Source organism: Pholis gunnellus, assembly GCF_910591455.1.
Source record: "Pholis gunnellus genome assembly, chromosome: 18".
In the NCBI taxonomy this organism is placed as follows: domain Eukaryota; kingdom Metazoa; phylum Chordata; class Actinopteri; order Perciformes; family Pholidae; genus Pholis; species Pholis gunnellus.
Genome location: NC_136545.1, coordinates 4,433,383 through 4,577,561, shown reverse-complemented (window position 1 = coordinate 4,577,561; position 144,179 = coordinate 4,433,383). Strand labels below are relative to the sequence as shown.

The following is a 144,179-nucleotide window of genomic DNA, read 5'->3' as shown; positions in this document are numbered from 1 at the left end:
TTGGTTGAGCTATCAAAAAGAACAACAACCTGCTGGGTGTGGGAATAAGGCCTGACACATTGCTTTAGAGGAAACAGCTTAAGATAGGGACGTGGCTTAAAATACCACAGCAACAGAGACACCAAAGTGGCACAGGATCAGACTGATGATAAAGATAAGTCCTAAAGTTCTGCTTAAAGCAGCACATCGGTATGAAAGTGCTGGAAATACACACCGGTTGTAAAGCAATAAACAAAACGAAACGATACAAAGAGTTGTCAGCGGTATGTCTTTCGTTGCAGGTAGATCAGTCTTGCTGGAAATAACTACACGGCTTCTAACAACACAAACCATCCCTGTCCAAACTAAAACCAGCTGGGGCCGATGTCACAAACACACCAAGGCCTGTCCTCATATCGTGTTCAGCTGCTGAGACTATTGTAATAGGAGGTAGCTTTTATTCCGTGCAAACTAGACCCAGTGGGTTTCAACATCCTGCAACCAACGGCAGTGTCTGAAATTTAAATGTTAAACATATGCTCCCACACAATTAAGATAAGGGATTATTTAGATAAGCTCTGTTTGTTGTAGCAATATAGCGGCATAACTGGTTGCCGGAAAAAAATAAATATATAAATCCGCATTTAAATGCTCTCAATGCAGGTGACCTAAATATTAGACTGTGAAATATGCAAAGCAAGATTTAACAAAACAAATGCTTCCAGTGGGCAGAAGACGCTTCGCCCATTAAAACAATCCGCCGAATTACTCTTGCGATCCGCCAAACGTTTCACTCCAGGCATTGTGTCCCGTAGCTTATTTTGTAAACATGAACCCGATTATATCTGCGGCGCAATCCTGGTGATTCACAGTGAATCAATTCAGCGGAGATAAGATAAAGCAGCGGCGATGGACTTAATGCAAATGAGGTATTTTGGGGCATAGAAGAAAACCAGCTGATTATGCAGTGCGGGGCCGCCCCCCCTCCCCCCCCCCTCCCCCCTCCACTCCATGCCTGTTCCAGGAAGCCGCTGTACAGCAGAGATACATGAGCTGTGCTTCACCCCCAATCGCTCTGTGTGTGATGACATGATGAATGATCGCCTGGGGGGATTGGGGGGCAGAGGAAAATGCAGCCAGGGCAGGTCTGACATGAGGGAATCATGGGATATACATGCGCTGGCTTTGTTCACGGGTCTCTTTCCATTTTTTTCCCTTCTTTTCCTTCTGTCCCTGCTGCCGGGAGCTCAAACACGTGGTCTTTGGATGGCCTCCCTCTAATGTGATGTTTGACAGGTGGCAGCTCATTGTTTTTTTTTTGTTTCAGAGGCAAAGATCTGATGTTTTTAAATCCTACTTCTGACTTTGCTAGGCGCACAGGGGCATATGAGCACACAAATGGACGTAGAACACATGGCTCACAGTGACTTCGCCGAGTGTGGCGGGATTAGCGTGGCTCTGGCGAAACTTTACCAGAAACCACATGGATATAGCCTCTAATCTCTGACGCGAAGGTCAGTTTATCTCTCAAAATAAATTACTCACACACAGGGGAATCCAAATGCACACGAGTTCAAACACACGCATACACACACAAGATATGAAGATGAAACAATGGAGAGTGTTTGAGTTTTTATGATTTGCATGAAGCTAGGTTTCACACAAGCAGATCTCAGGCTCCCGATGGGGATTAAACCGGAGGGTTCACTGGCAGTGCTCCTGTAAAGCCAGCAAGAACCAAACACCACAAATATTGTGAGTGAAACGGAAACTACATCCAATTTCGCAGAATCGTGAGCGTGCGCTCGCATTTGGCTGTTCAGAGATGACGCCGTCAGTGGTGCCGAAGGGGAGCAAGGATTCATCGGACCTCATGCAAGAACAGTTTGGCATTGCACAAGTGTGATACTATTAGGCTATAACACGTTTATAATTGTACTTTAATTGGAATTGTTGCAGAGTCAAAGAGGATTATGTCAAACTAATTGTGTAGGGTTTTCAAACTCCAAATTGCTTCAAAATAATGAAATATGCAATCTAAAAAAAACATAGGCTTAGATAATACCAGTAAACCTAATCTTATATGACTCTTAATACAGGTCTGGACCACTCCTAAATTGTGTTCATACCTAAGAGAACATTTTCAAACTGAGAGAATTGATGAACGCAGCAAGTTCTCCTAAATTACTCGTACAAGCCACTAAAGATCCAAACTGTTCGAGGGCTGTTCGAGACCCATTTGTTCCTCTTGAGGTACTTGACCTATTTTACTGTCTGTAGTGCATGTAATATAAAAAGCATAAATGAGACAGATGGCAATATAATAGCGTTCCATGCTTCGAATTGTTAGATTCTAACAATGGTGTTAGAATCTCTGGCCATAAATTAGGCTCCATATCATGAATAACTGCGTCGATGCATGTTTCAGAGAGTTCCATCTATTTTTATCCAAGCACAAATCAAGCTGCACATACGACAGTGCTGGTAATTATTAGTTTATTATGTGACATTCACAGTTTGTGCAGGTGATGTAAATCAAATTAATGTTCCAGCACCTGAACTTTGTTGGCATCTGGAAACCATATTTTTAGAAAGACAAAATAACGAGCTTATATCGACACAATTTGGCACAAAAAAAGAGGAAAACAACAGAGGAATCAGGGACAATTTAACTGAATGAGAGAGATGAAATATAAGCAAAAACCCTTCACTCCAAGGTCACACTAATAAATACATGTTAAAGCCTCCAAAAAGACTTGAAAAAAGAAAATACAATCAAGATTCCTTGTGCTCATCATGACTCCGTACTGTATGCTATGCATCGTTGCTGTAAAGGCAATGACATCCTGACATGCGCAAGAGAAAGAGGAGGAAGGAAGAAGATAACAGAAATGGGAAGATCAGTTTTTTTGGTTGGAAGCTAATGTTGAAATTTGTCTTTTTCTTTTTGGGCCGTAACCTTCCTCTCACACAGATGTTCTGCACCAGAACTCAGAAACAGATCAAATACACATTCAAACGAGAGCAGCATGTGGATCTTAATGTTTTAGAATGTTACTCCACATTTCATCAGTCTGCGTTCTTACGATCAATTTGCTCCAATGTACTCTTTGCTAAACATGTTTCAACGCCCCCGTTGACTGCATTAATACAATTTCCCATCAATGCTATTATTAAATGTTCTTTGTAGACTGTTGTTCCTCAATTACTTAATCACCCAGAAGGCACACATTTCTGCTGGAGTGAACCGAGCTGAGCAGCTTGAAAACGGTTGCTTGGTCAGCCGTGTTTTCAGTTTGACGAAAGTCTTAGTGAAAAGAGTCAAGGTCAAACTGAGGATGTTCTCGCTGAGTGAATCGGCAGGGCAAACAAGAATGAGCTTCTGTTTGAATTAAACATTTAAAAAATAAAGTGCTCAGAATGCTGAGATCTCTAAAGATCCACAAAGGTGAAGTTTCACCGCTGCTACCTCTTTTTATTCTGTGTATCTTTTTCTACCAAGCAGTTCATCAGCACTGAAGATAGTTGAGCGGCTAAGCACACTGTTTCACACAGGGGACGTGGAAACGTGGGATTTAATCCCAGGAGAGTCTAAAAGGAGTCCAACAAAGAACAACAACGACAAAAGAAAGGGAGGTGACCAAAGAAGAATCAACGTCTGCTTTCATGTTAACAACAACAAAATATAGCATCTTACAAAAAACACACAATCTGTAAAAATGTGAACAAAAATGCCAAAATCATCCAACTGAACCAAAAATATCTGAATATCAAGTTTTGATGGAATTCGCAATTCATGCAATTAACTATATATATTCTGCTTGTGCATATATATTTAAATATATGTACATATGAGATATTTATGGAACACGGGTGAAAAAATACAGACCAATGTCCCGCCCTACGAAAGCCAGCAGAACAGTCATTTTCAGCTTGTTAAATACATCCAGTATTTATTTAAAATAAACTTTCATCCTCACAGGAAACAAGTCAGTTAGTTTTCGGCAAAAAAAACGACTTGGTTACGTTTCAGAAAAGATCGTCTTTTATTAAGCTAATATAACTACATAACTGCCGTTACTGAAGTACGCAAGTAGCGTGAGGAATAAATGAACGTTAACTTCTCGTTTCACATCGGGAGTGACCAACCGTCTCCTTGCTGAAAGATTGCTGTTGGTTGGACCCATCCACCGCCCGTCCTGACCTTCCTGTTTGTGCTTAAGCGGTCTTTATGCTTCCTCGTTCATGGTACCACGGACAACACGGGAAAAAAATGTGTCTCACAGCCTGGGAAGTCTTTCATTTGTATTGCGCAGCTCAGTCCTGACGTTGATCAGAGCAGACACTGAGGCCTTTCAGATGACGCTGTCCTTGATGCTGAATTCACAGAGCGTCTTTGACACACAACTGGGAGGTCAAATTATTGTCGCAGTGATTCTTGCATGTAAAAATCTGAAGGACAATCTGCCTTCATGTGGATGTTATTAACAACAAGCACCGATTTAGAATGCTTACACTCAAAGGCTAATGTGTAAATGTAGAAATGCGGATCTGTGTGACTTTAAGCCCTGAAGGTTGAAGTGCTCGAAGGAATCAAGCCATTGTGGAAACAATGAGTGTACTTTTCATTGAACGCACAAATGAACACCAATGCCGTATTGACAAAATAGAGAGGAATACATTAAGTGTTGCTTTATAGACACACTCACCTGAAAGAGTTTGTCATGATGTCTTTCTCTGTCTGTCGTCCGTCTCTTTTGTTATCCAAGCACAAACAGGCAAAAGCACACATGCTCACCCAGCAAAAGGTGGAATGTGCAAACTCACAGCCCAACAGTAAGGCCGGGGTTAGTTTGGCAGCGTGTACCCCACTGTGAAACTCCTCTTGTCTCTGGGCAGCAGTTGAAATGACTGCCCCCTCATTAATCTCCCTGTCCACAGTGCAGACCTCCCCTAATTACAGCCATTGTTTGCCTTTGTGCTGGCACGCCCATTGAATTATTGATGGCTGCCCTGCCCCAGTCAGTTCCAAGGCCTCGCCAATGGACAGATACCTGCCAACACACCCCCCCCCCATCCCCCCCTCCCTGTCTCCAGTATGACAGTTAACTGAATTAATATTATGCTAATAGCAATTAGTTTTGTGCTGCAGTGCGCAGAGAGACACAGCATCACTGCATGCTTTGTTGTGTAGGCATTTGAACACAGGGATAAATCATCATGTTGTGTTATAAATCATCACCTAAGTCCTCGGGTGACGTCCCAGCAATTTTCCGACACTGCATTTCGCCACCTCTCAGAAGACATTATCGCTGCCATGCAGGAGTCTTCAAGGATCGCTCTTTAATTCGTGGGATAAACAAATGACCCTTTGAATTATTCAAATCAATTGGCCATCACTGACAATCATCCTTACCGCTCATCGCGTGAATTGATATGCTTCTGATGCACAGTACAAGTCACATCCAATTTGCGAAACCTGCCTTCGGTGGCCCATTATAACCCTCTAATGGCACGCATATATAAAATCCCTCTATCACGACGGCGAGAAAAAAAAGCAACTGCGACCAAACCAAATCCATGAATGATTACCCCCAACAATAAGCAAATCCGCAGAACTAAAATTCAATTTTCAGAAATCCCACAGTCCTACTGCTAGACGCCATTCAAAGCTCATGAGGATTTGGACTTAAGGCGACTTAGAGGTGATTTATGCAGTAACCCAAATGGCTGTTCTAGGAGAAGAGAGGCCCGAGCCTTCGGAGAGAGAACCTGTCTCTGCGTCATGACTCACTGTAGCTTCACTCCGCTGCTGACAAGGCAGGGTGCCGCCTCGTATCAGATTGCCCGTGATTGTGCTCCACTGGGTGTTTCCAGAGTGCACGCACCCTTATGGCACGCAGTCGGGGCCGACCCTCTCTCACTGCCGGATAGAGAGAGAGAGAATAAAAGATCAATCTTAAATGTCAGAACCATTTGAGATATCTCTGACATGGTTGTTTAGAACAGTTCCGCTTGAGTATACCAATCTATGAAAGGTTTCCACAGTGTGTCTCAGTGGACGTTACATCCTGTTTGGAAATCAAAGCAGCAATATATCATGTGTTGAAACAATGACAGCATAAGCTCACAGTTTAGGTCACAAAGCGTCACCACTTTTGTAAGGTTCATATAATACACCAAATAAAACTTCCCCAGATGATTACTTACACAAAGACTATTATGTTTTGGTTTCACAAGTTTTGTATTTTTAAATATGTCACGTTTAAATATGCAGATGAGGCATTATCTTATCAAATATTTGCAGATTTGCATGAACTCCAAAATAAAAATCTGACCATTGGATGAAGCCAGGTTCATCATTTGTGTTTCATTTTGTTTACAAATAAGAGTCAAATGTTTTAGAGGGCATTTTGGATATATCCCTGTATTACTTCATCAATCAGAAAATACTGTCAACAGCCATGAACTTTCTGTTGTTGCATGTTTTAAATATCAGGCTATAAATGATATATGAACAAACAGTAAAAACCTTCAGAACATAGAAAAGAATGAAAGTGGAAAGTTTGGTGAATGAGTTGAGAGAGAGAGAGAGTCTTTAAATATATCTGTTGTAAAATTCCATACATGTCCAAGACACTACAGGTGAAGAGGGAAAACATTTAACTAACAGATATCCACATGAGATTTCTACTTTCTTCAACTAAGCAATTTGTAATTGGCAATTTATCTGAAAAGTTATGTGTAAATAAGCAAATGAGGCATTTTTTGATGCTAACTTGGTGAATTTAGAAGAAATCTACAGATGCAAATACGCAACGTGGTCAAATAAACACCAGCAATTGTATTTTGGATGTTTTTTTATTTACACTAGTCTGAAAGACGAAGGAAGCAACAATGCCCAAAATCTCTAAATTCACTAGCGCATGAAAAAAACATTGTTTTTGCCCGTAGTTTCTCCCCTTAAAACTGTCTTGTAATTACAACATCACTTGTACACAGACAGGCAGGCAGTGTAATTTCAGTGCACACGGTCTTTTTTGACAAGTATTAATTTTCCCAATAGTGTCCATCAGTCGGTGGTTCTTTTACAAACTGACATGTCTTTCCTGTCCGGCCCCACCACTGGCGTGCACATTACGGGATGATGCGGCAGCTGCTTGAGGGAGCAGAAGGCTACGTGTTTTGGGGGGAGTCCAGCATGCATGAAAAATGGTGGTGTTAAATTGCCTCACTTGGAATTAGAGCAGGGTTTTTTGGCGATGGAAATCCTATGCTTCATTAGCTGAGCTTAAACCGAAAGTGATGCAGCGTTTAACCTCACATGTATTTGCCAAATCTGTCTATTTATATGTGTCCATAGATCTATAGCAGATAAACACTCAAGCCTTGCTCCTTCCAAGGGAGATAGATTTCTCTCATAATCACTTCAAATTGACACAGAGGAAATTCGAGTGGACGCAGAATACTCATTATTACCACAGAAAATGATTGAATGCAACGTCGTATATGTGGCTGCATGTTTAAAGGTTAGTATGCAATGGTTGGCATTCTATTCAGTGTTCACAAAATGCACAATCTGGAATGTGAGAAGTTTGCTCATACTGTACAAACCCGTACATCTGCCTTTCCTCAGAGGGAAATAAGGACAAGGATGTGTGTGTGTGTGTGTGTGTGTGTGTGTGTGTGTGTGTGTGTGTGTGTATATAGAAAGAGAGAGAAATCGATATTTTATAGCAGTGAAAAAGTACAAACAAAAATAAATGCAAATTAAAAAGCTCAACAGTAGGAAACTCCCTATTAATTAACTTGGTGTACATTACACACATTCATTACAAATTCAATTATTTCCTCTCTCCTCATTTCCTCAGCAACGCGGAAACAAAACAAGAACAAAGTGCGTTATAGCTTTGATCACTCTTTATCACAACACTTCAATACAGGAGACACTGATGTGCCATGATGTATCGGATTCTTCACTCGGAGAAAAGTGGAAGACACTTTCATCAGACTTTTATTAACTATAACACTTCCTTACACCAGTGGCTCACATACACATTGTTAAAACTGGTGTGATTAGTCTTCACTTGTGCTTTGTAACACTCCTTCAATCCAGCGAGGACAGCAGGCAAGCCAAGGCTGATGATGGAGGGGACAGCAATTGAAAAGGCTTGTCAAGTGGCTTCAAAGTGCCACTTTCACAATGTGAATCAGCGCATCACCGAGGGGGTCTTGATAGACTTGATGTCAGGAAATTAGCTGCGTCTTTATTGTAGGCTCAACACTACAACAGCCAAAAGGTTATTGTGTTCATGTGAATCATCCTGGATAACAACTGTCCTTCAACTCCTCCTCAGAAGAAGAAGAAGAAAAAGAAAAAGAAGAAAATGTTCAAGCAAAAACTAAAGAAAAATCTCACTTTTGTATACTCGAGGGGTTAAACCGATCCCCATGGCTTTATTGAAGAAAGTCAGGGCCATGCAGCTTTTAAAACCATATCCTGCATTAACAATGATGTTTTTGCTTCTGTCTGAAATAAATATGACAAAGGCTGTTTCAGATATCAGCCAGAGAGCAGTGAAGTGGAAAGATAATAACGAGAGCGCAACACAACGAGTTTCTCAAGTAGCAATAAAGTGTCACTTCCAGGACGTCAATCATCTCCTGATCGCTGAGGGTCCTCGACAGAGCATGGGTGGTTTAACACCGCGGCTGCCGTGATGAATTTTGAACATCATGTAATGTGTTTGTTGTAATTGTGCAGCATACAGCTAAGCCCTTTCTAATGAACCCCACTAAACCACAAGGCAATTACACTCTTCCTTCGGTGTTGATCCTCAGCAGCCCACAGAAGAATATACAATAAAAGTTCTTACTATAGTTATACTCAATGTCAATGTGAAATTGTGTATGCTTTTCAAAGCAATTGTATAGTAAATTATTAAAAAAAAGTGATAACAAAAATATATCATTTAAATCACTCTCTTGCCTCCAACTAGTTCAGAATGCAGCAGCTCGGCTTCTCTCCGGTTCTAAAAGACGACTTCACATCACTCCAATCCTGGCCTCTCTCCACTGGCTCCCTGTACGTTTTTAGAATTGATTTTAAGATTTGATTGATCACTTTTAAAGCACGTATGGGTCTGGCCCCAACATATATAGAGGAAATGTTGATCCCCCTAGGAGCCTCCTCGGGTGGGGCCCTTCTGGCTGTTCCAATGTCGAGGCTGAACACCAGAGGTGACCGTGTCTTTTCCATCAGGGCCCCTCGGCTTTGACACGAGCTTCCGGAGGAGATAAAGCTCGCAGAATCAGTAATCTCTTTTAAATCACTTCTTTATTAAACACATGTTTACAGACTGGCTTTTATGTGAGGTCGTGCTTTCCTGTTCTAATTCTGTTTTCTTTTCATTAGTTGATTTGACTAAATTATTTTAATAAATGCAGTTGCAGTCGATTGTTCGGCCCCTATTGGGTTGGGGCCACAGGTACAGCGGGTACAACGCGGAGGGCCGCTTTCGGTGACCGCTGCGGTCTCTGAGTTGTTCGCTCCCTTCATGGCGGGCGTCTTTAGTGCTTAGTGAAGCGCCATTTTGCTGTGTGGCCTGGTGCGGGCGTGGGGCGTCGCTGGTCACCGGGTTCTGGTGGCGTTCCTGGGGGATCTTGGCCCAGTAGCCCCGGGGTTGTTTAAATTGTTTAAATTGTTAATGTCATCACTAAAGTACGAAAACACAGAGGAAAAAACATATTCAGCGATTATGGAAAGCACCATATCACTATTACTAAGGGACTATGAAATGCAGCAGCTATTTATCTGACTCCTATGGGCTGAAGGGGAAGATGTAGTGTGATGGATACAAAACTCAGATATTTATTATTTTAAATGGAAGCAAAAATGTAAGTGTCCCAGACTTGTATTCCCTAGTATGGGAAATGTTTCTCACGATGCAACTCAATAGTATTTTTATTCAGACTCACCATGCATGTCTTTCAAACGTCATGCCTCCAGGCTGAGAGGTCTTCAGCTCAAAGCCAATATATCTCTGTAGTGGTCAAATATGCATACTATGCACTCCCAATGTCTCAGTTTGATTGTGGCTATATGAGATCTTTGTTTAATGTCGATTACTTTGGTTCATGCTGAAGGTTTTCTGCTCGTCTGTACTTTGAACAGTCAAATAAAGACAAAATACCACCAACAAAAAGAAATCTTCTTAAAATGATAGAAATGTCATAAAGTACTTCATGTTCTGTTCGGCTGCAATTTTGTAGAACTGAGACAGAAATAGGAGTTGTAGTCATCTGTGGGAAGGGAAATCAAAGCCTCGATGACCTTTTCCAGATTATTTCAGAAAAGCGGTCCAGGAATATTCCACAGTTGAAAGAAGCAGCATGGGACAACCCAAAACAGCAACACATCAAAGCTCACATCACTGTGAAAAAAAACCCCACCTACGTTAATTGCTACTGGCTTTACTTTGGCAGGCAGAAATTTGTGCCGGATCAATGGAATGGAGTTGGATGCTTCAAAAACTATTTTTGATTTGGTTTCATGTAGTTGCAGCAAACTCTGCGACATCCATTACCTTTTTATCTGAGGTGCAGTTTCTCAGAGTCGTGAGCCTGCTGGAGCCTTGAAATTTTATAGGCTCCCATAACCATGTTGTCAGCATAATAAAAGTTTACAGTATGTTAGTGAAAATCCAAGTGGAGGCATTGTACATTGAGATTAAGAGTGTCACTTTTTAGGCTTTGCCCCCTTTGTGTCTCACGGCTCCCTCCTGTGTGTCTGAGTGTGTTTCCTGATTGTCCTCATTCACCACACCTGTGCCCAATCACCTGCCCCTGGGTTTTCCCTCTGTCAACCCCTCTTATATAAACTCCCCTGCTTCCCTGTTGTTTGGTCGGATCGGTTAGTTGCTTCCCTGTGTGTGCGCACGCGCTGTGTTCCAAGTTTGTTCCCGCTACGTCCCAGGGTTTGGACTTTTGGACTTTGCCATTCATTTCAGTTTGTATTTTTCGCGCTCCCTGTTGGAGTTGTTTTTGGTTCCTGTTTTTGTCCACTTTTGTGCCAGTAAATTAACCGTGCCTTCCACCTCGTCTCCAGTGTCTGCGCTTGAGTCTTTGCTCTACTCCTGCACCACATCCCGTGACAAAGAGAGGCCTAAAACCGAGCTTTTCAGGACTACAGGTGTAGTGTAATGTCCCCTGAAGATACCAAAGACGTGCTTTTGGACAGAGGACTGTGAAACCAGTGAAAATCTGTCCTTAAGACCGATCATGAAAAGCCTTACTTTAGTTTAGAGTTGGGCAGTCTTTGCTTTCTGGTGCAACTGAAGGTATTATAAGGTAACAATGGACGGAGACATGCGATGCACTAGCAAATGGACTTTGGACCGATAACTTACTGTCTGTTGGATTGTTTTCGAATGTCTTAATGCAGGTTTGGCAGAAGTACAGAGTGGATAAAACAGGGAAGAGTTGTTTTGCTTACATCAGTTCTACTTCATAGACAAAAGATGACCTGAAAAACTAATAGTCATACCGTTACATTGTGCCAGGGTTTCTCTGTTGTGTTTCTGTCTTTGTTTTTGCAATCCTTTGATGATAAGGTGTACAGAAACAGAACAGCGTGCACCATATTAGTTAATTAACGTTTCCTCCAAGGTCTCAGTGTTTGACACCATTTCAGTTTCTCAAAACAAACTAAAGAACACCTTTATCTGGCATAGAGAGGTGAAGAATCCTCTTATCAAGAACAAGTTAATTTGATCATTTTTTGTCAGAACAAATAAACAACTTGTGTGATGTGGTGGTTGTGAACCAATACTAATAGAAAACTTTGCACACAAAGATACTTTTCACCCAATCGTATAACCTGTTAAAAACAGTGCTTCCAATGCAAGTGTGGTCTGACCAGATTGTTCTTTCAAGAAAATCATTCATCTTTAAGTTATTTTTTCTGGCTACGTAACTTTAACCAGTGGCCCTGCTGATAGGGGAGTCTGATCAAATAAAACACTGTGTCGTTTTGGAGAGCAGTTACAAACTAACGTATTTTGAGGTGTTTTTTTTTTTTTTTTTGTCCATCATGGTTAACACCTAACATTCTTTCGGCAGCAGAACGATTCAGTTTTGTGATCAGATGCCCCCATTAGCAGGGAAGTGCCTTCAACTTTCATTCTCTCTACTGGCCAGCAGGGGGCGACTCCTCTCGTTACAAAAAGAGGTCCTATTGTATAGAAGTCTATGAGAAAATGACTACTTCTCACTTGATTTATTACCTCAGTAAACATGAGTTTATGGTCTCAATCGCTTGTTTCAAGTCTTCACTACAGCATAATGTTCATTTAGTAAATTATGGTCCATTTAGAGTAAAATAGATCATAAAGCAGAGCATGCTTTAGGGCGGGGGTATTCAATTAAAATTCCAAAAGGTCCAGATTGAGAAAATCTCCTCATGCAAAGGTCTGGAACATTACAATAATATTTAACTTGCACTATTTAGTGCCATATATATTCAAGAAGCCTAGTAGTAGGAACATCTCTGTGTAGTAAAAAACTGTCAAATCAAATAAAGAAAGTACACATCAATTATATTTTCACAATTATTATTCTCAGTTTTCAAATGTAACTGGATGGATTATAAATAACACATAGAAATACATAAATAAATGTTCTTCTCATTTCAAGTAAAATAAGGGCTGGAAGAAAGAATAACTGACATTACAGAAAGTTTTTGAAAAACGTGCATCTTAACATAAAGTAATTCATTTTAGAAAAAAATGATTTCACTGAATTGCCCTGCAGCTTTAAATTCAGTTCATTCAGGTGTGAAGTGATGTCAATCAAAAAAAAGCCACAATATTATATTTTTCTCATCTTCTAACAAGAGAAATGTGTGTGCATGGACTTTATCTGTGGTTATGAGACCACTTGTTTCAGCTCGATTCTCTCTGTTAACATCGTTGGACAGTGAATTCATGTTAGGATTCTGATCATATTGGACTCTTAGGTTTATTTTCTGTCTTCATTTCAGCTGTGAGTGGGTACATTTGCTCCAAATGAGACACACTGTTTTTAAACTGCCCGTGGGAAGAATTCACTTAAGCAGGTGTATCCGTTCTCATTTAAAGACTCTGGTCTCTCCGTTCTTAGACCATTGTTCTCTTGAAAGAGAACATCATGTCAAATGACTTTTGCCACAGGTTTTAAAAGTTTCCTGCTCTGCTCTATCTTTCCTCGTCTCTCCCCAGTGTACCACGGTGTGTGTACGTCTCACTCGAGTCAGGAAACTTGTGAGAATACTCATATTTGATTGGCTGAGCTGCATCGTGATATGATTTACAACGCATTGGTCCCATTAGATGTCGCATTGATGTCACCCCTAGTGGCAAGATACGTCATTGATGTCAATTGATGCTGTCCGTGCCGCCAGGGCAGCCAATCTGTCCCTCATCGTGTTCTGATTATTAAACTTAGCATTGAAGACATGGAGATAAGTTTGACAATGAGTGCTTAATAAAAAAGGAGAGAAAGACAGCAGACGATGGCTTTTCAAAATAAGCCACAGAAATAAGCCGCTCTCACATCCTTAATCTCTTTCTGACGTTTCTGCAATAAGTAATTCATTATGCCGGATGACACTTTAGAGTTTATCAGCCGTGCATTTCTTCTCAACATTCCCTCTTAAACAACCCGAGTTTCATCATCGGACCGTGAGAGGGGAACATTTATCCATGCATTGTAATTGTTTTGCTTTCAAAGTGGAGCATCAAAAACAATCAGGCATTAAATGATTTATTAACAAACTCCTCGGCAATACGAGGAAGTGAAGTAGTTTTGGAAACAGTTGGACAATTTAGAAGACGAAAGGGGAAAGCAAACTCAGACAATATTATTCCAAGTCACGGTTATGAATATACTGTCAATAATGATGAATGGAAAAAAAAGCTCAATAAGATTTAGAAATCCGATCCATGACTTGTAGACTGCAGGGATTGATGTTAAAATATAATCAGATTTTGCTTAATCAAAGCCAGTAGTTCAGACAAATTCATGAATGATTTCATGATGCAGCAGTGGGGGGTTATCTACCGGGACAGTCGGCAGAGCCGAGTCATTGTATCATTCATAAGGACACCCAGTGGCTCAAATCCAGTGAAATTGATGAAAGATATTTGAAGAAGCACCGCAAATTAGATTTGTTGATCTTTGCTGCTCCACTAACACTAAGCAGCTGACCGTGGTTGGTGAAAATTAATTTTGGGGAATTTTGAAATGGAGGATTTGATTGATGAGTCACAGGCACTTTATTATTTTGTAAAACATGCTGCAGGGTTTAAACAAATATCCAGGTATTCTTTTTTTCTGCTGTTAACGTCGGCTACTGGTCTCCTAATATTCATGTACTATTTGAAAAGTGGCAGATTCTTGAAACTTGCTCATAACAGTAAAAACAGAGTATGCACTTTTCGCAAAAGTTTACTTTCCTCAATGTTGTGAGATATTACAATGCACAGTTTTCATATAAATTTGGACCACAAAAAGATACAACAGTATTATCTCATGAAAATAATTATTATCTCTGGAGCCTAACCTCAATTTAGTTTCATCTTCTCTTTTTATCCCATAAACAATTAAAAACGTCTTGATAAACATGTTCTTTTATTAAAACAAACATGGACACTGTGTCAGTTCTACTTTTGTTTTACTTGCCGTCCACTGTGCACCACATGTGTATTAATCCACGGCTTAAAATAGTCCCTAACAAATTCACTATTTGTCCCTCTTTAAAAAATATTAAGTTTAATTAAAATAACAGGGCCCAACTGAGCCAAACAAATATCAACAAACAACATTTGAAGGCTTACATCTTCAGTAGGAACCAGGTGCCACAGACCGGAAACGAAGGCAAGTTGTTTGTTTTGTCCTTTTCATGTGATATGTAGAATGCAAGAAGAAGAAACATACTAGCCTAATACTGTGAACTGCTTACAAAGCAACGATAATGTAACACTGACAAAACTCAAAAAAGTGTGATTTTCATACCATATGGAAATGAATGGAAACCAATGGCTGCCTTGAACAGTGAAATTGTTCTAACGCACACAGGCTCAGCTCTCTACTGGACTCCATGGATAACATCCTCCTCCAATCAGGGGAACTCATTCACCAGCTGAAAATGTGCTTAACCAGTCAGGACATGCTCGAATACGTGCAAACTGTTATATATGGCAGCTTAAGCTGTTGTCTGCTATCCTCTTCCTCTTCATTTGCACACTGACTGCTCGTCTCCACGGTTTGAGTTGCCGTCAAGAACCTCGCAAGTGCCCGCCGTGTCCCAGCTTTATCGCTAACATGGACCTTCATGATGCAAGTTGCAAGTGCGTCAGCACACGGTGCAGCGGCGGTTATTATTTAAACGCTGCGACGAGATGATCGGCTGTGTCTTTTAACCTGCATCACCAATGAATGATAATCTAACACTGACACAAATCGCACACACGTCAGCACTCTGATATGACATTTTCATACCATGTGAAAATGAATGGAAATCAATGGCACCCACAGACATGCAACCAAAACAGGTCATCAATATATAAATATATATATATATATATATATATATATATATAAACTTTCTAAACACACTGATATGGTGCTTTGAAGGCAAAGAGGAACACTGCTCATTGAGGCCCACCTGGTTATTTGTGTAAACATAAAGTTGGTGAGTATCTGGCCCACTCTCAGCTCTGCACGGCTAACTCAATATATTCTCCCTCCTCAGTTATATATCTGTATTGGCACCTTGCCCGTACTACATATCTTCAAATCAAAAGGCTCTCTAGGCTGTGGATACTGGTTCTGGCTTTGCACCTCCTGCCTCCAGTCTATCCCTTGGCACAGGCACACAGGCAAGTGTGTGGTAATTTAATGCTTGCTGCCCAGGCCCCTGTGATCCTGTGGGAGTGCCTGTGCCCCTGTAAGTGAGGCTGAACGCTTTATCCCGTGGCATTAGTCGTCCATGTTTGAGTTAATACCCTAGAGTAGAGCTTCTATTCAGAGGCATTAGTGTCTGACACTCTACAGCTCAGAATGGGGGAGGCTCTCACTTCCTCCTCTTGCCCCAACCCTCACCCCAACGTCGTGTCTCTCCCGTTGGCAAACTTACCTCATGCAGGGTACTTTCCTCAGATGGAAGAGACATGATAAAGTTACGCCGCTGGTTACCTCTGATTTAGGAAAGTGCATTCGAGGCACATGCCATTTGTGTTGTCAGACTTTTTAAAGGAGCTCTATGGAGAAGGGACTTGTGCAGATGTGTCATTTTAAAAATAACCTTTCCTCAATAGTTAGTGTAGATTTTAGCTTGTTACTTTTTTCTTGTTGATGTTTGTAATAACATATATTTTTTTTTATTAATTAAATCACAAACATGTCAATTGAAACGTCATCCGATCATAAAAAAGACGGTCTCGCATGTTAGTATTTAACAACTTGCAACTTATGTTTGCGTGTGAATGATTTAATACACTAAAGCATTCGGATTTTCATGATCTGCAACATTGTGGTAAATACGGTAGAAGTCTATTGCACCACCACCAACACACATACTGTTCCAGCCCTCAGCACGCACACACACTTACGTTTAAGCCCCGACCACACGCACAGAGATTTGAACGTGATGTTCAAAGATTCAAATTGTTTGTGTCATTATGGTAATGAAGGACAAACAATGTCTCCTGTCATCTAAAGCAATTAGTGTAGAAAATCCCTCCGCTTCAACCAATTCATTTTCTGCGGAGCACTGCTAGATTTATTAAGTGTTTTATCTTCATTTAATTTATTCAAACCTTCAAGATTACATGAACTGTTTCTACGCATGGTTGCTAGCGACGGGAATTTTGTTGACGCTCTGGATAAACAAAACACATGACCACGATAAAACCCTGTTAATGTGAGGATATTCAAAACGGTCTGAAGTCTGTGGTGGATGCTTCTTTTTTCTTTCCTTCTCCGCCTCCCACCAGGCTGATAGCATTAACGTGTGCCGATAAACTCCCTGACCTGTCGCTTCGTGTTATCGCATTCGCAGCCTGTGCACCATCTTCACAACCTGTCACCTTATTCTCATGATAACCTCGGGCCTGACAAAAGCTATTGCAGTCCGGTGTCGCACTCCGTGAAAGGGATGAACTATCAACAATGTCCTTCAGGTTCCTGATCATAAACTGAGTTACTTTTTTCATGGCAGTGGACTAAACTCAGAGCACCTACATTTACTGTAATACTGGTACTTGAATGGAGAACGACTCTGAGTGTTCTTTGGTATCGACACGTTTGATTAATCAATGTGAATGATTTTTTTAATTATTTCACTGTACTACCTTTTGTCTCATTAGGAGAAGGTTTTGAAGGTTATGGTCTGACTGTTTTCTGTAGTTTACCTATACTTATGTGTCTTGATTGCTACCCTGTGTGTGTGTGTGTGTGTGTGTGTGTGTGTGTGTGTGTGTGTGTGTGTGTGTGTTCGTCTGGGCGGAGCACTCCGTCACACACCTGTTGCCAATCCAACCTGCACACCTGCGACTCATTCACTCATCACGCTCCTGCAGTACATATGAAGCTCAGCATTGATTATATCAGATAGACCAGCACTGCGATCCGAAACACTTGTACTGTTGCATTCAATTGGGACTTAGGCCCAATGCCTGCACTCACCCACTTTGAGGCGTGTTCCTGCAAAGTCGACAAGGAATCATGGCTGTCCCACTGTCAGATCCTCAGTTGCTTAAGGGCGTCTTGCAGACATGTTGAGCCCTTTACGCACAGTTTATGCATATTTGCCTGAGGAATATTTGCCACAACTCAAAGCGTTGCGATGTTTAACCAGGTGAAGCCCGAAGGCATAACACAAAAAAAAGGTAAATAAAGGGAACAAGCACGTGGGTGTTCAGCCCGGCAAGATGATCCATATAAGAACAAATGAACTCAGAGAAAATGCAAGCGTATGCTATAGGGCACACAGCTGGTTTATTTAACCATTTCTTTTAATCAATGAAGCTGTTTTGACAGAAAAAAAAGTAAATCGGTTCTTTGATAATTACCTCTTGTGCACTAAGGCAAGAGCCTGGAAGACGTTTCAACCAGGCAGTGAAATACGAAAAAATCAAACTCCACAATTGAACATTACATGTTTTGCTGTCATTCGGTGATATGTCGCTGCAAAGTGCTGTCCCATTCGGATTTTTACCATATCCATCCCTTGCAGCCTCTCACACTCACCAATTTACCAAATGAAATCAGCTGAGTCTCTGAGGGTCCAGGGCTTAAGGCCTCACGGGGGACATTGGGATTGGGCTGTACTACTTTGTCATAATATCGCACTTTGATCCTTTGGCTCATAGCCGCTGCGCAGAGGATTGTGGGTCCGAGTAGCCAGAAAAAGCAAGCTGTCTTGCATACTGTAAAATGCAGCTGTATGCATGAGGACATCCAGGAGTTTTTGGCATACTGGGACATATTACATCTGGCATACAACATAGCATGGTAGTATGGGTATTGGAATGCACAATATCTTAATATGATGATTATGGGCGTTCACTCTTTTAGTTCAACCAACCAGATCTTTGATCAAAGATCAATCTCCATCAGCCAATCACGTCGCTGCTGGGGGTTTCCTATTCTACTTACGTTTTCATCACCGTCTTAAACCATATGATGTCGTGATGAGGGTCTAATCGGCAAAGACTTCACATAACCTGGACCTACAGTCCAGTCCTCGCCAGATTGTTCAGTTCGCCAAAGCTGTACTAACTCTAAGGCTAAATATTTCTAGTGTTTGCCGGTGCTCTTCATAATTCTCTATCTTACCTGTGCCTTTGGTCCATTCTCCGCCTGCCCTGACCCAGCTCCTCACTAGGCTGCTTCCCAGATTATAGCTCTGATCTTCTTTGCAAACCCCAAATCAACTCTCCAAACTCTCACCAGACTCACTTCTCAAATGAAGCTGCTTGTGATTTCTTTTTTTTTGTCCGAGTTCTGCCTTTGAGTCCAAAATCCATTCTCCACATCAGTATGGGAGTTTTGGGGATTTTTGATTGAGTTGCTTGACCGCCAAAAAAAAGAGTTCACTTCAACGTGCACTGAATGAGAGGGAAAGAAATCCACACAGTTAACTAGAAGTTTCCTCGGGAATCACTGATGAAACGTCCGAGCAAGTCCAACAATTTGGCTGCTGATCCTTTGGTTTCAACATAGGTTGAGATGTTTCTGTCTGTCTTCAAAATACTCACATTCCCGTACATACATTGAATTATTTGGTGATTGCAGTCACCAAAAATGCTTACAAAGTACATAATGTGCAGGCACGTGAGTATAGTATTAAAGGTCCAACCAACCATTTACTTAATCAGAATTTTTCAACATTTGAAAAGTGTTATTGAAGTTTTGGGGTTGTTCTAATAAACGGCTGATAAAAACCACAGAGTCCTGATGAAGCTGAATAGAACAGGAGTGGTAAAAGCTTTGAACGCCCACACAGGTGTTTCCAGCTAATCTGCCTGATTAGACCTCTTCTTAGTAGTGCATGCGCGTGTATGGACTGTCATTGATTGACATCTTCCTGAGTCTCCTGTTGCACCTGCTAGGGCGGGACACATTACACGTTCATCATTGTTTTTGATAGATGAAGCTTTGTATCCTAACACATTTGCATCAAAGCTCTGGTCCACCTTCAATCATCAGACAGAGTAACTGAAAACACCTGTGTGGGTGTACAGAGCCTTTACAATTCGTTTGAATAACTCAGCTGGTGTTTTTCTTAACTTTAACACTGAGTTTTGCTGATTTTGCCTCAGATTTGTAACTTTATAAAGAAATACTCAACATCTGAAACCACCTTTTAAGGGACCTTGAGATAAACTTGAACATCTTGATCATATTCTTGGACAGCTGTTGGTTTTGCCATAAAAAAACAAGACCCTATACAGTCGAACTGCACTATAATATAGGGGCCTTTTCAAAGATAATCAAAAATGTAGTTCAGTTTTTTTTATTTTTTTATTAACATAACAGATAAATAATATCACAGTGCAGGAAGAGGCAAAACAAACACTGGGCTTATTTCACAATATTATAGAGAACTCAAAATGAATATACAGATATAACAAAAAAAGAAGAAAGAAAATGAGATTGTGTCGATGTGTGCATGCATGTGGGTGACTGCGAGAGGAAGCGTGGGCTTGTGTTTGTCAAGGGGATATTGGTTTACACACCTGCATTAACTCCTACACAATAATAATGCATGCAACACACTACACCAGCAACTTTCAGGTTATTGGCTGACTTGCTCCACAGACTTCTGAACAAACGGCGTGTTTGAGTGTTAAAAGCGAAATGCCTCAGTACGACCAAGCGTATGCTCATAAAAAGTGGACACTCGAGAGACCTAAACCAGGTGAGCACACTGAGAATGGCCATTTGTCAAACACAGGTTCCTGTTGGAGCTTAGCAAGGACAGAAAGTCTGACTTATGTACGGCTTATTCTGTCACTAAAGGCCATTTTCAAAAGCTGAAAAATACCCAACACGTAAAGGAGTGGAAATATGAATATGAACCGGTGATCTCATAACAGTGTTGTAAATGTTCAGGTTGCATATTGTCATCTTGAAAGTCACGAGGTGGCATATCAATGCCGATGTGAGAACAGGGTTAAACACTTAAGACTGAGGGATTACGTGAGCCCTTTTGAAGTAGATATGAGAAGTCCTTTTTTTTTCCAGCTTGCAAATTGGCCCATAATGAGTGACACTGAGCGCACGGGGGTTTGACCACACACTCACCCTCCCAATTACAAGAAGACAAAGATTTTGTAATACACTTAGTGAGAACGGACCTCTGTCGCCCTCACTTATGTCAAATTTATTATTGACCTCAAAGTGGCACAGAGAGGGCGCTACATGAAAGATGAACTGAATTAATGAACACAACAAGGGGTAAGATTTGAGATGAAAGGCTTTGTTTTATATTAAAAATGTGAATTAGGTGGTGGTGGTGAAGGATTTAGCCTGTTTCACATCTTCTGTGACCTTAAAGCAGGGCTGGACTGGGACAAAGGAAAAAAGCGGCCCTTGGCATTTTGGAACCAGACCGGCACAATCGATCGCACACCGCCCATCTTCACGCTCCGTGCCACTCCATAAAAACACTAAAGCTGTGTAATGGGTAAGAGAGAGAGGGAACATACCTTCAAAAAGTGGCATTGTGAGATTCTATACTCCTCTTTGATGAACGGGGCTGTTCAAAAAGAATGAGTTGCTGAGATGGTTCATCCAATTCCCCCTCAAATATGTCTTGAAAGTGCCTGCTCTTTCAGTGTGAACAGTTTCCAAGGGCGGCTTCTCAGATGGTTCTGTGCAACAAACTCTCAGGCGGGGCAGGTTACATTGTGCCACTATTCCATCATACACACTTAATTCTTTTGCGTTTTGGCTCAGTGTCTGTAATTAGCTATTTATATTTAAAACCACGATGATTCCTGACCGATCAGAACTTTTGGAATTAAGAATTATTAGACCTTATTTGTTTTTGTTTTTTTCTAACTGCTGACACCTTCACTGTTAGCCAATATGATGGTTGGTGTAAATAACGATAATTCATCAATTCTTTCATTCATTAAGCACATAAACGTCTATGGGAAATTCTACGCTTTCAGTGGACGTTGTTCTCCAGACTAACCCGTCTAATGAGGATCTCCCCCGTCTGTGCAATCAATGCAGCTCTTCATGACACAAGTTCTCAGCTGAGCGCACACATTAATGTGTAGGCAGGCCTTTTACAGACAGATGGCACGTTTCTCTATCATCACCACAGGCCCAGTGTCGATTCAGAAAAACAAAACAACAGGCAAATCTATTTCTTTTATGGGCCGGTCTTACAAAAAAAAAAGATACAGCCGTGTCAGCCCAATGGGGAAAATCTCTGGTCTGCCAGATGGCCACTCCACCGCTGCCTCAAAGGTGTACAAAGGAGAAAAGTGAATGTGATGACGATTGACCTTGACAGCCAGCAGTTGCCAACATAAACAATGTTGTTGCCGTGTAAAAGTTTGATCTTAACTACCACGGGGTTGAATCACCTCCACCCAGCCATCAGTAAAAACCTTGAGCTGGGCATTCAGAGGCCTTCAGCAGATAAAAACTGCACATTAATATCTTCCCTCTACCTCGTATGCAGCTATTTCCATGTATAGTGTGTCCTAATTAGTATCTGCCCTGATAAGTGTAACTCATTTCATTACCCTATTGTGTGTCTGATAAAGATCTTAATGACTAATACGTCACATTTGAAGTGTTTTACTTCCAGCGATCTTCTGTAGTTTAAATATGAATTAACTTAACCGGTCCTGACAAAGACCTGGACTTAAGCTCAGGCTGCTTTGAAATGTCATTAAATCTATTGTTGTAAGCCTCATGCAGCTCTTTGCTCTTGTTTTGGTATTTGGTTAGAAAGCTGTGGGCGGAATAAAAGTGTCAACAATTCCACATAAAGCAGTTCGCTACAACAGCACCACCACCTCACCCAATTAGCGTGTTAAGCTTTCACCTATCCAAGAAGACTTGCTGAGATCAAGATCTCCTTTGCAAGAGAGACCTAGAAACTAATTACATATATGCAAAGCTAGAAGCTAGAAGACTCAGTCACACAAAACAATCATCACACACACACACACACACACACGGACACACTTAAACACTGACAAAGGTTTAAACCACAAAGTCCCTCGGAAGAATTCAATTCTGTGTTGTTGATTCTGCTCTACAACTGTGTGATTTATTGAACACACTGCATCTATATCATAATTGCCTGTTGTTTTTGTGATTCATAAACACTAAACACAACATCTATGAAGAGATTAATGTGAATTTGACAGCTTACTTGAGTTTACAAATGTTTATTGTCGGTTTGTTTTCTTTTTGTATTGCTTTTTTGGGTTGGGGTCACATTTTCTTCGAAACAACAAAATAAACTGACACATAACAACGCAACATAAAGCTGACAGAGAGAAATACATTGGATATATGGATATATGTGGAGACTGGGTGGTAGAGTTCATGTCAGTAGAGCATGTTATTAGGAAATGGACGTTGTAGCTCTGATACATTTACAGTTTTTCTCGGTTGTTTATACACTAATACTGGTACTTGGAACACAATGATCACAACCTGCAACTCGTGTACCAAACCCCTGAACCAACTCTACTAAAATACAAGCACGTTTCCTGCTCTGCACTCAGATTAAAGTTCTAAAGCACACTTTTTTTTCCATAACACAACACACAATTCTCTAAAATGTGGCACCAACTTAACAAATCAAATATATTGTGCTAACATGGAACAATCTTTCATTCAAAATGCCAAACTTATATTTAAAAAGGGCCACAGGTGAGCTCTTGTGTTTTGGAGCAATGGATAGCAACATTGGAGAGAGGCACAGCAGGAGTGAGCGAGGAGGAAAAAGACCAAGGAAGGCCTTAAACTCTGAAGAGATTTAGGCCACTTTGGTTGACCATGCTCTCATGATGAGGGAGGATTTGTTTGTAAAGTTCTAAGAATATGAGGTTTTAAACCATTGGGATGAACTATTGTTTATTCATACAACTTCAGTTGTGATTTGTTGTGTTTCCCACAGGATCTACCCGTTACAGGTAGAGATTAGGGCCCAGGGTATGGTTACAGGTCCACAGGCCCACATCTGTCTCGATTCTCCAGAAGCTGAGAGACAACTCGCCAGAGAAAAAAAAGTCCTGATGAGCTGTTGGAAAAGATGAGAGCAACAACAGTGTTAGGAAAAGAAAAAAAACTGGCATCATTCTAGCCGGCCAGGGAGCAAATCTATACCTGGATGCTTTTCAGCAGAGCAGATTCACTGCAGGTAATTTCAAACTGGTGCTCAGAGTAGCAGGCAGGGCAGTGTCACCCATGTCTGTGCTGAATGATTGCTGAATGATTTATCAAGTTGCCAGTGGCAGTTCAGTGGGGCATCGCACCTGAGCGAAATGCAAAACGGGAGTCCTTCAGGTTTCAGGGAGAAAAAAACCTGCGACTGCAGTCGTCTGGGATGTTTGGAGCATCGCCTGATGGTTTGATAGGGGACAATGGGATGCCGCAGGTGAAAAGTACCTACTGCATGAAATGTAGGGTTACAGGGTTGCCGACGACAAGGATGACTGCAGCTCACAGGCGGGCATATTTGTTATTTTTTTTCCCTCAGCCAATTTAATCTCTCTTACAGCGCGGGCCCACAACATTTTTCGATCTGAAAAGCATAACCTCGAGGCTATACTTAGGAAGTATCTTCACATGAAGCTGCACTTTAGGGAAGATGCTGTCTGCGACATTTCATAATGTATCCAAACAATTGTTTCTTTATTGAAGAAAACACACAGCAAAAAACGATGGATGTACCGATACAACTTCTTTAGTCCCGATAGCGATACCTGGGCTTCGGGTTTTGGCCGATACCGAGTACCAACCCATGTTTAATTAATAAGCTGTACGCCTCACTATAAGAAAGCGACTGCGATCTTTTATGATAAAGACAACATCAGACCTGATTTAAAGATTGCTTTACTGACTTTGTAAATCAAAATATAAGAAATAGATACACGGATATAAATGTACTGAAATGTAATTTATTCAAATAATGGTCACGGAAACCCGATCAAGCAGTTTGAGTCACTGTTGGACCAATATACGATATTAGTATCGGTGCATCTCTTAACCTTACTGATCTTGCCCTTTGAGACCGATCACTATCAAATAGAAGCCCGCAGAGCTCAACATCCAATTGTAAATTGAACTTGCAACAAAATGCAATCAAAGTCTAATCTGAAAATCCTTGAAGTTGACTTCACGCATAATGAGGCAACACAGCTACCATTATCAATAGACCTCCCTTCTTTTGCTAATGTTTTAACTTGCCATGGTGATCCGTTTTACATCCAAAGTGTTCCATATCCAGTGAGGGCTTCACAGAGCTGCAGAACCCAGAGGGCTTATCATGTGGTTCTCCTCATTAAAAAATACACTTCATCTTTCTCATGCAATTGCTGTTAAAATAGCAAAGCAACACGAAGCAACCCCCAGTCATCAGACAATTATCCACATTTGCATTCAGTTAAAATGCTTAAAGGATAGTTTTTTATTTATTTATTTTTTGTTGAGGAATTTCAATACTTTCCATTTTGAAACACAGGAGCGATTTTAATTGCACCACTCAAATTCAGTGAATGTGTCCAAAAGTGTATCATGTTTTTATCAAATTTAACTTTTGCGTGTGGATGTTCAGTAGTTGTAAAGGTGCTTTAGAGTGAATGAAATGTTTGCATTGGCTGATTAAAGTGAAAAGTAGCATGTGTTACTCCATTAAAGTCTCCTGCTGAAATATAAACAGCAGAGAGACATTTCAGCACCATGGACAGACACCACTGGGTTAGTCCTGGAAGCACAGAAGGACTGGGTTTAAACATTTCAGCACCATGGACAGAGACACCACTGGGTTAGCCCTGGAAGCACAGAAGGACTGGGTTTAAACATTTCAGCACCATGGACAGACACCACTGGGTTAGTCCTGGAAGCACAGAAGGACTGGGTTTAAACATTTCAGCACCATGGACAGAGACACCACTGGGTTAGCCCTGGAAGCACAGAAGGACTGGGTTTAAACATTTCAGCACCATGGACAGAGACACCACTGGGTTAGTCCTGGAAGCACAGAAGGAGTGGGTTTAAACATGTCAGCACCATGGACAGAGACACCACTGGGTTAGTCCTGGAAGCACAGAAGGACTGGGTTTAAACATTTCAGCACCATGGACAGACACCACTGGGTTAGTCCTGGAAGCACAGAAGGAGTGGGTTTAAACATGTCAGCACCATGGACAGACACCACTGGGTTAGTCCTGGAAGCACAGAAGGAGTGGGTTTAAACATGTCAGCACCATGGACAGAGACACCACTGGGTTAGTCCTGGAAGCACAGAAGGAGTGGGTTTAAACATGTCAGCACCATGGACAGAGACACCACTGGGTTAGTCCTGGAAACACAGAAGGAGTGGGTTTAAACATGTCAGGACAAGCAAAAAGGGAGACTGCTCCAGGGTTTGAGTGTGTTATGCTCACCTTGAAAAAACAAAATAGACTATAGTCAAAAAAGGCCGGTATGCATTCTAAAAAAACCTATTTAGGAGTGTGCTGTTGATGGACAATAAAGAAAATTATAATGTGTTATTGGCAATGGCATTGAAAAGTTGCAGTTTGAGTGAGACATGATTTTGTATAATTTCATGTTAGTGTAAAACAAATGTTGAGAAGTAGTATACATAATATAGAATATACACACGAACAGATTGTGTTTGAATGTTTCAGGACCACGGAGGGACACTGTGTCCCAATTCAGTTGTTGGATTCTCCGAAGTTTGCGTTTCTAGACCAAACACGTCCTAAAAAGTGCAGTTTGCATGATTGCAAAGGCTGCTTCAAACACGTCTGAAAAATCCAGCCTTCTGGCAGAATTTGTAGAACACTGCTGGTGTGTTTTTTTTTTTTTTTTGCAGCCAACAGTATTCCATAATCCATAATTAATGGAGGAGTCCCAGTTAATTTATGAAAGCAGAATATACTGTATATGCATTCCGTTGGTCATGAATTTTTCGATTTTGACAAAAAGCTTATTGTCATAACATTATACTACATTATATATACACATTTTAGGACTTCATACTTAAAAATGCACTTATAATGACAAATTACATTCTTATTTTCCCCTATTACACTTTTATTCTGTGCCACTTTCATGTCATAATGCCACTTTCCATGACAGTGGTGCTGTCACTGCCCTTTCACCTTTCGGCCAATCACATGCTCCCTGCCTCTTATCGAGCAAACTTCACAACTGCTACCAGATTTATCCAGTTAGCATCTGTTAGCTAGAGTAACAACTAACATCATGTTTGTTGTTACTCTAGCATCAAAGTTAAGCGACAGTGATTATAATTATAGTTTTGATTATATAGGTCTTCCTCAGAAAAACTCATATACAGCTCTGTGAAAACTAAGTAATACGCTCATAAGCTAGTAAGCTGCCTATGTTGATAGCATGAGCAGCCTGAATAACCAGCATATAAAGTGACGCTAGAGAGGTACGTAGAGCGTCATAGTTTGAAGCTCAGGAGCACTGACCAAGCTTTTGACAAGTTTGCGTTAGAAAGTGTTGGAAGTTGAGATCTAAATGAAGGTTGAGATAAGTTGTGGTCCAAGCAAGAGCGCTAGAAGTAAGGGGGTGGGACGTAGGGACGGGGCAATGGGTCATTCGTTTGTAACTTGATGGCAGAACCAGAATAAAAGTTTGTTGTTGTTGGGTTTGAGTGCTCTGTGCAGGATGGTGCCTGTACTCTGCCAAAGATAGTTTATGACGTAAGAGAAGCTACACCGCTGCTATGCCAGTGGAGTGTTTTTGTGTAGTCCCAAGAACTCCAACACAGTGATAAGTCTACGGATTGTTTGAGTCAATTTCACACTATCTAGTTAAACTTTCATCTATATCCTATCAATAATTAAATCTCATCCACTTTATAGTTGAATCAGGACCTTCATTATTTAGATCTAGTTAAAACACTGAGGGGTATCTGAAATACACAACTTTTGTTGGCCTAAATAGCAACCTTTTGCTTAAGTTCAGCCTCTCTGATGCCTGCAGTGCGCCATAGGAGCATCAATTATCGCTTTCAGAGCGTTTGGGCCTTTAGAGCTGTATAGGAACAGCTTTCTGCCAGGCCCGGTGTTACTTCAGGCTGCTATAACCGCTCGAGTGCTCTGTGCTCATAACTCCAAGCCCCCATCTCACAGCAGCAGGTTGCAGAGTTCATAAGCAGCGCGCTGCGAAAACACAAGTTGAAACCCCCCTAGAAACTCAAGACTCTGGGGGAAAGCACTCCAAGGGCAGCCAGCTCCCGACCGCTGCACAAACACAGCCACCTCCTCTAGGGAGCTCCCGGCTCGCACAATGAGGTCTGAGCATGTACAGAAAACCTGCAGAGAATGAAAGAGGTGCAGGGGGGGGGGGGCTAAAGCCAGCACAAATTAGGGAGTACTGCATGCGGAAGTCTGCAGAAACATTACACCCGTACCACATGATAGAATAATGCATTCTCTATACACTGGACAACCAAAGGCCTGGCAACATATTAAGATTAACATTTTTAAGAAATAAAAAAGAAATACATGGAGAGAAAAACAGAAATAATGATTTAATTTAATGTATGCGTTAGTAAACACAGTTTTAGACATGTACCAGAATTAGAACACCATCTTCTTTCTGCTCACCTGACAAAATCGCGTCCAACTATCACACAGCACTACTCTTTGTCCTCCTACAGATGGTGGACCTGGGGACAAATGATCTGGTAAAGCTAGGCAGGTAGTGCAGCAGGACAGGAACTGTCGGTTTGTCTGAGCCTGTTAGCAAGACTCAGCTGTCTACAGTTGTATACAAGGGGGTTAATGGGCGCCTTTGGGCTCCGGTTTGCACGTCGAAGTATCCTTGAGCAAGATACTGAACCCCAAATTGCTCCTGAGGGCTGGGCCATCGGTGCCGTGTGTGTGTGTGTGTGTGTGTGTGTGTGTGTGTGTGTGTGTGTGTGTGTGTGTGTGTGTGTGTGTGTGTGTGTGTGTGTGTGTGTGTGTGTGTGTGTGTGTGTGAACAAGCATCAGTTTGGATGCTGATGGGCAGGTGGCACCTTGGACAGCAGCCTCAAGCATCAGTGTAGGAAAGTATGTTACATTAAATATGTAAATATAGACTGGTGAAGCCAAACAATGAGCTTCAAGCAGCTAAGAAGTCCAGAGAGCTGCAGAGTCGGGTGTGGATTCTCGGCTTTGCAATATGAGTGACCCTTTTAATTTGCAAATTTAGAAATATAAAGAAAAATCATGTAAAGTGTTTGTTCATTGACAGAATAAGTAGGCAGATACTACAAACCACCAAGGTTTTTGCCACAAATATAATATCTGAAGTGTTTAATAAGAGTTTCAAAAGAAAAGCTACAAATTGGTGCGCGAATGGCCTAACACTGATATCCTGTTTCAGATTTAGCCAACACTTTTCACCAAGTCTGACCCAGTTTTTTCTTACTACGTATCTTCCTGTCTGTCCAGCCACAGAGGCACACTGGAGCTGCTTGATAGAGATTTGCACCCACCCCCGGGCTTTTACAAAAGGAGGTTGCACTTTTTCTAGCAATGATAAGGATTGCCCTCATTCCAGTCTGAGGAGGAGGATATTACCGGCAACAGTCATCTGGTTAATGTGACGTTAATCGTGATATGATATTTAAGCGAAGCAGGCCCTATAGAACGCACACATCCACGCCGTCCACGCGCAGACCGAGAGATGTGGAATGAAAAGTCATCTTATAATCATCACGAGCGCTCACCTCTATGGATTAGTCTTTTTCCAAGGGCGATAAAGACGAGGCTCCCACACAGTCCCCAATGGATCCCTGAACATACACACACACACACACACACACACACACACACACACACACACGGCCCCCGCGAACACGCATCAATAATCCTGATCTTGAATAGAAATAAATGCATGTGTCACGTCTGTCAGGATTCCTGTCTGAACCATTACAATTTCCATGGCCACACCCCTGATTGGCACCCAGCTGCGGACAATCTGGATCGTTACCAGCTGATCCTGATTCCACTGATCACCGCCTGGCTGCTTATCAACCCTGGCCCTGCAGGCCTGGGTTGTCAGTCCGTTTCGTCTTCTGCCTCGGTAGTCTCACCTCTGTTCCGTGAATTATCTGTTGATGTTTCCCTGGACTAACTTCCTTCCTCTCCACTACGTTGTAGAATATTCGCTGTTCTGCCTGGCCTCCGGTGTCGAACCACGGGACCTCACACCGTCGATCTGCCTGCCTCCGGTGTCGACCCACGGGACCTCACACCGTCGATCTGCCTGCCTCCGGTGTCGACCCACGGGATCTCACACCGTCGATCTGCCTGCCCTCCGGTGTCGTGCCACGGGACACACATCGTCGATTTGGCTACCTGTGTCGGACCACGGGCTCCACACATCCTCCTTTAAATACTGGTGAAATAAAATCTGTTTTGCCAGACTCTGTCTCCTGTGGTCTTGCTATTGGGTCCTCATCTTGACCTCCCGTGACAACGTCGCATTTATAGACTTGGGTAAACAAGCGCACTTTACAAACGGTATCGAGCACAGCAGGCGCAGGGTCCAGCCACTAGACTCTGACCCTTACATACATGGCTCATACGTGTTTGGATTGCAGGCCTTGAACACTGAGGTGTAAACAATCCACCAACACATGTGTATTCAGGTGTGGCACTGATCGCCTTGATTACATGCTTTCACCAATACTTCCAATACCTACAAACTCGATTCCGATTGATTTTCAGAAGCTCTTGGTTTGTGAATCTTTGCAGAAATGCCACGCATAAGCCCCCGATTGGTTATTCTTGAGGTACGCCTCGGTTAACATACGAGTGTGTGCATATGTGTGTGTGTCCTTTTGCGCTGGGAGAGCAATGTCTTCCTAGAATTAAACCTGACAGGGTTATTTAATTTAGGTGCTGTGGGTGAACCAATAAAGATGGAGCGGGATGAAATTAATAGAGATTCTTTCTTCCAGATATGTCCGGCAGAATTTTCATTAGCAGAGGAGGGGACAGGTTAAAAAAAGCTGTAATGGGACTTTCTTTGCTACCAAAGTTCACAGTCGTCCAGTTGCTTTACCTGACTCTGTTTCATTACAGTGTATTGACATGATTATTGATCCCAGTGTATTAGATATCGAATTCCAGAGGACTAAGGAGGATAAGCTTCCAATAAGAGAATCTCTTACATATTGAAAGTGGAAGGATTTCTCTGCTTTTTAACTTTGAAACTGTTTTGCTGTCCTTAACCATGACCTCACTATTCCCCAACCATGCTTCATTAGTTTTCCCGACACTATCTGCCCTTGCATTACAATATCTTCAATTACAGCGTTATCAAAACGTGTTTTATGGTTCTGTTTGCCCTCGCAGGGATTGGCCACACGTGTGGTTATCACGGTAACCACAAGTGTAAAACTACAGCGAGCGGTCCTCAAGCTGCTGCTTTGTCAAAAATGTGTCTGTTGGTCTGTTTGCGGCGCAGCCAAAACCAACTCGTGTTGCCTTAATAAAGCAGTCAGTCCATGATAATTGCAACCAGTGATCTGCTTTTAATTAAACAGCACAGCTCATCCGACAACTTGTGCGCCTGATATAAACGTAACGCTTCCTGTTGCCAACAAAGAAAGAAACACGGTGGATGAACGTGAAGAGACAGGCTTAAGGTGTGATGACTTTTTTCAGCTCAAAAGCACGGAGCAGTAATCATCATGACCTTTAGCCGTGTTATTAATGTTTTAACGAAGTCTTTTGACATCGTCGTGTGTTTCTCTGCCGGTGCTTCACAACTTGTCATGTGAAGGAATTGTTTGACTGCCGCTTGCGTCAGCGGCGTTCATTCGAGGCGTTATTTTTACCAGCTCTAGTGTACTTCGGCGTGCTTGATATTCTGAAGGCAATTCAATATAATTGCTGTCAACGTGAGTAAGAGAAATCAAGAGGGATTAGTGCAATAAAGCAAAAGGAGGAAGAGGAAGAAGATATAATAATGAACGTCACTTAGGCTGACATGTACTGCTTGTTTCCTCTTCATTGCTATAAAATCATCTGAATAAATTGAAGCTAAAAGTTGTGTCCAGAGAGGTTTGATCCTGACAAGAGCGTTCCACCATCTAAAGACCGTCATCTGAACCGAGTACATAAAACACCTGCATTTATAATTAATTTATGCATGCCTCTGTGTGTCTTTCAATAAATGAGCATGAAAGAGTGTGCACACTGTGAGCATAACGAGCTGCATTAGCTTTCAGGGACTAATGGTTGAAAATGAAAAGGGGACAGTATTGACCAGGATGTCGTTTCTTTTGTACAGTCTGCCGCTGCTGTACACATTTTCCCATTTCATCTACTCTCAGAGAGCGGACCATTTCATCACTTATTTAGTTTGTTTCTAGTTCAGCATCTGTCCATCTCCTCCTGTCTCCCCGTCTCTCTCTCTCTCCCCGGGTGTGCTTGCGAGTTTCAGCCTGTGCACCGCAGCGTGCATTCACTAAAAGTTGCCTTTCGTTTTTTTAATGCTCTTTTTATTTATTTTATGGCTGTCTTGTTGTGGAAAGTCACAGTTGCCGAGAAACGCGTCTCTCGCAAGAGGGATGAATAAAACTGAGGAATAAAACTGACGGAGGGCCTTTTGAACACGTCCAGAAACACTTATTGATCAACACGGAGAATGGTGTGATTGCATTCGTCAGCCACAGCCAAACGCTCCGTACCTGCACCAGCAGCGAGATGAGAATCTAGGTCAGTAACTGGGGCTGGTGGACGAGAAAAGAAGGAGAACTGTTACCTGTGCCCGAGGCTGTGAATGGAGGTGGAAGTTGGATTACACATTGTGATTGAACAGCGAGGCGCTGTCCAGGAGGTTTGTGTCGGAGCACATTGTGCGTCCGTCATGAGCTCACAGACAGACCAACACGCTTGGGAAGACTGTGTCAGGGGACTTTAATGTTCAAGGAAGTTCCATTGATTTTTGATTTCTTGTTGATGGAAGTATTGTAATTGGTTCTATTATTTATTATAGTACCACAGTTATGTAAATGCTAGATGGTTTTCGTTGTACTTTGAAATAACTCAAATTACATTTCTGATGTGTCACTGACATATGCAACTCACACCAACAATACATCTTGAAAGTACGTGCACTTATCTGCACTGTGACTGTGTAATTAAAACGCTATTAGTCACAATTAAACGTATTTTAAAAACACTTTTTGGGACTCGATGTAGAGACACTTGAAATACATTTTACTATCACTCAGATCACATTCTTAATTTTCTCTATTATATTATAAATATTGCTTCTTGGTAATTATCCCTAAAGTGGAAGAGAGTATCATTAAAAATCATATCATTAGTACAGCAAGCAGTGGTGTTACTTAAGCATACTGCATACTTTAATAACAAGCACATTCAAGAGCACTAATGTGTATTTCAGTATATTTTAAATTGCACTAATTATATATCATTGATGAATTAAGTACATTGTTAGTATATACAAAAATATATGAATCATGAATGCATATTGAAGTATTTTTATAATTGATAATTATAGGTTCCATTTAGTGCACTTATTTGACGGGTTATGAAATAAATAGTTATGACAAACAACTCACTGTGGTGCGCTGGTAGTCCTGGTACACTATTGCCCTGAAAAGTACTTGTCTCTGATTGGCTAGCAAGTGTCCGTTACCGTTAAAGTTTCACCACTCTAAATCAGTACAATGAATGCTAAGATGCTGCTGACCATAACGACAGCAAACGTAGGGTTGAAATGACGACAAACAAACTTTAAAACACGGACTTGAGATCTGCGGTAAATGTATAAGAGCTTAAGTGTCCTGACTCCCCGGCTGATTTACATATCATATCAGGAATTACTTTCTTACTCATGGTGTAGATACACATTTGTCTTTATGTTCTTTGTCTCGTAGCTTAAAATACTTTGTGTTCTTTGTCTGGATATTTCCTACGAAATGTATTTCCTAGTTTAATTTTGTTATCTAATAATGTCTTCCATAAAAGTAATTTTCTGCACTCTGCTATTTGACTGTTGCAGAACAGTGGGAGACACACACACACACACACACACACACACACACACACAGCCCATCATAGCCACAGAGGAGAATAACCCTTGGGACAGTTGCTGCAATCCAAGGTGTTTCTCTCCACTCATCGGGCCTGAGAGCATCTCCAACATGTCTCCTGTCACAACACATATTTACCAGGGGAGAAATTGCACCTGAAAGATCTTCCTCAACGAAACCACAGAAGAGCCCTTGGGTAGCCGGGGACGGCAAAAAAAAATAGAAAAAAAAGAGGAGGAAGAAAATGAAATGGATACAGAGAGAGGGAGCAGGGGCATAAATGGCACAGTGAGGCACACAAACAGCTTGGGAGGCAGTGCAGCGGAGATGCTCGACGACCCCCCGGGGGAATGGACAAACTGAGCGCCATCCTAATTTTCATTTCTCGGTGTGCAACCCCAGATGATTAGGGCGTAATGATGGTTATTCTAATCGGCCCTTTTTGTTTCTCCACATTAAAATGATCATTAACGTACACACACAAAGGGATGCTTTGCACTGATAATTCTGTAGGTTCTCACGCCCTTGAGGTGCCGATGTCATACACTGCTATTTAGTTTCATTAGAGTTTTCTCTGGAGAGACATTTTAACAATCTCTAAATACTGTAAAAATGTCAGCCGCAGCCTTTGGCATCTACTGTGAGGTAGGTAAAGGCAGGTCATTTATTAAAGTTATTTATTTTTTACCTGGGTAAAACATGGTCAAATCTTAATTCTTGCCATCGGTGCCACCTGGTTGGATTCAATGTGAAATCATGCAGGTTCACAAGAAGCTCTTTCAGCTCAGACTCCAATGGCGATCCATTGGGCCTCCAATGGCGAAGAAAGAAAATACCTTTTATGAAATCTTATCTAAAGAGGTAAAAACGAAACACCAAAGTATGGTTTACATTTTGTACTTCCTTGTCATTTGCTATTGCCTTCATCATGTCTTCATCCTTACGCTGCTGGAGACCCGGGCAGTATTGCTGGGCCCGCTGGAGGGAAGGTAGGCACGGGAGGACCAGAAAAGAAAGTTCCTCGTAGTAGCCTTTAAATCAACAGTGTGTAGTGATATTTATTCAAAGAACTTTTAATTTGTTCAAAGAACTTTCGCATAGGAAGTAGCATGCGGTTGTTGGATGAATGTATCTGTTATCTTTGGTGGACTTAATATTGTTTTTTTTACGTGTGTTGCACTCCACTGTGTCAAATGGTCATTCTCTCAAATAAAGCTTGATGACACACACAAGCAAGCCCGAATCTACCCTATTGTCTATTGATTTTGTCTCTGGTAACGGCCTACCTCCAGTCATCTGTTGTGGAATCTGAGAGGAGGTGGATGACTGCTGTTGTCAGAGAGAGAGAGAGAGAGAGAGAGAGAGAGAGAGAGAGAGAGAGAGAGAGACCTGCTGATCATTTGGACAGATGGATTGGGATTTCTGTTGTTGTTGGGTCTTTCTTTCAGACTAATTATATTGTGGTCAACCAGAGCAGTCAGATATGGTATGCATATTCAAAATGCTCTGAACTAAGCACCAGAGAACAAAAAATGTATTAATAATAATCAGGTTTAGATGTGCAGCTGCAAGCGAGCAGGATGACAGGTTGTCGAAGAGCTGCGGGGCTGAGCAGAGTTAATCCCACACCTGCAATCAGAAGTGCACAGTGTCATACGAAGGTATGTGCACTAAATTCAATGGATGCCCGTTTTACAATGTGCACTCATGCAGTTGATGCGCTCAGCTTGTTATACCAAATGCTCTGTGGAGAACCGTGCACATATGCAGAGACTGGCTGTGCAAGATATGAGGTTGGTTTTCATGCAGGCCTCTGTTTTACTGCAGTCCCCCCCCCCTCCCTCGGAAAAGGATACTGCATTGTTTTCAGGAGCATCTGTTTTTTTTCTGGGTTCAGCGCTCTGCTACGATGTGGCCCAAAACACAAAACCCACCAAAGCGGGAAGCTGGAAGACGGCGCTGCTAAAGGGTGCTGTGTTGGCGCGCCGGGGTCTGGTGCCGACATTCATCTCTGTGATGTTCTGGAGGCCTCCCAGTCCTTCATCATGCGCTGGGGGGAGGGGGGGACGAAAACTCGGCAGACTGATGGGAAAGGAAGGCTATCATCAGAGGATGCATTTCATTTCCATAAAGATGACTTTGTTTCCTAATTAATCTCCCGGCTCCATTTCCCCGCTTTGCTCCTGTCACTATCCTCAGAATGAAACATGGCCGGCAATTTGTTAAATCAATTATTCCGGGGAGGAAGCGGAGTGCTTTCGGCGAGGCCCGTCCGAACAAACGAAGCATAATGCACACACGGACAAGGCAGGACGAAGCACAGTGATTGTAGAGACGCAGGCCGGCCTTCCAGGGGAAAAGTGGACAGCGGTGTTTGGAATTTGGGGATCTGGGAGAGTGAGAGAGGAGAGAAACAGCTCGTCCTTGTCGACATGGCAGAAAGCTTTATAAACACTTGGCTGACGAGGACTCTCCTTGGCCCCATTCCCTGAACTCCTGCAGTAAAACAGGACTACAGAGCCCCGGGGGAACAACATGCACAGGGGGAAAGACGAGAGGCAGGAGGAGTGAGGGCGACGTGACAGAGACGGACATGAGGTGGGGAAGGAGAGGAGGCTACAGGGAAAATAGGGGAGAAGAAATTAGAGGCCGTACAAGTAGAAAAATCCTCTCTTCTTCCAACTACATAAAAATAATAAATAAAGTAGAAATTTCATACAGTCCAGAATTTTATTCCAATGCTGATTTAGAACGAACAGTTTTGAACCTGACACATGCTGAAGGTGCCCCGGAGCGGAAGACGAGGCTCGGGCCTCGAAACAAAAACAACAAAGCACATTTCAGATCAGGTTTGACTCGTCAATGATCTACAGGTGCACAGAATCACGGCGGGATTCATTCCGGGGGCAGAGACTGGAGGCAGCCGATTGGTTCCAAATGAAAAAAGCTGACTTTCAAATAGGAAGACAAACCGAGAGAAGGGGCCCGGTGGCGGAGGCGGCTCTTTCTGGCTGTATTAGGGAGAAGAGGGATAGCGTGGCAGGATGTGTTTAAATCAGAGCGCTCTATCTTGTAGTGGGACACATTTCATTAAGCCCAGCAGCTGGGGCCGCGGCTCCATGCGTCCACACATCTATCATACGAATCCATCAGGCCTGTCTCCGCTTGCTGCACTGACAGTATGTGTGTGATAGGAGCCCGTCCTCCTGATCAGACAACTCACTGACAGCGCGCACTTATTCATTACCACTTCCATCTTCCCATTTCTGTGTTAAGATTTCTTATTTGCCCTCTCCTTCCATTCTCTCTCTCTCTCTCTCTCTCTCTCTGTCTCTTTCTCTCTCTGTGTCCCTCTATAGTGTTCTCCAGCTACCCCCCCCCCCCACCATCTACCTTTGTCTTTCATTTCGCTCTTAAACCAACTTTTTTTTGTTTGTTTTTTTAAAGGGGTGACAGATGTTGCCCAGCTCCGAATGGAATCTGCACACCCCTGGTCCTTCTGTTTCATTCCGCTCCCTCGTGCGTCACTTGTTTCCTTCTCCCAGTGGGAGATCTTTTACTGTGGTAAAAACAGGAAATACAACAATGTACTGCGTGACAAGTAAAAGTCCTGCTTTCCAAGCAAAGGTATTTCAAATATATCAGTAAAATGTCAAAGCTAATGTGCACTTCATGTGAGGCCGATCAAATAAGTCAAGTGTTAATGCAGATAAGAAGAATTAGGGGTAGGCACATTCTAGCTAAATTTCAAAATAAAGGAGTAAATCATATCATCGTGACGTCGCCCATTGGTTTGTGGACTGCCGTTTTCAAGCCTCAAGTTTGATGTTTTGGCCTTCGCCAGTTTTTATTGCAACCAATGGACGGAAGTGACCATATTTGGATGGTGGAGGAAATCGTGCTTCCACGAAATCGTGTAGGCTTTGTTTGTTTGTTGTTGCGTATTATAGACCCCCTTATGGCAACTTGGTATTTCGCACACTGGTTTAAAAATTCTCGCTCTTAACACTATGTCTGTTGCTATGAGTGTCTAATAATGGCACAGACTGGTTTACATTGGAGTTTGTTAACGGTGCTTTGTTTGTCGGTATCAAGACGCCACAGGTCACTGGCCAAGCATCAGTATTTGAACCCCTGGGAGTGAAACCAGGAAGGAGAATTGCATCTGGATTTTATCCAGATATGAGTCACTTGAAGTCTTAGACTTGGCAAAAAAGTCTCTGCTCTTGGACGGAGCTCTCAAAGAATGCGAACAGCAACAAGGATTCTGCTGGAAGGAGCAATTCCCCCTCGATTAACCGATACATCAACGTAATATTTGCAGCTGCAAATGGCAGTGGGAGTGTCCCAACAGATTAATAGTGTTAAGAGTGTCAGGTTAACATCCTGTGTTGTGCATCTGCATGGATATAATAGGTGGTTACTAGTCAGCTGGTGGCGGAGCAGCTGGTGAAAAAGGAACCAAGCACCTCACGCCTCTCAATGCAAGTCTGACTTCAGTGCTCTGCCTGAGCTGACGCTCCATGCGAGGTGAAGCTAAATGTAACTATTTTATATAGTATATTATGAATGCAAAAGCTATCTATTTAAAATATTCTACAAAGTAATTAACAAAAGGAGACGAATACCCAAAAACATTTTTCACTTTTAACCCATGAATTCATATTCAGTACCCACGTTTAGGATCTGGACAACTCTGTAAATGAAGACATATATAAATATATATAAATAAAGCCACTGATGATGAGGAATTAGTTTTCGTGCTATTTATAAATCAGATGATTTAAAAGCAGAAGTGGAGCATGAGAACGTCGATGCTATATAAGTGTCGGGAAGCTAAAGAGCCAGAGATATGTAAGTATGGGAAAACAGCAAGCATGCATTTAATGGTTAAAATACAGTGTAGTCAAAGTAGCATAAAACTAGCTGGATAATTAAGCCGTCTACCTGAGTAAATGCGCTCCCTCTCTTTCTCTCTCCATCTATCTTCACGTCTTTGCTCCAGTGTCTGATCCCTTCATTTCTGCCTGATCCGTCTGCAGCTCTCCGCTGTGCTCAGCAGCATGCAAACGCTGGGCTCTAATCGGAATGGTAACGCGGTCTGAGGGGGGGGGGGGGGGTCGATAATTAGGGGGGCTCTGGTCAGGGAGCTCTGAGGCGAGCGGGTCACAGTGTAACTAGTTGTCCCGAGCTTGATCCTCTGGCAGCGCGTACCAATCCATATGAGCCGCTCCAAGCGTGAAAGCCGGGGACTTTCTGAGACGATGAAGTGCATCAAACACTTGACCTGCAAACTACTTATTAATGCTGTTAATGAACCATCGGGATCTTTCAAATCAAGTAATGAGGGGGTTTGTATAAGGCTTACAATATAGGGATAGGGAGCTCAGGGCTGCACTGACTGTTCTGCTTCTATCTTGTTATTTTCATTTCTGAAGCTGGTGTGATATACAGAGGTGACCTTCACTCAAGATCTGTTTAAAAGCTGAATGGCGTTGAGTCTTAAGAGATACACAGTCTGAACCTTTTTTTTTTTTTACTCCACGTATGAAATTTAGTAAAGAAGTAAAGCTTTCCTGTAACTTTTCCAAAATGAGTATTTATTCATGTTCATGAAGTGACGCAAAAAGAACATGAAAGAAACGTGTATGTATCTTCACAGGTTTTTTTCTCATAAGTTTGACTTCATAATCACAATTCTTTCTTTTTAATCAATTCTTTTCTCGTAGTTTTATCCCGACATATTAAAACCTCCATCTGCTCCATATTTGGGTTTTTTTGTACCTACAACAAAGAACACATGCAATTTATTTTTCTTCATTTCAATGTGTTATAAATAAAAATAGCAAATAAAAATGTGCTGATCAAATCTATAATAAACTCATTAGTTTATCAGGTCTTTGTGAATTAACTTTGGCATTCAAACACGCTGTTTGACACGCTCAAACTTTACAATTAAATGCAAGAGAAGGTTGTTCTTTTCTCTCCTCTTTGTTTAATAAGGACAAATAACAATAGATTTGTGTTCAAAAGGTCAACAGCTCAGTGCATAATAGTCGCATAATTAATGAAAGACACAAGTGGGTGGACAGCACAAGGAATAAATGAAGACAAAGTGCAGCTAATGTTAAAATCTGGACTAATTCATATTAATAGCTGACAAGTGAACAGTGTGTAAAGGTTTCCTTTTAGCATTATGCTTCTCAGTCGACTATGGAATAATGTCATTTCCTCATTTCTGGGCGCCCGCACTTGGCCTGAAACTGCTCGGTCTTATCTCGCATGTTGTGTTTTTGTGTCGCCATCACTTTCTCCTGCTGTGCGTCGCTGTCACCATATAGTGCTTTAAAAGCCCACTGTATGCCGGTCACACAAGCCTGACCACTCACTCGTCAGATTAGAGCAATATCACCTTTAAGGTGTCTGAAGGCCGCTGCATGTGGGGGGGGGGGGAGGGGATGCGTCCCAATGTTTACCAGCCGTGACAGCCGGTTTTGTTTTCACCCCGTGAGCCTGTGCGTGTGCGTGAGTCATCATGGCGAAATGTGGTCCTGGAGACACCTTCTGTGGTGGGAACTACCATAGAACAGAGTCTGAGTACCTTTGCCGGGTATTTCTATTTTCTATTTTCAAGTCTTCTTCAATTCAGCATGATTTATTTGGTAAATGATGGTCCATTTAGAGTAAAACAGACCATAAAGCAGGGTATGCTTTAGGGCCGGCTTACTGTAAGTTACAGTTGCTGGTTGCAAAAAGTCGAGCCCCCCCCCCCCTCGCTTTTGGTTTTCTATCAGCAGTGATTGACCAGGTGTGTTTACTTGTACAAATCTGCCGGGTGGTACTCAGTTCATTCTTCAAACTACCGCTCCTGCCGCACTGTTGACGGCTTCAGTTGCTTCCCATAAATAGAGCGCTGCATGTGGGGCAATTTAGAACTCAAAGGGAAATGAGTCGCGTTCTGCTGAACTAAGTAGTGGTAGAATATTAATTCCCTTTCATTTTTGATCACAGGTGCCCCAAATATATATTCCATAACTCAGCCGTGCTTTACATTCTTGTGTCAAACATCTTTGTTTTGCACAGTGACACAGTATCCCCAGGACACAATCACACTCTTGTATGTGTGTGTATATATATATATATATATATAAATATTCACACCCTAAATATACACACCAGGGTGTGTATGTGAAATCACATCAGCGTGAATTGTCACGTTGTTATAACAGGTGTTGGATGTGTGTGTGGTGGTGTCAGACTGGAAGCGATAGCCTAATGGCTGTTTCATTTGCCAACATCCCATCAAAAGGCACCGACACATGTGCACAACACATGACATGAGTCCAGTAGGCAACAGCTATTTTAAAGTCCAACATATCAAAGAAAAGTGTTTTTATTCAGAATTCTGACTCTTGTGAATTCTGAGCACATTTGAGACGATGTGCACAAATGTGTTTGCTTTACAAAACCCCACACTTAACTAATCAAGTGCAGTGCCTTGATTCTATTTAATTATGGTGGATGTGCTTTAGAGAAATGTGCCATTTGCAATGGTTGAGCGGGTTTTACTAATTTGATTAAATAAATATGAGAAGCATCCGCAGCGTTCATCTGCATCCAGGTCAAATTTCACCTCACCTTTCTTGCATGGTTGCATTCCTTCACTTCACAGCTTGACCTGTCTCCGTAGCTTATCTGCCCCGCTGCCCGGCGCTATTTTACCTCTGGGTCAGAGGGGTTAAAGTTGAACTCAGATTCTTACTGACTCCCTCTTTTCCACCGTGTAATCCCCGGCCGTCTGTGGCCCGATTTTCCTTGTGAACGGCAGATGTGAAGCTCATCTCAGACTGTCCCGACACGCTCTCTGACTCCATCTGTCTCCGAACATGTCTGCCTGGTGAGCCGCTGTATCGCCGCGGCACTGTGACAGGGAGCTGTGGTTTTAGTGATCTTGAGCCAATCAGAGGATAAAACGCTGCATTATACCGTCCATCCTGGGGTAGAAGTGTGCCCCCTGCTGAGGAGACTAAAGTGGTTAGTGTTGTATGTTGGACTACCATTTGAAACAGTGGTAGAAGAAGTACTCAGGTCCTCTGTGTGAAAGCCAACAATGGGGAAGGGTTAACACTCTTGACCCCAAAGAATTGATGTGTGTAGGTCGACACATCCTCACACCAGTGAGTCAAAAACAGCAGCTTGGTGAGCGTCAAACTACGCCTCTAGGGTCAGTTTTAGAAGTGGCGGAGGTAGTGTGTCACTTTCCACCGGTTCCATGCAAACTGTCCAAAATACATTACATTACAGTCATTTAGCAGACGCTTTTATCCAAAGCGCCTTACAATTCAGATTCTATCACACCGTAGGCACAGCTACGGGAGCAATTTTAGGGGTTAAGTGTCTTGCTCAAGGGCACATCGACATGCGACTAGTGGGGCCGGAGATCGAACCGTCGATCCTCTGATTGAAGGACGGCCCTGCTCTCCACTTAGCCACGGTCGCCCGTGGTCGCCCATGGCTAAACCTCTGTCATAGGATCGTGGGTTTAGGCGACAAAATCACTTTGTTAGGTTAAGGAAAAGAGCTTGTGTATATACACACACACACACACAATATCATCTTGGTTTCTGTCGCCATTTTATTTTTGCAACAAGAAGTGACACAAGTGTGAGGAGCCAATGCCCAATACATGTATGTGTGTGTGGGTGTATATATATATAAATGACTGCTCTAGAGGGAGATTCCCAATGTGTGAAAAAAAGATTGGCTATTTAAGAGGCAGGGATTGCCTTAATGCAATAAAAGAAGCTGTGGAGTTACATCATGCAAAATGTATAGGCTCACGCATTTTGGGAGTGTGCCCCATATTCTGCTCTGCTCCTTTTGATGTTGAACATTCATCTGAAATATGCCTCCTGTGAGTCATTCAAGTTTATGAAGGTGATAGTAAATATGAATGTAAATACAAGTGGTAATAATACGTATAATGTATTGATACCTGCTGTCATTCTTCTCTTTTTTACCAAATGTCTCCCCTGAGTTGATTGGAGGGTTATTCAGATTACCTGTTGTGCAAGAATTGAGAGCAGCTTGGTGCATTTCTCCTCTTGGCCAATCAGCATGGGACAGCACTCGTTAGGGCTGAAGAGAGGTGGGGAACTGCACACCCAGGGGCATTCTGATCCTTCCTGGATGTCATGCAAACTTTTCTAAACTGTCTAAACGTTTCTGATTGAGGGGCATTTTGAGACAAAGCTGGAGTGAATATTAGAGAACACCTTTCCACAAGGTTACCTGTAAACCTTAATGGTATTTGTGCAAAGGTTTGCTTGTCAAACAATAGCCACCAAATGTCTGGAGGCTTTATTTTGGTTTATTGGTTTATTTTCGTTGAAACCCTATTTATACATTTCCTCTTTATCAAAGAAGCCTTTGTGTACGCTTTTGTTTCTTGTGTTTTATTGTAATTGAAGAGGCATTTTCATCATTATTAGGCCTATGGGGGCTTGTTTTTTTTTTCATTGTGAAGGCACTTGTGAGAAGTAAATATTTCTGTATTTTGTGGTTGGAAGCCGAGTCTCGGGCTTTTAACTGATCACCCTAATTCTGTGGATTTCCTCAATGGTATAAAGTACCATACAATTTACCCAAAATTAAAATTCCGTTTTTCACCTGTGGCTTTTTTTTTTTTCTTTCTATCTGGCTCTTTCTATGACTCTCACATCATCCATTCTCCCTCCCTCCCTCTCATGTATGAGCAGTATTATAAGACTGCCGTGCCCTTTCAGAGAGGATAACTAAATCCCCACCGGAGATGCTTGAGTAAATGACCGTGGGAAATGGGTGTACTTTAAAAACACGGCGATACCAGGTCCACATGGAGGGGGGGAGATCTTCGCCTGCTAAATCCTCAAGTCCCCTGCCTGGTGTTTACCCCTGGCACCCTATCGCTCCAGATCTGAAATCCTGACCATCCTCAAAACCCCATTACGGACGCTAATCCCCCTGCCCTGCACACCGCACGCTCCTCGCTCAAGGAGGCATTATGGTTAGAGTAATTTCATTTCCACTGAACCCATGCAAACATTCCCGGATTGGATTTTTGCCCTGGTGTATAAAAGTCTTATGGGGGGAAAGAGGAAATGCAGTATGCGTGACAAGATAATGGCGGTATACACGTAAAAACAAGACTGCAGATAATGCAGTATTTTCCCAAAATGCCATAGTGTTGTTAAAAGCAATGACATGCAAAAAAAAAAACTGCACTTAGTTTTATGGCTGTGTACTTCTTTTTTATGTGGCACAACAGGGGAACACATTGGATTTAATATAGCAAAATTGAAATAATGAAAGTGAACCAGAAATGGGGCAAAAAAGAAGAAAACGAATGTTATCACTTTCAAAAATCGGCTTGAGGATAAAAGGGTGAGCTGAGTTCGGGCAGCCAAGTCAGATATCGTTTCTACAATTAGGATGTGTTCCATGCTAGGCTCCCTGTTTTATCCCGACATGAGGGGAAATCAAGATAAGTAGCCGACAAAGAAATGACTCGTAGGAAGAGATCCCTGTTACACGGTCACAGGGGCTGAAGATATGAATGTGTATGTGATGAAAAATGAATGTGTCTCCTGACATGGATGCTTTTAGCGGTCTGTCTAAGAGTTCTGTGTACATGCAGATATGCTCAGAGAAAGCTAGGTAGGAGAAACTTCTTCAAAATATTCACATTCTGTTTACAGAGATTCTGCAGTATTCCTACGGCTTATTATTATCGATTTCTTTTCTTTCGAAAAAAAACAATAAAATCTTGTGTTTTTATTTTGTAATCATTTCAAACACACGATAAGGCATTGAAGGTTTTTTCATTCAGAGGGACTCAGATGATGAATCGGCAGATAGTTTTCTAAATTTTCATTGATCATATTTCTCTTCAGGACATTACCAGAAGCACTTTTTTCCTCTTACAGTGTTGTGTGAATTTCTGTTTTCAACAAATCAATTTCAACCACTTTTTTTAAAAAGTTCAAATTAGGGACACACAGATCTGACTTTGTCAGCCCTGTGTGATGCCTGGGCTGTATATAAATTTACTGAAGTGTTATTTTTTTATTAAAATAATAAATAGTACTTTATCAACTTGGTGAAAAACATTCTAACACAAATACAAATTCCAGTATTTAATGTTTAAAGTATATAAACATAGTGTTTATGTCACCATTGTCCCTGTTATCGAATCTAGCTATTTGAGTTGTTATCGGCTTGATATCAGTGTCGCTGCATTTGTAGTTCAAATATAAATGTAAAAAGAAGTCCGATATTCACTCCATTTTTAGCTCTGTTTTGGGTTCTAACTTTTTAGGGAAAAATGTCTCTTTAGCTGTTAAACTGAGCTATCTTTGATGAACACCGCTCTGGCCAAAAACACCATGGGGAGCAGTGGAAGCGAAGCAAATCAACAAAGATGCTGAAAAAACAAAACAAATTAAATTTGCCACATAGAACTAAGGGGAACTGCAGCGTTGGGTGACACTTATCTACTAATAACCATCTGAGCGTCTCCTTTCACATTACACATGGTCATTTGATGCAATTATATTTATAATAATAATGATTGCAGCCACATTTAAAGCATTCAACATTGGAAGTACTATGTGGGGAATGAAACTAAATATTCCCATTCAGGTCACATTCTGCTGCGTATAGCTCTCGTCTGAGCAATGCAAAGCTCCCCATTTTCCTGCGGGAGCTTGCACTTATATAGGATCAACAGTTCCATACAGGCTAGGCAACAAGATCCACCTGCACTCGAGTGCAACACATGCCAGATAGAAATCCTTCTTTTTCTTTCTTTTTTCACCTCTTTTACAATGTTCCATTACTTTTCTTGCTCACCTATTCTGGTGGTAATTGTCCAGGGAAATACAAAGAGCTGTGTTGTTTACATAGAAATGCTTGGAAGAATAAGAAACCAGGGCCACCCAAGCAAAGCAAATTAATGAATGCACTGATAGAATGTCCCACATACACACGTTAGTGCCCTTTTTAAGATGTTAACAAATCTGTATAGGTCATGATCAAACACCAAATGACAGAAACTGTCACCAAATGAAGAATCGCTAACAGATGCGGTGAGGCCTGTTGGCACACTGCCCGTATATCGGATCCTCTTGGACCCCCTCTAAAGCCTCCTCGGGGGGGGGGCTTTATTAATGGAACAACAGCTGTGCCGACGCGATTTCTCATTCAACTCACTTAGAGGCTGCATTCTTATCACAGCCTCGGAACAAAAACACCAGGTCGCCCTTCCAGCGCTTCCCCTCTTTCACCACAGCTCCCTAACGTGATTGTAAACTTTTACAATTTAATTGCGCTCCTGGAAAATTGCTCCGCGAATTTGATCGAAAGCCCCCGCTAGAAAGCAAATCCGCAAGGTTCCCTTGTAGCAAAGTCCACCCCCCCCCCCCCCGAGGGCCAGCCCTCTATCCCAGCACACAGGCGCCGAAGGAACACAGACACCGTTCTGCACACATAATCATAATCATACACACACACACACACATACACCCAAGAGGGCACTCTAATATAATTAGGTACAAACCAATTATTCAAGCAGTCAGTCTCAGTTTGATGATGTGTCAACAGTCCTTGTCAGTCCTATTTCCCAAACTCTTCTTGAGCTGCGTCACACATTTTTGCATTCATACCCGGCATCCATAAAAGCTTGCACTCCCTCCTCAATTTGAATCGTTGTAGCCTCGGCAATCAAGAGCGAGAAAAAACGTTGACAAGAGGTCACAAGGTCGAGTTATGAAATATTACAAAATTGTGAATTTAAATGAGACGCTCTGCTAGTTATCCTCCCACAGCAAATGCTCCAAATGGACTACTTAAATGCATATTGCCACCTTAACACAAAGGGTTAGGAGGCCGAGCAGTGTAAAAGCAGGGTAGAAATTTTGGTGACCGAAATAAACGTGGATAAGCCCCCCGAAGAACGAAATAGACTACAGGTGAAGGAAGGCAGTGCACCTGTCAAACAGCAACATCATAAAAAAAAAAAAAGTGGTCAGAAAAAGTGAAATCAAAGTGAGCACACGCAGTATATCAACTTATTCTTCTTAGTTTCGATCATTATTTCCCTATCTGTTACCTCTGGTGCTATAATTATTGAGGACATACTCATTAGGCAGCTTAGTGTGACATCATTCCTGTTCAGCTATAGCTTATACAGCAAAGGGTTGAAATCTTTCCACTAAAGAAAAACAAAGCGTTGAGCATGCTGTCATTGCTGGCAACCGAAAACTCCAATTTCAGAATCTTTAGGACCTAAACTTCAGACATGCATTCCTCTGTGACTTAAGAGAGCATCAGTACTATTGGGTTCATGAAGCTACTGAAATGAATGGTCATCAAGATAAAACCCTCAAAAGTAACTTTTAAAGGTTTACTCCTAACAATGTAGTCACCAGAAAAAAAGCAATAGCTTTATGTGATACTTTATTGACTGAGATAGTAGCGGGGGGGGGGGGGGGGTTGCCATTCTGTACAGGATTGAGGTCAGAGTTCAGCAACAGAGTAGCAAAACTGTCAGCAGATAAGGAGTCCGTTTGTTGCTCACGGACACATCAGAAGTGGACTGGGCCATGGAAAGAGAGTTGAATAGGGAACTTGTGACGTGGCTCCCGCGATGGCAATGTCGGTAAGTAGGCCCATCACTTTGGCACAGACTTGATATGTTGTAATCTATTGGATACTTTCGTGGTTACAAGAAGATGAATCCTAATCACTTTGGAGAACCTCTTACTTTTCTTCGAGCACCACCACGTGTTGTCATTTTGGGTTTTTGATAAAAATGTTCTCAGAAACCGCTGGATGAGTCGCCTTGAAATCTGGGTCATATATTGATTGTGCCCAGAATACGGTTCCCAATGCGTTTGGTGATCCCTTGACTTTTCGTCCAGTGCCATCATCAGGTCAACATTTTCACTTATCCTGTGAAAAATCTCAATACCTACTGGATGAATTGGCACAACATTTGGTACAGATATCGATGGGTATAGATGATGAATACTAATGACTTTGGTGATCCCTTGACTTCTCCTCTGGCGTCATTAGCAGGTAATCATACAATACAAACAAACTAGTAATGACCTTCCCAGCAGCTTCAGCTATGCTTCATGTTCAGTGCTAATTGCTAGCATGCTAACAAGCTAAACTGACATGGCAAACATAGTAAAACAAATACCTATTACAGTAATCAGCAGCATGTTAGCATTGTCATTGTTACCTGATAGCATGCTGACACTTAGTTTAAAGCACCACTGTGTCTATACAGCTTCACCGAGCCACTGGTTTAGCTGAGGACTGTTATTTTCTATCCACTGGCTTGTCAACATATATTTACATGCATCTACTGTGAATATGCATAATAAAAGTGAGAATATTTCCTTTCTACACTACCGCCCACTTGACCGTGGTGTTTTTTCATGGCAGTGCTGAATCTATGCCGAAGACTGTACATAAGAAGTGGACATCATCACCGTGGTGTCACCCATTGGATTGGGGACGGCAGTTTTTAGAGTTCTCGAGTTCAGCATGTTGACCATCGACATCTTGGTTTTTGGCTGGCGCCAGCTAGTTTTTTTTTTAGAACCAGTGATGGCAGCGAAAAGCAATTTTCCTTGACCTTGATTGGAAACCTCATGAGGTTAATCAAAGATGTGAAGGAGAATTCATAAGGATTTAGGAGAAGATGACCACGGTGCTACCTGCCAATCACAAGGTAGCCCCAATCTAAAGCATAGACCTGCTTTAAGGTCCAAATTACTCCAAATGTGATCATAATTTACCAAATAACCATTATGCTGTCTTAAAGAAGACTTGATTGAGACCATAAACTCATGTTTACTGAGGCAATACATAAAGTGAGAAGTAGAGCCATTTCTTTTGGCAACCAGAAGAGTTGCCCCCTGATTTGGACTTTTGTCCACTGCTCCAGCCTCCTTTGATGACAGTTTGACATCATCCGGTTGGCCTCAAGTCCTCTATAAGCCCATTCCAGATTGCACCATGACCACCACCTCTCCACATCACAAAACACACATACAGATTGTGACGTATTCTCTGTCAACAACCTTGTCTACTCAACTATAGTTTGCAAAACTTATGGAGGATCGCAAGTGAAACCCACTAATGAGGATGTTTCAAAAATATTACAACTTCTGTTGACATAGCCTGGCCTAGCAAGTAATTAGCCCTAAAATAGGATGCTTTTCGGAATCTTTCTCTCAAAAGAGTCCTTCATCTTGCAACTTCACAATAACTCAGCGGTCCTCAAGATTCTGGAGTTGTAAAAAAAAAGATGAGCAAAAGATCACTTGACAGCTGAGGAACGGCAGCTAAAGTTAGCCTGATGGAGTTAGCTTGCTAACTTTTTTTCAAATAAAACGGAATATTTTTGACAACCTCCCCCAGCTACAGTAAGGCTGTCGGCTCCAGTTTGCTACCAGCTATCTGAGCCTTTTGACAACACAGCCCCCTCTCCAATTCAACAACTGTCAGGTCTGGCGGCATGCAGTCGGTGCAGCTCCATTTATTTGTGTCTTGTCAAGGAACACACCAGCGACGCCATTCTTTTTGAAGAGCAGGCGATGAAAAATCTGTGCACGTCCCTGTGGGACGGTACTGGGGAATGGGAGTAGATGGCATCAAAAGGTCTTTCTGAACCTTCGCCATCAGGTGCTCATTTGGGAGGTGAGCTAAATTTGCCCTTTCTCTATGAATAACCTCTTTCAGTCCCTGATGTAACTCAACCCCTTTCTTTCCTTCTTTTGCTCCCTTATTTCTGTCATTCTTGTTTTCCTTATTAGAGTCTTAACCCGGGGCTAACGTCACCACTAGGGCTGCAACAACGAATCAATAAAATCGATACAAATCGATTATTTAAAGAGTTGGCAACGAATTTCATTATCGATTCGTTGTGTCGCGCGATTATTACGCCACTCAATAAGTCGCGGAGATGTTTGAGGTGCCGCAGGTCAGGGATGTTCGAGCAACCTGTTTGTGCACTTTCTGAAGATTGTTTGCACTGTCAGCTCTGTTTTTGAATAAAGGGTTTGAAATTAAGGTTTTTTATTTTTTTGTTTTTTTATCCGATTCATCGATTAATCGAACAAATAATCGACAGATTAATCGATTATTAAAATAAAGAGAGGAGAGGAGTAAAAAATGAAGCTTTTCTGAGACCAATTACGGCACAAATTACAGCACAAATCTTGTAATGTTCCCTCTGCGTTTTGCGAATGATGTACTCCTACAAGAAAAGGAGATAAATCACAAGTTTAGTAACTCCTACTGCCCAACTAATTAATGGGCTGGCTGCTCCAAACAAATCACTGGCGCAGACACCTTATTGACATGCCACACCGGCAGCACAGGTGAAATGACAGCAACTCCCCGGCCACTCTGCACCACGTCGCAGGGCCCTGCTTTCATTTTGAGTGGCGTATCCCCCCACATCTCACACACCACCCTCCAGAGCGCACACACACACACACCCTTCAGACCATCTCACAGCCCATGCTCCCCTTTTCGCCATTTCTCATTCCATTAAACCCTGAATTATTCAAAGCGGACGAAATTGATTTCTTGATAGTTTAATCGCAAATCAAAACCCAACCTTGGGCGCAGTTCACTCCCTTAGGGCAATTTTTGACAATCAAAAATTCATGGAGAAATGAAATGTTAGCAGATCATTTCTGCTTCTGGCTGATTAGGCAGACACAATGCAATTCAGATGGAGAAAAGAAGGAGGCAAGGAATTAACTTACGCCAATATGCCACGGAAAACAAATTGAAAGTGAGATAAGATTTTCAGACTTGATTCTTTGATCCAGCTAAAGCCCCCTGTATTGAAAGCGTGCCCGTTTCTGCTATAGCAAGCCAATTTGCTGCATAGAGTAGCACAAGATGAAGTATTACACATCAAACCTGCAGTTCATTTTCAGAGTCTTTAAGCTTTTATCAAACAGATACGTTTGCAATTAGTTTTTTTAATCAGAATGTTCAAAAAGTAAACCTAAGCAATGTTCCAGTGTTGACAGTAACTCATGAAGTGATTGACATCAATATAAGATTTCCAACAGCATGTCTCTTGACTATTTTCCACATCCCTCGAGACTAACCCTTAACTGGGAATATGCTCAAATATTAGGTTTTCAAAAATGCAGACATGTCATTTTAACAATTCTTATTTTTGTTTGTATAATAATATTATCTGACTTACTTCCATTTTAATATGTGGATAACCTCTTCAACTCAAATTCAAGTCATATTCTGACTTTGTCTACACATTTTATGATTGATCTATTATCAGGGACCCCCAAGCTCCACAAAAATAGGGTGAAATATTTTTTACCCCCCAAAATAAAAAGTCATGCCATAGAGGGTTAACCCTGTCCTGGTTAAACCCAACTTGACCCCATATCTTACCCCATCTCCAAGCTTAAAGCACATGCATTTCAGACCTTTATACATTATTCAATGTAGTCTGTTGATATTAGGTTGGGTTGGTAACAGCACTGGGCTATTCAAATACAGAGAATACAGAGCCAACCCCAGCTGACAGCCAAGCTTTGTTTTCAAACACCATATATTACACAGAAACCCCAAAAGATTGGCTTATTAAGATGTTTACCAAGTGCTGCAGGCTACTATATAAGATGCTCAAGGTTAAATAGATGTTTTTTAATTAGGATACTGCATATATCTGTAGCACATTAGTTTGACATTTTTGGAAATATGCTCATTAGCTTCCTTCACGAGAGCTAGATGATCAATACAAACCAGTCTCGCATCGAGAGTGCTATCAATCTTCTCATCTTACTCTGTCAAAGAGAGAGAGAGGATGCATATTTCCCAAAATGTGTTTGATATACGAGAGACCATCTTGTGATGGGAACACACCACCCAAACAAAGAACAATCCAATGGCCCCTTTCCCCTTTCCCATGCACTTTGTACCCCCTACTTCCGGTGCAACTGTTTGGACCACATCCATCTTCGAAGGTGGCCTTCATTTTGATCTCCACTACACACCTGTGAATTTGTGTGTCCACATATCATGCCAGGGGCGTAAAGGGGGAGGGGTTGGGGAAATGGCTACTTCCCCACTTCCCACCCCTTACCTCTGGCGCTTTTGCTTGGACCACACCCATCTTCAAACCCAGCCTCCATTTTCTCAACTACACACACATGTGAAGTTTTCTCACTGCATCTTGCACAGGAGTTGACAAAATATTTCCACAGACAGTACCCAAAACCTCTTCTGTTCTAGTCCCTGCTGCAGTGAATGTCTCCAGGACCACACAAAGAGACTAACGAGGTGAAAACAATACCGCTGATAATAACAAAAGAAAATGTTGCCATTGTGACTGAGCAATCTGCATTCAATGATGAAGGCCAGGGGATATGGTTGAAAGCATATGACACAAAAGCTAAACTAAAGGCTAAAGTTAGGATTATTTTGTCAAATATCTGTTCCCAAGGATAAGACTAAACTTTCACACAGAAGTTTCAGGCATGTCTTGAAATATTTCATAGTTGGAGTTCTGCTAATTGGAAGTTTAGCTACGAGGTAGCAAAGTCAAAAAGTTTCTATTTAAGAGTTGAACACCACTTTGAAAAACAAGTATTTATTTGTATATCAGAGTTAATGAAGTATCAACATTGTCCTTTCCAATCTGCGATTTGCCTTCCTTGTCAGTGCACTGTTGGCCAAAGCCAGAGACCGAGGTGGTTATGACTCATCCCTTGAAGGCAGGAAGTGCAAGTGGTCACAGTTAATATTCCTGAATTGAGCAGATATAAAGACGGGCACAACAAAGTTTTATTTTGAAAATAACAGTGCTTTCTTATAAAAACACTATACCTCCAGGTGGGGAACACTGTCTGCAGACGCATCTTTTTACGGAGGAGTTAAGTTTGTAAGAGACGTTATTTGTCACTTTAACAAGATCCAATATTCAGAATTCAAAATAGAAATGAATGAAAGACAAAAAGATACTCTTTTCTTCTGACTATCTAACGTCTTCTGTCTAACCTCAACATTCTAAATCATTCAATTATTTATTTTCATGGGCAGTGCTTTTATGATACAGATCAGTTCGTGATTGTTAATTTAACAACAACTCAGACTTTAATTTCACCAATCTTAATTGACTAGATATTATATTTTCATTAAGTCATAAGTGTAATATATCAGCATCATCACCACTTTCTTGATTTTATTCTAAAGGGCAGGCAAGAGTGCAATTACATTTTCTCCCCACTCATCCACAGAATAAATTACCTGTCTATTATCAAACAAAAGGAGCCTGGATATGACTGGGATTCTCCTCCTGAGACGTGATCCTCGGATGATTTAAAGTCCATTTGGGAACCCTGGAGTTGCACAATAATTCCACGGGTTTCCAGAATTATTATGATTTTTTTTAGATATAAAGAGGAAACGAAAGAGGGACGGGGGTAAAGAACGAGGGCACGGAGAATAAAAGGGGCGAGATCAAACAGCATCACAGGGAATGAGGAAGCAGATAGGAGAATCTTTAATACAGTCCTGCCTACCTGCGTGGCTAATTCCCTCTCACGTCTCTTTTCAGCCGAGAGCAGCTCCAATCCGACTGTGTCTTTTCAACCCGGAGGGTGACTTACTCGCACTGACATGGCGAGCAGTAAAATCAGATATATTAGCTCAGCTGATTGCATTACGGCTCAGAACATACTTTTTACCCAGCTGCTTTCTGCAGCATCCTTCCTTTCCTACCCGGGGTTACGCTACAAGAAATTCAGTCTTGAGATGAGTGAGTTGTCCTATTTAAGGGTAAAAACACATTGCCTGTTTTATATGCTTTGTTTGGTATTCGAAATGTGTATCCACATGTGCAGTGACACCACCGCTCTTCTGTGCGTGCCAGCCTTTGGTAGTGAAGCTCCTGAGAGTTAACACAGTGGTTTAACTAACAGCCTTCACTGTCCTCCAGTCTGAGGCTCAAGGCCTCTCAATAATGCAGAAATCCACTGGAATCGCTATAAGACTCCACCACGCAAAGCCTACGGGGGTCACGGCATGCATTATAGGAAGGAAGCTGTCCCAAATTATCCCCCGCCCCAAGGTCAACGTACTGTGCCATGCGTCTGCAAAATGGGCCGAAATGAGCCATATAGCACTGGAGACTTTTGCCCTCCTCCTGGCGCTTGGCGAGGATTAGAATCCATTATTCACGTGCAGTCGTCTGTAGGCCACCACATGGGAACTTACTCTCATGTAATAAATACTGTATATACGTTTCCACCGCTGCATCGTGGTATAGCAGCCACGGACCCTGATACAAATGCACTGGAGACTGTGTATTCTGCTCGAGCATCAGGGGGCTACTTTCCGTACTACCTCGCTAGCATGTATGAGGTGTGCTCGGGGCATAACTTGCTATTTGCATAATGTATTAATGTTTTCGATTTTCTCAATTATTTTTTTCTATTTGGCCCAGCAAGAACATCTATAGGTCATTAACAGGAGTAAAAAAAGTTTTAAAAAAAGACAGCCTTCAGTGCAGTGAGTTCCTGGCAGAGGCCCTATAGTCCAGTTGTTGTTAATGTTCCCAACAGCATACATCATTTGCTGATGTATTCTGTCCAAGGTTACAGAAGTTGCTTGCGTTGTATTTCATGAAGTATTTCATGAGGCTGATTGAGCCGAAAGCCAAAGCCACAAAAACGCACCTGTGGGCCACACCGGCCACTGTGGGTGTGCTATTCATAATGAAGAAGAAGGTGCAGCGCTGCAGAAAAGGAGGCTCGTGCTAATCGCCATGACTGATGCTCCACTGCCATCGAGTGGAGCCGCGGGAGGACTGCACGCAACGTGTGCACATGGAGACCAGCTTTTGACTCCAGCTGAAACAAGCGGATTCTTGGTAAATCAGGCACGAGTAAACATGTTGTTCACTCTAATTTGTGTACGCGGTTGATTATTAGATCTGACGAGATGAAAGATTAGAAGCATTGGAAGTTTGAACTCTGATGTTGCGATCCCACTTACAAACAAATACAAAAATATGTATACACAGATAAAATCAGATATTTGTGTGAGAAGTTATCTGCCCTTTCCCTTTCTTCATGTAACTTCCATCAACATTCTTTTGGATTTAATAGGTGAAAGCCTTAAAGGTTGGTAATTTTCACCTGGATTCACCTGACCGGTCCATTTCCTCTCCAGCTGTGAAAGTACACCCGATAGAAAACCCTCAGTACTCACAGCTGTTAGGCAAAATGGTCCGGCAGTCTGTAAATTAGGACACATCTGGCTGTGGAATATCGCTGACCTCTGACAATGCACTGAAATTCTCAAGATGAACAACTCTTACTGTTTAACTATAGAATGGGTCCTAATGTCTGTAATCAACTGGGGAAGTTTCAAGGTAATATCTATTAGTTAAATGCGAACCTTATTCGCCTGTAGTGAAATGTATCCAATATTATATGTAAAGGCCGTTTCATCAAAAAAGAATTCCCCAAACTCTGATACTTTCATCCCTATCTATATTCCGGAAGTTTTTAAGGGCATATAGCATTCTTTTTTTTTTCCAATGTCTGTTGACAGTATTTTCTGATTTATTCAGTGATAAAAAAAGATATATCCAAAATACCCTCTGTAAAAACCTTTTGACTCTAAAGGCATTATCTTATTTGATAAGTGCTAATATGTAAACATTTCCACAACAGAAATCTGATTGTTGTGGGTGTCTCCCACTCCTCTTTGCATCATCTTTCAAATGGCGTTTGAATGCTGTTTTTGCACCCTCCGTTGATTTGAATGTATCGTAAAAGATCAAATCAATTCAGCTGCTTTTCTAAAAGAGGAAAACCAGTTCAGAGCGGCAGCAGATCCACAGGTGTCCAAGAGTAATCTTAGGACGGCGACAAGCAAAAGGTCAACCCGATACACACAACTCATCAAACGCCAAACCAGACGAGCAGCAGCTCAAGACCATGCTGGCTTTCAATTCCCTCCGATAATAACAAGGCCACTTGGGTACAGTAAGTGAGCACATAATCCCAGCTCTTCTTTTATTGAATTTTACAGTTCACATAAACTGCAAAAAGAACAACATTACCACCCCCACAATGAACATCCCCTACTCTGTGCTGTCGCTCTGTGATGGTAAACTGGTTGTTTACTTTGTAGAGGAATCTATAACACTACTGTCCACAAAAGGGTCCACAATGAAAGACCATAGTTAATACAAGGCTCTTAGTAATGGGAAGTGAAATTGAGAAATGTGAGAGGTTAAGAGGAAGCAGCACATCAGGGCCCAAAAAGTCACAAAAAAACAACGTATCCAGGTTTGTCATGGGTCGCTATGTGACATTGTCATTATTTATTCCTGTACTTGAGTGGACGGTTTGTGAAAGCATATTGAAACAGGTTCTCCACTACCCTGTAGTAGTGTATATCCGAGGAAAATATGTTGGCATTATGCGTTTCTGTCACCTACAGATTCGTTGAATGACAACGTGTTTGCAGGTTCGGTAGCATATCGGAGCGACCGTTGACAGGTACGTCGTATGATGATGAGTGTAACAGGCAAGAAAGTCCACTAAGGGCAGGTGGGTGAAAACACAGAAACCAGAAGTAAACATTGACTTTACGCTTGTTACACGTTACACAATGTTACCTGAGACAGTCCGCTAAGGTTGTTACGTTTATTTATTTTGAATTTTAATTCAAACCATGATGTTGTATGAGGATGCGTTGCACAAAGTTTACCATGTGTCATTGGGCATTTTTGCACACGAGACACGAGGCTGCTATGAAACATACTTATTAAACATATTTTTAATCCATTTACATTGACATTTAACTTATCTCGTGGTTTGAAGAAACTTACAGTGCAAAGACTTTTTTTCTGCATGCCAGGAAGGTAGTAAAGGCGACTTCATGGCCCCCCCGCCCGCAAGGTAACCAAAAATAGTTTTCTGGGACATATGCTACCTGTTCTGACAAATCCCAGCACCTGTTGCGATGCACTGATAGATAGAAAGCAGAGGATGTGGCATCAGCAGAAATAGATCCATTTCCAGGCTTGTGTCAAAGTAGGAGGCGAGTGTTGGTGGTAGAATGGTGCAGGCGAGGGAATGTTTTTGTTGAAAACTTGGACCGTAAGCACTGAGCATAATTTCAATGGCATTGATGTAAAAAAAAAAAAAAGGGTGCATCCCCTCAAGGCCACCGTGGACTCTTTTTTTAATGATAATGTATGTTCAGTATGCACCATCGTCTCGAGATCTGGAGCGTGACAGTCATGTCACTTCTCTCGGGTGTCAGTTTCTCATGTCTTTCCGATCTGCAGGCTTAGCTGGAGGTGATATTTTTGGGATGAGGAAGGAAAAAGGTAAAGTGCACAGGAACCAAGCGATACTTTTAAAAAAAGAGTGCGCCAAGACAAATCCGGTCCAGGTTGTGCGTATGTAGCATCAGAATAGAAGTTATTATCACTTGGGAAAAAGGGCTATCCGGACCACTTCCCTTTTCTTGCACTAGCCAAATATGTGCTGTAGAATTACAGACAGAAAAATGTACCTGTGTTGTTGTTGTTTTTAGCTTTTCTCTCCTGAAAAGCCTTTAAGTGCATCTATCTCCCTGTATTTTACTGAGTAAACGCCAATGTGATTGTACGGCATTAAGGCATGTAGGAATGTTGCTGGTTTCAGTCCTGAACAGGAGTGAGGATGTAATGATGCAATACATTATCCATCATATTGCTTACGCCCCGCGGGACTTATCATTTCATGGAGCGCATTTGCACGTCTTCGCTGTTCCACTTATGCATAATCTCAAATATATGAGAATGTACGAGTAGATGGAACAAAGGTAGAAAAGACACCAACGGTTCCATAGAAACTCATCATTATCATGTGTTTCTGGGCTACATTAGTGTTTAATTGAGTGCCTCCAGGGACATCTCATGTGTCTTATATTTGATTTTCACATGTTAACTCACAGTCATCATGATACAATGAACTGCAGCTTCCGTGTCTTCAGATGGTTCGTGTCGTATCAGTTTTGGTTTGATCATTGTTTCCTTCTAAAATACATATATTTAGAATTATTTACATATAATTATGGAGAACGCAGCTGTCAGACGTCTTTCCCTTTTTTTTATACATGCATATAATATTTCAATTGTTATGGATCTTCCCCGACAGTGACAGCATTCTGACTTGTCAAAAATATTGCATTTTGGCTGCTATTTCAAACACGGTGAGCTATCTGCTCATCTCCGTGCCAGTGAGGAGCTCCTGGTGGAAGGTCACAGACAATATAAGATGGCCCAGGCACGGCAGCAGGCTTTTTTTTTTTTTCTACTCACATTTCAGATATATTTGATCCGAACAAATTGATTCTCGACAAACGCAGACAAAAGTATTCTGCCTCCAAAAAAAAACTCGACACTTTCTGCAAATCTGTCTGTTAACCTTACCGTTAGCTGATGCATGACCCTTTGTTACCCTACTGTATGCAATGCTTGATGTTCAGTGGCGGATGACACCTTCATTAAAAGATAGGCCGCCGTAGCAGATGGGGTCTGGCCGCGACATGAGGATGATAGAAGAGCTGGACGGGGAAACTAGTGTACCAGATTAATGGGGACGAGCAGCTTTGCTCCCTGGCCCTGCTATCGCATCCACGCTTGCGACTTCCAAGACAGCAGAGTTAGACCCAGGTGTCCCAGCTGCTGCCTCCACCCATGCTGAGGACCCCTGGCAATAGGAGCGAGACCCGCTGCTGAGTTTACTTCTCCTCAGATCTCTCGCTCCGACACCCCCACGATGCCGGCTGCAAAATGAATGTGATATTCAAGATTTGGATTTCACTAACGGTAAAGAAAAAGGCCACTTTCCTATTGTGATAAGGCAATAGTGCAAATCTCACTGGTTAATCTTGATTTCTCCGGACGTCATTCAGCTGAAAATGATGTGCTGACACTCACTTTTTCGTTCAATCTGCCGAACGTAACATGATTCTTTCTGTCATGTTTTAATGATTACAACTACGGCTTTACATTTTTATGACATAGAAATCTTAGATTCCCGAACCTCTAGGGAAGACATTGGTTACGTTAATGTCACTATGACGTGCAAAGCAGCTTCCAAAGGTGTAAATCATGCTCATCCAAACGCAGTGGTGGAAGAAGTACTCGTGTATTTCACTTAAAGGGGAACTACGCCTGTTTAATAACATGGTAAAAAGGCTCAAGTAAAAGTCCTTCATTCAAAACCTTGCTGAAGTAAAAGTACAACAGTATAAGCATAAATTGCAAATATACTTAAAGTACTCATTATGCAGAATTATTGATCCATGAATGTATACATTACTGTACTGTTGCAGCATATTTTTTACTGCCGGAAATATTGAGTTATAATAATGATAATACATCATAACCTATTTGTTGATTACATGCTGTATTTTCGAACTGCAGAGCAACTAGTAACTCAAGTTTTCAAACAAATGTAGTGGAGTGAAAAGGACAATATTTCTCTCTGACTTGCAATGAAGTATAAAGTTGCATAAAATGTAAATATTTAATTGGAAGTACCTCAGAATCGTACTTACGTACATTGCTTGAGTAAAGGTACTTAGTTACTATCCAACACTGTCTGAAACAAACACACTCGCCCGGAAGCTACTCGGCGTGAATTGAAAAGAAAGCATTTGCCCTCATGTCAGTAAAAGCGGGATTCTTTCTTTTCTTCTATTATATACAATCAATTTAAAAGTCTGGTCATATCTGTTTTTCTAACACTGTGCTATTGGAGACATTTTGCAAAAGACAATGCAAGCCTGTTTCCTTTGCTGTGTGCAACAGAGACATAATATGGACATTGACAAAAAGTTCAGATGAGTTCATGCTGATTGTTTTTTTTAGCAATTTTGCATCATCCATACACCAGTTAATATTAATGATCAAAGATGAAACCCCAAATAATATGCATCATTTCTTTTCTTTGAATTACACCTATTCATGTTACTGTTTCAAGAGTCCCCCCCCTCCCCTCAGCACTTCAAGAAGACACGTCGCCCTTGTCCTGTTACATAAACGCTGCAGTTGGCCTGCCCCTCACAGTGGAGACGAGTCCTCCCTTCTCCTCCCACAGGATGGTGCTACACCCTCGTCCCTCCTGGCTGTATAGAGAGTCAGCACAAATGATGATGGAGGTCCTGCAGGGTGGTAATGGGGTTACACTGTGCAATTTCCTGCTCCAGCCCTGCAAGCTTACATCAGCCTCCCTCTTCGTTCCTCTTAAGAGGGCAATCCTAATCGTTATGCCGGCAGAAAAAAATGCAGTTTGGGCTTTGAAGATATTATCCCCCCCCCCCCCCCCTCAAAAAAAAAAGAAATAAAGTTTTGGCTTTGAAGATACTATTATAATAGCTCTTTATTTATTTATTTATTTCCCCAGAATGGACTTCTTAAAAAGTGTCTGAGGCGTTTCGGATTTGAAAATCAAAACTTCAAAAGTGTTACATAGAATATCGGCCAAGCGGTTTGCAACAGTGCGTTTATATTTGCAGAAACAAATTCTATGAAGTATAGAAATAGTCTATGTATCAATAAATGCCCTCACTTCCCAATAATGATTTTGATTGTGAAAATTCTGCATTCACTAATTGAAACCACAAACAAACTTGTCAATTCAGCCTTTTTAAGATTTCATTTTCTATCAATTAATTCATTAACTGATATAGAACATACCGTACAAGAACACATTTCATCCACGAGAACTTTCAGTAGTCTCAGTTTAACCCAACAGCCTGTAGCCAAAGAACACCATTAAATATGGTCATGAAATCAATTAAAACTTTCACTTACAATCAATGTTGGATTTTCATATAAATTCATATTCCTAAGAGACACGATCAGAGGACATTGGCCCAGAGTTTCCCATCACGAGTGCTTTCTCTTTCTCTTTTTGATTTCACTTTCCATCTCTCTGTCTTTCTTTGAAACCCTTCCCTGGCTAATTCCTCGAACAACATTCATGTTGTTGTTATGTATTTTACAATTTAAGTCCAGTTGTGAGAGATATTGTAGATTTAGTGCAGAGGGGAAAAAAAAGAGAAAGTGAAATCTAAATGATTGGTTACTGCACACATGCTGCACACATCTGCACACATGCTGCATACATGCTGCACACATCTGCACGTATAGACTCCCACAACACTCCATCTGCACTACTTTACGTCTAATTTAGCATGAGACGTTGCATGCCAGTAACAGTCACGAGGCGCAAACCGCTGTTTAGACTTTGAGCAAAGTATAAAATGGAATTCAGAGTCTGTCAGTGTTATGAGAATAAAAGTTGATATCCATAAAAGGTTAACAATGGAATAATGTGAGTATAACTAACAAAACACAGAAACATGTCAAATCTGCCAGTTTGTGTACTTATTTGAATGCGTGCAGGTCGGTTCGGTTTATAAAGGAACACCCATATCAGTGTTGATGTTTTGACAACTGTGAGCTGAGCAACTGCGCGGTTAGGAGAGCAACTTTTCACATTCATGTTGAGGCTTGTGTTAGTCCTCAAGCACACAGTTTAACACAGAGCTGACGACAGTAAACACACGAGGAAAGAAGCAAAAACGACGGCCATGAACGCATTGTTGTGGGTGTTGTTTTATAGATTTAACTTTATATACTTATGGGTAGTTTCGAAATTTCCCAGTGGGGATTGATAAAGTCTTAGTAATACTACCAAAATGTATTTCTTGATTATGTTGTTGTATTATTAGAGACTAGGCTTTGGAACCGGGGTCAAGAGTTCAAGTCCTTCCCAGGAGCAAAGCAACCCCCACGCTGCTCCCCGGGGCGCTGTGCAGTAACTGCCCACTGCCTCTAATACTAGGAGGAGGTACATGTCACTGTGTGCTCTACAATGTGTGACTTTTATATTTACAATGCAAGCTCTCAAACACATGTAGTGGAATAAAAAGTACAATACCTACCACTGTAATGCAGTGGAGTAGAAGTATTAAGTAGCAGGAAATGGAAATATTAAAGTAAAATAGTTGTTGGGTAAATGTCGGTCCGTCTGTCTTTCCCTCTTTCTCTCTTTCCCTTTTTCTCTCTTTCTTTCCATCTCTCTTTCCCTCTGTCAGTCTGTCTGTCTTTCCCTCTTTCTCTCTTTCCCTTTTTCTCTCTTTCTTTCCATCTCTCTTTCCCTCTGTCCATCTGTTTGTCTTTCCCTTTTTCTCTTTCTTTCCATCTTTCTTTCCCTCTCTCTTTGTTTTTCTCTTTCCCTTTTTCTCTTTCTTTCCATCTCTCTTTCCCTCTGTCTGTCTGTCTGTCTGTCTGTCTTTCTGTCTTTCTTTCTTAAGCGAACAGACATGGATAAATAGCCTCATTCCAATAACTGTTGTCTGCATAAGCAACCGTTTTTGCATCCTCTGATTTTTCTTCGACGTCTTTCAAAGCATCCAAACAGAGGCCTGTGTTTGCTTCGTCACCAGGGTAAACAGCTCACCTTTGACCCTGTTGTATCAGAGCAAACAGCTCACCTTAGCTGACATGTACTCCTGATGTGTTACGGAGACATTAGTGGCCATTAGTGACAGGAAGAGTGTTCATGGGGGCGTACTGGAACGTGCGCTGCAGTGAATTCACAACACTAATGTTCAAAATCAGCACAAATACAAATGTCCTCTTTAAATCCACTTGAGCCCGTAATGACACGTGTGCCACAAGAGGAAATCCAGACAATGCAGGCAGACAGAAATAACTCATAAACTGAGATTAATGATGCATGCCCTATGACTCTATGTGAGCTCATTGAACATCTGCATTCGGCAGACATCAGCCAATTGGTATGCATCATGACTTTCTCGATGACTTGAGGGAGAAAGCGGCCGGGGGAAGTCATTCTGGATCAATTTATCTCATTGCGTGCTGTACTGGATTCATGGTGTGTTCATGCGAGGTAAAAAAATAAAACCAGACAGTAAGAGAAGACAGACAGAACGCAGGCCACCACCTGTGTAGCATTGATGAATGAGTACTGAACCGTGCCTGAATGATGAATAGATATGCCCGTACATAGCAGCATATAAAGCTGTGCCTTTTCTTTTGTTTTTTAACCGTGATGATGATGATAATGGAATGACTTGTCAAGACGAGTGACTGAGTATACATGTACTGAAGTGGAAAAAGAAAGTGTCCGTTTGATACTCCAGTGTCAGCACTTCTTACACACCGCAAACAAGTAACGTGCGGTTAATATGATACGAGGACGGTGCAGAGCATAAAGCTTAGAGAGATGTTGGGCAACAAATGAATTCTTCGTATTTCTTAGATCAAATGAAACAGAATTCAACACAATTTCTCAAGCAGTTTCTAATGAAGCTACTTGTGACTTTCATGCTGGAGATCTTTCGAAGACGACACTTACTTACACTCTCGGTATGAGAAGCAAACCCTGATTAAATTGGTTTGTAACCAACCCTATAAAAAACTGAATCTAATCATTTGACCCAATATAGGCGATGCTGTCTTTTACCTGCTGTAGTAAAGAAACTGTTCACACGGCGTTTTTGAATACTGGCGTGGCATAAGAGGACCTAAACTGATAAGTGGGGCACATTCTGGAATGGGCCTGAAAAAATAAACGGGGGGAGGGATAAAGCACTTTTGTGGACGCACAGCTTGTGGGGGGAATAGGCCATGTTCATATAATGCTGAAAAGTGACAGTATGAAAGTGCAAAAGTGGTTTTGGCTCAAGTGTCATCGTATAAAAATTCATACACCAGGCACAGAGCCAACCCGTAAATCCGGCATGTACCGTTTCACCAAACCTTCAGAAAACAGGAAACGGTTTTCACGTTAACCTTTAAATTCACGGCCCCCAAATCATCCAATAAAGCGCCGTGGCCACACTTTTTACATTTGCGCCATATTTTGGTGTGTATTTAAGGATTCACTGGCGCACACCTCATCATGATGTATCCCTTCAACAGCTGTGTCATCATAGGAGAAGACACGCTGCATGTTATTTGTCTTTGTCTTGGCAACAGGAATGGAATGGAATGTTCTACTATCGAAGAAGCTGGACAATAAACAATGAACAATAAAGTGAGACTGAACACGGACACACTGACTGCGGTAGAAGGAATGTGTCAAGCCTCACGCACTGCTTCATTGTGGGGACCTGACCTAACCCATGAAAGTCTGCATAAAGGGCACGCCAGGCATTGTGCACCCGAGTGTATACGTGAGTTTATACTGTAGTATGCTGACGTCGTGACTCTCAGCTCTGCTCCCTTATAAGGACATCGAAGGAAAGGCTCAGGAGATTCACCTTGTTCATGAAATGTACTGTGCATATGTTCTGCACATGATGCAACATCTTTGTTGTTCGTTTAGTTTTTAGTTTATTCTAAGTTGGATACTTTTTATTTCTTCTCATAGTTTTGTTGTTATATTTATTGTATTATAATTTAAATCTTGATTCATATTTTAAATTTTTTTTATGGAGACCCCGAGCAAAAGCAATTCAAACCAGCGCACTTCTTTGTTGGACAAGTATGTGTGCACTTCCAGGGAGCTGTACTTATAAAAAAACACAATCAAATAAAAACAAAATGTCTATAGACAGTACAAGTCAAAGTGCTTTGTAAGTCTCAAGCACTACAAATACAAAAACATTGGTTATGGTGAATACATGCGTGACTTGCATGAATAAATCAATGTAAAAATAGCATGAGGTGGTGAAATGGAGATGAAACAGTAAGGCCAGCAGTTCAAAGAGGGATGCACTGTGTGATAGTTGAATGTGTTGCTCAATCAAACAGTCCTGAACACATTCATCAAAACAAACATTTCCAGTTGGAACAGCCAGCAAACAACTGCGTGGGCCTCAGTCTCCGGACGGATCCCCAAACCGCTTCATAAGAACCTGATCTCTATTCTGTCATTAAATCTGATCTCGTGAATGAACCAGTTATTGAAGACAGCCTTAGGTGCCTCCGATCAATTCTTGAAAGTCTCTCTCAATTACCTACTGAACTCTGTAACAACATTGGAATGCACTGTTCGCTGCCCAGGGTGCAGCATGGTGAAAACTCCCAGACTGGTCTTAACACGAGCGTCTGTTTACCAATTTAGATATTGACTTCGTTTTTGTGTAAATTAGAAAAGTGCAGAGTGCAGAAGTGTACTTTAATGCATACAGCTGTGTGCACCACCAGCTCTGTTCTGATGTTTCCTCTGAACAGAAACTGTCAGTCCAGCTGTGTGTTTTGTTCTTTTAGCATTTAGCTGTATTAGCCCTGTTAGCTGTTAGCTCTGGAAGCCAAACACACCGCAGGACTCTGGCGTGCAAATCAGGAGAGGAACAATTTGTAATCTGTCCTCAAGCATACAGCCATGAATGAGCCCAACAATAGTCATGGCTGATGTGTTCAGTATACTACATCAGCCACGGACAGTCACTTTCTTTTTTTAAACAATGGCCCACTACAAACACATTCACATGACACCTGAGTAGTATCAAACATACGGAAATACACCACAAGGCCTGTGAGGTTTAGGACATTCCTTCAAACAGCCGGGTGAAGCTGGTTATTGTCTCATGTTGTTGTCTTATGTGAAGTATTTCTGATCAGCTTTGATTGATGCCTTTGAGGAATAAATTCTGGGAAATGCACTTATTTAATCCAAAATGTCAGTTTCAATATAATAATGTTCGCTTTCTTGTTGAGAGTTTGATGAGAGGATTGTTACCACCCTCTGTACATTCATGCATTACAGTTTTCTCAAGTGTTTGATTGACACACGGTTCATCCAATTGCCAAGTAAAGTGCCTGCCCTCACCCAAACGGCTTCTCAGGTGGGTCTGTACATCGTCTGGCGGGTCAGGTTACTTCCCTCTCGGGTTTAATTTCAACTAATTTCACATGATTAATGGGGAGAAAAAATGCATTCATTAAAATTTTAGCACTTGGATATTGAATATAGTTTTCACCCTTCTTCCGAAACTGTGTAAAGGAGTATTCTGTGATCGTACATTGTTATGTTTTTATGGTTTTTCAATCTCTCAGGAGGCTTTTGGACAAAAATGTATGTCCCAAAGAATGTGCTGGTGCGTCAGAGTGTTACACTCTATGATTCATCTCGTCTGATCTGGGGTGGATACAACATCTTCTTTACCTACATGTAGAAAATGACAAAAGTTCAATTGGATTACAATGGCAGCATTCCATGAAAGGAAGGCTCCTAGGCTCTGCCTCACATGTAGCGGTTTGTTTGGGGGCAGGACATAAACAAAGGAGCCACACTCCATTGGCTAAACTCTACCAATATGTTAATGTTGTGTCAAAGAAGGTTCAACCTCATTTCTAAACCCAGCACATAAGATCCAGAGCAAGACAGAGAGCAAGAGAGCAAGAGAGCGAGAGAGAGAGAGAAGAACCACGGCCGTCTCTTCCTTTTTCCTTTGACATTGATCTGATGAAACACATGAGTGTTTCCAGCCTGTAAGTCCATTTTGCTTTGGGACATCCCCTTTTTTTAACATTTGTAGTGTTTGTATTGTTGTTTAATTCAGTGAGAACTTTTACTTATTCATACATCTTCATTTCTGCTCATAGATGGTTCACAATCAGCTGCAGCCCAAAGACGACAGACTTACAGTAACATCTCCAGCCTGAACAATGAGTTGTACAAGGTGAGCTACTGTGCTTTTAACTGAAATGCTTTTACTGCCATTACACATGTGAAACATATACTTGTGACAGTAGATCTCGTTTTAAACCTCGTCACGTCTTCCTCCTCAGAGTCCTCCATGCCTTTGGGAGTCACCGCCAGCAGGCCATGACGCCCGTCGACCTCGCCGTGTGCCTGAGCCTCAGTCGGCGTCAGCCTATCCAGCAACTGCTGTCCACGTCCCCTCTGAAGCCCGCACCACGTCGTCATCAGCCGACCGGCCTTCACCCTCCGCACCCCTCCTCTTCTTCCCCCATCTACTCGTCCTCACTGCTGTCCTCCTCCCCCTGGCCCCCAGAGCCCCGGAGCTGCTTCCGCAGGGATGCCGGCGGCAGTCCGAGCAAGAAGCGTGTGGTCTTCGCCGACGCCAGGGGATTGGCTCTCACCGCCGTGCGGCTGTTTATCCCCGAGCCCTCTTCCACCGCTTCTACTCTCACCACGAGACCCTCCCTCGCCAAACTGCAAAGCCAGTTGACCTCAGACAAACTGCAGCGCCACAGGCTGCGGCTGGGTTTCCCCCAGCCGACGCTCGCCTCTCAAGCCTCTCAAGCCTCCCTCGCACGCCACCGAGACGCGTGCGTGCAGTTGGAGAGCTGCAAGGTTTCGGAGCACTCCTTGGGCGGCAAAGTGCGCGTCAACCATGACAGCGTTGACAAGGCCGTGCTTGTGAGGGTGACCTTCGACTCCTGGCGGAGCCACCATGACATTCCCTGCACGTTCCTGCAACAGCAGCGCTTCGGGGGTTCCGATGTGGACCTTTTTGCCTTTGACTTAAGCTTGCCAAAGAACATAGATCCAACAGAGCAAGTGGAGTTCTGCGTGGCCTTCAGCCCTGGAAACGGCGCGACGCCACTCTGGGACAACAACAGGGGGCAGAATTACAGGGTTTGCGTGGAAACAGGCGGATCAAATGGTCACAAAGGCAACGCCTACCGTTGTCACCCCACACTGTCACAACATCGGCCACCGTTGTGGCCTTTGCACGTGTCCCAGAGCATGCAGAACTCTACCGATCCGCAGCACCTACAGAGGAGTTTATCAAACAGAGTCAGAGCAGAGTGGAAAACGTTGTGTTCACCCAAGTGAAATGAAACCCTCTGAACAGAACAATAATGTGACTATGTTAATTAACACATATTTAAGAAAGATTTTAGGGATGTGTGGGCTTTCTGAAGCCTCCAGTGTTGGATGGTCTGAAGCTCTACCCTGCCAAAATGTGAACGATACATGCTGAATGTTGTGATTAAATCTAATTTAAGAAGCTTTTCTTTCTCTTTTCTTCTCTCTGCAGAAGGTAAATCCCAATCGTGCCATTTTATAGAGATGCAGCTTAAAGTTTAAAATGTGTTTCTTTTTGTGTGTGTGTGTGTGCATTGTAGAGATACAGGGGGCCCCGGAGGGAAAGCTAAAACACGTATATCGGTACACAAAGAGAGGCGATTTCATTGGGAGAACTTACAGCTGCTAACCCTGCTAACTTTCACACGGACATTGTTTCTCTTGGCTCACATTCCCAGTGTTCCTTTTCATGTAGGCATGTCATGCATACCGGAGGGAATAAGTCAACAAAGTAATAGATCTCCTAGACACTCCCCTACCTGCTGTGAAAGGTGCTACAACACGTTGGGAATTGTTACTCCTTGCACTGTTCTTGATGGCAAGTAACCTTGGCAGCATCGGCGTCGGCATGCGCTTTGTACAATGGATAATGGTCGAGCCTCTGTTTATACACGCAAAGGGTGGAGTCCTCATTAGAATGTGAAAGAGCGTCTCTGTCTGCTTCTGACTCCTACCTTTAGTCACCTCTCTGTCGGACTTGTTTCTTTGTCCCTCACTTTCTTTTCTCACAGGCCAGTGTCCTCCCAGGGCGGCGACTGTAATGTTGCACATGTAGCAGGTTTACCCACCTTGTACCCTGAAGTGGATATTTATTCATGAGGCCAGTGTCAGGCGATAGATCCCTCTCCCTTATTCACATCCAAGGAATGATAAGCTAGACAGTGCTCTAGCACCAGACGCGTTATCATGCACAACTAAACTGATCTACTTCTTCATATAACTACAACCTGTCCTCATAAGTTAGTAGTAAAATACTCGTGGATTGTGGAAGCGGTGTTCCTTAAGTGAGCGCGTTTTGTGACAAGTAGAGCATTCTTGTTTTACACGCGGGAGGAACGGTGGTCTCCTCGGTGTAAGACCAGGTTTTTCTTGACCCATCCACCGTCGTTCTTTAGACTTCCTGGTTCATGATTACGTGAATGACATACGAATTGATCTTGTGGGGTACCTACGAATTACAGCGCATTCATTTTCGTATAGCTTGAGCTGTAAGCTAGTTGTGCCCAATGCAATACCAACAGAGATAAATTACCAAGCCTTTTAGCATACCATAATCTCGAGTGTAATTATGCACCATTTGCATGTTAAAGGTCTTGCCATTCTAATGGTCATTAAGCTTTATCTATTCGAGACACCTCAGGGAGATCAAGGTCTCAGGAGAGACCTGAGACATTACATATAAACAACTGTTCAGTCACTCAAAGCAGTAATCGCACCAATTACAACTATCCCTCAAAGTAGCATGAATTCCTGATAACTGTAACATACGCTCGTTTCACACATTTCACAGTACTTTCAAGTAATAAGGTGGAAAACCCAGTACGTCCTATTTCATTAAGTGTCTTGCGTAATACACTGATTGGCACTGATGATTTTAATTATGTAAAATAGAGGGAAGACCTGTTCCAACTCCTTTCTGTCATTTTAATGTGGGAAGGACTTAATTACATAATTACAAGTGCTACTGCAAAAACTATTTTTTTATTGGCCTTTTTCAACCGCTGCTACCAGCTAACTGCTAACGGGGGCGCCATCAGAAAGCCCTCATGTGGGTAGGCTGTATTGCATTTTATAATTCTCTACACTGTGATAATAGTCAACTCATCTTCCTGTGCAAACACTGTTTGGGCATCAAGGTGCAAGTTCCGCTCATCAGGTTCTTTGCAATTGTTGTGTCTCTCATGTTATCTATAAGCTAGCAGCAGCCACAGCTGGCTCACTGCCAGCAGCCAGCTGCCAGCTGCTGGTGCTTACATACACAGTGCTGATGCTTAGTGCTGTCTGCACAGTAGCCTGAAGACCAATCCAGTGGGCTGCAGCTGGGATCACAAAGAGCAGCTAGCTGACAACAAAACGCTGCAGTGGCCAGATTTGTTTTTTAATTCTGGTGCTAAGTGATCTCAAAAAGCAGCCAGAACCTCACCTGCAAGCATCAGTTGTGTGTAGCAGCTGAAGAGAGGAGGGTTTATAGAAATAAGCAGTGCTGCCAGCACTTAATTACATAATAATCCAGCACTACAAAAGCAGCTGGAAATGGATTTCTCTTTACATTTTTTTACGTCTTTACAATTTTTGAGTCATGCGTGTTCTTTTTTTCAATCTATAGTAAATGAATTACAAATGAACTATATGTGTTGTGTTATAGATATTCGAAGTTTGAAAGCTTTCAAAGTGTCAAAATATGTACTCTAAAGTAAATAAAAAAGGCCACTATTTCCACACAAATAAATGACAATAGTAGTGATATTACAAACTGTTAACACACTTTACTTCCTGACTGATATATAATAAAAAGAAAATGCTATAAAATCACAGGAGTGAAACAACCATCCAAAATATGCAGTTTATTTTTTATTCCTTATTCCTAAACCAATCATTTATTTTTAAAGTGCAAAAATTACATACAATATATGAAACTTTTATAGAAAGCATACCAGGACAGCTAACACGGACAACACATAAAACTCTGTGCTGCTGTTTTCATCCTGCAAACTAGGAAAGAAATAGGAAGACTGTGGTGCCCTCTGTGGTTAAAACAGCATGTGACGTATTTCAGCACATGGAGGGAATGATGGACTGTTCTAGGCAACAGTGTCCCATTAATGTGCATGTGTGAATGTATAAGGTGCATGTTGATATTCCTAATAAGCCAAAGATCCTCAACAAATTATAAAAAAATGATCCGTCACTTTATCTCAGCTGTCTTTACTGACAGCGGTCGCTGGGCAGGTGCTCGTGCTCGGGGTTCCAAGGGGATCTGCTGATACACTCAGCGGCCTTCCTGTCACACTCACAGATGAACATCTCACACTCGTCGTTGTCGTCTGAGGAAGATATAGCAGAGAGAGAGAGAGAGAGAGAGAGAGAGAGGGAGAGAGAGAGAGACTCTGTGACTACCAAAATGCCGACAAACATTCCTAGAAATCTAAGAAAGTGACGATAATATCAGTTTGATTATGTTTGTCTCGGTGTACTCACTGCCACAGGTGACCTTCTTGTTTGCCTCGTCACAGCTGTAGTCGTAGAACTCGGTGTAAGGATTGTCGAGGATGGGCCAGCACTCGGGGTGCTGCATGGCGGCATCATAGCACAGGTCATGCACTTGGCAGCACCTACGGGTAAAAAACAAAATAAGTCAAACAAGACAGATTTTAATCAGAGTGGACAAGGTAGATACATCTTTTTTTGCGTATGAAGCAAAGTGAGTGGAGCATGACCTATCCAGATCATCCACGGGTGTGCCGGAGCCTCCCTTTCCGCAGTAGCAGCCGTAGTCGAGGTAGTCGAGGGTAGGCCAGCTGTCGGGCATCAGGCACAGGACCATCTTTCTGAACTGGGTCAGAGCCTTGTCGTCCAACGAGTGGGCTGAAGCACGACAAGCAGGCACCAGTCAGAACTCCCAGTTTTACTCTCCTCGAAGACGCATCTATTCAAAGCCACCGTGCATGTGGATTGTCGAGTTGTACTCACCAACAGAGAGGCTCGCAGCCAAGAGAAGCAGAGTCTGGAGGGTATTCATCCTGGAAGTAGTCTGGAGGGACAAGTCAAGTAGCTCTCACTCAAATATCAGGCCCCTCTTTTTATATCGAGAGCAAGACCTTGGGAGCTGCCCCGTCAGCTGTTCTTTTTACACAGGGTTGCACGTCAGACAACAAAAATAAACCAGCATGTGTAAAAGCAGGTAACAATTCCCACACTCTAAACTCTGAACCCTGAGATCATTTGAGCTTCTCTCCGGACTAGAGTGGCTCAAACTAATTACGATTGAGGGATCTAAGTGTGTGTGTGTGTGTGTGTGTGTGGGGGGGGGGCTAGATATACAAACATGGTTACTAGTTATGTTAAAGAATCATTTAAAAGGCTTTGGGTGAGGTAGCTGCTCGATCGGGTGGTTTTATTATGTCTGCATAGTGTTTTTGCTCTGATCGTGCTCTTCAATCTCAATTTGTAATTCTATGTATTTTGTTGAGCCCAAAACTCATTTGCCTCAGAGGACTCTGCAATCTGTACACATATGACATCCACTGTCCCAGGACCCTCGCATCGGTACAAGAAACCCCCCCCCCCTAAAAAAAAAAACATCAACAGGGAGAAATGTTATAAATGTATGTGATACACTCAACAATGCTTTGTGCCGACATATCACGTTCCCGCCTCATGACACCAAAACATGTTGCGTACAATTATGTTGTTGTTTTGTTTTAACTGCCTGATTGGATCGTCTTCCGGGCTCTTCCTCTTTTTGTCAAAACAGCCTCAATAAGCAGAATAGAATGGTTGATAGATAAAGCAGGTGTGTGATACACTCTCCACTTGCATTCCTCTGGTTTCATGTGTTTTTAATTTTCCATCTTAAATCCTTAATGTTTCTGAACGGCCCATGCGCCGTCCTCTTTGTTTACCTTTTTCCTTTTTCTTTTTAACGCCTCCGGGCTTCCTCACGATAACCCTGTGTTAAACGTCACACCGCTATGAATTGTGGGTAAGTCTCTCAAACAAAGTCTGATGGAAAAGGCGTCTGGAAACTGCGCATCATGGGCCCAAAATGTCTGCTGGAGAGCCCTCAAGAACCTGAAAATGACTTGAGGGATGACCCTAAGCTTTTTTGCGGACTTTGCGGGAACAAAGTGTGATTGATGAATGTCTTTCATGTGGAGGTGAGCACGGTTGGCATTCGGCTGCAGCAGAGAGAGGTGTGGGGACGGCTCATGGGCGCGATGCCAGGTGATTTTATTGGCACAGCTGGTGCTCCGTGACTAATTACATTCTCCTATGAATGCAGCGGTGTGCTGGACCACCAGCAGTGTGTGAGCAATCGTGCAAATAAAACAGACTCCAGCGGCAGCACTACATTGTTATTTTCCTTGTCAAATGTGTTGCAATATTGCCATATATGAAGGGTGAAATGGTCGTCAGGCAGACACGAATTGATTGAATTACTCATCATCATCATCAGGCAGTAGTATTTCAATTGGTTTGGTTGAACTTTCTGTAGACGCTTTGTCATAATGATGTAATACTCTCCTGCTACTGCAGAGATACACATCAGGACAAATACAGCCTGTAAGTTCATGTTCCGCCATATGTTCAGAGACATGGAAACTCCCAGACTCACAGTGTTCAAAGGCATGTGTGCTGCACAGTAGCTGCGGAGGAGGAAGTGTCAAGAGTTCCCAGAACATCTGTGCAATCACAACAGCACCCTCTGTGGTCACTTGAGTTCAGACTATGGCCTTTAATAACAGTAAACAGCACGTGAGGCGAAATGAGAGAGGTCGATCAAACTCTGTTTATTGACAGGATGGCTTCGCCATTTAGAACACAACAGGACTAATTCAGCACACAGAGGGAATGGTTGATGGTTACACGTCTAATACACCAAGGATCCTCAGTAAAGTTCATCTGTCACTTGTCAAAACTAACAACAACAAAAATGGACATTTGTTGTGCCGATGCGTGGACTCCTATTGTGATACAGTTGTCTGGTCTTTACTGACAGCGGTTGCTGGGCAGGTGCTCGTGCTCAGGGATCCAAGGTGATCTGCCGAAACACTCGGCGGCCTTCCTGTCACACTCGCAGATGAACATCTCACACTCGTTGTTATTGTCTGGGGGGGGGGGGGGGGGGGGGGGGAAGGTAAAGCAGAGAAAGACTCAGTGATTACCAAAAGGCCGACAATCATCCCTATAAATGAGAGAAACTGAGGGGCGAGCTCACAAAGAATGGATTGCGGCCACTGATAGCACCGTGAATTGCGCATCACGTTCAACCGCTATCCGCCTCGTCTAAAAGTACGATTCACGAAAGACATTGCGCAGATGACAATGCATCACTAACACGCCCAAGAAGATCTTTTTTTGCGTCAGATTGCAGTTATCCATGAGGCGGATCTACGGATGGGCCTGGATGTGCTAATAATGTCACTGTAACTGCATGTGGCTACTCGCACTGATCTTTGGGAATTGGGCTGTTTTGCATAGAATAGAAACGTATGTGCACGTGAAAATAGCACAGGAGCACAATAACGCTATTTGCTTTGCAGGAATTACATGGTTTCTTTTAAAAGGATAACATTTACAATTGTTGATGACTGACTTCAGTGCGGTTGAAAAGATTTTTGGGACGGTGGAAAAAAAGGAAATAGTCTGGAGCCTTGTAGACCAGCTGCTATAATCAAACAACAAAGAGATCTGTATCAGAATATAGGGATCATCAACGATCGGTAATTAGTATCTGTGTCAAAAAGACGTGATCAGGGATCTCTAGAAGTCATATTTGCTCCATTTTTTTTTTAAAGTTATTTCTCATTATCATTTGTTTATTTCACCCCCTCAGACAATAACTAAAAGTAAAGCCATGAAATGGAAACAATGGAAACAAAGCAAATGAACAAGTTAATACAATAGAGAGAGCGGGAGAGTCCCTTTGTCTCGGTGTACTCACTGCCACAGGTGACCTTCTTGTTTGCCTCATCACAGCTGTAGTCGTACAGCTCGGTGTAAGGATTGTCGAGGATGGGCCAGCACTCGGAGTGCTGCATGGATGCTTCGTAACACTTGTCATGCACTTGGCAGCACCTACAGGTAAAAAAAAAAGAATGAAAAAAATGTCAAACAAGATAAATTTCAACACGTTCTCATTCCAACTCGTCACATGCCGACGCTTGGTCCGACCACTTTCTAACGCACTGGGTAAACCAGCGCACGGCCGCAGCAAACACGTGGTTAATGTTGTGAATTCAAACAAAGAACTCTTGCTTCGGTTTAGACAACAAAACCACTTAGCTCGGTTATTAAGGAGAAACATCACGGCTGGCCTTAAAATAAATTGGTAAACTAAGTCAAACGTAACCAAAGTAACATGAGAACAGAAAACGTGTACCTTTAAAAATAACTCGACAACACTTTGAGACACGAACCCCGTTCTCCTGGTTGAAAGTCCTGTTTGTTTAAATGTTTTCTCTCTATATTACGTCATCACACACTAACGCAGCATTATCTCTGAGCATCTGACAATGAAGCTGATTGTAGTTACTTAAAAGCCGTCTCATGCAGATGCTAAAGGGCGCCTTGTGCGTTCGTATTTGACGCATCATTTGAGTATGAAGCAGAGTGAGGGGATCATGACCTATCCAGATCATCCACGGGTGTGCCGGAGCCTCCCTTTCCGCAGTAGCAGCCGTAGTCAAGGTAGTCGAGGGTAGGCCAGCTGTCGGGCATCACGCACAGGATCATCCTTCTGAACTGGTTCAGGGCCTTGTAGTCAAACGAGTGGGCTGAAGCACAACAAGCAGGCACCAGTCAGAACCTCCATTTACACTCCACTAGAAGACGCATCTATTACTCACAATGCGTGCAGATGAAGAGCTCTTTTGTCAAGTTGTACTCACCAACAGAGAGGCCTGCGGCCAAGAGAAGCAGAGCCTGGAGGGTATTCATCCTGTATGTCAGGAGGGTCAAGTCAAGTCGCTCTCACTGATGTGAGGCCCCTCTTTATATATGCGTATATGTAGTATGGGACCTTTGGACCTGCCCTGTCAGCTGCTCATGCTACTTAAAGTATGGACTCTGAGATTCACACACAAACCAGCATGTGTAAAAGCAGGTAAGAATTCTCACGCTCCCTGAACGGTGAGGCATGACGTTAGTTATCTGAGCTTCTCTCTAGAATAGAGTGGTTGGGCCTTGTGGTTGGGGATCCATGTGAGGGGGCACTAGATACACTTGCATGGTTACAAGTTATAATAAAGACTCATTTAAATGGTTTTAAACAAATACCCTCAGTCTAGGTTCTGTATGTGCTCTCTGTGTGATTTTTCTAGGCCCTACATAATGTATGAGGGGTGAAAAGTGCATCCATTGAAGTATTATGTGCAAATTCAAGCACTTGAACTATACTTGAGTATTTCCTTCTTGTGACACTTCATACTTCCACTCCACCTTAGTTCAGAGGGAAATACTGTGCTTCTTATCCCCACTGCATGTATCTGACAGCTTCGCGTAATTAGTTTTACTTAAAAAATATTTTATAGTACAGCTGAAACGATTAGTCGATCAATCGACTGGCAAGGAATTATCTGAAGAACGATTTCAGTAATCGTTAAAAAGTACTTTATTTTTAAGACTTTTTCACAATTGGTTGCATCATGTTGGACTGCGGGTAATTGGTTTGTAATCCTGGAAATGGTGTAAAATGACATCACAAACTATGAATTCTTTAAAAAAAAAATTTTAATTAATTTAATGAATCCATAATCATCCGTTGCAGCCCTATACAAAATAGTTCAAATGAGCATTCACCTGAACCGTGCTTTTACATTAAGGAATGCATAATAAATCATTAACAGAGGCTATTGATTTCTGCATTGAGTCCATTTTCCTAATTATACTTTTATACTATTGCTTACGTAGCATTTTCAATGCAAGACTTGTACTTGTAATGGAGTACCTTTACAGTGTGGTATTAGTACCTTTACTTAAGTAAAGGATCTGAATACTTCCCCCACCACTGTAACATACGATGTCTGTGAATGTCCTCTTTACATGATCATCAAGCAGGACAGCAACGTGTAATACCCTCGTGTCCTATCTAGAGATAACCATGGGACCAGATGCAGACATGTTCCGCCATATGTACAGAGAGATGGAAAATCCCAGAGTTCAAGAGCAACCGTGATATGATGAGCACTCAGAGGTCGGGGACAAAGTCTACAAATACAAAGTGTACTGTACAGAAGCTCCGGGAGGAGGATGTGTCAGACTTCCCAGCACATCTCTGAACAGTGATGTTTCCTTTTTAGCTTTTTTGCTAGTTCTTCCTATTCATTCAAAGTTAATGAATATACTAATAATATGAGTAAAACAATACTTTATATGCGGTACGTTTCTAGTGAAAGCATTTTGCAAACTGAATGGTCTTTTAGTATTTCTTTGTCAAGCGTATTGTTATAAAACAAGCGGAAAGTGTAATGAACTCAATTATGATGATGATTACTAATGATTACTGTCATTCTTCTCTTTTTACCAAATGCCACATCTCCGCTGAGTAGATTGAAGTTATTCAGATCATCTGTTGTGCAGGTTGTTGGTGCCGACTCCTAATTAGGAATTGAGAGCAGCTTGGTGCATTTCTCCTCTTGGCCAATCAGCATGGGACAGCACTCGTTAGGGCTGAAGAGAGGTGGGGAACTGCACGCCCAGGGGCATTCTGATCCTTCCTGGATGTCATGCAAACCTAATTTTAACACTCATTGATAAACTCTGGTCTTTGTAACCTAATTCCTGCAACTTTATTTTGTTTATTGGTTTAATTCAAATGAAACCCTCTTTATACACATGTCCTTACTATCAAAGAGGCTTTTGTTGATTATTGAAGAGGCTGTTTATTTTAATTTAAGAGGAATTTTTTTCATTGTGAAGGCACTTCACAACTGATTTGTTTCTCCAAGTAAATATTTCGGTATTTTGTGGTTGGGAGCTGGTTCTCAGCTTTTTCTCAATCAGCTGGAATGTTGGGGTTATCAGTACCATCCACAGACACCGTCAACAACAGTTAATTATGGCCGACCAAGAGAGCCACAGGGTACATCCCAGGGCTGCGGTTGAAAAGTCCAAAAATGACGACCTAACGTCTATTCCTAACCACTTTTCCTTGACCTCTATGGAAAACATCATAGGATCAAGGAAAGATGTGAAGGAGAGTTCATGAGGAGTTATAAAAACACAGGCCTATAGCTTGTTTGTTTACTAATGCTTCTTGTTATAGAGAATGTGTTCATTGACAGTTTGCTATATTTACTGTTTTTCTTTTTTTTACATGTTTGAAGTAAATAAATACATATGAAATGAAACGTAAGAATTGTTACTGTCTATTCACCAACATGAATCCCACTACTTTATGAGTATAATTGTTAAACCTGTGTAAGATAAACATATGTTTTCATGAAATGGTGCGTCACTTTAAATGTACATTTAACATAACTCATCAAAACTGACACGCAGGAATTATCAGCTTCACGTGACTGAATGTAAATGAATGTAAAAAGGGTCTCTCCAGCTCTCTGACTTTAATTGTATCCATAATAAAAGTTAATGCAGAAAATAACAGATCAAGAAAAGTGTCTAATGCATGAAGAAAGTTTGTGGTCCTTTTGTTGTTCAGAACTACAAAGAACATATTTAAACCTGATGGTGAATCAGAAAACAAATCAAATATATAACCTGAGTTCGGGATGTACACACAGTGTGGTCAGAAATACAACAAACCGTATGTGACTTAGTAACTTAATCTTTAATACAAATATCTCTCAAAATTGGAAACAAATGTACACACCAGCATGGTTCAAAGGGTCAACGACATTTTTCATACTGCCATATATTTGCACATCTAGCATTTTCGCATCAATAAATTATTAGTTAGTTCTGAGGCAACAGCAGACAAACAAATGAGATCTTTAATGAGGAGATTGTCGGCCTCTACTGGTCTGTAGAACGGAAACAATGAACATCACGGTCTCATCTGATAATTGCAATGATACATTGATGTAAATAGAAACCACTCGCTTTTTAACTTAAAACACATTCCTGGCCTTCAGACGTCATGAAATACATACAGACCATTAACAGTACAAACCTGTACAAACCTTACATCTCACATATATAACAGTAGGACTCTGTCAAACGGTCCTATTCTCGTCCCTTCATCGTAGTTCTTCTTGTACCGACCCTTATTTCAGTCCAAATATCTTCATTATTCCATTTCCTGCTTTGTCTTTTTTTTCTTCCCTTCAACCATCTGACACCGACACTAAAGATTGGCAATGTTCCGTGGCACAAAGCGCCGCCGCCATGTTCACTAAGCTGGCGGAAATCAACTATCTGGTGTGACTGGAATGCATTTAAATTGTATAAAAGAAGGAAAATGGTTGTGATTCAGTGTGAGGACAAGTTCAGAAGGGTCAGCGTTATTCTGCATTGTCGTGCTGCAAGTGTACATACACTGTATGCATATTCTACATCAAAAATAAACTTTTGTTCTCATAGTGCAAAGCTAATAAAGTTTCTCCAAAAAAAAAAAAAAGCTGCTCTTGTCTAAATCTTGACCACAACACTGCAACTAACGAAAGAAGCTTTTTGACAACAAACCACATCATAAACCCAAGTATAAAAAACAAAAACAATATCACGACATATTCTCACTAATGATAATGTGTGTGTGCTTTGCCGTCATCAGTAAATATAACTTGACACGTTCTCAAGATTAACAGGCAAATAGGAACAGTGGAGAACTACTGCAGTGCTTCCACCTCATTCACAGTCTCAATTGTACTGCTGTTGTGTTTTCGATGACACTCTGCAGCTCCCTCCTCCTGCCTCCGAGGGCTTTCAGTCACATTTCCCCAGCATCTCCAGTAGAGCTGCTGGGCAATATATTGATATTTTTTTCAATGTCGTGATACGAGACTAGATATCGTGAAGTGTGCCTTGACTTTAAAGTTTGCCTCGGCTCACTTACTCGTTGTATCCACATAACTGATCTCGTGTGTTTGATTATTCTCCATATGGCCCAGCCCCACTCCTCACTACATTTCTGTTCGTATTGACCACAGACATGTCATAATGCCCAACCTCCATTATTACTGCCTATCTATGTCTACGAAGCAAAGACTGTTGTTGACACCTACAGAGGGCAACCAGTGAACAAATAAAAGGCCGGTTATGTAGGATTGGAATGACCGAGCGACATTTATCATCCCGAACAGATGTGCACAACAACTGGATATACAGGGAGTGTACAAAATATAATCTCCGAGCTATTATTCTCATCCAGGACCCCAAAATTCACCTTGCTGTCTCTACGTTTACGGAAAGAACAGGTGGAGCTGATATTTTGTACACTCGATGTGCAGTTTTCTGACCGGATTAAAAAGTCTTCAATCAGATGGGCTTGTACAGCAACGTGGTGACGTACTTCTTCTTGTAGCGGTGTGTCGCGCTGAGCACCATCACTCCATCCTGTGACGGGAAAAAGACAACGTGGAGGAAAAATGAACTTCAAAAAAAAAAAACGTATCTAAACAATGAAACACATGCTTACAGCTGTGACACATGTGGGCCGATGGGAACAATGTTATCAGTCATCCCCATATGTCGGCACACTGCAAAGCGTGGAGATTAGTGGGAGGGCCGCCCACTAATCTCCACAACCCGCTCCGCTCACTAATCCCCCAATGCAACGTCTACCACTACTATGTTTTCATAGAGACACTGAAGCCTAAGTTACACTTTCCTCAAAGATGGTCTGATAGCACACGAGCCAACGTGATCTTTTTATACTCCCTGCAAGTTTCTCTTCCCGGCAAAGCCGACATACTCAAAGTTCTCCATTGTCTCCGCCCATTTGCAATCGCGAGATCGAGGCGGTCGCAGTTCTTGCTCTCCTCCGACTGCAAGACCCAAGGCATGATGGGAATCGCCTGGCTGTCGCCTGATCCAAGAGCTGATTGGCTCTTAGTTTCTGACCACAAACACCACGTTTTGTAGAAAATCCAGATTTTTTTGGTAATTGTGATCTTTAACGCTAGATTGTTGGCTGTCTCGTGCAATGATGGCTTAATCTAAAAACCTCTCGTGTAGTTGATGATGATGATGATAAAAGTTATTCATAGAGCACTTATCACGACCAACAGCAAAGTGTTTTACAAGGCAGACATAAAACGAAAAAAGGATAGAGTACAATGCAAAATCTATACTTTACAAATAAATACAATCCGAACGTGGTCTGCAAACTACAAGTAGCCTACAGTGACTTCCTGTATATTCTTTGAAGGCTGCTGGAAACTGTCAAACTTGACCGCAGTATTTTCATCATCGCCCTCTGCTGCCGCCGCCGGACCTCGGCCACTTTCCAGGCGAACGTTGGATGTGCACGGACGGGTGGAACCCCGGAGAAGGGACACGCGAGACCTTCGCGCAAGCATAAATCAGGCTTCCGAGAGAATCATCTGAGAGTCTCTGGCTGTAAAGCATCTATTTAAGGAAACCAAACACCGCTTCCTGCTTTACATCAAAGCTTCACTGTGCATATAGGAATGTTAGTGTTGTTTTTAAGAGAGACTAGAGAAAAAAACGTGAACCTAGCCTTTTTAAAAAGGTCTTTAACCAGTAAATCAATGGAGGGCTTTTATTGTGAAGCTGATACAGAGGATATTAACAGAGGTTAACAGGTCATTGTAATAGAAAATGATCTATTTTAAAGTATGGGTTAGTTTTCAGTGCTTTCTTCTTAATGGATCAGTTTTAAAAAGGTGCTATGAATGAGATCAGGGGATCTCAACATGGTGATGGCTGTAACAGAGGCTCGCAGCTAACAGCGCAAACTACGGCAAAAGAGCTAACAGTGTTTGGCAATAAGATAAGCTCCACCTCTTTTAGCGTGCCATTCTTATTCTATGGAAAAACAGACACTATTTAGAGACACTGTTGTTGGTATTTTGAACTTGACATGTACGTTAGTTTGTTTTTCCTGCCGTCGCGATGTGGAAAAAGTAAAAAAAAAAAAAAAAGTGCAAGCATCTGTCCTTCAGCTCTTCTTTTTAGCAGCCTTTGTTATCATCTGCTGTGCAAGCTCGCTAACAGCTGCAGCAGCTCACAGTTTCTACTCGAAACGCCAACAAAGCTGGTCCTTTCGCAAGTGTCACCACAGAGAAGTTCGGTCACATTTCAGCAGCCACGTGGTGCTGCGAAAACAAGTCACAGATTCTTACCTTAATGGAAAGAGCGTAGAGGTGGTTGAGCATGACATGGTTGGGTTCTGGGAGTAGTGCAGGGTCACACTGGATATGAAAAGAAACAGAAAAAAGGAGTGTTTCTTTCAGTATTTCAAGTTAATACATCTCAAGGATGTGACGGATAAAGGGCAAAAAAAAAAAAAGAGAACAAGAAGTTTGCTTTTTCAGCAAAATCCACAATGGAAATAATTGTGATTAATGAGCCTCGTTTAACTGCACACGGCTACTTACAGAGATCCCAGTGTCTTTGTTGAGGATGACCTGCAGCAGGTGAGGCGGGAGGATGGGTGGAGACTTGATCTTCTCTTCCTGTTTAGGAACATATGCGTCCTGATGATACGGCCCGGGAGGAGAGCTGGAGAAATCTGATGAGGAGGGAGGGGGCATGGTACATATTCAATCATGTTTATTAATAATAATAATAATAGTGCCTTTTGACAAAAATATTTCAAAATAACAGACTAAAAAATGTTCCAGTCCTGTACCGGTTTTGGGGCCCCACCCATCACAGAATGTAACCGGGCAGCCATAAGGAAAGGATGTCCAGCACTCACCTGACATGTCAGAGCATTTCTGCGAGTCCACCATGAGAGCGTCGAACACCTCGAAGTCCGTTTTCCTCACCTGGATGACGTTGTTGACCGTCCCGAGCTGACTGGTCACAACCGGCTGTGAGGAAAACGTGAGACGATCAAAAACTAAAGCGCAGAAATGTAAACCAGCCAGACGCCATGTCTTTTATATCATAAATAACCGTTGTTTTAAGTTAACCAGCATTTTACAGGCAGGTTTACAGGTGACGTATAGTTACACAAGCAAAGAATTTAAACTCAAAAAAGTCACTCACTGCGCAATGTGTCACGTTCACTGGTCATGCGATAAATACATTTCCACAGAGAAACAGGCCCATTCCTGTTGTGTAACTTTGTATAACAGATGCGGTCTCCCTGAGATCACGGCTATATACTACTGGTATTATTATTATGTTGTGATTCATAATGTAATACTGACCTCAGCTGGGTCGTGGGTCCACTGGCCGTCCACGTAGAACTTGTACTGATGCTCCCCTTCTGGCAGATCAACAATGGCCACAAAGGTGTTCTGACTTTGACGCAGACGACAAAGAGGAAACATTTGGCACACAAATTGAGTGAACACAGTACGTCTCTTCAACCTCATTAATAATGATAAGATGTATGCTCTCTGATTGTTGAGGCGCATACAATTAACAACTCAGTCACCTGGATCTGAATAAATGACCACCGGGCACTTAGGTGTAGTGAAAGTATCAATTCACCTCATAAAACAACCAAGTGTCTCATGAAAAACTATCTCCATATTTGCATTTGAATGTTATTAGCTTGAATGAGCAATGGCAAATATACTCTCATCGTTCTTATAAATCTACTTTTGTGATGCATGTATGTATTGTGTTGCATTGTGCTGTACTAGTGTTTGCTGTTGCATTGTACTGTACTGTAACTCTAGCACATTTACATTGAGGTGGAAACTGAGTTGTTGACTAATGTGCACTGTCCCTGGTAAATAAATAACTAAAGACAATTAACTAGTAACTAATATAGAATTAGAACACTGAAAAAACCCCACACAGTTTAGGACGGCCCATCACCTTCGTATGAGAGGGATCTTGTTGACCCAGTTGTTGAAGGACCCGGAGAGGTAGACCTCCCTGCTATCTCCGGTCCAGCGAAACACTGTTGGTCGGTCTAGAGTTGGCCCTTTGTCATCTACTTCCAAGTCATGCTGCCAGGCGAGGAACTCCTCTTTCTCCGACGGAGCCTAAAACAACCGCCAAGTAACCGCCATTAACGACCGAGTCGGAAACTCACGACCGGTCTCAGAGACGGCGGCAGAACGTACCTTCATGTCATCGCCGTGAAAAATATCTGCATCCTCGGGGCTGTCCATCAGGATTTTTGGCCCCCCTCCCTCCTTGTTACCCCGGCTGTCCCTCCGCTGAGCCTTGTCCCCATGGCCCATGGCAGCCCTCTCACTGCTTGTATTCCCCATGGCTGTGTCTTGTTGTAGGCTGGCACAAGGTCACTGTGAGGGGGAAAAAAGAAGAAAAAAAAGCCGGCCAGCAGCTCAGAACAGACTGAGCTGAGAAGACTTTTTTTTCTTTTTTAAAAAAAAGAAAAGGGTAATTAATCATCACTACCTGCTACCGGAGTGCTGGCGACACAAGTTGCTGTTTAAGACCTCATCACTCAAATGACAAAGATAAAAAAAAAAGTTCACCTTAGGCGCTAACGCTCTTATCTGGAATGATTTACTATGTGCTTCAGCAGAAGAAGTTAACTCAAACGTGCAGCAAATCACAAGCAGCAGCGGGTCAGAGCCATGGAGAAGGACTTTACAGGCTTATGATTTGCTCCACTTCAGAGAGACACGGCTCTCTTTACAACACCACATCATCTGACAGCTGAGTTAACAACATGGCTTTATAAACATGTTCATAAAACAATCCCTGCAACTGGGGACTGAACAGCCGTGGACAAGTAATATTTCAACGCACCACCTGGGGGCCAAAAGGATCCTCGCATAAAATGTATTCCATCATGATACCTTCTCTTTAAAAAGGGCCAATGTTTTGTTGGATACTCTTATTGACTACCTGTCACATTTTCTACATTATTATTTCTACATTTTCGACTCTCAATAAGCAATCTGCACTGCCGGTTGAATAAGTAAGCAACGGTAACAGAACCGTGACGAAATAAAAGGGGGCAGATATGGCATTTACAGCAATGGATCACCTATTCTCAGGAGGTTTCAAATCCAGTTCCACGCCTCAGTGTACCGAGAGGTGACTCTGAAAACCTCTGCCGAAGTTGTTTAAAACTGCAGTGTACATTTTAAAAGTAACAAAGTATTTTCCTACCACTGTTGTTGAGACATTCCTTGGTAATCATGCGATTACTGTATGTGTCACTAATACATAAACTCAGTTTAAGGTGACAGAAAAAGATTGTCAGTATTTAGTGTCTGAAGGCTGGTGATTGATTGCACAAATAGGGTTTTTCTGGTTAAATACAAAACAAATATATAATCTGGTAATTTCCTGTCAGAGTCTGGTCATAACAAGAAGTATCAACAGTTTACTGCGAGATTTTATATTAGAATAACTTGGGTAGTTATCAATATAAGTCGATATTCCTGAGTTTTTTTTTAGGTTGATGGTAGTTATCTCGATTATGAGTAAAGTGACGTTTTAAGCACTCGTCATAGGCATCTGTAAATATCAGTTAGTGTGATGACATTGTGCAGCTCATAAATAACCGTTATAAGCACAACAGCAGTGCTTCAGACGACTTCATGTCAAGTTGACAAACGTTAAGTGCAAACACGTTGACATTAGCCACGTTACGTTAGCTCATGTTTAAACCTTACGTGCAAGAAAATAAGCGCCATTACTATCTCTTGTAGAGTTATAGTCGGAACCGGGCAGGTAACGTTTGAGCCAATAGTACTTGAGTAGCAATAAGAGGTAACCTCACCGTCACACGGTTTACTGAAGCTAGCGTTAGTTAGCAGTTAGCCTCGGTGTGCTGCGTAGCCGGTTGGACGTCCTCAGAACTCATAATGTGCTACTGGCTGCTACATAGAAGTGACGGCGGTTCAAACACTGAACGCAGTATAAATGCAGACATTGGTGTTGCTTTTTACCTGACAAGCGTTTGCCGTCGTATGCGTCCGTGCTAGTTCATCTGACCCATTTCTTAAGGGAAGAAAACAAAACATTTGGTCATGCTAAACAAACCCGCCCCCCAAGGTTCGCGCACGCGCAGTAGATCAGACATTAAAATAGGGTACACTTGATTAAAAACTACCGAATAATCACTCAATATAGCATAATATTTCCCCCGCATGCACTTATTGTTGTTTAAATAAAACATATATGTGTCAGTGTTAGTATTTTGTCATCATAATACTATTTTAAAGGCCACAGCCCAGTGTGATGTAATGGTATGTTTTCAACACTAGATGGAAGCGTGAGCCCAGTGACAACGTACAGTATGAAAATACTGATCTGTCTGCATGTAGTGAGCTGATACAAGGGTGAGCCTTACTTTTGAATGTTTTTTCTGTAAAAACTGATGCACTTTAAGGGATATGTATGAAATGCAACTACTAGAAATAGTGTATATTTTAATTAATCAGGTGACCTGTGCAACACCAAAAATGGGAACAACAAAGACAGACAAAAAAATGAGGCAGGAAAATTGTCAATACAGGTAGATATTTTTCTGGGACATAGGCCATCAGAATATATAGGCATAGCAAGATAAAGACAGTGACCGAGGCTGTAGCTACATTAGGTATTACGTAGACCTACTTATAGCGTGCAGTAATGAGAAAAGATAATTTCATATTAAGATCGGCAGTTCTTAATGTCATGCCACTGATTTATGATGGCGACAGTACCTTCAGCTGAATCTAGGCTACGGATATAAATAAAGAAAAGAAAACACAACAGCTCTGTGCCGTTCTTGACATTTACCGTCAGATGGTTCTTGTATGAATCATGTGCAGTGAGGGAGAGTGACTCTCCATTCACGCAAAAGGTCTTCAAGTGACCTTTGAACTACGATAGTCCAGCTGTAACAATGCCTTTTTATAACCTTCAAAACTTCAAGGCCCCACTTTGCTTCCTGTGAGCTCTGTGATGCCTAAAATACCCCACTCCATGGAGATGAGATGATGCAGCACATCGCTAATTCTTAAGTCAGGCAGCCCAATCTGATCCTAAATCAGTGCCAAACGTCATGCAGCTGCTGTCGTCCCAATTGCCTTGAGCAGTTGTGCCACAATGTGCCAAAATGTCCCCTGTTTGTCAATGTTCTTATTTTGTATCATTTTGCATTTTTTTGGTTCATTTTCTAGGGGCTTACCTAACGCATGCAATACAAGCTGAACATTTTAAACAGTAGCTGTTTTTGTATGTCCTCAATATTTTCTTTTTGCAGGGTCATGTTAAGCTCCGACAAAAGCCAAAACAGTGTCTTTTCCTCTTTTGTTTTTGTCCCCTCGCCACCGTGCACTAACTGCACCAATTGTTCAGACACAGAGTTGGGGGGGGGGCACAAAATGAGGAGCTAAATAAATGAAGAAAGTAAATGTGTCCAGCAGAGATGTGTGAAATGAAGGGAGATTAGATTCCACTGGACCATTTAAAAACAGAAGAATCTACATGTGGCAAGGCCCCATTATCTACAATGTCGCAGCAGACGCAGCCCCGAATTGTCACAGTTGAATGCAGTACACAGATTTCAGTCCACACCGGGTGTTCAATTACAGGGATTTCATTTTTCCCCTCCACAGCCTTCATGCCTCGTAATAACCAGCTTATTTTGTCGGTTTCTTTTCAGATGGCTTCTCATCTGCGAGGAAATATTATTGAGACATGTGACATGTAACAGAAGACTGTTATTGTGTGATGAAAATAATTGATATGTGCATGTTTTTGTGCAGATAGAGCAGAGTACGTGCCACACAGCACTTTAATTGGAGCATTTCAGTATTTCATGAAATTAGTTTTTTTTTTCCAAGGGAGGTATTTGCACATCAAACTGGTGCGTTGGAAAGCATCATTTAATAAGTCCCACAGTGCTCTTGCTCAGCATCAAAATTGTGTAATCATGTTAACATTTCGGTCCCCTCTCGACACTTTTTTTGTCAAGAGCGCTTATCGAATGAGTCCTAAAAATCCAAAACGCCAGGCCTGTTAGACGGCCGTCCTGAAACCAGACGGCTGTGGCTGTAATTGGCAGCACGACAGCCGAGGAGACTGAGTGGGCTCCAAGGAAGAAGTTGGCCTGGCTGGTTGGAGGTGGGCTGTGATGTCTTCGCCTGCGAGCGGAGGCGGATCTAAAAATGGATCGGAGAGATGGTGTGGCGTGTTGTTAGTTTTGATGTGTTGAAAATCTGTTGGCAAACAAGGTCTAAGGCTGGAGGGGGTTAACCCTGAGCCCTGATCATCTCGTGATTTCAAAAGACATCTTTTGTTGTGTGCAATCCAATGTGATTAAAGCCCCTTTTCTCTCTCTTCCTGTCTGTCTGTTAGACAATCAAACTTCTATTTTATTATCATTATTATAAGATGTATGTCCACTTCAATGTCCACTTTGATTGAATTTCCCTCCAAAGCCAAAACAGCAAAAGCTAAAGCCTAAACTGGGAGCGCTGATAGAAATCCTCTATTGGCCAACAGACCTGCCGATGAACTCCGGCGTGAGTGACGGGCTGACATTTTGCCGCGGATCCATTCTGGCGCCCTTTCCCCAGAGCCGTGACCACACTGCCACTGTTGTTTACCACTACTCATCCATGCTGAGTGAAGTCATCACACAGCAGCAGCCGCAGCACCTCAGCCAGCAGCTGGCCCTGATAGACTCTCTGTAGGACAAGCCAGATAACCTTTTATACTGAGTCGCTCTGGATTACACATGGGGGGGGGGGGGCTCACAAAGTCACACTTGTTGCCTTGGCACCCTTATAGACTCACAATCTTTGCGTGATGCAAATCACTTGACACGCTTGTGTTCATGCAATTTGTATGAAATACTGAATAAAAAATAAGTGCTGAAATTTAAACATTATGGAATACAAAAATCTCAGGCTTAAAGGGAAAAAAAGTTATTATCCCCAAACATTCCATGAAAACCAATAACAATACTGTCTGACTGCCCTTCCCTGTTTGTAGCCAAGGCTCATTGGTTCCTACCGAAATGAAATGTAATAAACACTCTCATTTCATAATCATTGTGGGCACTGTAGTTTAAGGGTTAATCAAACAGTTTTTAATTGTGCATTTCTTGTGGACTATTTTTTGATGCGGATTAATACACGTTCAGCGTTCTCCTGAGTATTTATAGCAGCAAAGCAATGTATGTTTGACTGATATAAAAACTACAGTGCCCATGTTCATAGTAATGCTGGAACAGGCCAACTAGTGCAACACTGTGCCTCATTGATGTGTTTATGGCACAGAGGATTAAGCTACGTCACAATTTGGACATTAATTGTTCGGGTCAATTGACAGTTGGTTTTGGTCTCATAATGGGATTTGTTCACCATTAGAAAAAATACAAAATATTGCCAGCCTCAACCTTCAGGTAAAATCCTGAAAACATGGCATATATACTGTATATATGGGACTTCAAAACATCTCTTTCATTTTGTCTGTGAGTTTCACACTTCTTGCTTCAAAACTTGATCAGTCAATTGGTCTTCCACCTTCTAGATTTGCTACGGTCTACTAGAAGTTTAAATTAACTGCAACAACATTGTTGAATGAATGGCACTGACACCTCCATCAAACCGAGTTCTACGCACAAGTGCAGCTGAATTATATCTCTGTCTAAAACTCTGTTGTACACAATATAAGAACTGCCTTCTCTTTTGATGCAATCAATACCCCTTAAAGCTGCCCAAGGTTGAATTTGACTCTTTTATCAAAGAAAGTGTCATCTTTACACCTTCTCATAACATGTGCAAGCAAGTATAAAATGGATTGTGAAAGTGGGTGCACTTTAAAAAAATGTTTTCAGAAATGTCTGTATTCAAAAACAAAGGACATTTCAAGTGACTTACAAGTGGCAATGTACTCAGCAGTGTGAGTGACAGCAACCACGAGAGGTCCTTGAGTATGCAGCCATAACTGGCCACCCGAAGCTTGCTGCAGCAGAATGGGAGATTAGACATGGACAGACACAGAGGCGCACACTCACACACACGACCGATCGCATGATCCTTGTGGCGGACATAGATATTGAAAATGAGATTTGATTCCAAAACATCTTGAAATAAGTCAATTTCAATTGGTTACATTTGCAAACATTGGCAAATGTATTAATTTGTTTAAGACTGGAAACTAAATATGTTCTCATTTGTTTTTTATATGTATACAACTTTTTTATTTTGGCAGACATAAAGACTTGATCCTAAGTTGAGTATCTCAAATGACGTGACGGCTGCATCGCAGGGCTTTAAACCATCTGTCTCATTAGCCCGGTAATTTGTGAGACTACTTGGGTGGGACAACCTTAGACTAATTCAGAGCTCAAATTTCCCATTTGACTCAGCATTTAATGCAGCAATTAGCCCGGTCAACAACGCCATGATTGAATCTGTTTTGAAATAATTACATAAGATCCCCATCTAAATGATTTCTCTCCCACACACACTCTCTCTCTTTGTGCCCTTTCATCTCTCTTTCCTGTTTTGTCTCTGTGTCTTTCTCTCTATTTCTACTGTGTGTGTTGTTTTCTCTCCCATTTGTACTGTGCGACCTTCAGTTTAACATTCCGGGAGATGCTACTGACATTCTATTTTTGTTTTACTCACAGATAAAAAAAAAAAAATGAGAGGCAGAAGAGCCTTTACCACTCCATTGTCGGACTACTACCAAATTCGGGACAAACAGGAAGGCAATCCAGGCACTCCAAAATATAAAGTAACCACGAGGAATTGGTTGCAGTGGCTAAATCATCAAAAGACAACATGTTTAACCACTTTAGATCTTCCTTAGGGCTAGTAACAAACAGACAACACGAGTATTGGACTCACGTTTATAGAAGTATCAACCAATGGGGGGGCAATCACATGACCCAGATAATAACATGACAGGTGAAATAAATAAAAAATAATGCAAACACAAGAATGGAACATGAGAAGAGATTAAGATTTAGTTTTTTTTAGACATACATGGACAACACATTCTCGCCCCAATGCGTGAAATACCCCAGCTTGTTCAGTGCTCCTAAGCTTCAGACTATGACGCTCTATGAACCCCTTTAGCGTTAGTTTGGACGTGTCAGGGAAGGCGTGTCAAGGAAGTTTAGGTTTAGGCAACAAAACCAGTCAGTTAGGTTGAGGAAAATAGCGTGGTTGACATAACTTGACTAAACCTCACGTGACTAACTAGGGACAAAAGAGTCACGTGACGAGCAACTCATGTAAGTCCCACGGCTAACGACTGCAACGACTCACTTGACTAATGACTGATGTCAAAATTCATTGAGGATTCGAAAATGAGTTTTGCACAGGAAACAAACAGTGGTCTCCTGGATGAAAGTCCTGTGTTTGCTTGACCCATCTACTGCCGTCCCGCCCACCTTGTGTGGACCAATAGTAGAGTGCAGCGATGACGTGTTTTTGTGGGCCAACCCCGCAACTTAGCATCATACTGGTTCCCTCTACAAAAAACCAAAGGGGTTTTTCCATTGGATTTTGGATTATTGCATAAAAATAAACTCTGGCAAACACACGTTTTTAAGGACATTTACATCTTTTTTTTCAGTAAGATAATCTTCTCAAATGAACACTATACTTTTATGGTCTTTGAAGCATAAATGCAATTTACAGAAGTAAAAGCTAATGTTGGCTGTAAACAAATTACACCACGGTTGAGCGCAAGTACAGACAAAGTGGCTGTGAAGGCGAACCAGTTTGAGTGATGATGTTTAGAAGTCTCATTTAGCCACTTGTTAGCTTTGGCCTTTTTTAGGACACGTAAAAGCTTTAAAATTCACGAGATGAGTATCTATACTTTTTTTTATCATTAAAATCTCCTAAGCTTATATTGACCACAAACCTTAGTCTATCTAACCAAATACACACAGAAAAAAAGTCATTGACTTCGAGATGAGGGAACCGGAAGTGCAAAAATGCTGACTCATTTCAAGGTTTAAGGACTCATTCCTGCAGCACTATGTAAGGTGCGTCTCATAGCGTATTTGTCGCGTTGGGATTGAGAACGAGTTGACATGGACGATAGGTATCCACATATAGGTTTTAATACAGGCTGTTATAAAAATGGAAAGCATGTGGAGTCTATGTCCTCGTTGACACCTCAGTCGATGGATCCAAAAGAACGTTGGCTAAGTTTCTGTATTCTGTCCCTCAGTTTCTGTCCACCTCTCTCTGGCAAACCCCCTGGTGAGAAGGTGACCTCTTGGCAGTACAAAATCGATCCTCTTTCATTTTTATTGCAGGCAGGCGAAAGGTCCAGTGGCCATGATGCCTCTAAGAGCTCTCCTCTTTGATGTAAACTTGAGGAGACAATCAGCTCCTGTCCGCTCCACCAGTGTCATTCCTGACTGTCCCTGCGCTACGACCCTCTTGACATTCAATCTCAAACGTACGGGACGCATTTTGCGATCGTATGTGTAAGGTAAGCCCTGTGCCCCCTGTGGAATGTATACTTGTGCAATGACACTGGATGAAGCAGCAGTTGTAAGCTGTTTCCTGCTCCACCCTTTTGGAATAATGAGCAGAGGGCAATCACGTTGAGGGAGCTGATAAGTGGCTGCATTCTAAACCAGTTTAAATGCAATGCTACTTTATAGCTACTGTCATAATGTCGTAGTCATTTTCTAATCCCCCCCCCCCCGAGTTACGGTTGCTACGTCTGTCAAGCTTTCCAGTCTAGCATGGTGCATATGTAGTCTACAATTAAAACAGTGGCAGATTTAAGGTTCACGGTTCAGCTTTATTGTCATTAGTTGTAGGCCAGAAAATGTGTAAACAAATATTACCATATTGAAATATTTTAAATCAGACTAGAATAAAAGAATAAAATAGGCAATAGAGTAGAACAAAAGGGTTTAAAAGTAGCACAAAATCAAAAACATTTACAAGTAAGACCAATGATACAGTGCAACGTATAGTACATGTGTGACATGCAGTGCTGAGGTTTATAAGAAAAGCCGCTTATTCACGATAATGTGTAGAGGATGTGGTGGACGTGAGGAGTCTCGCAGCCTGAGGAAAGAAGCTGCTCTGTATTCTGCTCAGCAGCGGATACCTCTGTATCTCTTGCCAGATGGCAGCCGGGTGAACAGGCTGTGGATGGGAGAGGCATCGGCTTTAAGCATCCTTTGGGCTCATCTGAGCGCTATCACTGGTGCTCAGTATATGGGTACCAATGGTGTCCTGGACAGCTCTAAAGGCACGCTGCAGAGCATTGCTCATCCCAAGCCATATTTGTTGTGTTTTTGGTAAGGACGCTTTTTATTGCTCCCCTACAAAAGTTAAAAACTTGGCATGGGAGCCTTTGCTGAGCCTTCATTTATTTTACTAGAGTGAATATGTGTGATGGCTGTGACAGGTCCTTTATATGTAATCTTACACACATTTGCCTTATTTTCACAAGTATTGTTTGTGGAAAAATATCCCCAAAAAGGAGAAAAGAAAGAAACCCAAGATTCTCAAGGAGGTCAAATGCCATGCATTTATTTCAGCACTGTGACATATCCCTCAGACAATCAAGATTCATGTCATAACCATACTTTATTTAATAAGAGGACACAGACCCGTCATTACATGGCATAAACAATACATGAAGTTCTACTGGTTACAGCACGTTTCCAGTGATTCTACGGGCAGTTTTCATGTGCATTTTAAATTGTTGTATAACCTGTAACATTATAGAATCCCAACCACGTCTTTACCATTAACATGTCTTATTTTTAACAGTGCTTCTTGTATTAACAAAGGACAAACACTTGCGCCAGATCACCCATTGTCTTTCAGCATTTTTCCTGTTATTATGTCACACAGCAGCCCATCCACTTCCCCGTTCCCACAGTGCAAATAAGGACACTACAAGAGGAGGGCGGATGTTCCCACCTTGTCAAAGTGCAGCTCTGAGCGCAACGGGAACCAAATCTACTATATGGCAGTATATGCACGTCTTTTACCCGGGTTAGCTTTCGTTAACGTCCCCTTTTTTTTCACGGTTAGTACTTCGGAAGAACATAGACTCTTGGATGAGGCTGGGGATAAACAGAGGATACATCGGAGGATACAGGAATAAATACAGCTTTATTTTGATGCATAATAATAATTTATACCGGCGTGATTAGCAGTTCTTCATATAATATCAGCTACGCGGACAGCTTTTCATTCCCGTTTTGGTATACGTTCAGAGAATGGCAGCTGCGGGGGTTAATCTCCACCCCAGAAGTCTATCCACTTGTCAAACACTACCAATAATGAATTTGCACGTGCCTCTTGTGTAGTGTGATTAACAATTTTGATGGTGAATAACACAATCCTATTACAGCAGCAAGGAACTATTATTAGGGCACGATGAGGCCCGAAGGAATGAATCATTGAAATAGTAACAGCCTGTCACACTGACGTACCCGCATGGAAAGAGGTGTGTTATGCAGCTGGAGGGCCAAACAGTGTGTGGTATTTGTCATTTAATAGAGTGCGAGCATCCTGGGAGCTTGGATTTGTACGCGCGATTGCTACACTCAACGTTTTCCAAATCCACCGACGGGTTGTTCTTCCCCGTCCCATTTATCTCTCACATTTTGTCGGAAGTATTTTGTAGGAGTGGTGGACCTGTGACGGCTGCTGTCGCTTGCGTCGTCGGCGTTGTCAATCAGCGGGGCGTGTTGTCGGGTGTCGTGGGGTCGTGGGGTGACGCAGAGGAGGGAGAGGTTCCGTCGATGTCTCTCAGTGCTTCGTCCAGTTCGCTCAGTTGCTCTTCGCGTGTCAGCTCGTCTATCTTCCTCCGCTTGTCTGTAGACTATAGGGTACCCCCTCCATCTCTCTCTCTCTCTCTCTCCCTCTCTCTCTGCTGGGGTGCAGTGGAGGATCCTGGACTATAGAGGCACACGGATGTGCATGGCAGAACTATTGGGCCGCGCAGCCAATAGGTAGATGGCACTCTCCTTTAAAAAGTCTGCCCAGGTCACTGGCCTGTTGGATGAAGAGAGTTTCTATTAATTTACAACAATAGAGAAAAGGCTGTTTGTTTGACTATAGTTTATACTTTCAATATGTTGCTTACTGTCAAAAGAGAAAAATACGAAAACTAACAATGAATTGAATCTACTAAGTATGGCGTCTGTAGCCAAAGCCTGTTATATCTTCCTTCTATGTGCCATTGAGCTCCATTTTTTACATGCGCACTCATATTCCACTATTATTCAGAATATGACAATATTCCGTTTGGATATTCTTAATTAGGCCTTATTCCAAATGGAGTATTTTCCGATACATACAGACATGTGGGATATGCCGAAACTATTCGGCTTTCAGGTGCATTTCTTTGGACATGTATACAGCGCATTTGGAATATGCTTGTCAATAGTGTTCTTTATGGTACTGTGCAACATGTGGCCTCTTTCCTGTTTACGATGAGCTCCGTGTGTTGAACACTAACCAACCAAACAATAGGGCTGCAGTAGAGCTGCATGGCCAAAAGAAAAGCCCACATTTCTGGTCGGAAAGAGAAACACATTTTAAGCATTATGAAGGACATGGATATCAACAGGTTTTTGGATATGCTATATATATCACTATGCCAACCTTTTCAAGAAGGTGGTTGAAGAAATGAAAGAGGGAGGATGTGTTCACACGGTCCAACAAAATATTAATATTCATTAGCCATGGACACAACTTATTAGGAATATTTTCTTTTTCGAAATAAGAGCCAAACACTGAATATTTAGTGCACGTAAACGTAGTTGATGAGCCACACTGTTGCACTGGATGAGATGTTTCCTTTATAACAATTGACATGTGCACTGTAGCTTATGTTGAGTCAATCCTATACACCATCCAGGTGCCAAAACACTCAATATATTACACCAAATATGTATTTATCCGCTGGTAAAATTGTCCCCGAAAAATGCATTGATTACTTTGGTTAGAGCAATATTTACTGAAAACTACAGTGCCCAGCTGTATTAAGAAATTAGCTAGGATTTTGTTTTTTTTCCAATGAAAAAGAATATCAGTGACCCTGTTTTTAATGATGTATGTCTTCATAGAAATGAATGGTCCATTCAAGGCGGTATGGATGTTAGAAAGAGACAGACTAACACGTTGTTGGTTTTGTCTTTTCATGGAGTTTTTGAGAATATATCTGAAAAATCTAGAATAACACCAGCCATTTTCTGGCCCCAATAAAACTTCTTATTCTGATCTTTATGTTTGTGTCTTAAGTTTTGCTCATGATAACCCAGGTCCAGGTGTTCCCCCGCACAGCATGCACCACTTTACAATACAACACAGTAACCGTGCATTAAAAAATGATTTGGTTAAATCATAGTAAGTATCTGGCCTGTGCTCTGCTGTAATTTGCCTCATGCTGCTTTGAAAATGAATATATAAAAACAGACCTCTGTCTGCTAATTCAACTTAATATGACTCTCTTGTGTACCTCTCTTTTTAATTGTGGTTCCCTGTAGTCGCAGTATGAACTGCTAGTGCATTAACTGCGATTATTGCAACATTTTTATGATGTGGTATGAAGAAAAGTCTCAGAAGTCATGATATGCCAAAAAGGATTTGTCTTCATTATCTGGTGACTCTGAATCAGAGTTCCAGGTCATTTGGAGGGACGGCGAAGCCTGAAGCAGGAAGGTCCGTGCTGCAGTCTTCGAGGTTGTTTGGCTCAAAATCAATCTCGTTTTTTCTGCCCACGAAATGCTCACATGTCTTTGAACAGCGGGGACCGCTGCGGGGACACCACACAGCTTTATGTTGGCTGGTCCAGTGGGAAAAGGCCTATTCTACTAGGGTTAACAAGTTTATGTAAATTTCAATGCTGAAGGGAGACAGCAGGCCTGTGAAGCCTGTTAGAAGCAAGAGCCGTGAGAGGAGAGCTTCACCAAATTGGTATTCAATGCATGACTGTAATCGGGTGGAAACCTCCGGGTCTGAAAAGTGAAGCTAATGCGGAAGCATCTTCAACCTGCATACTTTCTAATGGCCAGGAGGGGGCGATTTCTCTGGTTGCAAAATTATGTCTGGTTGTATAGAAGTCTATGAGAAAATGACCCTACTTCTCACTTGATTTATTACCTGAGTAAACATTGTAAATATGAGTTTATAGTCTCAATGGTTGGTTTCTAGTCGTCTTCAATACAGCATAATTTACGTGAATTTACGTAAATTATCGTCCAATTCAGAATAAATAAATAATAGTATGCTTTAGTGCGTGGCTACCACGGACATGTCCTTATTTTTGTGTTTGAACTTTAACCCTTTCAGTTTGCTTTCAGTTCATTGTAACATTTTGGTCACCTCAAAATGTCGTGTCCTGCATTTGATTGTACATAGCTCAACCCTCTGGTTCCAAAAAACAAAGATGGCGACGGTCAAAATGCCGAACTCGAGGCTTCAAAAACAGTCAACAACCCAATCGGTGGTGTCATGGTGACTACGTCTACTTCTTATACACCGTCTATGTCTGTCATATTGTAATGTATTTCTATCAATTGTATTCTGAATCACACACACTCATGAACACACTTCAAATATAAGAGGACAAACCTGCTGTCATCAGTCTTGCTCCTTTCACTGCCAGAGCTGGCTGGACTGCTCTCGCACATGGGGCCAACATGACTGATGCTGCACAAAGGACAGAAAAGTACCAGTTAGAGAGAAGGTAACAAAAACAGTCAATGAAAAGATAAGACTTTCCTTGCTCTGAAAAAAGGGAAGAACAAGGGAATACATTTTTATTGTTAGGAAAATGCACACCATGCGTGAAGAGTGAAGACCGATAGTGATTTTAGTGAAACATAAGGACATTTTCTGATCCACAGCTGTAATTCCTACATTTAAATTATACTTATGTGGATGGGATATTGGTAAGCCCAAAGAGTTAATCAGTACTTCATAATATTTAGAGGAATCTGAGTTGTAGAAAGAAGCAGACAAGTCGCCACTTGTCACACCTTGTAAAACACTGTAATGTGTGAGAAGGATTCAAGTTTAAAGTTTCAAGGATTTTACTTTCTGAGTTCTCTTGTCCAAGAGATTGTGTAGAACTGGTTATGTGTTGAAAATACAGTCATCAGATGGCAACAAAATCAACAAAATTCGGTCCAGTTTTAACAGACGGCAAGAAGTCTTGTCTGGACTGTACCACCGTCAGCTGCTCCAACAGTTAACTTCAACTTTGTAGAAATTGGAAAGTAAAAGTCACAAGTCTCTGCTCCAAAAAAACAAATTGAACTCGCATAAATCTCCATCAAATCCTCATGTGTGGATAGCATTCTGAGCGGCATGCCGACAAGGAACGGAGCAGGAAGCCCCCAGTGTACAGGCAGAGTGATACAATGGTGAGCCGACAACCTGGTTAGCTCTTCCTTCTCTTGTGGTGTGGAGCTCTTCTACGTTTCTGATTTATATTTAGTAATTCCTGCTAGTTTTAACGCAGTTACGCCAATGGATTTGTCTGAAGTCCTTAAAAATGATCATGTGGTGACATCACTGTTTTCAGTCTCAATAGTGCTGAAAGGCATACATATTTTAAATCAGCAATTCGTCTTTTGATTAAGAAGTTAGTACAACAATGTTTAAGTCAAGCCTGATGTTGCTTTCATCATCAAAGAATGATCCCAGTCTCTTCCACACAGTGAGCATACATCTTATTAATTAAACACTGGTATTGGATCGATACTCCGTATCGGATGATACCAAAAGCCCAGGTATCACTATCGGGACTGAATTATGGTGAAGAAAATCTTTACTCAAGTTCAACTTATTAGCTCTTATTCCTCAGGAGACGATGCTCCGTTTGAGCCAGTGGTAAGATAGAAAGTGGACATCAAATTGAACTACTGTTTGCAGTCAAAAATACATTTTTACACCCAATGTGAATTCTTTTTTAAGTGGATTTTCTTTCTGAAGCCAAATCAAACACAGTTATAGAAAACAATACGGAGCAAGCCAACGTCACTTTCCATTACACTAGAAACCGAGACAAATTGTCTTCCACAACCTCACGAGTCATGAGTTTTAGATCTTTCAGAGTCGGGATAGAATCTCTTCAGATGAATCTTCTGACTGACAGCTGCTTGAAACCCTCATTTTCACCCTCACACTGTAGCTTGTGAAGGTCTATGAGCCTGCGATCAAAAGGGAGTATTCTGACTCATTTGATTTCTGCCTCATTTGATTTGTGCACAGCTCGCACTCGCACCCCTTTGGTCCGCAGTGTCCTCTTACGTTGATAAGTGAGGCTTTTAAAGCGAAGCTCCCCCGACGAGAACAAAAGGCTTTCTTTTGATCCCTATAATTAGAGGCCAGCCTGAATCTTATCTACGCCTCGGCATAACAAGACCTAATCATATGAAGGGCTCACACTCTGCTCGTTAAACTCCATTCAAGGATACATCCATCTTTGATTGCTGAATGTATGATCGCTTTTCTCTTCTTCTTCTTTTTTTTTATGAGCGAGGGGTTAATGAAGTCTTAACGGTGGGGGCTGTCTGAGAATGCTCGAGGATAACGGGGGTGCTCGAGGGTGCTGAGGTGAGGAAAAAGGAGGCAAGCCGTGCGGTGCTGAGTCACACTCACCCACAATTCATAGGAGAGCAGAGTCCCATGAGTCTGTGGGGGAATGCCGCATGTTGAATAGGTGAGAGGGATGGAAATGGTACAGCAGAGGAGATTTGACAGCACAAGAAGGTTATAAGCAGTAACAAGCAAGTGCACACCGCACACACACACAGTTCACATACAACAATGGAAAGTCCTTTTATTCCAGTAGAAAAATGTACTTGTGTCATTTAAACTTGTACTCCACTGCATTCCAAGGGGGGATATTATATTATAATTTGCTTTACAAATGGATTAGCAATAATACGCAGTAATAAAAGTAACACTCTCAAAGGGTTCATTCTCCATTATGATTCTTACAATTTTGATATTTAAGTATATTATATATATTTATATATTTGGTAACTTTTATTTAATGCAGGCCTTCTGAATACTTTTTCCACCACTGACACACACACACACACACACAGTACAAACAAATGGGACCTCATCAGAGTCCATCAGAGCTTATTTTCCTTCCATCACTACTCTGATGAGGTCTGTCTGAGTGTAAAAACTGATAAAAGAGCATAAATATATATATATATATATATATATATATATGTATATTTCCTTTTTTTTTTAATGTATATCCCATGTATTGCGCAATATTGAATGTGATTCCTTATAGCATTTTCTGCCATAAATAATATTAACTGAATCAAATAGAGACTACAAGGGATGAACACTATAAAAATAACAGCTATACAATGCAATCCTGTACAATAATCATCCAGCAAGGAGAGCTTTTTTTGAAGGTTATTATGTTCAGTTTTTGCTCTGACTTTTCTTCAGAGAGCTGTTGATTCATTTTTTTGTGGTGGAGTTGCACCGGATTGCATTATATTGTGAAATGCATCTAATATTTTGCCTCTCCTTTGATCTGCTATGAACAAAAAGGTAGTATTAGTTGCAGGGTTTGTTTTAGTTACTGTGAGCAGACCCTGTGTCCATGTCCGGGGCCAAACATGAATCGATCAGAACAACAGTTCTGTACTGAGTCTCCTTCAAGAGGCTTCAAAAGAGCACAATTCAAGTGAGCTCCAGGCAAAAGCAAAAGAAACCAGCTTCATCAATCTAATACGTCTAATCTAATAAGCAGGAATTCCGTCGTACTCGGCATCAAACTGGCGGGCAACTAAGTGCCTGCTTGTGACATGTGTGGCAGCACGGAATACATTATTGAATGAAACGCATTAGTTATGTGCTTTTAACATGACAGGGGAAACCGGCTACATTTACTTTTAATCTACACCTGATTTTTTTGCATTCTGCACTGGACACTGTGCCAGTCGAAGACCTTTGATTCTTTCAAGTGTTTGAGGTCAGAGCTGCAGAGGGACAAAGAAAGAGCATTGTGTCTTGTTACAGCGCAGAGCGAGAGGGAGGTGGACGAGGCAGGTTTTGCGCTGCCTGACCTTGGGGAAATTGTGTTCAAAGCAGATACTTGAAGGGTCATATAGCTGTGGGTTTTGATTGGGCGCACTAGCCAGAGGACGCGTTGAATTATAAATGCGACCAGCGCGAAAAAACTACAGGACAGGGTTCAATATTTGAGTTAATGTATAATCTATGCTAAAAAGTATATTGTGGGGAGTTTTTTTTTGTAGAGACATGTATAGATACTGTGCTCCCTTTTGACATCTTAGATGAAAAGCGTGATGGTATGCAAATGATGTAATCAGCAAATGCTGCAGAGGTATAAGAAGCTAAAATACGTTTTCTGGTTTGCATTGAAAGACTGCAGAGTCGACAGCTGTAGCAATACAGCCCTTTAAACCCGGTGTGATTTAATGTTCCTGATCCACGTAGACGAGATTGACTTTGCAATGGTTAAATTCTAAAAGCTACCGTATTGATGCCGAGTTGACAGACAGTACACATTACTCCCTTCATCGGAAGTCCGAGCACTTTGGCCAAATACATTAGTTAAATGGTTCAGGTTGTGATTTAAGGCCTTTCTCCTAAAAGTGAATTTGTCAGTGTAGATTAACTAAATAAATGGCATGCTGATGCATTAACATTCCGTCTTAGCAATACGCTAATGAAACCGTTTTTTGTGACCAGCGGAAACACACGAACATGCCATTGACATATCATCAACCATTTAAGTTGCTGACTGTTGCTTATTTACACATCCAGCAGTGACGGAGCAACAGTGCTATTCATTTGGGTTCGTGTTTGTGTCCACCTGGTGAATGTAAGTCCAAAATGTACTCCCTCTTAGCTCTGTGTTTGGTCTCTACCAACAGCTGAAGGAAATATCTGGTACTTCAGCTGCACAATGCTTCACTATGTTCACCGGCTAGTTATGGGAGCAGTGAGACTGAACCAGAACAGTAATGTAGCAGCCAGACAGCTAAACAATGAGCTACAATTAAATATTAAGCCACATGAAGCCGAGAAATTCGTGAAATTCTCTGCAGGTTCATCACTACGAGCAGCCCCTTTTCACGTTATCATTTCATACAGTTTTATAACAGAAAATGATTGATTATAGCTGCTTACAATTACAAAAAGTAGGAAATAGATGTGTGAAACTTAAACGGCAAAAAAATATATAACTAATTATGAATTTCTCTTAATATTTCTATTGGTGGTAGTAGTTTCTTGAAAGTATTAATCGTAATGTTTTGAAATAGAAGTGAATGTAAATGCAGATGAGCGCAAAATGTGACACAAATGCAGCTCTAAGAAAGTCATATAAGATCTCATTATGCGCTGTTATGTACGTCTAACATATATGATAAGATATATGAGATATACTGCGAAAAATATATTAGTATTTAATTATAAACTCTGAGTTCAATTAGGTTTAAGCCCAGGTTTTACCAGTGAACTGCCGCTGAAGTTTTCTTTTGTCCATCCCTGATGCTGAAAACACAAAAGACTGATTTGCTCATTTAATATATTGGACAAGTAAAGATGTGTGTCATCTGCAAAGCAATCGAAATTGACACTGTTACTGGGGATTATGTCGACCAGGGGAAGAATATGTAACGAGGAAAGAACACGGCTTGTTATCTTGCTTCCAGTCTTCTTTCAGACAGTCTCTAGCAGCCAAACCTTTTTTTTTTTCCTTTCCCCTCTGCCAGCTGCAGTTGGCATACAGATGAGATCCTCACTCCTCCAAAAACTCCTGCCAGACTTGAACACAGACGTGTGCCTTTTATCTCAGTCTAGACATGAAATACTTTCCTCAAAGGGTTCAAACTAATGCTCAGGGTTTTGAATTTTACGATTTCTTGTTGGGATACACCGGCCCTTTTCTTTGGCGTGCTCACCTCACATTGCAAGACTGCGAATCCTTGTTGAGCTTGTGGAACCAGGACTGCTGGGCCTGGCGGCATTCTGCTCTTGTGATCACGCCGTCTTCATCCAGGTCCAGACCCAGGAACACTGACCGGGCGTTGTTTCTCTCCTTGGCAGTCAACAGGCGCACCATTGAGTTCTAGAAAAAAAAACAAATCCAAACAGTGTTTGAGATTATGTAGTTTTGATTTACCCATATGAATCCCCTTCCCCTTTTACGCTGCTATAATTTAGGAACCTGGAAAAGGTTTTTTAGTCTTTGGCCTTAATCCCATCAATCACATTAGCACTGTCTGACATAGTCTGCTGGTGCCGATTTACCCCATGCTACCCCCAGAGTCGAGCCAAAGCACACATTTTAAACTGTGAAGTAAAATTAAAAAAAAGTTATTCAGGGAGGTGGATGCAAGCCAACTTTTATAGCATTTGCCTCGGAGTCTTACGATCAAACTAACCTCAACATAAAGTAGTCTTTGACCTGTTATTGCAATCTCTTCAAGGCCGATTAGCAAGTATTTATGCAGTTTTTTGCTGATCTCTGCCACAGTAACCGAAAGAAAGTCTCTTTTTGAGGAGCGAGAAGAGGTAAACCTTCTCATCCCTCCGTTGCTCTGCATTACGGTGTGAATGAAAGAATGTACACACTGTGAGCTTGAGTCACATCATGGCGAAGTCAAATTCTGCGCTCTGATTGGTTGGAAGGTGTGGATTAATTTGGGAGAGAGGAGCAGAGAGAAAGTGCAACTGTGTGTGTGTGTGTGTGTGTGTGAGAGAGACAGAGAGAGTTACATAACGTTGTCTCTGCTGGAAAGACGGTTTTAAGCATTATTCATTTTTTTTCTTGTCGGTTCATATGGTCACGATTTGAGAATGTATTTTTCTCTCAAAACTCCCGGCAAAGCCTAGTGAACCTTTTCCTGTTTTGCTTGATGTCGCCTAGCAAAACAAACGCCAAATATTCTGGGGTTCAGGAATTGTATTTCATGATTTAAAAAAGAATAGCTGGGAAAAAGAGTGTTAAGTAAACAAACATAAAAATGATGATTTGATTACGTATGGCCTTTTGTCAGCAAGTGGAAGGAGCAGGATAGTTTGCACGTTCCATGATTGTAATGGTGAGGATAATGCTTCATGCCAGGTGGTTTGGGAGATTTTCAGGGCGTCATGTTGTGAAATCAGGGAGTGTATAAATTCTGTTATAATTACTAGTGGAGAGCCTGTTTGGAGCCCTTTCCCGCTCGGAAGGAGCGGATTGTTTGGTTGTATTATATCTTGCATCAAAAGGCAAAAATGCACTACAGTCAATGAGCTGCGGAAGACATGCTCGACTCAGTCCTTAAAGGCAGAGATGTAAACGTTTTGTAAAACACTAAGTTAAGTATGAGGTAAAGTGTCCTAGTTATGAACTCAGAGTCTCAGGCCTGTGTATGAAGCTGTTCCTGAGCCTGGTGGTGCAGGACCAGATGCTGAAAAGAAGTCTGAAGGACTTATTGAACGCCTTAGCATCAGACCAGTTTACAAGAAAAAAAATGTAAGAACACGAACATGAACTAGTTCGTATTCGGGACCGTGAACTGGGTTTAAAATCCATAATTTTGAGCTATGAACTGAACTTTGCACTCGCTCTCGTGAAGCGTCAACTTGCACAACACTGTTTATTGATATCGAACATGTCCAGGGTTGCACCAACTTCGACACTGCACATCTTTGGGCCCCCAGCAATTCACCCGCCAAGTGTGAAATAGATCACACACACATATACACGTACAGACAGGGATTCCTTGCTTTGCAGTTAGATGTTTTGAATATATGCAACTTGTTTCCTCTTCTTAATACTTTACCTCTGAGCGAAACTTCCGCAACATTGTCACAGACTCAAAGTAAAGGAAGTCGGACCATTCGACGTGACCCTTCTTCTCTGGATCCAGCGCGGCGAACTGGGCGAGGACTTCCTCCTCCTGCTCATCAGTCAGGTCCTTATCGAACAGCTGCTTGGACGCATAGTGGCGGTACTGCAGCAGCTCGTCTGACACCAGGCACGACTCTGCAGCGGCAAGGGAACAATGCATCACATCAGACCTGATTAGACACCGAGCAGTCTTCCAGATGCAATTAACCTATCGAGACTCGCTCTCCGCAACAGGCAGGACCTCCTCCCACTGTTTTACCTCCATCCAAGCTGAGGAATGATACCACGCATTCGGAAAATAGACTTAGGGTGATGAGGACAGATAATGTAATAACTCTGACAGAGCGATAGAGTTGATGAAGAATAGAATGTATACAGTACACAATGTTTTTCTTTAGCATCACGATGCTAAAAGCTGGGCTTTCAAATAACTTCAATGTTAACACGCGTCATCAGTCACGTGAGTCGCTTGTCAGTCAAGTTAACATCAACCACGCTCTTTTCCTAAATCTAACTAAGTGCCTAAAGGTAACTTCCTATGAAAATGGAAATTTATTTTGAAAAGACACCATGCGTGAAACAAGGTTATAATTTCCCTTCCACGTCCAAAGCTGACTGTTAGAGGGATACATCAAAGCTTGACGCTTAGGAGCACTGAGCACGTGTCACTATTTGACGCATTGGGGTGAGAATGTGTCGGTAGAGGATGGGCGTTTAGGCCCCTCCCCAACTAGTGCTATGGAAATATAAGAGTCTACAACCAACATTGCCATGCCTAAAAAAAACGAAATGATTTCCTAACTGCCAAACGAGATGGACAGTATCACCACTTCCTCCTGCCACACTTGAACTGTATGTATACATGTATGAAATGTATAATATATTTTCCACCCTCACTCACCAGGGATGATCTTGCACTGCTTGAAGGTCTCCATGAGGCTGTACATCTCTTCCTCTGTCAGCAGTAGATTTAGATTATCCTGCAGAGCAGGGTGAGAGGAGGGCAGACAATTACACTTGTAAAAAAAAAAAAAGAAGAAAAAAATGATAGTGTGCTCTAATTACATAGGCTTAGTCCCAGATGGGCCTCCTGTAATTAGCCACAAGCATACAAAGTATTGGATTGTGAATCCATCTCGGCAACTCTGTTTCCCAGGTGATTCACGTGATGTGCTGTTGTATCTCTCACTCTCTTCACGATGGTTTCATTGGTAAAAGAAAGCCAGAGAGAAAAGTAAGTGCAGAGTGGAGTGAGCAGGCAGCAACCTCCAGGTCTGAAGAAGCGAAGTTAATTCAGTAGTTCCTTAAACCTGCATTCTTTCTATAGGTCAGCATGGGGCGACTCCTCTGGTTACAAAAATAAGTCCAATTGTATAGAAGTCTATGAGAAAATGACTCTACTTCTCTCTTGATTTATTACCTCAGTAAACATTGTAAACATGAGTTTATGGTCTCAATCTCTAGTTTCAAGTCTTCTTCAATACAGCATGATGTTCATTTAGTAAATGATGGTCCATTTAGAGTCAAATAAACCATAAAGCAGGGTATGCTTTAGGGCGGGGCTACCTTTTGATTGACAGGTCGCTACCACGGCGTTGTTCGGTCTGGGAGTTGTCCGTGTTTCCATCTTAGAACCCTTGAACTTGAGAGTTAATTGTAACATTTTGATCGTCTAAATCGGTTGTACTTAGCTCCACCCTCTCGTGTCACTTCTGGTTGCAAAAAAAAACAAGAGGGAGACTGCCAAAAACAATATGGCAGTGGCCAAAATGCCAAACTCGAGGCTTCAAAACCGCAGTCCACAAACCAATGGGTGACGTCACGGTGACTACGTCCACTTCTTATATACAGTCTGTGACCATGAGGCTTGAATTTCTCATATAATGAAAAAAATATATATTTTTGATTGCATAAGCTTTGCTAGTACATGTTTTCAGATATCATGTTTTTATCTATTTCAACAGCAAAGGGCAGTGTTTTAAATGTGAGCATCAGCTCATTTATAAACAAAACACATATCAATTATATATGGAAGTATATCAAAATGTTATGTGGCCAGAAATGAACTAATTGGGCATTTAATCAGAGTTATGGAAAATGAACACGGTATACATTTCTTCCCAGACGTCAGCAAATCCACAGGCAAGGTAAATCACAGGAGACACTGATTTATATCTGAATATTATTTGTACATTATTAATCAGATAAGTGGCGTGATGAAACTTTGATGATCCCTTCGGGATTACTGAGGGAAGTCAATTCCAGTGTGTTTACCGAGGCCTTAATCACCGTTACAATCTGCCAGGGTTTCACAATATCCACAAATCTAAATGCGCCACCGGCCGCCCTTTAAAATCAAATGAAAAATACACCCGCATGCTAATAACAGCAAAAATCAAAAAAGGAGATGGCAGATTTGGATAAAACACAGATATGTCAATGCAAACCAGCATTTATTCAACATGGTAAAATAACAGCGAATACAAATGAAATCAGATGAGAATTTCAGCGAGCTGATTAAAACACCACTCAATGTGGTGACTTGCCCTCGCCTCCACACCCCCCGAACAAAACGCCCCCCCTCTTTCCCCCGGCCCGGCAAACCGTGTTGCACACATGGCCTCATTATATGAGCGAAGAGACGAGCAACAGGCTGCGTGACGTCCTCCTGCATTTCCTCAACATGTCATCAAGAGCACATTAGCTGCCAACACCTCGCTGCCCCGCTGTCTGCAACGTTTACAGATCGAGAGTGTGTGTACTGTACGTGTCTCTAATTATCATATATTTATTTATTTACACCGCCTTTGATACTAGCCAGTCCTCCCTGCTTATGTCTGGCTGCTGCGAGTGGGTGGTGCTGCTTAACGAACATGATGTTTTGATGGATGTGGGAATCACATGGGAGAAAATCACTCAATCACATATAATTGTCCTTCCCTTCCTTCATTAGTTTATTCATTTGTGCACTCGATAAAGAAGGATTTTACCTACACATATACGCCCCTAACGGCCATTCCAAAGTCAAGGAAAAGTAAAAAACTGAATCAAAATAATAGGCTCACGTAGTGTCTGCCACACAAAAAGTGTACGGATGCAGTCGGGGACGCCGCGTCCTCGTTAGCATGTTGCTATGTATCGTTTGAACAGAATGGAACTGTTAGTTTAAAGTGTCGAAGCTGCCTGAGAGCTAACAGAGGGATGTTGTTTTCACACTGGACGAAAAGACCCCCTGGGCTTTCTTCCCCATTGGTTTGTGCTCATTCTCTAGTGGCTGCTCTCTGCAGTTTGACAGGTTTTTTTGTACAATCACACAAGCCATTCAAAAGCCCAACACGGATACTGTCATGGAGACCACTGAGCCCTGAAGTGGATTCGCTCAATGCAGCATCAGAATGACGGACCCTTGGGTGGTTTCTAGTCCTCCAGCCATACCAGTTCACAGGGGCCTATTTTCTCCTCTCCCAATATGTAATTTACTTTACTGAGCTGTGAGCTTGTTGATGTTTGAGGAATGCACAGTCACTTGTGTTTCGTCTCTCTGCTCACACAGGGTTTCTATAAGGGGACTCTTAATTCCCTGACCTACTTTGCCCTTTAAGAAGAAAACCATTCAAATTCCTGCTGTAATGTTAATCCATTCCAAAAAAGGGAATGTTGACTTGTTTCTCAACTCCACTAACAATGCGTGTGCTTTGATTTAGCCTCTTGAGAGGGTACATTTGATTGATATAGTTTGTCAAAGTGCACTTGACTCCCAATTGGCTCTAAATGAGGGGGGAAATTCTTGCCACCTGTGATAAAGTGGCACTCATTCCAGAGATCCTCCATGATTGGACACATACAGCAGGTGACAGGGTAATAAAAGGTCTTGGAAGATATCAAAGTGGTTGGTCTGTGTCTTACACTCTCCAGGAAAATGGAGGGAGGCCAGTGTGTTGTGTACAGAAAGGATTGTGATGAACCTACTGGAACTCACACCAACCATTCTCAAGTACAACAGATACATTCTAAGATATAACCATATATTTGGCCATTTACAAAATAGAGATATGGCAAGTGAAACAGCTCTAGCACCATAGATGGCAATGTCTTCAAACTATTTGTGTGTCAGAGCCAAATGTATCTCGCTGTAATTTTTGTGTGCAATGTGTCTTTAAAACAATAGTATTGAAACAGTTATGCGTTTTTCATCTCAAATGCGCAGTATTCTTCGTTGCTCTTTATTCCGATCCCCATTAGCTTCCACAGAGTGGTCCACAAAAAAGTTTCCAAAAATACGTTAAATGGTAGTTATGAAACATTTAACAATGATGGCCGACAATGGAAACAAAAACAACATTTTAAACTATCAGGTAAGATTCTAAAATAACAATAACCAAAATAGCATAACTCTTTCAACGAAAAAGGGTTCTAAGATGAAAACATGAACTGTAAGATTAGACAACTAGGTCAATAGAGACCTGTCAATCACAGTAGCCCCGCCCTAAAGCATATTCTGCTTTATGGTCTCTTTGACTCTAAATGGACCAAAACTTACTAAATGAACATCATGCTGTATTGAAGAAGACTTGCAACTAGAGATTGAGACCATAAACTCATGTTTACAATGTTTACTGAGGTAATAAATCAAGTGAGAAGTAGAGTCATTTTCTCATAGACTTCTATACAATCAGACTTCTATTTGTAACCAGAGGAGTCGCCCCCTGATGGCCATTAGAGAGAATACAAGATTAAGGCACTTCTGCATTGGCTTCACTTTTCAGACCCGGAGGTTCTGCTTCCAGTGCCCCTGTGAAATTAAATTGTCTTCTGATCACTTCAGATGATGAATTTGAGATCCTTTGTCCAATAATATCCATAAACTTGCCATAGCCATGTGGATGATTTATCATATTCAAAACGATGTGCCATGTCCCTCTGCATTACCGCTCTTATCTAGCCTATCATTGTTTCGTTTTTTTATCGTGTTGCTTATTATTATATTTATTACAGTGCTCTGTGTGCAACATTTTATTAATCTTCTGATTAAACTAAAATCCCCACAAGAATTCATAAAGTATAAATATTCCATTTATCTGTGTGTGTCTGTAACTCTAAAAAATGAGATGAAAATCAATAAAGAATTATTACAAAACAAATTGATGATGCTGTCATCAGGAAGCCGCTTCCTTTGTTTGTCCCATGCCAGACACTGTTTCTAATCTGCAATGTTATTACGCTCATAAAGCGTTACCCCTAGTAACACCTACCGTCTGCAAAACTATGAAACTGGCCCTCCGTTATGGATGCTATAATTACATTTTTTAAGTCCATCTAAACTTATATTTAAAAAAGAGATGCATTAACAGTGATTTAAGGGTTTATGCAACACCTACTGACAGCATCTGGAAAAAGGACACAAAAGGCCCCATGGGGGGGAAGAAAGTATAATAATAGCAACACATTCTAATCTTAAACTGGCAGTTTGCATAAATAGTCATATCAGACGGCCCTGTTCAGAACAGATGACAGCATTGATTGTGTTCAAACAGCTTTAAATAGGCTCAGTGCCAGAGCAGGAAGTTGAAACAAATTTTTTTTTTTAACCCTAACCCAAAGCTGCGAGAATCAGTATTTCAACGTGAACAATGAATCAGATCATAAAATAACCCTGCAGTTCCCTTCATGCATGTGGATCCTTTAAGTCACTTTTAGCTCATTGTTGAGCAAACTACGCTCAACCTCATTTTCAGCTGCACGTTTTTAGTGGAAAAAGCTCTGGCGAACCGGCATACTAGCTAAAAACAACAGCTATTTCATCATGCTTATCTCGCTCCATGCCGGTTACACTTCCAGCATGCCTGTTGTATGAATGCACTCTTTACTTTGACTGAAGTGTGACCCCCCCCAGGATCTTGGCCCTCAGGATCACTTGTGAGCTAGCAGCACGCATTAAAAACTAATCGGTGCTATTAACAAGGGTCAGCTCGTTCACGAAGCCTTCCTCCGTCTGATTGGCTGACATGCAGCAGTCTGCTTTGAAGGCTGACTGTAAATCCATTTTCAAGGAAACTCCACCCGCAGCAGTCTCCAGCGATAGGTGTGAAATTAAATGGCGATGCGATGGAAGCAAAGGGAGCGGGGGATTTGTAACAGCTGACTGACATATGCAAAAAAAAAAAAAGCTGATTTCTTTAGCTGTGATGGCTAGAATTCACAATTTGAATAAACCGGTTCTCTCTCTTGTCTTTCCCTTGCTGAATTGTCCCCTTCCACCCCCTCCGTTCCTCGCACACCGAAGGAGCCAGCCAGAGAAAGAGGACCTTTTCGCTGTCCTCTCACTGATTGTGTGAAAACGTCCCCCCTATGACCGCAACTTTGGCAAGGGATTTCGCTTCTCATGGGCTGGCGAGAGACAGCGAAAGCCCCCACTCCACTCCAAAGGGTCCTCCAGCGAAAGCGGCGCTTCAGCTGTTTGCGCTCGAATCAAAGCAGATTGCATTGTGCCTCTCGACGACCACCAGAGAGTCATCCGTTTTGGCATTGGATTTAAATTCCTGACTGGAGGCTGAAGTCAGTTTTATTGTTTGAAAAACAAAACTCTCTATCTGACCTCCCAGTTTAATTAGTATCCCAATAAAAACATGACAGCATTCTTATTGTGCAGTATAGCTGCTGCCATACATGGATACAATGATTGCTAGAAAGGCCACGTCAAAGAGCTCACTGTGCTGAAGAACATAGTTAGCCTATATAATGGGCTGTATAATGTTATATAACGCATCGACTTTCTCAGCCTGGTCGGTGGATTATTACCATGCCGTCACTGACACTTGTAAAACTGACTAGACTGGAGGGATACGTGGAGCGACATAGTTTAAAGCTTAGCAGCATTGAACAAGCTGCGTTATTTGACGCATTGAGGTGAGAGTGTGTCGTTTGATACATGACTTCACACAAACTTTGGAACATGCTCACACGTTTTAAAAGACAAATCACAATGTGAGAGGGTGCAATTAATTAAGGCAGTAACAGTTTTTTTTCACCAGCTGCTACGACAACTGTCGGCCGGCAAATGTACTCAGCTGTAGCTAATTAATGCCAACTGTCACTGACGCTAGGAGGAAGCAATCGTTAATGATAAAAGTCGCACCTGTGCTTTTCCCGCAGTGACATTATGAAATGCTATAAAGTCATTTTTATTGTTTGTTGTATCGTTGATTTGCACTCTACATAAAAGCTCTGAAACTGGACATCCAGGACCGCAGGCTGTGGCACAGCAGTCACTCTGTAGAGCTAACGTTAGCTCAAGCAGCTACAGCATAGAGCTGTTTAACACTAGGTGTCGTCAGTCAGATGTTAAGACTTTGTCAGATGGGATTTAACAGCAGTTTGTCCTTGTTACCATAACTGGCTAACAAGCCTGTATCAATAAATGGAATATCACTTCTGAATGTCATGATCAATCCAAGTAAATTCACTTAGGAGTAGACTTTCCTCTAATTAACTGATCTAAGATAAGAGCCCTAGGATGACTTCGAGAAAATGTTGTCTTATCTGATTCTACTCTTGTATTATGTTTCTATATATTTTGTATAATGCCATGTCAATCACAAACATATAGCCCTCTAGTTTAAGTTGTAGAAAATAATTAGATGTCTTCATCAAACTGTTCAGCCGTTTCAGAAGATTAACGTCATCATTTTGTATCATGATGATCGTTATTCAAGTTTATATTTTGAATTTGTATATTTGGACCCACCTTAACATTGTTAAAGTGAGTTGACACAATAAACCTTGTTAGCCTTCATCCTGTTCATGATACTAAATGTTGTTGCTGTAGCAACAGCAACAGGAAGCTATAATAACCCCCAGCAAGGTTATCTTGTGTGAGAAATGGGATGAAATAGTGACTACAAAAAGAACAGCAAAATCTAGAAAATAGAGGAGAAACGACTGAAATAATCCTCCACAAAGGCCAGAGGAACAAATGTAAACCCTAGAACCGACACAATGTATATTTTGGTATACCTCCATGCATCTGCATTTCTTAAAGCTGTATTGTTCATTGTCCAGCAAGTGACCGTGAGCTGCGCAGACTTACACAATAGTAGCAGCTCCAGCCAGTAACAGTGTGGGCCGTATCTCTCATCTCCTGCAGGGCCTCGGCTCGCAGGTAGCCCAGCTCCCTCAGGCATCCGTCGTGGAACATCCGAGTGCAGATCCTGCAGGGGTACAGGTCGTCGGCAGTCCACACCTCACACACGTCGCACATCTCATCGTTTGGCGGCTGAGGTGAAAAAAAATAAAAATGAAGACAGATCGCGTCAATTACCGAAAGATTTTTGTTGCAAACCTGATTTATGATCTCAATTTGGCAGACATGAGGATTGCAAACACACACGAACACGCACTGCCCTCCATCAAAGCTCTGAATAAGGAGGCTGGGTGGAAAGATTAGGCACCAGTGGTGGGAGTGTGGTTTGATGGTGGGACGGGTATTTCAAAATGTACTAGCAGTTTGCGTTCTTTGCTCACGATCTTCGATAGATTATTAAGACCGCACATGCCTTACGTGGAAAGGGAAACTGTGCCTTTGACAAACGTGTTCATTGTCAGTTATTCTCCATCCTCACAGTGGGCTCCATTTACAGCCGGGATAAACCCAGCTGTCAAGCCTGGGGAAATGACTGCAGAATGCTTGACTGGTTAACCACGCTGAGACATTGTCAGAGAGTTTCCACACTTGTTCTTTTTTATCTCTATTTCAGCGCCTCGGCCTCAGCTTCACGCCCACAGACACATCACAGATGAGACCTGGTCAAACCTCCTCAGTCACGACCTATCTTCTATCGTCATGGCCCAACTCTTGAGACCTGATGACTCCATCTGCATCAACAAGCTCCCTGCATTATAGTCCGTGTCAAAATGAGATCTGGGCTGCCACCGGGGACAAAAACTGGATAATAAGGTCATTCATCAATGTCTAAGATGGAGAACGTTTATCTAAAAATCAAGACTTACAATTAAAGTGTCCCTACAAGCAATCAATTTGAATTTTGCCACACAGTACTATATATGTTGGATGTAACAAACCACACGCTGGCTTTAGCTGCTCATAAAGTTAGTGGGGCATAGACAGAATATATTCCTGTTCTAAAGATTGTGCTAAAGGAAAGGCCATGGAGGTCCATAAATTCCAACGGCTTCCTCCCTTTGGGAACATGATTGTGCTCAGCAGCTTTCCTTGCAGTCAGCCTGTTAAGTGGGAGGTACCCTGTGTGCACTGTTGACATTTTGACCTGAGGGTGGTAATAGATTAGAGCTCATTGAGTGTCAAAAGTGGAAAAGATTCAGCCCTTTGAAAGCAAACATGAGCTCTGAAATGTTATAGCTGGCTTAGCTTTTGATATCACCTGCATACAAAATGTTAAACACCTGTAAAAATATATTAATATGGGCCACATTAAATAGGAATACAATAAAATCCGCTACAATAAAGTAAAACAGTTAACTCAACCCAGGATAATGTAAGGATTTCAGAATTGTGTGTGTTTAATGTTAATGTGGGGAATGAGCTCTTTTTGACATTGAAGCACTCTGACGTACAACTGAGTGTCATCAGCATAACACTGAAAAGTGACACTATGTCACTGGATAGCATGAGGAAGGAAGGTTATATGAGAATAAAATGGCTCCCAAAAGGCTCCCAAAATCTAACCTGACATGAGAAAATAAGGAGGCAATTACTAATGAAGAGACAGAACTTTGAATGTGACGGATGACAGGAAAACCAATTTACTGCCATATTAGCCTGGCAAAAACCATGCCATATTGCTTTACTCGTTGTGGTCTAGATACTATTTGCGTTCAGTTTCAGCCTTTCAAAATCCCCAAGTACATTACTACTGCGAGGTAGACCCTTTTATTTCTGCACCTCTTGTTAAAGTGCAGCATCGGCAGTACAGCAAGTTACCAGGCGATGTTTACTCTTTGCAAAATCGAAAAAACCTGATGGTGTCAGTGAACCTGTGAACTCCATCCCCCTGTTAGTCAGCGTCGCCCTGGATATGGTCACCTCTCTGAGCCACAGCCAACACAGCCCGCCCACGAGAGGCCTGCTGTGGAGAGCTCTCACGCACAACAACACATCTCATCGCTATGGTGGGAATAAAAAGCCTTGCAGAAGAAAAAAAAACGTTTTACTAATACTTTCTCACCTTCAACAAGGGTGTTTAGATAAAGTTAAGAGTCTTTTTACAGCCTGGCTGAACTGCTTCATCATAGATGAAGATCATAGATGAAGCAGTTCATCTTGCAGACATCTCTTTAATCCCAGGACCTGGGGATTCTGTGTGTGCTTTGTCAAAGTAAAGGGTTATTTTTTTGTTTGTTATAGTCCTGATTTCAATAACACCGTGGCCGTGAATTACGCTGCTCTATTACGGCCTTCATTTCGTACCTGCTCTTTCTTTTTCAGCTCCACCTCTACAGGCTGGTCATCATCGGCTTCCCTTTTGGGCCGCACGAAAGCGGGCGGCGTGAGCTGATGGCTCTTATCAAGATCTTCAGGCTCCACCCCTTTCCCGTCACGCATCCTCGACCAAGCCTCCTGGTTGACCTTACAATCGTCCCTCGCTGGCGCCGAAGTCGACGGGCCTGCGTTATTGTCCGTTTCCTCCTTCTCCGCTTCCTCTGCGTTCTTCTCGTCAGGAGTGGCTGAGGACTCGGCAGGGCCATCGCCCTCCTCAGCTTCTCCGTCTGCTTGTTTGGCTGGAGCTGGACGCTCCCTAATGCCCGCCTGGAAGGCATTGACGACGGCGTTGCATTTCTGCACCTTCTCCACCTGCTGCTTCTTTGACATGAGCACTCCCATGGCTACAGACGGATGGAGAGAGAGAGAGAGACAAAGAGAGAACAGTTACACAGGTACGCTGCATTTACAATTCATCACAACAGTGACTTACAACAGTACAGTTATTACCCACGGTTAGAGTTTTCAAATTAAATTTTTTCATGAATATTTAACAAATAGACATGACTAGAAAAGCACCATTGAAAGTCAAGAGAACATCCCTGAATATCATTTATTAAGAGATTAACTCCCAAAAAAGTAAGCTACTAGGAATCATCTGTCTCCACACAACTAAACTGAATTCTTAATTACGTTTCCAGGGAAACATATTTATGGTTTAAGGATTAAGGTCGTTTTAAACATGTGGTTAGCATTGTATATTGAGAGAAAACAAAAATGCTGTCTTGGTTCGTTTAGGCAACAAAACTTCTTGGTTAGGTTTCATAAGAACATCATGGTTTGGCTCAAGACAAGTTTGTTTTTTACGTTATTTAAGTTTCTGACATAAATTAAAATAAGTCGACATTGACTTTTAGTTTGAAACAGGATACAAACTGCTGTCTCCTGGGTGAAAGTCCTGTGTTTGTTTGACCCATCCACTCATATCCAACCTTACTACCTTCCTACATGGATTTCTGTAGACTATGATTGGAAACGTATTCGTGATTCGTCAAACCAAGATAACCCGGGGTAAAAAGGTTTCCCTCAAAGCGTAATCGACAGCTCAGATTCGTTGTATGGAAACGTATTTTTTAGGAGCCAGGGCTGGCACACACAGTAGAAGTTTGCCTTCAGGGCTTTCTGCCAGAAAGGGTTTATTCTAACCCATTACATGATCTTTTCCACCAACCTAACCAAGACTTAAAGCGAAGGAGATTTCTGGCAGAAAGCCCCGAAGGCAAACTTCCCCATGTGCAAACGGGCTGTCAGGACGGTGCGCGTGTTGTTTGATGAGCAACATAGGCAAACAAACCTGCAGCAGTTATCAGATTGTAATTCAAATATTGTTAAATTGTGATTGGTGCATGGAAGTGCGTGACGTCAGTATTTGCCAATTAAGGTCTGCCTATTTAAAACTAGTAAGAAGAGTGAAAAACACCAAATCCCTAAAACTAAGAAGCTAATTGAGAAAAAAGGTCATCGGAATACACAGTGAAGTGCAGAAGAATGCATAATCATGGTGTAACCATGTGTTTCTTGTAAAAGCATCCAATAAGGACAAGGTGAGAGCGCGGTGCAGTCAAACAGATTATCAACCTGTGGAAATATTGACTCTCTTTGCACATCGCATCTTAGAGTTACTAAGTGTCTTTCTCTCTCCCTGTACTCACTGAACAGCTCGGCCCCTTTCAAATCTCTTTATATCAGCAACAATGTCCCTGAACTCCTCTCCTTATTACTAATAAACTCTGCCCATCTGCTCCTGTTCTCACATTTCTGTGACTCACTGCGAGTATTTCATTGTTCCATACCCATGAAGATGTGGATATTGACTGAGGTTAGGTCTTCGCTTGAATGGTTCCACCGACAAATATAAAGGCGTACACTAAGAAAGTCGGTCCCACAACTCACAGCACACTGAACAAAACACTGCATTATATATTTGTACATATTGTACACCAGGTATGAGATTTCAAATCCCCAATAATAGGCAAAGTGGGCAACATGTGTGTCTATGTTGGCTTCGCACACAAAGGTTTTTGCACATATCATCGTGAGTAAGGTATGCTGTACATATCAATGCAGAGCCTGCTTTCCTCTAATGTGTCTGTGGCTCTCCACAACTCACCATGTGAATGATGTCATGCATCTGAAAGACTGTCAGACAATAACCTCAGGTTTTCAAAGCTCATGTATCCCCATCACTTTGATATGTATCAAGGGTTTCTCTATTGGCAGTAGGTAATCCATTTACAGTATAGGTTAAAATAATAAACCACACTAACAGATGCATTATATACATTGTTTAATTCTCCCGACCAGAGGTGTGCACTCGAGTCACGTGACTTGGAAAAATAAATGTGCAACTCAACTTGGGCTGTCTGGGACGAATAAATTCATATCCAGAACAAACTAGCGTTTATGCTTTTCATTCCAAACAAGCCGACACTTAATTCCCCAGATCCACTTTGTTTGAACCAATCCGACAGCATTGGAAAAATGGTACCAAAGATGATTTTTTACAATAGAAAATGAATTGCATTATGCCAAACGTGCAGGTCGAAAATGACTTGCTTTGAGCAGCTAAAACTCCTGTTTTTTCTTTTTCCAGCAATGTATCAAATTCATATAGCCATCAAGGGAGCTTTGGTTTTACGCTGAGTGAGGTGTTTCCCATCCAATTGCCCAACCAGGTTTCCTAAATTGGCCAGGAATTCATGCTGGTGTGATCTCAAGACCAAAGGCCATCCTCTTCAACCCGTGGGCCATAAAGAATCCTGCTTTGTGATTGGTAAATTACTTCCCTAATCATGTCAGGAGGCCAGATTTTGCTCCAAGTTCAGAGAATGGGGAGTTAACCTTCAGTGTGTGTGTGCATATGAAATGTGTGCTTCTTATTTTAAAGGTCCCACAATGCTCATGCTCAATGCTCATACGCAGCATCAATCACCACAACTTGCTGAGTTCACCAAGTTGTGATGATATCACTTCTCAACTCTGACTGCTCACCAAATGCAATGAGTCTGGATCTGATAGAGTAAGATAAGATCAACTTGTATCGATCCCAGAGAAGAAAATGATCTTCACTCTCTCTGCAGGTTTTCAATGAGTTTCTGTTGGTTTAGACTGCTGAGCATTTGTCTCAAACGCAAAACAAATAGCTTTTGACAATGTTATATTACAGTTATTGTTTCATTTTGGCAATAAAAGAGGGAGGTCTATCAATTTAAAGCATATAAATGCAATAACCTCTTTTTTTTATCAGTGCATGACTGTTTTCTTTCCTCATTGTGCTGGAATCATGCAACAAACTGCCAACTCCTGCATTTGTAAGGAACTCTCCCAAATATTTTCAAGTGATTGCATATTTTCTGAACAAACACAGGGAAATCATACACTGTAAGATGCGGCACACTGTGCAGCAATGTTGAAAGAAAAAAGAAAAAGAAACGCAGAAACTTGACTAACTTCTCATTTCCACTTAAGTGAGACGCAACCGTGAATTCCATTATTGAAAAACCAGCGCCTGGTGGATTCAAGTTGATTACATGGTACTTATGATACATGTGTCTTTGCTCTCGAATGCAATCCCATCCATCCACGCTCCACATAAGTGCTTGTGTGAAATTCAATCGCATTTATCTGAAGTGAAATGGGAGTCATTCCCTCTCCCTTCCTCCCCGGCTGAGGCTCTTAATAGCCTCCGTGGCCTTATGTTCTCAGGCTGCTGGTGGACTCCAGGTGCTTCATAAACTGTAGAAGATACAAACACTCATTTGTATTGCACAGACTTCAAAACTGCAACGCACTGGCTCTGGTTTCATGCATTTAAATGATATAGAAAAAACATCTAGGGATACAAACCGTGAAATGACATCAAAACAAAAGAAATCAAAAGCTTTTCGATGTCTTTGGTCTAGTTTGGTTTGATTTCCTGCAGAGAAAAGAGGCAAAGGGGATACTTTATTGATTGCTGCACTAAATATATCTATTACGGCTGGCATCTCCCCAACAAGGAGGTCAGAGGTCGAGTCAGCTGAAGGACAGTTATCCGGCAGCTGGCATGGATTTATTAACTGTGTCTCATCAGACACATTTTTACCATGTTTTGGGTAAGACATTTGTCCACAATGGAAAAAATGACTCAACAAAATAAACTCCCAAATGCCAACATGCTGAGTAAAATCACTCAAGTGTGTTGTTGATGAACTGTGTTGTGTCGCAACTAGAAATGGAAAAGGTGTTCAGAGTCAGACAAACAAATAATGTTGGCGAAAAACCTTCAGTTACAGTGCCAGAAAACAACCCAAAAAAGGGTTTTAGAAGATTAATACGAGCTGCTAAGCCTCGCTCTTCTCTGTGGAAAAAAAAAATGGGACTGGCTGTCTTCCTCAAGGACAACCACTTCATTTAAAAGGTCAGTCTTGTTAGTAACAAAGATCTCCCGCCATCTAATAAATGACAGCAACGTGCTGAGAATATGCAATGATTAAAAAACATGTATGCATGACTGTGGGATACTAGATAGGCTGTTATCCTAACTGCAGGAATGACAATCAGCTCAGTGGGTTTAGCATTGACGAGCTTGTGGGCTGAAAGGTTTTGCTCCATTATTTTAACACGGGAGTAGTTTGGATTGGTTTTGGCATAACCGAGTAAAGAGAAAATACAGAGATGTTTCATCATAATGTCTATTGTAAAAAGTATAATAAACTCTCAGATTAAACCATAATCTTCTAAATGGACAATTTACGGCACCTTTTCATGATGCGTTTTGGCAATTTAGCCTTATTGTTTTAAAATTCTGTATGGCCATGTCCTTGTACGTGAACACTTAATGTTGTACAGGATGGAATTCACATAATCAAAACCACTGGTTCTTAACCTTATGGTCTGGGCCAAGGGCGCGCAAGATAAATCTGAAGGAATGAGATGATTAACACGATAGGACTTATGGTACAGGCAATTATCTTTATATCTTTTTAATTCATCTCAAATCTTTGCCCATGAAAGGGTTGAAGATGGTGGCAGGTACTAGAAAATGCAACGTGTGCAAGAAATGAGCCTATGGTGTTAAACTATTGAGGAGATATAAGATGCATCCACAAATGTCAAGGCAACCCATCCAGCATCTGTTGAAACATGTCACATTAAAAAACAAAAGTGTCTAATTAATGGCGGCGCTAGAGGTAAAGTCCGGCTATCACCAAAGCCAGACGGATTCATCCTCTGGGAACCATGAATGTCAGCACATTTCATGGTAATCTATCAGGTACTTTATCAGTCTGGACCGAAGTGGTGGACCGACCTTTCAACCGACCATCAGACTGACCTTTCTGTCTCAAGAAGCCACTAACATGGTAAAAAAGGTGAAGAAAGTTTGAACCACTTGGATATATAAAAATCTCTTCCAAAGAGCTCATGCATGCACTGTAAATACAGATTGTGTGGGTGGTCGCAATACAGGATGGCAGACTGATTATCATAGGGACTTAATTATGCACTGAAGTGACCTTCGCTCTCTTGGCTCGGAGCAGCGCTGGCACCAGACAGCGACAGCCTCGAGATGCCAACTTGTAAACGCTCTCACACCGACCCATGCGGGAAAAAAAGCAACTTTGACTTCCAATATTGGTATAGTTGATATATTGGTTAGACGGCTGCCACCACAGCTGGATCCTCAATTACTGCGCAGCGCAGCTATTGGGCCGTGCCATTTTAAACGGCATATTCAACAATACACAAATTGTTCTTTAATGGCCAACAAAGTGAATAGGCTTCATAACAGACTTGCAGGAAAATAAGAAACAATAACAATAAACTAAGTGCTATTACAAGCCCCAAGGTCTTCGTACACTCAATCAAATCAATGCCGGCAGTAAATGGCACCATCATTACCCTTTTGAAAGTCAAGCACTCAAAACTCTCGCTCAAAATATCATTTCTCCACTGTTGAACACAATATATATATATATATATATATACAAATAAGGAAAGAGGGGACAATAGTGTCTATCTTTCTGCAATATTAATAAATACCATGGCCCCAACTCGTTTTTCACAACAATTTGATTACATATTTTAATGGAAATGTACACTCATGGATGCACTGGGGAACTGTATGACGCCAGAGGGAAGATGAAGACCGAATGCTAGAGAATCATGTTCCTCTCACAATTTGCAAAGCTGGAAGTGACGCTACTGCTGATGAGGGAATATCTGAGCACACAGAAGACCTTGTCACTTTCAGGTTAACTCATGAATTTTAAATAAGGGCCTCGTGTTTGTTTGTTTTTTACCTCCTTGTACGACTCTATTCTGACACAAATGAGTCAGTGCCTGGCTTTGATACCTGAGTTTATTCGAGAGCGCTGAGTAACCTGCCACGTGATCGCCTCACAAGTCTGATATCCTAAAGCCTTTGACCACGAGCCTGTCAAGCAGCTCAACCCTTTTTCCTGCCTGTCTGACAGAACCATTTGTGCAGCTCAACGCCGGCGTGTACTTTAAACTCGCAAGAGAGGTAGTTAATATATTTGTTTTCCATGCATGTGAGGAGCAAAGATATCCATGTCAATCAAACTTCTTATTACAATTTTTGTAGTTTTCACCATCTTTCCCATTAGTAAGGGACAAGAAACACAGAGTCGGACGTTAATACAGGTTTTAAGCTTCCAATTATTTGAATGACACAGTTGGCAAACTTATTATTATTATTATTATTATTATCCAAACTGTCTGTGCCTCCATCACACATTACGTAAAATACAACAACGTGCAAGAGTATTTCTTCAGTAATGAGTAGTGTACAGTAAATGTGTTAATCTAAGTAATGCTTTATTAGTTTGACAATTTGGGGCTCAGCTTTTCACTATTTTGCACGAAGCCTTCTGGGGGATAGTAGAATGGTTGACAAAAGTTCGGTTTGTAGTTAGTTGGCAAACTGGTTCGGTACCTACGTTAGCTTGGCGCAGGGCGCTAACCCAGGGCAACTATATTTCCAAATCCCCAAACAAAGACCCTTAAAGGTGCAGTGTGAAAGATTTGTTGGCATCTAGCGGCAAGGTTACAGATTGCAACCAATTGAAACTTCCTCCTTTTGTGCGTTTGTCTGTTCCTGGCTATTGTAGTAACATGGCAACCTGCCTCGTATTTAGATATAAGTGGCTCGTTTAAAGACAAAAACTAACAACGATTGTATGTTAAGGTGATTATACACTACAGGAAACGTACTTTTATTCCACTTCTGCCAATAGATCCCCCAAAATGCTTTTCTTTGGGGCTAACGCTAAGCTAGCTGTTGTAGTAAATACTTCCAACCTGGAGACTGGCTTGTGGGTTTGAAAATGTCTTGAATTTTTCCAGTTTCCAAAGGCACCTAAAATCTGTCTTTACTGAGAGGTAACAATGTAGGAGTTTGTTCACATTTTCTGCCTGATAACTATAATAGCGCATGTAGTCAGCTGGGTCATTAAGTGATAGGTCACAAGGTCTGGAAGAGTACACAAGATCCGGAAATTACCATTACAGTAATTAAGGTAATGTAATTACTTTTTCAGTTATTCATTTGTAGCCTAATGAGTAATGGACTACATTTTCAGGAAACTTGCTCTCTAGACTTCCTCAATGAACTTTGACCTGTGTACACGCACACATTTCCTGGGATTAACACAGACGTGTTGGTGTGTTATGGTTTTAAACTATAAATAAAGTTGTTTGGATAATGTTCTGCCTCGTTGACGTGATTTTGACACATTTTCAAATCTCAGAAATGACCACGGTGAGTACGATGTTAGCATATTGGAACGAAATGATGGCCAAAAACCCCCAAAATCAGATGTTCCTCAGATGTTCCTTCAAGTGCCAAATATATCAAACCAGTCCCCAAATCCACCCCTCATATTACATTTGAGGGGCAGTAGAAACTGAGGACGAGATAAAAAAAAAACCTCCCTCGGGCTTGACGCTCAGTAGACTCCTGCACGAGCAGCTGCCTCTGCCTCTGTGCTCTCCTCCCCGGACCCCTCTGAATGATTTAAGCCCCCGGATAAAAAAAGATCTGGATGAAGGGAAGGGAAACAGGGCCACTCCTTGGGGCAGATCGTGACATATATGGCTGGGAAAATGTTATTCTGTCGAGCTGTACTGCGACAGAACGATCTCGAGAAGGGCGACACGGGACCCATTCCCCAGGTATTCGTCCATATTCGAAACCCGTTGAAGAAATTAATCTTGACACCTTCTTTACTTTCTTTCCACAGAAACATTTCCAGGTCCATTGTACAGTCTATCTGATTCATGTCAGCAATTGAGTGTGACGAGCTCCCGGATGATGAAGCTCTCAGGAGCATTTTGGTTTAATTAAATATTGATGATTTCAGAGGGAGGTGGCACCAAAGTGCTCTTCAAGTCATTGTGATTTTTTTGCTTCTGCTCCTCTGAGCAATCCTTTTGTAGCCCCAGCCACTCTTCACTCACTAATTCGACACTGCCAGACCATGTCGGGGGAAAAACACACTTCCTCCTGCTATATATCAGTTCACAATGACAACAGCAGTATCCAACCTGGAGTCATTTTCTGAACGTTACACATCTTAGACAGAAAAAAAAAGAAACAAGTTGGTAGATCTATTTTTGTTTTGTCACATAGAACTGTGCCAAGAGCCCAATGTCGTGCTCAAACAGGAAATTACTCTTAAGTTGGAATTGGAATCCATTTCATCCTGTGAGCAGCAGTGTATTAGAGGCCAACTGGGACACCTTAAGGTCTATATTAGTATTCAGTCCTCTGTTGCCCAAGTGTCACCATGGGGATGTTATTGAGATCTGCGGGGCCTCAAATAAGAAGATAGTCTACCACAACAAACATCAGCTTGCCTTTCGTCGCTCCGTAGCCAATTCTTTCTCTCACTGAAATAAAACAATTATTTATTTTAGAACCGCTTGCGTGTCGTCATTATAGGTGCGTGTGGTCGGTCAGGTGCCAGAGAGGATGTCGGCTTTTAAGATGTTGCGCAAGGTCAACGTGATGACGCGAACGACGGCCAAGTTCAACAATTTAGTTAAAGTAACTTCACCTTTAAATGTCGTCCAGAGAGAAATGTATCCAGTGCAATGAAAGAATGTGCAGCAGAAATGTTATCTTTTCCCAACCATCTTCTAACACCTGAAGTTTATCTTCAAGACCCCTTGAATTGACGGGTTAGAATGGCAACCGCTGACATGACAAACAATACAGCCATATAATACTTTAAATCTCATGTTTTTGTATCTTTTAACCCCACTAGACAGCAATTCTTTTTTTTAAAAAGAGTCCTCGTTTGTCCTACACAGTGTTAAGACAACATACATCATGAAAGCGTGAAACGGGATGCTGTGTCTGGCTTCATTCGCATGTTAGTGTTCCTCTGACTGTATGAATCCCCTTTCCCAAAGCTGTTGGATGTCACTGTTGTGTGCTGATTAGAATCCCAACCAGCCCTCCTTTTCATTCCTTGTTTCAGGGGAGGAGAGAGAGGAGGTGTAGGGGGGGGGGGATTTTTTCAATGGGAGCCCCACAAAGCATGCCTTTTCATGGGAACGAAACCCCCTTCAGCCAAGAGATCTCACCCACGGACCAGCGAGGCAGAGACCTGGAACTAATTACACTAACGAGTTCACCCTCTTTTCCTGTCATGGGGAGCGAGCGGCATCATTAACAGCCATTTAAAACATGCAGATGTATGTATGTGCACTTGGGATCAAACATATCGAAAGCAAGAGCTTAAGTTTTAGGTTCTCCTGCTGCATCCATTTCTTCCGGAAGGATTAACACAGCTATGTGCATGGAACTCTCCCTCCTGACATGCCGTTGCCTCCTCTCCCATCCTTGTACCTGAGCACAAGAACCAACGTTCTCCACACACACAAAAAAAAAGCATGACGACAAATGCACTGAAATTCAATGTGCCTGAATAGAGGGAGGAATTTAAATCTCAATGCATCGTTGGGCTGGAAGCGTCACGTTGGCATTCAGGCGCTGCCAGGCAGGGGAGCCTGTGCCAGCCCGGGAATGCTCTTGAGAGAGAGTCCCACAATAACACACAGAGCAGGGCGGCAGAGGAGCAGCCCGGGCTGCAGGGAGCTGTCACACAGCGAGGAGCGAACAGGACTCACTCAGAGATCTAACACCGAAATTGGCTTGTTTGCGGGCCCAGGAGATAACAGCAGCGAGGGCGGATGGAGGGCTTAATGGACGGGAGCACTCCCCACCCCCTTGTGGGACGGTGGGAAAAGTGGACAGAGAGCGGGGCAAAGTAAAGCCTGCTGCAGAGGATTCAGAATCATCATAACATTAGTTGCTCTCATTGATAGGCTGCAACTTCCTTTAAAAGGTCATTGAGGAACCACAAAAAAAAAACACAGTACCCTGGTTATTCTACCAATGACGTACATGCACACGCACTCCCAAGAACTCCCCGAATTGTGTCTTTTCACTCTAGTGTCTGCAGATATATATATAAATATTTTTTAAACATTATGTCAAACGAAAAAGGACACAACGGGAGCCCGAGCCACCGCGTGAACTCCTGCAGTTTGGTAACAATTGCTCGACGCGCATCCACACCCATGTGGGATGCTGACCTAAATATTCATCCCATGCAAGCATCCGTAACGAGGCTTATCCCAGCACGTATGCACGAGTCCCGTCACAGCCCAGCGTTTGCAACATATATATATAACGTGGACCAGCATAGCGTCGGCTTGGCAGTTTTGTTACGTAATCTTACGAGGCAGGGGGGGAAAGCCACGCGGGGCTTATTGTGGTACTCACCGTAAACAAAAGAGCTGCCGTTCACCTCGACTTCTGTGGAGACTTTTTTTTTGTTTTGCCCTTTCACTGTCTCAAGCCCGGCCGTCCAGCATGGCAAGACTCCGCTCGATTGAAGTACGCGCCGTCGTTGCTGGCCCCGTCGGAAGAAGACCCCCCCACACACACCAACAGCAGCAGAGATGAATGGCAGCGAACGGCAGTTGTATATTATCCCTCCTTCCTCCTCACGGTCCCGCAGAGGACGTTTACAGTCGGAGTGCAGCTTCTCGCCCCCTTGGCAGGAATAGAGACTTCTCCAAGAGCCCGCGGACAGCTCCGGTGCTGAAATATTTTCCTTTTTTTGTATCTCTCTCTCTCTCTCTCTCTCTCTCTCTCTCTCTCTCTCTCTCTCTCTCCCTCTCTCTTCCTCCGCCCTCCTCCCTGAGCTACTCCCTCAGCATCCGAGGAGACGCGCAGCTTGCTGTGCGGTTGGAGGCAGGAGGAGACCTTCGCTACAGACTCGCCGCTGAAGTTCGGTGGAGGATTTATAACCCATCATGTTTTGCAGCACCCCCCTCCCTCCCTCCCCCTCATTCCCTCCCGAGTTTGTTGGGTTTCTTAGTCACTCGTGATCTTTTAGGTGAACGGTTTGTGGGCTCCTCTCAAGCTTGAACCCGGAGTGTCCCGTCCCGTGTCCACCGGGAGCCTGCGGGTCACCGAGATAATGACGTTACAAAGATGTTGGCCTCCTCAGCGACCAGTTATGTCACACATTTAAATGGGGGATCATTTGGAGGATGGGTTTGTGCAGCTTCAAGGTTTCAATCCCGTTTGAGTCACATTTGGGGGGAATTTGTTTTATGAAAACAAAAGGTAAATGCAGAGTTCTATGGCATGCAGTAAACTATTGGATTATTTTTTATTCGACCATCATGATTATTGTGACTTTCGTTAGAATAATCCGTTACGGACAGTGGCCAACACAAATGTAACAGGATCTTGTAAAAATGTCCGATAATGGCTTAAAATGGGCACCACAATCTCCCCATAGCCCGTTCAAACTTTTAGCTTTGTTAAACCAACAGTTAAAATTCCAAAGACATGCAACTCGCATTGATATTAAACAGACACATTTTCTTATTAAATGTATGATATGATCAACAAATTATCAAATCTGCTACCGACTAGTTTTCTTTCAATCTACCATACCAAAAAACCAAACGAGGAGATAGCAGGTCATCATATGCCACTAGAGGAGGTGTACATCATCTGAAATCTAGGAACCTGTGGGTTAATTTAAGAAGTAGTTCAGCACTGTGTCACGTTGTTCTTGTTATAAATCAGAAATAAAAAAAAGTTAAATTAAAATAAACTCTGAGAGAGAGAATGAGCTTAAAACATTATAGTGGAAGTATACAACAGCCATTCCCATCATTCAATGTCTCATAAATTGTTGCAGCAATGTTTGGGTTGCTGTATTACACAGATTTGGTGCTGAATTCAACATTTATTTTAACTCTTGATCAATATGATGTAAAACATTTTCAGAATCTTCATTTTCAGCATAATAAATCTAAAGTTGTACTACCTCTACTTAGTACTGAATGATTTGCAACACACGTGGCTCCTTCCCATAATTCATTTAGATATAGTGACATGTTTGTGCAAAAAAACTAAGAATAACATTACATTACACGACAGTCATTTAGCGGACGCTTTTATCCAAAGCGATTTACAATAAGTGTATTCAACATACTGTAGGTAACAGTAATCCTCCACAAGGAAAAATGGCAAAACTCAAAATGTATCCATGCGTCAGCATTATATAATGCCGTCCATCCATCCATACAGGATTTTCCAGCATAAATGAGTTACTCATTGAACATAACATATCTAGAATTCCAAGCAAAGACAAATTGACGTGTGTATGTGGTGTGACAGCTCGCAAAGGCAAACCGCTGAGTCGGTATTATTATGGCGGGTACCTTCTACAGCACGGTAACGTGGTTTATGTATGAAAAACCAGTATCTGCCCACTGTGTTGTTCCACAGACAGCTGGTTCAAATGGAAGGCTATGCATTATTGATGAAGACGTAAGTGCGCACTGACCAACGGGTCTTGAAGGAAGAGGAAGAAAAGGTATACGGTATGTCACAAGGGAAACCTGACCCCCTCACATGCCTGCCTATGACACTTCCCCCCATGTAGTCACCTCTGCACTTCACAAAACAAAAAAGGTATGGATTCTTCTCTCCATGTCGGCCAACGCCGTGTTAGGCTACTATGGCTTCTTTTTGTAGAGAGAAGCACATTACAGGAAATATTTTGAGCCAAACTCTTCTCTTTTTACATTTTTTTCTGACAATCAATTTTCCAAATTTTTGCAATTGTGCACTTTGAGGGGAACACAAATGAGTCAAAGTCTTTAAGAGGAGAGAAAGTGTTGATTAAAACTTTGATTTATTATTTATTATTGACAGAGATGGGCTCTAAGTGAAGACAAGTGGCTCGGAACATTATTTTTAAATAAGGCTGGGAAAGCAAATATCAATGTCCTCAGTTCCTCTTTCAGAATAGTAGGATTGGTCACAGTCTGTCACTATTAGCAGTCCATTCACACTCTGGTTGTATTCTTACTGTACTGGCATTCCCATGGATTTGGAGTTGGATTTTGGAGCAATGCAATCACTGCCTATTCAGCCCTGAATGACTTTCCCTGTGGAATGAGAACAATGGACTTGAAGCCACCTGAATTAAAGTTTGCAGTAATTGCAGCTTCCCCTTTCTATATTCTGTCACTTGTTCCTGTGGTTATGGGGTTTTACTGCGAGAGCAGCAATCAGAGAAATGACCCCTTATTCAGTAAGTGCCGTGTGATTAATCTCCCTGATAATCAGCATCTTGGTCCGATATGGTAGGAGGGTGAAATCAAAACTTTTTTTTGGGGGGGAGCCACCGCTGGTTAATGAAAGCATTAATGCATTCTGCCTAGAGGCTGTCAATGGCAATGGAGAGCTATGAGCTTGATAGATTATCAGAACTTTATTATATAAATTGAAAGCAAGAAAAAATGAATGGTGAAGAACATTTGTGTTTGAATTGAAATAATATACAGCCGACCATTTGCGGATTGCTTTCTGTAATCTTCCAATCTAAAACCTGGCAATAAAGGAACTACGTATTTCTCTCTTTTTAGTTTAACTTCATCAACAGTGATTTTATCGGCCCATTTTTGCATTGAAACAAGTGTTGTTACAGCAACAACAACCAGCAACACACTGAAATCCTTACGGAGCTAAAAAAAAAGAAAATCTCCTAATTACATATGTTGCTCTTTCTAGAAACACTATTATGATCGCACAGGATTGATTTATTCATTTCAAACACTAAATGCACTACAAGAGTAAGCCCCGGTGAGGACAAGCCCCAGGGATGGAGCTGCGCTCCAATTTTTGCTTATTTAGGATTCAACCTTATCATGGGATAAATGAGCATAACCTGTGAAGCCAAAAGCTAAATCTTAATGAATATATGAACATTAAGACATTTTGTTTCCCCACGTTTTCATCCAGTATAGGTTTGTATGCAATATCATGTTGCATTTTTCCTGTATTGTGGTTGTAGACTACTTCTTCACAGATGTCTCGCTGCATTCGCTGCTTTTGTCATTCGTACGTGTAGAAAATCCTTCTTGTCTGCACAACAATCGATCCCAGTGACCTCCATCATTGTTCTAAGTGATATTTTTGACACAATGTGTTGCTAGGTGCTCACACGTCCACAATTGTGTGCTTTCACATGAAAGACTCTGATGGGATGAACACCATTTCATTGCTCTTTGGTTGGACACTTAAAGAGAATGAGGGAAGCACTCCACTCTTGTTTCATGTGGCTCTGGACACATTGTTACCGCCGGAAAAAAACAAAACAAGAGATGGCATTGACACTGCATGTGTTTGCATAAATATCCAGAGATCATTAGGCATATTCAAGTGTTGTATTAGGTCTTGCGAGTTACAGACAGCTAGGAGACATGTATAGGGCCTACCAATTTACCAAAACAACAGCTAGCTTAAAAAATAGGGGCTGAAATGTTCATGTAAGTTTCATAAAACAGATCAATAATGTATGCAGGGTTTAATTTCGACAATGCAAATAGATGACAAGTAAAAGACTGGATCAGCGTGTTTATCTGCTGTAAGGTAAACTGCAGCCATTAGCATGCCCAGCTTACCAGAGTTAGCTTACTACCTAACCTAGCATTAATTCCAAAGTCAAGGAGTGCAAGCTAGCTAGTGTTAGCTAGCTAACATTGTGTTGGGTTACAGGTTCACGACGCTGTTCAAGAATAGCATACCCTCCGCATAGTATTTCCTTATTGTGTTGAGGACGGTCATGGCTGAGTGTTAGCAGCTAATGTTAGCAGCTCGGCGCTGCTCTTTTTATCGGATTTTGGAAAGTTTGCATGCCGGTGCTCCCCACCCCTAACCTTTTTACTTGAGATAGCATAATATTCAGCAAACTAATTTTTGCCTGGAACATGTAGCTTCAGCCTCAGTCTTTTTAGCACGATATTTAATCTGCCACCGTTATCATTGTCAAATGCATTTGTGCCATATGAGAAGAATTAAAGCTGGACAGGCTTATCAACAACTAAGGGGGCTATTTTTCTTCTCTCTCCTTTGTTGAAAATCATCATTCCTTGTCAGACCGTAATGTTTGTTCATGCCCCAGTCTCATTTCAAGAAGTCCTTATTTCTTTTGTTCAAGCAACTTTAAATTCTGGACTACATCGTACTTTCATTCAGCCCACGTAACTGAACAAAAAGCAACAAACAGGAGGTCAAAGATACAGAGGTCAAGCTTGCTGCTTGCCCAAAGGCAGTGTGAATAAGTGCAAAATAATTGAGATGAATTTGCTTTGCTTTGGGGAATGATAAGGAATCTTTTATGTCACATTATCTAAACATCGATATTTTACAGAAAGCTTTTGACTGGAGGAGGGGTTTAGGATCAGCCTGTGCTTGAAGATGTGTTTGACGTTCAAGCAAGATCAGATGAACTGAAAGCTGATTGAGCCTTTCATCTCACCTCAATGTGGATCAGGAAAAACAGATTGACGGATGTTTCAGTAGTGGTCTGTAAAAATGAAACATAACTCTAAAATGAAACACTTCATTATATTTGTGCTTGTAGAATGTGTTTATTGCATTGTAACATTTGCTATTTAGTGTCTAAAAACCTCATTATGTATGATACAAGGGAATATTTCTTTTTCATTCAGAAATCCCTGCTGAATATTGTTGTGTAGCCTCCCATAGCGAAGCTTTAAAGACTGTAGGCTGGGAAGAAAAAAAAAAACCCGTTGATGCCAATACTGACACTGTTGCTAGGAAACTGATTAGTTTCGCAACTGATTTAGATTCACTCCGATTCAGCCAATTTTTCCAAAAATTGAAGGTGTGACTTCAGGGTTTTCAGAGAGTGCACAATCAGTCCCTCAGACACCAACTCGTGTTTATAGAACTTTGTGCCTCAGAGAAATAACTGCAGTCAAGCCTGCCTTCACACTTAGAAAAATTTTGTTTGTATTCATTAAACCTCCCCGGTGTTGTGTCATACATATTGTTAAATATAACAAATCATCACCAAAGAATTTGGGCAAATACATTCTGAAATGATGGTCTGGCATCCCTTTGAAGATGTGGTGCTTTCAGAATTGTATGCAGCATTTGCTATTTGCTCTCATTCCAACTGCAGGACTCAAAATAGGCTAATTTGAATATCACGATGAATATGCATTACCATCTCCTGATTCTGATCTTAAACCACCAATATATATAATTTTGTGCATCATGAAATTGTACACTGTCAAACTCTCACCACCAGCCTGGCAATGGTGGGAAGCAGTAAGATAAAACCGTACTGTGAAGCGACACACGCTCATCAACATGAGCAATAAGCTCTGGCGCAGGTACCTGAATATCCGAGGGGGAGGAAGTTGTGAATGTTATACACCTTCTGCTTGAACGTGAAAAATGTGCATAATTTATAGCTCTTAGCCTCAAGATTAAGAATACAGCTTATTCACTGATTGCAGGCTTCGTTTTGGTTACTTGCTTGCTTTTGGGGTTGTTTTAATGCTCGCCATGGCCAGAGGGATTATGTTTTAGGTTGTTCGTCCGTCTGTCTGTCTCATTATTTCAAGAATACCTGGAGGGAATTTCTTCAAATTGGGCGCAAACCTTCAACTGGACTCAAGGATGAAGTGATTCGATTTTGGTGGTCAATGTGAGCTCACGCCCCAACCATTCTCCATGAAAGCGATATCTCAGAAACACAATTTGATACACTTGTCCACTTGGTCAAGGTTGAACTTATTAACAGTTGGTGGTCAAAGGTCAAGGTCACAGTGACCTTAAAAAACACATCTTGTCCATATCTATTAGACATTTCACACAAATGTCTAATAGGATGCAATGATGGCGCGATGACATTTTTGACTCGACTAGTTGGTGGAGGCAATTGCAACGTGGTAGTTTTTTAACGCTGCAGTTATATTTTCTAGTGCTTTATAGATATCTGTGGAAAAAAAAACAGGAATTTGAATGACGGATCAAATTCAAAATTATAATTCACTGTGGCACGTGCCGGTGATGATGGTGCTGAGAACCAGCTCGGGAGCATTACCATAAATTGGTGAATATTAATATTATCTGTGGCAAGAAGTGGGGTGTCAGCTGGACAAACATCCATTTCTTTTGGGCACTAATGTTTCTGTACAGAGGATGTTGTCAAAACCTTCCAGCTGGGACTTTCTGAGTCATGCCAGGTCAGCTCAAGACACCACATCATGCACAATATATGGCATCTCCCTGTAAATCTGAACTAGCTGCATGTATTGTGTCGACAGATGTGTTGAAGGAGCACATAGCAAAGCCAGAGAGTCTGTCATAATAAATAGAAGCAATAATGATGCTGATCTAGATTCTGCAACAGGGCTATCTCTGACACATTTAGTTTTGTTCTACTTTCTTCTATTGCAGTTTTCTGTCAGTAAAAAACGTGTTTATGTCTTCCTGCACCAAGCCCTAAAGCCTTAAAGAGGCATTTATCAATATTTGTGTACAAACTATGGATCACATTTGCTTTAATGTGCTTGGAAGGGGGGAACTCAAAGTGACGAAGCCATAAATAATTAACCCCTCAGCAAAGCATTTGATCATCTTCCAGCTATTGCTTTTATACCCCGCAACTTGATTGTTTTGATTGAAAATATGTGAACATAGTGGAGCATTTAGCTGCTAAAGAGCCTGATATTTCCCTCAGTGGTTGGTGGAGAGCAAACAACAGCTACCCCTCCAACGTCCGTTTTGGACTACTTGCATAGTGGCTTATCAAAATAAACTTCCAAGGTACAGTAGCGGCCTGCTGGGTGAAAGTCCTGTGTTTGTTTGACCCATCCAGCCTTCGTTTGATTTCACAACTCTTCCTGTTCGAAATGTCGAAATGTCCTTGAGCGAGACATTGAACCCAGGGTTGCTCCCCGATCCGTTTACAGCAGCCCTCTGCTCCTAAATGCTTAGGTCCAACTTCATGTGTGTACTACTTGTGTGTACGTGACGATGAAAGCAAGAGCACAAACTCAAACAACTTCGGTCATCTTTCCACTTCTGTGTTATTTTTAGTCAATCTACAAAACCTTGAACAAGCACTCAGCAGGTGGGCAAAAGGGACACCGTCACATCGTTGCCCGACTATAACAAAGGACGGGCTGTGTTTTGGGATAGAGTTTTCCATCCAGTTCCTAATCACCGCGGTTGCTCAGAGACTCCACGTTTGCTACGTCATGCAGTTCACATTTGTTTCACTCAGGAATAGATTGCATGACAGAAGCTAAAGCTGCTCCATAATATTCCTTTTATTGTTATTTAATGTAAAAAAAAAAATGGCTGCATATTGTAGCTTTAAATTGACTGTCCCCTTTAAGACCGTCCCTCCTCTGGAGTAGCTTTGTCCCACACTCACACACCCCTGCAATGATTTGATAGAATGAAGTGGTAATTGGATTTACATCCTCGCGATGGAATCCGATAGACCGCCGGCAAATGCTGATCTCTTATCTACCTGTCCATCACTGGGGAACGATGTGACAAAACAGAGAAGGAGAATGCCGACTAATCCGGTAGCGGCGTCACATCTGGAGCACAGCTGCTCTTTGTCACGCCGTGGAGCCCAGTCAGCGACATGTGGCTCAGCTCGTGACTCGGCACAGTCAGTGTGATTTTATCCAGATCCGCCTGCAGACTTGATGCTGCTCAAGCCTTCATTAATCAAGGCTACTGTCGTTCCTCCTCCTCCTCGTCAAAAGGATTTGCTCTGACAGCCTGAGCACGGTCTACCTCTTGGTTTAGCAAATTGTCCATCACGTGGATGTTTTTCCAAATTGAATTCAAACTCTGCATGTAGGCCTCTCGGCACATTTCCTCAATCCTCGGAGTTGATTAATGATTTGGAGACGTGCTCTTTTCCTCCGACAATTTGACGTCTTTGTCTGACAATGCAGATTCATTACCAGATCTGACAAAGCCCCATTATTCAGCATCACTCCCCAGAGCTGACAGAGTGGATCTGGCACCGAGGCATTACGGACCACAAGCATCCATTAGGACCAGGAGAGGGGAGGGCCAAACACAGTGTCTGACAGCTTGAGCTTTTGAATTTAATTAAATGTGTCACAGGTCTTTTCTGCCTATTTATGGCCTGGACGCAGAAATAGGGGACAGGCCGTGACTCCTGCGAGCACAGCAAGACAATGTACCTCATCCATCTCCCGCTGTGAGCAGTGAGCTACACATTACTGGGAGCTTTAGCTTCAACAAGACGCCGGACTTGTTAGATGAATAGTTAGAGAGAAGATACGGTTGATACAAAAACACATGGCAGAATTGCCTGTGTGCTTCAAATAACAACATTGTATTACAATTCAATTTAGGGATTTACAATCCTTTAGACTAGAACTCCGGAGTCAGAGATGGGCAAAAATACATGAAAATGTATTTTGATACAAAATACAAAATACCCCCAAATAAATGTATTACAACAAAATACAAAATACAAAATACTGGTGTCAGAAAATGTAACAAAATACATGTATTTTGTATTTAAAATATAGGAAATACTTTTTTCTAGATTTTCTGTTTTCTCACAATTTGGTATAGCAGAGCATTCAGGTTTGGCCTATATAATGTACACAAAGCTCTGGTGAACCCCACAAAAAGGAAGAACAGTCACAGAATGTCAGTGTAACTAAGCAAAGCTATTGAAAGACAACAACTTGATTATGTATATATATATTTTTATTAATACAGCCCATAAACTTTGGCTTTGTATCAACAAGAAAATATTCATCACATATGACATACAAGCTCCCAATCTCCCTCTTCCTATAGCTAGTGTTAGTGAAAGAGGACACAGACTAGACTGAACTCAATAGACTTAAAATCAAACAAAGTATTTATTCTTAACAGGAGTGTTCTGACACAGCAGATCGATACGAGCTCGGACCTAAATCAAAACTATCTGTGACAGCAAAGAAAAAGGCGCTCCCCAAGGGAGAACACAAAACTATATAGTCCTTAAGGGCATTTTTGTGATTGGTTGACTATTGTTGGAGGCGGCTCTTGGTTTAAACTTTCTGAGAGCCTCATTGGTGCACAGGACGTCCGTCCCTACCGGCACCCGGATAGCCGCTCCAGCGATGAGTCAGATCAGTGTGTGTGTGTGTTTGAGAGTGCGTTCTGAGGCCAAGGTCGCTTAACTGCTTCTTTGTTGAAACTGTTATTTTGTACCAAGCAGTGGCAAGACCGGGAGTACCTGGTTTCTGCTATTGGTCAGTTAACGATGGGCCTCTGCGTGGGTGAGAATCACTGCAGCCTCACTCTGTGACTTACACTTAAAGACATATTATGATTAATGCACATAGCATATGGTTTAATCTTCACTAAATGTGTTTACGAATACATAGCAGTGTTTACAAATATATAGCAGTGTTTACAAATATACAGCAGTGTTAACAAATATATAGCATATTTGTTAAGCTTATTCTTAATGTGTTTACACTAGCTACTCGACTGATAAGTTAACTTGCTAAACATTGGCTATGCACTAGCCTAGACAGCATGCTAGCGTTATTAGCATGTTAGCATCGATCGCTAGCTTGATATTATAACCATCACCATGTTTATACAATAGGCTATGTAGCCAGACCCAGACATAAGTTATACATCAAGCTAGTTGACATCTGTCACACTCAGATACAATATTGAACTTGACAGACAATCCGTTGAACTTGAAGATCTGAAGACTGAACTCGTGAACTGTTTTTTGATTCGTGGAGAAAGTATTTCGAGTATTTTAAATACAAAATTACTCCACTCTGAAGTATTTTGTTACAAATTACGTTAGATTTTTAATCTGCCCTATCAAATACAAATTACAAAATACTCAAAAGTAATTGAAATACGTATTTCAAATACAAGTAATAGAAATACTGCCCATCTCTGTCCGGAGTCAATATTTGTGACTAAGAAAACCAACTAGAATCCACACAGCAGGTCACATATTTGTGATGTCTTTAAATTGGAGTAGAAAGCTGCTCAGGCAATAATAAATGAGGGAGAGACTTCACGGATCCATATTAGTTTTCTCTGAGCATTTGCAATGAAATGAACTTAATGTTCTGGCAGCGATAATCAATCCATGCGGAGAAATGTACACATAATCCCAGCAGAGCTTTTCTCTGCGATCCAAAATTGATTTGTCCTGAGGCAAACAGGCCGAATGATGCATTAGAGGGCTGATAGTCATGTCTTGTGTTTATATCATGCCATGCACTAAGCAGCATGATTTGACTGTGAAATATGTTGCGCTTTATCAATATTTGTTTTTCAAAACACTGCCAAATTCTGTTTTCTTCACTTCCAGTGTTTTTGCCCCTGAAGGTTTGGTCGGATAGACCAAACCTTGAAAGATGAAAGATGTTTCATCATCTTCCACTCATGTCCTGAATCAATTTTGGCCTGGATTCGTTTTGACAGCCTAAATGTAAAAGCTGTATACTTTTCAATTCGGTCAAACTTATGCAAAATCAAAAGCTTGTTGGTGCGATTTCGTCTCTAATCACAGACGGCAGCTGTAAGTGGAAACAGAGGGCAATCTGATTGGCAATGTAGGTTTAATCTCACAACCATTGTGAATACATTTGTTCATTTAAAAACCTCATCTTTACATGACTTGTGTGTATTTTGCTGATGCTAACTCATTTGAAAACAAAAACTTCGCACAGTAAAAAAGAGGCGTTCTTCTACGTGTGAGCACTCTCTGCTCACACCAGCACACGCTGAGATGTAGCGGTGATCTGTGGCCAGCAAGGCAACCTGCTTCTGCTGCTGAGGGCTCTGAAAGGACCTGGCAGGGTTAATTAAATAGACATGAAGTGAGTGAAAAGGAAACAACACCTGAGACCATCGGAGTCAGGTTCGACCTCCCAATTTCAACTGAGAACAGGGCCTCGCAAAGTTTTCTCTCTTTGGTTTATTCAGAGAAACTATCCGAATCGCTTCCACGCATGACGTCTTCCTCTTTTAGAAATATGGAAGTTAATTTCTGTGCACTCCGAGGAAGGCAGTAATGAAAGGAAAAGCCATTAGCCGTGCATATGAGAACCACCTCTTTTGCGAGCAGATAATGATTCAGAAATTAGGAGTAGATAATGTTTGGAGTACAAATGACAGTCCATATTTCCATGGCAGCAGCCCAACGGAGCATTTAAGCATGATTTAATATTTGATAGTACCCATTCCTTTAATGGAAACACAGTGTTTCAGTCGCACCTGATGATGAGGGAAGAGCACAACAGACAGGATGTGGTCAACAGTCCGGACGTCGGCTACAGAAAGACAGAACACATACGAACTAACTACAAGTCATCATGTGGTTTGTTGTTTTAAAGCACAAACGGCCGATGCTCCGTCACCAATTACATCAATTACATCATCAGCCCGTGGGCATTGTCGAGAACCCATTGCTACATCCAATGCATATTAATCAGCCGTCATTCAATTCTCCGTGAATTATCGTACACAAATAAAAACATAATTTGACTTCTGTGCGGACGGAGGAGGAGGGATGTGACAAGCCCATTAGGAAAAAAACTGATGAAAAACAGACAGCTGCAGGCGAAACACAGCATTGCAATGATCTAATTACTTTCTTCCGCACATCCTCCGCGGTTACCCAGTGATTTGGGGAGGCAGCTGTACTGTATGTTAATAAGTATAATATCTCATGCTGCAACTCCATAACAGGGAAATAAACTGAGGAGTCCTTGGCTGAGCAGGCTGGCTATTTGGAGCTCCGTGTGAAATATCTTCAGGAGCTTTTCAGGTATTTAGTTGTGAGATATTATGTGTCACTGTATCGTGATGCAACGAGACGATGACAAGTGTTTAAGATTAAAAAACTAAAAATGAATAAAAAAGAAAAACACTCAAGGTGGGAGAGAATACAGCGCCTAATGGTTTTCTTTTAACAGAAATTACCAAAAAGGCTAATCTGCCTCGTCAGAACTGTGTGGGGGAAGTTTGGTCAGTAAATCTTTCATCTTATACCAATGAGACAAGCACAGACAAAAACACATACATCAATCTCTCATGCGTAACAAGCAAAACTGATGAAACATTGGCGGTAAATGTTCACAGAAGGTAGATTTAATTATCGCCATTACTGCCAAGATGTACCGTGGCGCCCTGACCGTTCAACCACAGCAAATGAGGCTCTTAAGGTGTCTTAAATCTAATTTAAGACACATTAGCAAATTGCTGTATAGCTAGACCTCTGGTATGCATTTCAAAAGAAAAGAACGGGGAAAAAAAAGAAAAAGTTTCATCTTGACACTTGCAAAGTAAGAGTTGAAGGTCTGACCATGAGCAGGAGAGAAATGAAGCACTGCGATGTCATTACACACAAACACCTTGGCGCCTCGCTGTATGAGCCGTGATGCTCTCATGTACTTGAAAGGCGTGCTTAGCGCGCATCCATAATTGATCGAGTCGCTGGGTTAAATGAAAGACGGATATGCTGTAAAAACCTTTACCTTTGTCCGGGCCCTAATGTGAAAGGAAATGGACTGCCACTTACCGCAGATGCACTGTTACGGATGTTTTGTTTTCTCGTCGGAAGCCGCTCTGGCTGTTGCCAAAATGGATCCGACGATGGTCAAAAGGTCAAGAGGGGGGATTTATAAATAGGGCCGCCTATCAACTCAGATGAAGAGGATCTGAGCACATATTTGATTAAGAGGAGTGCTCGCTGAGTGAGGCACCCGTAATGTTGCTGGGTCTTGGATTGGGCTCATTCCCCATTCTGTCCCAGTCTGACCTCGATTGCTCTACTTTAAAACGTCAACGGAAGCCAACAAGGATCGTGATTTTGAAGTTGCTGCGTCCAAGTTTGCATTCTGTCCTTTAATCATATGTATATAAGAAGTGGGCGTAGTTGTCAAGTCATGGCTATTCTGCGAGTTTGAAGCCTCGACTTTGGCACTTTTTTTTTTCAACCAGTGAACAGAAGTGAGCGTATTTGGACTGCGGAGGACTGATATAATGGTAGAAATGCAGTACGTGGCTCTGGTAGCGACCTGTCAATCACTAGGTAGCCCCGCCCTAAATCATACCCTGCTTTATGGTTTATTTGACTCTAAATGGACCATCGTTTACTAAATGAACATCATGCTGTATTGAAGAAGACTTGAAACTAGAGATTGAGACCATAAACTCATGTTTACAATGTTTACTGAGGTAATAAATCAAGAGAGAAGTAGTCATTTTCTCATAGACTTCTACACCGTCTGACTTCTCTTTGTAACCAGAGGTTGCCTGATGGCCATGAGAGAGAATGCAAGTTTAAGGCACTTCCATTTATGCATTGGTAGAAAAATGAAAAGCGCTTATCACACTGAACCACAAGGTGAACTTTCTTTTTTACTACAGCAATTTACAGTCAGACTTTATTGCAACATAGTTATTTTGATTCATGCACTAAATTCATGCACTAAAAGCTGCCAGAGTGATGCGTTCTTTCTAGACATTCCTGTCACGTACATGCATAAATTCACATTACGTCTGATTGGTGGATGACTTGGACTATCTTCCATCACGCTGTTTTAAGCTTTTTGAAGAGCAATGTGTGTCTATAGTGCTTGAAATTGTTCACAGCATCCAACTGCCAGCAGGCACAGACGGTTATATCTTTCCACCTATAGCATCTAGGATATCTTGCTCATCTGAGCTAAGAATTCATTCAGCAGCACAGAGATCTTCATCTTTCTCTGCTCCATCATGGTGCTTCACTTGATGCTTTATTGAAGCTGCTTTATTGCCAGTCCACGTAATCTGTCAGCGTCTGTGCCCACCAGCTCTACGCAACGTCAATGGATTGTGGAGGCAAGTCGGACCGACAGCTACTTGAATAAAACTCTCAATATTATTCAAAAAGTTAGACACCTACAGTTTTTTCTCATACTTTCATTTATTAGTTAGTTTTCTATGTTTTCCCTCAGATTGTTGTGTGTGGCACTAAATGGAAAAGAAACAATAAGGCAGCTGTTGTATGTTTTTGTGTCGTTTATTAGTAACCGTACAAATGGCAAATTGTGGTTCAAAAGATGTCAAGCCACAGCTCATCTTCCCAAATGTAATGAAAGTCAGGACTACAACTGTTCATAGCAGTGATGTGTTTATTGTTTTTCACTGCAATCTCCTACTGACAGGTAGTCACCAGATAGCAAAACGGTGACAAAATATGTGCACTGTGGCATTCTGCAACAAAAGCATTTTTTAGAAGCAGGAGCAGATTCACCTGTTGGGCCAAAACGAGAGCTGAAAGCCGAGTCATGTTTCTGGCCACCTGGCAAATATAAATCCAATACTAACTCAGTTTTGATCTCTGATTTTGCTCTGTACCAACTCATTAGCTGCTGTATGCTCCACTATATCTAGTCGATGCTCACGGCATAATACAAAGGACTAGGTTTGGTTTCAGAGGTGGGGAGGACACAATGTAGTATTTTATTTATTTCTTTATATATATATATATGTATGTATGTATGTATGTATGTATGTATGTATGTATGTGTGCGTGCGTGCGTGTGCGTGCGTGTGTGTGTGTGTGTGTGTGTGTGTGTGTGTGTGTGTGTGTGTGTGTGTGTGTGTGTGTGTGTGTGTGTGTGTGTGTGTGTGTGTGTGTGTGTGTGTGTGTGTGTGTGCACCGGCGCACCTATCCAACAGTGGGCTTAGGCGTCGTTACACAGCCACTAACTGTGCACCGAGGAACAAACAGGGGACATTTTTTAGGTCCCCTGATGGTCATGCCTTATATCAAGCTGAAATCATGTCCAAAGCCCTCTGGTAGATTTTTTTTAATTTTAGCCAAGTGGGGACTTGCATGTGTGTGAGTGTTTAAGTCCATGCGCAGCACTTATCCTACAGGCTGGGGCAGGGATTTTAACGACCCCATTCACACACGTCGTTTAAACACTCCTCCATTGTGTGAATGGCTTGCAGCCCCAAGCCTGTCTTTCAGACTGTGGAGGGGCTAACAGGCCACTTAGTGAAGACATCAGTCTCTTGAAACATGTTTGTTTTAGAAAAATGGTAACAAAATAATCAACTTTAGTGGATACCTTAAGTTTTATTTTTGGCACTGTATTAATTTAAATGGCTACCAAGAAGGCAGGAGAGCAACGTGTATTTTAGAATCTAAAAGAATGGAAGAAAATACAAAAACAACCAGGGTTAAATTAAGAATATAATACTTAAGTACCTAAATACTTAATAAGATTCTTTCTTTTCAGTTTTAGTTCACTAAAAACTGATTTGTCATCAGCCTTTCCAAAATACTTGCCTGACCGGTTTGCACAAGCACTGGATGTAAATCAACTTTTCAATATACTAGTGTGCTCAGTCTACACTTGGATTCACATTACAGTAAAAAGGTCCACACTTGTACTGTAAGGAATGACAGAGGTCCACCGTTGGTTGGTAAATAATGACACAAGTTCCCTCTTAGATAGCATGGAGTGACATTAAAACTCCACGTATGAAAAGAAATAAGCTAAATTAATAGTACTTGTGAAACAAATTATCTAAACTAAATAATTCTATATTATTCTTTAAACATGTTGTGTTTTTGAAAAATATACATAAAGGCACAGCTGTAGTGGATGGCGTAACCATTTTCAATCTCAACACTATTAAAATGAAGTGTTACCCAGAAGGCAAGGAAGTAATGAGAACTTCAAAATCAAAAAAAAAACAAAGAAAAAAACAGGATGAAATTAAGAATAAAATGGTCACATTTGGATCCTTTCTTTTCACTTTTAATTTTTAAAATATTTTTTATTATGAGACTTTGCCCTTGGACAGTTTTTACAAGCACTGGATTTCAAACAATTTTACAATGCATCTCTGTCCTCAAGCTTTATTTATTGGAATTATTGTTGTTGATTCATAGTACAGGATGAAAAAGGTCAACACTTGTATTGTATGGAATGACAAGAGGTCCACAAAAAAAAAATCAATATTGTATGTCAAAAACATTAAAGGTAAAGTATGTCGAAGAAAGTCACAAAGTCATTGTATAGTATGCTGAAAAATTATCAAAGTATAGTGTGTCAAAAAGGTCGTAAAACGTCACAGTATAGTTTGACGGATATAGTCACACTGCCACTGTCACAATAATATGTCATAGTTTAGTATACCATAAAGAAATCGCCCCAAAAATATCAGATACAATAAAAAAAAGACATAAAGGTCTATGGTACCAAAGTGAGAAAATAAAAGTTACAACTGACTGCATTTGATAAAGGTTCCAAAAAATAGAAACACACACGGCTAATTTCACCCTTTAACAGGAAGCAGTCTCACAGGCAATATACGTTAGCCCCATCGAAGCGTGTTGTCTCCACTTTTGTTTAGAGCTCTGCTGTATGTTAACATGTATTGGCGAAACAACCGTGTTCTTTTGACATTTACTTATTCTGAAAACCACTCTGTCCATATTCTCCACCTCTTAACTCCACAAGGAAGTAAAGAACGGTCATCAATGGCAGAAAGTGTGTGAACTGAATCACTTCTCTGTGCCCGCTTCACGCTCAGTGGGAAATATCGCATCTCATCATCGTGGTTAGCGAGACAAAACACTTTAGAAACACATTTCTCAAGTCAAACACTATAGAAATGATCCCTGAAAGTATAGTCTTAACAATCTTACGGGTGAAAACAGTAAGTCATTCACAGGACAATAATTCCCTCTGAGGGTTCCTCTCTGCCATCAACAAGCTCCTCCTCGTCTTGCATCTCATCCAGTCATGTGTGTTTATGTAAATTACACAATATTTCACAGCTAATCTCTGACTCTGACTCGAACATGTATTGGCGAAACAATCGTGTTTTTTTTAAATTTACAATTTCTGAAAACCACTCTGTCGATATTCCCCACCTCTTAACTCCACAAGGAAGTAAAGAACGGTCATCAATGGCAGAAAGTGTGTGAACTGAATCACTTCTCTGTGCCCGCTTCACGCTCAGTGGGAAATATTGCATCTCATCATCGTGGTTAGCAAGACCAAACACTTTAGAAACACATTTCTCAAATCAAACACTATAGAAATGATCCCTGAAAATATAGTCTTAACAATCTTATGGCTGAAAACAGTAAGTCATTCACAGGACAATAATTCCCTCTGAGGGTTCCTCTCTGCCATCAACAAGCTCCTCCTCATCCTGCATCTCATCCAGTCATGTGTGTTTATGTAAATTACACAATATTTCACAGCTAATCTCTGCATGACTCTGACAGCACAGCGGTGATACAAAGAGATATCAGATACAATAAAAAAAAAGACATAAAGGTCTATGGTAACAAAGTGAGAAAATAAAAGTTACAACTGACTGCATTTGATAAAGGTTCCAAAAAATAGAAACACACAAGGCTAATTTCACCCTTTAACAGGAAGCATTCTCACAGGCCATATAAATGTTGATCCCATTCCAAGCATGCCAACTTTCAGAAAGCACAGCGGTGATACGAAGAGATCACAGTTCCGTTTTTCTCATACTGCACGCTCACTAAGATAGCAAGCCTGCAGTTTAAGTACTTCAGAGATCCTACAGCATCGTCCTCCTTTACTGGGACCCCAAAAAGAGGAATTTTAGAAAGCTTTCAATTAAAAATGAATATTTGTCCTAAGATGAGAGTCCACAATACCTTTTACATTTTAAACATTAAGCAGAACATCCTTTGTCGCAAAATATTATGGACCAAGTCAAAGAAAAGCCATATTACAGTATGTCTAAAAAGTTTAAGTATTGTATATTGAAAAAAGTCATATAAAGTATGTCCAAAAAGTTTTTGCCAAATCCATGCAGCATAGCTAAATTACAGCTAGCTGGCTAACCTTAGCTTGCTTG

General features: G+C 41.7%; 5 protein-coding genes across 5 annotated transcripts; 1 reads left to right on the top strand and 4 right to left on the bottom strand.

The window, feature by feature from the left end:
• The first annotated feature begins 66,281 nt into the window (after positions 1-66,281).
• On the top strand, positions 66,282-67,893 carry ppp1r3c2a (protein phosphatase 1 regulatory subunit 3C2, duplicate a). Its single transcript, XM_079178887.1, has 3 exons — positions 66,282-66,407; positions 66,522-66,598; positions 66,708-67,893. Exons 2-3 carry the CDS (start codon positions 66,585-66,587, stop codon positions 67,720-67,722), a joined length of 1,029 nt encoding a protein of 342 aa, XP_079035013.1. The 5' UTR covers positions 66,282-66,407; positions 66,522-66,584; the 3' UTR covers positions 67,723-67,893.
• A 2,411-nt stretch (positions 67,894-70,304) lies between these two features.
• Positions 70,305-71,544, bottom strand: LOC306710721 (phospholipase A2-like). Its single transcript, XM_079179394.1, has 4 exons — positions 71,446-71,544; positions 71,193-71,340; positions 70,954-71,087; positions 70,305-70,799 (listed from the first exon to the last, which is right to left on the bottom strand). Exons 1-4 carry the CDS (start codon positions 71,492-71,494, stop codon positions 70,681-70,683), a joined length of 450 nt encoding a protein of 149 aa, XP_079035520.1. The 5' UTR covers positions 71,495-71,544; the 3' UTR covers positions 70,305-70,680.
• Positions 71,545-73,326: 1,782 nt separating this feature from the next.
• Positions 73,327-75,492, bottom strand: LOC306710722 (phospholipase A2-like). Its single transcript, XM_079179395.1, has 4 exons — positions 75,366-75,492; positions 75,104-75,251; positions 74,420-74,553; positions 73,327-73,583 (listed from the first exon to the last, which is right to left on the bottom strand). The coding sequence occupies exons 1-4, from the start codon at positions 75,412-75,414 to the stop codon at positions 73,465-73,467; spliced, it is 450 nt and encodes a 149-aa protein (XP_079035521.1). The 5' UTR covers positions 75,415-75,492; the 3' UTR covers positions 73,327-73,464.
• A 2,760-nt stretch (positions 75,493-78,252) lies between these two features.
• prkab1a (protein kinase, AMP-activated, beta 1 non-catalytic subunit, a) lies at positions 78,253-85,546 on the bottom strand. Its single transcript, XM_079179564.1, has 8 exons — positions 85,452-85,546; positions 83,646-83,903; positions 83,395-83,564; positions 82,776-82,869; positions 82,319-82,433; positions 81,996-82,129; positions 81,741-81,809; positions 78,253-79,989 (listed from the first exon to the last, which is right to left on the bottom strand). The coding sequence occupies exons 2-8, from the start codon at positions 83,793-83,795 to the stop codon at positions 79,912-79,914; spliced, it is 810 nt and encodes a 269-aa protein (XP_079035690.1). The 5' UTR covers positions 83,796-83,903; positions 85,452-85,546; the 3' UTR covers positions 78,253-79,911.
• Positions 85,547-94,402: 8,856 nt separating this feature from the next.
• phf24 (PHD finger protein 24) lies at positions 94,403-115,216 on the bottom strand (the record flags this gene model as incomplete). Its single annotated transcript, XM_079178596.1, has 8 exons — positions 94,403-94,499; positions 97,083-97,160; positions 99,117-99,149; positions 102,422-102,588; positions 104,291-104,493; positions 105,260-105,338; positions 112,445-112,630; positions 114,803-115,216. 8 exons carry the CDS (start codon positions 115,214-115,216, stop codon positions 94,403-94,405), a joined length of 1,257 nt encoding a protein of 418 aa, XP_079034722.1.
• Positions 115,217-144,179: the final 28,963 nt, after the last annotated feature.

Coding starts and splice junctions, on each gene's coding strand:
- LOC306710721 (XM_079179394.1), bottom strand. CDS start 71,494: ATGAATACCCTCCAGACTCTGCTTCTCTTGGCTGCGAGCCTCTCTGTT. Junction 71,341..71,445: donor GGCTGCGAGCCTCTCTGTTG/GTGAGTACAACT, acceptor GTCGTGCTTCAG/CCCACTCGTTGGACGACAAG. Junction 70,800..70,953: donor CAAGAAGGTCACCTGTGGCA/GTGAGTACACCG, acceptor TATCTTCCTCAG/ACGACAACGACGAGTGTGAG.
- prkab1a (XM_079179564.1), bottom strand. CDS start 83,795: ATGGGGAATACAAGCAGTGAGAGGGCTGCCATGGGCCATGGGGACAAG. Junction 82,870..83,394: donor AAGATCCCTCTCATACGAAG/GTGATGGGCCGT, acceptor TCTGCGTCAAAG/TCAGAACACCTTTGTGGCCA. Junction 79,990..81,740: donor TCTACGCTCTTTCCATTAAG/GTAAGAATCTGT, acceptor TTCCCGTCACAG/GATGGAGTGATGGTGCTCAG.
- LOC306710722 (XM_079179395.1), bottom strand. CDS start 75,414: ATGAATACCCTCCAGGCTCTGCTTCTCTTGGCCGCAGGCCTCTCTGTT. Junction 75,252..75,365: donor GGCCGCAGGCCTCTCTGTTG/GTGAGTACAACT, acceptor GTTGTGCTTCAG/CCCACTCGTTTGACTACAAG. Junction 74,554..75,103: donor CCCGTGGATGATCTGGATAG/GTCATGATCCCC, acceptor TTTTACCTGTAG/GTGCTGCCAAGTGCATGACA.